Raw genomic sequence first — 121,896 nt, 5'->3', positions numbered from 1 at the left:
ATCCCAAGTCCCTCGGAACCACCACAGCGAGCACCGGTCAGCACGGCCACTTCTCCCATGGGCTCCTGGGTCAGTAAGCCCTGGCCACGCTGCCCACCCTCGGCCTTGATGCCAGCACCCTCCCAAGTATACCGGCAGCCAAGATCCACCAAAAGAAATGAGCAAAGTGCAACTTCCACCTACGTTCAGTTGACGAGCACACAGGCAGCTGATCTTTCTAGGATGTAATTTATTAAAAAATAGATTCTCTAACCCCCTCACCCCTGCCAGCAAAAGGGTCTTTCCAACATTTTGCCCAAATGGATGAAATAACAGGTATTGGGGACTCAGATGTCATATCCTTCCTATCCTAAGAACTCAGGCTTTTCCGGGCCACTGCAGGGCCAGGAGAGGAACGGCACACGGCAATGTGGGTCCCAGGACGCCAGTCCTGGCTGCGCTAGAGCCTCTGCGGCTCCAGGCCCCAGGGAGTTGGACAAGTTCATAACAAGAGGCCCCGGTGCTCCCCCAGCAGCCTCCTGAACATCCCCAGAAGACCGTGTACTTGGACACGCCCGAGAAGGGACAGAGCGAGCGTGGCTTCTACACTGCGAGAAGGAACCGAAAAAAACCTGGGCCCAAAGCAAAATATGAACGAATGGAAAGGCAGCCTGGAATGGGGGGAGGAGGGACGGTGGCCGGAGGTTTGCCAACCATCGAGTTCTAAGCAGACCCATTCAGAAGCGACTGCTTTTAATGTCTAGTCAGCTGCCACTCAGTCCAGCCAGAGACAGTTCAGAAAAGTCAGGGTATCTCCTTACGAGTCAGCCACCGACACCCAAGTTACTCTCCACTATTTCTTCCACTTCAGTTTTGTATCTTTTTTGTCTTCACATCTCTGTTTTTCTTCAACTTTTGTTTCTGTTTGGGTTCTGGTTTGGCTTCCAACTTCCTTTCTTTGTCACTGGAGAAGAAAAAACAGGAGTAGAAAGAGAAGAATGAGCATGCCTGGATCTGTAACCTTTCAGACTGCTTTGCTTTAAGCTTGCTTTGCTTTGTCTGAAAAAGGGTTTCCGCCATCTGAAACGTGATGTAAGAACGTGCAATCACACAGCAATGTCCTCCGCAGGCCTACAGGGCATTGTGCTGGGGTCTGGGGGTACACCACACCAACCCAGCTCCTGCCCTGACCAAGCTCTCAGTCTGTGGAGAAACAAATCTACGCCTTAACTCCTGAAATCTGTACGTTTCCCCCTCCCAAGACTTTAAGGAAAATCCCAAGACTTTAAGGAAAATCTAAGGCGTTATAAGGAAATTCCTTCCCACCACTTACCACTAGGATTACGCTGGAAACCAGACATATTATCCCAATGACTCTGAGGATAGTCCCTAATACAAAGCACGAAACTCCCAGGAAAACCATACAATACTTTTTGATGTGTTATTTTATTTTTCCTAAATGAGAAGAAAACCCAAAGGAATAGTAACTCGGGTACACATTTCAGCTGGCCGGCAGGTTCCTCACAGATAGATTAACATGAGAATAGCTCAGCAAATGGCCACCTTCCTTTCCCCTTATAGGTTAAGGATTCTCTCCAGTGTCATTCTGCCCTGGAAACAAACACCTCCCTATTAAGGGGAGGGTGAGCAATTCTGTCCTGAGACCTAACATCACCTGAATGAAGTGACTGCTCAGAAGACAGAAGAAAGGCCTCAAAGAATTCGGAACGACAGTTATCAGCATTTTTACCTCCAAAAGTGCAAGCTTTCACGTTTCCCCAGACCCCTCAAGCGCATGAATGGCCACACAGACTGGGTAATGCAGATGGCTCCTCAGGGGCAGTGACAGCCAAACCAACAGCGGGAGAGACCGAGCTCTGCGGAGCACTGAAGCAGGCCGTCTCCACACCAGGCCCAGAGCCGGCCTTGTTCAAAGCCGCCACACTCAATACGCGGCCATCACGGGCCCTGGGCCGCATCTGCCGTATTGTCCAAACCAGAAATCAGGACACACTGACAGCGGGCTTTTGTGCCACATCAGAGACCATCAGGAAAATGAGGCTAGCACCGATGCTGGAATCTTCCAGATAGCACAGTGACTCATGGAGACAGCAGAAGAGAATATCTGATTTCTGGGAACTATGGCTCCTAGAGTCACAAGATTTCCTCTTTCCAAATAAACTCTTCAGGGGACCCTGTTTATGGCAATGCCAAGAACTCACCACCCCCACAAACCCCCAAACCAGCTGTGGAAGCCTCATCTCCAGAGGCCCAGGACAGGGGAGGCCTCACTATCTTCCCAAGGGAAACTCCAGTGAAGGTGCCGCCCCACGGAACCACTGTCATCTACAAACACACCGCTCTGCAGAGAAGCAGCTGAGGGCGAAGGTTTTCAAAGAGTAGTCCAGGGAGTCCTGGAGTCCCCCAGGACCCCTCCTGGTGGGCCCCAAAGTCAAAACTATTTTCATAATAATCCTAATACATTATTTGCCTCTTCCACTTTCATTCTCTCCCAATTGTTTTGTTTTCCAGAGGCTACAAGATGTGTGATAGCACAACAGATTGAATGCAGAAACAGACAGGAGAATCCAGCTGCTTTCTAGTATGCCAGATATTAAAAAGATTCGCAAAAATGTAAATGTAAAACAATGCCACTCTTCTCACTAAAATTTTTATGAAAAAGGTATTTTTAAAAACAAAAAACCCGTAGAGTCCATGACTGTTAATTCTGAATAAACATTTTTTAAAATTTCTCAGTTTTTTCATTTCTAAAATGGGAAATTTTTTTTAATTTAATTTTTTTATACAGCAGGTTCTTATTAGTTATCTATTTCACACATATTAGTGTATACATGTCAATCTCGATCTCCCAGTTCATCCCACCACCACCACCTCCCCCCACCTCCACTTTCCCCCCTTGGTGTCCACACGTTTGTTCTCTACATCTGTGTCTCTAAAAAATGGGAAATATTGATAGATAAAACCCACATGCACAAAAGCCCTTTGGGGTCTGCAATAATTTTTATGATATAAAGGAACTCTGAGATCCAAAACTTTGAGAACCACTGGCTTAGAGGAAGGAGAGTATAACAGGTAAAACTCTGGGCTTTGCAATGGACAAACCTCATCCTGATTCTGGCTCTGCCTCTTACTAGCTATATGCTTCTTGGGAAGTCACTTAACACCTGACAGCCTCGGTTACTTCATCTTTAAAGCAGTGATATACCCATAAAACTCCTAGAAGAGAATATTGGCAAAACATTCTCTGACATAAATCATACCAAAGTTTTCTTAGGTCAGGCTCCCAAGGCAATAGAAAGAAATAAAAAGAAAAATAACAAATGGGACCTAATCAAACTTACGAGCTTTTGCACAGCAAAGGAAACCATAAACAAAATGAAAAGACAACCTACAGAATGGGAGAAAATATCTGCAAATGATGCGATGGACAAGGGCTTAATTTCCAAATTATACAAACAGCTCGTACAACTTAAAAACAAAAAAAACAACCCAATCGAAAAATGGATAGAAGACCTGAAGAGACATTTCTCCAAAGACATACAGATGGCCAACAGGCATGTGAAAAGATGCTCGTCATTGCTATTAGCAGAGAAATGCAAATCAAAGAACTACATGAGGTACCATCTCACACCAGGTCAGAATGGCCATCATTAAAAGTCTACGAATAACAAATGCTGGAGGAGGGTGTGGGAGAAAAGGGAACCTTCCTACACTGCTTGGTGGGAATGTAAGTTTGGTGAAGCCACTGTGAAAAAACAGTATGGAGGTTCCTCAGAAAACTAAAAATAGAATTTACCATATGAGCCAGCAATCCACTCCTGGGCATATATCCAGACAAACTATAATTCAAAAAGTACATGCACCCTTATGTTCACAGCAGCACTATTCACAATACCAAGACATGGAAAACAACCTACATGTCCATCAAACAGAGAATGGATTAAAGAAGATGTGGTAAGATATACAATCGGGATACTACTCAGCTGTAAAGAAGAGAACAAAATAATGCCATTTGCAGCAACATGGATGCAACTAGAGGTTTATCATACTAAGTGAATATAAGTCAGAAAGAGAAAGACAAATAACTGTATGATACCACTTATGTGGTGGAATCTAAAAATGACACAAATTGAACCTATCTATGAAACAGAAACAGAGGGACTTCCCTGGTGGTCCAGTGGGTAGGACTCCACACCCCCGACGTAGGGGGCCCGGGTTCGATCCCTGGCCAGGGAACTAGATCTGGCGTGTGTGCCGCACTAAGAGTCCTGCATGCCACAACTAAGAGGTCCGCACGCCGCAACTAAAAGATCTTGCATGCTGCAAGGAAGATTCCGCATGCCGCAACTAAGACCCAGCACAGCCTAAATAAATAAATAAATATTAAGGGGGAAACAAAACAGAGAGATCAATAGAGCAAATCTGGGAAAAAGACGGGACCACAGCAATTTAAAGAAGCACAAATAACGAAGAAGCTGTGTGTTTTATCAAGGAAAGTTTCAAAAAAGACATACACGAATTGAACTATATATGTGTATAACACACATAAAACCCTATTAAAAAAGCAAAATAATAACCAGGTTTGAGGGGGTAGAGTGCAAGGGTGAGTTTAGAGAGGTCAAGCTTAATAAGCCTGAAAAAAAACCAAAAAAAAACAGAAACAGAATCTCAGAGATAGAGAACAGACTGGGGGTTGCCAAGGGGGAGGTGGGTGGGAGAGGAATGGATTGGGAGTTTGTGATTAGCAGATGCAAACCGCTACATACAGAATGGATGAACAACAAGGTCCTGTGATAAACCGTATTAGGAAAGAATATGAAAAAGAATGTATAAATATGTATAACTGAGTCACTTTGCTGTACAGCAGTAATTAACACATTATAAATCAATCATACGTCAATAAAAATAAATAAATAAAGCAGTGATGTAAGAAAAAAGCCACCTCTGTTTTGAGCATGAAGGGGATGCTGCATTAAAGCCCCCAGGAAGTGCTCAGTTAGCGGCAACTCCAGGGCTGCTCTCAAGCCTGTCTCCCTGGCATGTCTGAGAATACGAGGGATGCAGAGATCCAGGCCTAAGCAACGGCCCTGCCTGATCAGTGGGAGCTATGACACAAAAATAGCATCCCTCAAAGGAAAGAATCGTGACTTTCCTCAAAGTTTTTGCTCCAACCTCCCATTTCCTAGTGAAAGTTACCAGCGAAGCAGACAGGCCAGAATGCCTCCCCTGCCTGATGTATGCCAGCTCCTCACCTTTTCAGGCTGACAACTGAGGCATTCTGCCCGGCTTTGTTCAAAACTTCATTCCATTCTTCATCGTCCCCACGGATTATGTATCTAAAAAATAAAAGGAAATATCAAAGCCTGCTCAAAAGAAGAGAAGGCCGCTTAAAAGAAAGTAAGAGAGTGACAACGTTTTCATCACACACGTCCTACCACGTAAGCCAGGCTGAGCTGCACCAGCGTTTGAACAGCAGAGAGCAGGGGACAGGCGTGCAGCTGAGCTCCAGGGGACAGGAACTTCACCGGAACAAGCACGGTCAGGCCTGCTAGCAGGGGTCGATCCGCACAGAAGGCAGCTGCCCGACTTCTCCCACCTGACTCTCAGCAACCACCCACCAGAGGAGCCTGTCACCCCCAGCATCTCCTTGCTCACCGCCACCTCCACAGCCCACACGCCCTTGGACTGGGCCCTGTCTGCCCCACCTCGCCCCACCTCTCTGGGATCTAGCAGTCCTGACAAGTCAAGGCTTTGATGCTGCAAAGCTGCGGGCAGAGCTCAATACTTTGCCCACGGACCTCCTGGCCGCCTCCATCTCACATCCAACAACCACCATCACTAATGACCCAGCAACGGGACTACAGGTCAAAGAGGCTCAGAGGCCACCAAGTCTGGAGCGGTTATTCACATCCATCTACCGGGCGGGTACCACCATTATAGCTGCAGCTCAAAGAGGACTGCAATCTCCAGGGCATGGAGGGTTCTAGAACAAGGGGTTTTGTTGGTTCGTTGGCAGTAGGATCCTTTCTTCAAACAAATTCACATCAAAAGCCAAATATTAAAAAGCGGCCACTGAAAGTGGATGCTCATGGATCAGAATCCCCCTTCCCTGGGGGCCCGGGGCATGACATGGGACCCAAGGGATCTCAGGAGCACGACCCGCAAGGCATGACTTACAAAGTGGCAGAGCTCATCTGGGGAAAACAAAGCCTTCAAAAGTATGCAATTAGTCAATTAGGAGGTTTTTAGCTGCTAGTGCTTCTAAAAATGATCCCATGAAACACAGCTTCCAGGGCACCCAGGAAGCGAATGAGAAGCAACCAGCAGAGGCTCCGTGCTTCCCACGAGGCGCCTTACTGAGCGAGGTCCAGGTTCTTCAGCTTCCCCACTTCTTTCCTGTGTTTCTCCTGGAACTCCTTTGCTGCTTCATCCTGTGGTCGAAGTCCCATAGAGAGAGTAGGTCAGAGTCAGGCAGGGGACAAATCCCAGGGAAAGGCCAGGGGGCAGAACGTGACCGCGACGACCAGCAGGCCTCTCCTTCTGCACGTTTCCCCCCACAGCGTTAGAGGCAGCTCTTACTAAAGTGTGTATGAATATAAAACGTGCCTTCTGAAAACCTATAAGATCAAACAAGTAGTTCACAACAGCAGCTGCTGGACTGCCAGCTCGCACACGCACTCAGCTGGGGGCCTCGTCAAGGACCGGGTGTGCACGCGAGGGGCAGGGAGACTCGGGGAGCGCGCTCCCCACACCCCCAGAACACTAGCGCCGGGGACTCTTCCTACAGGGGAGGGGGCAGATGTTCGGTGTTCCTACCAGGTCGTCACTCAGCGTCTTCAGCGTGGGCTCCATAACCACGGCCTTCACTGCCACCATTTGCTCCTCAATGGCCTTCTCCTGCACTTCATTAAACAGCTACAAAAGACCAAGGCCGAGAAGCAGAAGATGAAGGAGCAGCAGAGACCCAGCCACTCGTCACTAAGTCACCTAGCACGCGCTCTGCACGGTTTAGGAGTACACACGCTCACGGGAGGAGCAGGAAATCACCGACTGGAGAGGTGTCACACTCCTATCAGGCGTGCCTCTGGGAGAGAACACGGAACGTTACAGATCCAGCTGAAGTTCCCCATATCTGTGTGTGTGTGTGTGTGTGTGTGTGTGTGTGTGTGTGTGTGTGTGTGTGTGTGTAAAGATCTGCAGCAAACACAGCCAAATGTTAACATTTCTGCATCCTGGGGCAGGGAGTGGGTTTGACACATTTTTCAAAACAGGCCAAAGCCCTGCCCTCAGCTGAGGTTACCTTCACAACCTTGCGGATGATCCGGTTGAAAAGTCCCATCAACTGGCCTGAGGGCAGCTCGATCTCCTTTTCCAGCTGGTCCACAGACTTGTGCTGCAGGCCAATCCCCAAGAGAAGAGCCTGGGGGACGGAGAATCTGTTGGAGTGGCTGCCAGGACAGGCTTTTGCCCATTAAAACGACACCAAGAACCAGAGTTACTCTCTCTCGACCAAAACACTGACTGACACGATTGTGGAATCTTCCCATTCATCCTGTTACTGAAACCACCAGGAAAACTCCCTCCTCCTGAAATCTCCAAACTAACTTCTTATCCCGGCAAACAGCTGCCTTACGGCTACGCTACAAGTACAAGGTGCTCCTAGACCTCTGATGAAGCAGAGTAAGAATCAAGGCAACGTGGTGGGGTGGAAGAACGTGGGTCCAGACTGCAGCACTTCTACTTACTTACTGTACTGCTGGGCACACAGCTCGACTGGAAAGCCCAAGAGTCCCCACGTGTAAAAGGTGAGACCACTACCCCCCCAACAGCACCACGAAGAATTAAATGCACAAAGTTATGTCAAAGCATCCGACCAACACCCAGCATATAAACTGCTCCACAAAACCAGCACACGAGCAGCAGGTAACCTACCGACTGGGCAGCAGACAGGGCCAGGTCCCCCAGCTGGTTCAGGAAATACATCCGGGAGATGGCCGGGATCATGTCCATGATGAGGTGATAGTCAACCATGTTCCGTGAATACATCTCCAGCCTCTTGAGGTCATAGGGGAGGAAGAGTGCTTCCAGCTCCTCCCGGCACAGGGCTGGACATACGACAGAGCCAGACGAGTCAGGTGAGCCCAACGCCCTTGCAGGGTCCGACGAGATTCCCAGATGGCACTCACAACACGGTCCCAGGTGGCACCCAACAGCTGCAACTCCACCGGGCCTTCAGCAGGAACCGGAGAGGAGCCACCTGAAAGTGCCTGCCCACCCTGGGCCGCCCTGACCCTCCTCCTGCAAAGGGGAGGCAGCTTGGTCCACGCAGGGAGGGGGACAGACGGTGTGTCACCCTTGCTCAGAGTTCCACGCCAACACATCAGACCAAGAAAGGCTCCCGTGCCCTGGGGTTAGAGGAATGCAACACTTTCCCCACTTTGTCACTTCTCAGGACGCAGCTTCACAGGAAACAGGCATGCTCCACCCAGCTCGACAAACAGATTTTTACACCAAAATATAATTGGCCCAAAAAAAGGGTATACATACACATAACTAGCAAGAGGGAAAAAATACCCCACAGCTGTTAACACTAATGGTCCCTTACACCTTTTTGGGTATTTTAAATATTCAGACAGAATCTACATGCCCAAAGCGCTTCTGTGTGTTGGCCACAGAAGGTTGACAGCATATTCTTATTACAATTTCATGAATGAGGAAACTGAGCCTCAGAATTGAGCTAGTTACCCTAGCTCACAGGATTTAGATCAGGTTCCATAACTGTCCAGCTGTAGGCCTACTTACACCTCTAAAGCCAAGTCCTACCCTGCAAGTCCTGTCATGAAGGCGACAGGCACAGTGTATGATAGCAGCCCTGAGGCGGAGCAGGGCCTGCTGAGCAGAGGCGGGTCGGGGAGATGCAGGCCTGGAACCAGCCCCTCCATTCCTACTCCAGCCCTCTTCCTGGACCACATGCCCACCTCCTGTTCCACACAACCAAGCCCCGCCAGCCCTCCGGCCGCCCCACCAGCTCACCCGGCTGCACGGGTTTCCCGATGTTCCTGTTCTGAAGGATGTTCAGAGCCAGGGAAGGAGAGAAGGTGCTGAACTGGTAGGACAGCAGGGCTAGGAATCGCCTTCGGAAATCTGCGGGGTTCAACCACACAGTGTCAGAGGTCTGCAGGCCCCTGTGCCTGCACCTGGCCACCCTCCACCTCCACTCCCACTCACCTTTCCAAAAGGCAGAGAGCCAGGCGCCCTGGTTGGCCTCATCCTCGTCCATCAACGTCTTCAGCATGATGCACGAGTGTTCTCCTGTCAGGTCATTCTGGGAAACACAAATCCCTAACTGGCACCAAGACCCCCTTTTATGAAGGACCTGTCACTGCTGAAGGGCAAGCACGCTCACACGGGCCCTTGCTTCCTCCCCAGCAGGAGAGGCGGCCTCGCCTTCATTCTCGCAGGGCCCACTGCCTACACAACAGCTTCCAGAGACCACTTTGCCCTGCAACTTCTGAGCAGGTGCCCCAGCGATGGCGCAAAGCTGCTCAGACCTTCGGAGCATGTCTTCTGCTGTGAGCCCCTTGCTCACATCAGGTCAGATTCTGAACCGAGAGGCATTACAGCTTAAACTCCACATGACACAATCAACGTGTTTTGGGTGCTCGCAGCAAAAACTGCATGGCCAAAAAACAGCATGGCAAGAGTTCCCCTGCTGGCAACAGGTTTGCAAGTGCAGGCTCCTTTAGGTACTAAAGCAGTAACCACAGGTTTTAAAATTTCTACTACACAACAACCACGAAGCCCAACACCATAAAAATATCTAATGGATTTCAACTGAAGGGCATTCAAGTAACAAAACGCCACCACCAAGTCACAAACAAGCAGTGCACAGTACAAGACCACAGGGACATACTGTGGTCCACGCTGAACTCACTGGTTGTGTGTTCCTTGCAGTCGACCACCAAACTTACATTCCAGCTTTGACCAGGGTCGTTGACAAGGACCCAGCCCCTCTACAGCTGCTCCTGCCAACGTGGAAGCAGCCACACACCCAGTGGTCCTCACCAGTCCAGCTTTGAACTCTCAGATGGGTGCCACCCTTGGATATTGACCTTGAGCTCTCCAAAACCAAACCTCCAACACTCCCTCTCAGCTGCTGGCCTCCCCTCTCTGGGAAAACAGAAGCAATCAGGAGAACTTCTTCACGCTCCCAGCACCAACTCCACCAGCTGACCAGTACCTTCTGTGCCCACTGTTTGCTTCCCTCCTGTTGTGAGGGATGCGGTGGCCACCTCTGCCCCTGCACTCCAGGTCCTACCCTCCTGCCTCTTCTGGGCCTGTAGTCCTGCAATCAGCCCCCCTCACCTGCATCTGCATGATCTCTACAGGATCACACCCTGCAGCAAACAAACATGTTCTGGAATCTCCCGGCTGACAAACCTGCCCTGACTCCAATCTCCCCCCAGCTACCTTATTCCTCTGCTCCCTTTGGCTGGTGTAGGAATCGTGTATTCAGTCTATTTCCTCACCTCCCATTCTCTCCGGTCAGGTTGATCCCGCCACTCCACTGAAGCTGCCTTTATTCAGACCACCAACGCCGACAAATCCAGTGGTCAACTGTCCTAACCTTACTTGTTCTCTGACAGCAATGACTCCCCTTCCTGGAACGCTCGTTATTCTTGGATTCTGACACCACAGCCCCTGCCCTTCTCCTACAGATCATGGCTACTCCTCAGCCTCCCTTGCTGTGTTTCCTGACTCATTCCTCTAAATGCTGCAGAGCCTAAGGACTCACCCTCTTTATGCTCAGCCCCTACTTTCAACAGCTTTAAATACTTATTCACTGAACAAAAGTGCTTACTGAACATGTACTATACATAGCAGATGCTATTAAGTGCCAGGGTTACAGCTGTGAAGAAAACAGACACCCACCCCCGCACCAAAAAAGTCCCTGACCCCGAGAGTATATTCTATTAAGAGTATGCTGATGGCTCTCAAATCTGTCTCTAGCCCCGACCTCTTCCTTGATCTCCAGACTCCTGTAGTCAACTGCCTATTCCATACTTTCACACTTGGCTGTCTAATAGGCATCACACACTTACTGTGCCAAAAACAATTCCCACTTCCACCTCCAAATCTGGTCCTACCCATTGAGTCGTTTTTTTTTTTTAATTTATTTATTATTTTTTTTTATTATTTTTTTTTGGCTGTGTTGGGTCTTCGTTGCTGCTCACGGGCTTTCTCTAGTTGCGGCGAGCAGGGGCCACTCTTCATGGAGGTGCACGGGCTTCTCATTGCAGTGGCGTCTCTTGCTGCAGAGCACGGGCTCTAGGCGTGTGGGATTCAGTAGTTGTGGCACGCGGGCTCAGTAGTTGTGGCTCGCAGGCTCTAGAGCGAAGGCTCAGTAGTTGTGGCTCGCGGGCTCTAGAGCGAAGGCTCAGTAGTTGTGGCGCATGGGCTCTAGAGCGCAGGCTCAGTAGTTGTGGCACACTGGCTTAGCTGCTCCGCGGCATGTGGGATCTTCCCAGACCAGGGCTCGAACCCGTGTCCCCTGCACTGGCAGGCGGGTTCTTAACCGCTGTGCCACCAAGGAAGCCCCCCATTGAGTCTTATCTCAGGAAACAGCATCTCCAACACCCAGTTTCTCAGCCAGTCTCTCCAGCCAAAAACCAAAGAACTACCCTTGATACTTCTGTTCACTTACCTTCCACACCCCCATCCTTCAACTCTTCTCAGTTCACCTCCCAAACACCCCTGGCGTCTGGCCCTTCTCTCCCCTCACCACGTCCTCCCCAGCCAAGCCGCTCATCTCCCCGCCTCTACTCACGGTCCACCGTCCATCGTCTACACGGCAGCCCCAGCACCTTCCCTCTAACCCCTCCCTCCACCTGAACGGGGAGGGAGCGCAAAGTCCCTGCCCAGACCCACCTGCTCCGCCATGAATCACCACCCTTCCCTTTCAAGGGCCCTCCAGCCACACTGGCCTTTTGTTTCCTTCAAATCACCAACTTCCTTTCTGCCTCAGGTCCTCACATTTGCTGTGCCCTCTGCTTGAATACGCTCACTTTTCTGCAGGCAGGACTGTCACGTGGCTGGTCCACTCTGATCATTCAGGTTGCAGTTTGAAAGGTCACTCCTCGGAAGCCTGACCACTCATTACACTGTCACTATCTGAATACTTCTTGTTTGCTCACTTTTTTGCTGCCTATTCCTACTCATTAGAAAATAAGCTTCACGGCTTGTCTTGCTCACTGCTTGATTCAGTGCACGTGCTAAATAAATTTTTTTTTAATGAACTGACAGCCACTAACTCTCTCATCTTCCATTTTATCCTCTATGGCTCTGTTGTCCACACAAGCACATCCCTCCTTCAGATACCAGCTTATAGTATGCACTCCTCCCCTAAAACCACTTTTCTTCCTATTTTTAAAAAATACAAATTCGAGGAGGCCCCCAGTGACAGGATTCCAGAACGTAGTGAACAAGCCCACGTGCACTTCCGCCACCTCAGCGTGGAGCACGAAGCCGCTACAGTGCGCAGTGGGGAGAGTGACCGCGTGGCCCTCCGTAAGGGCGGCTGCTCCGGGGGCATTCAGAGTGGCCTCCTGGCAGCACAGGCACACCGCTCAGGGCACAGCGGGAGGCACCAGGTCTCTGCAAGGACACACCTGTCACCCCCCTCCTCTGCCAGACACCTCACTCACCGGGGTCTGTCTCAGATAAACAGGAACAAAGCCAGCTCGTTTCCAGAACCTGCAAAGGATACAGAGAGCAGGTCACCACGTGTGCCTTCTAGGAGCGGCTGACACACAGAGCTGGGAAGGGCAGGGGGTGAGGGCAGCGGTGCGGGGGCGTCAGGGACAGCTGACACCACTGAAAAGGCAGACACGCAGCCCACAGGACTCTCATTCTCAGAACTCCAAGGCCAAACGGACGCTGCGGGAGGAAGGGCAGGCGAACGCTTACTTGAGGAGCCTGGGGGTCAAGCCGTAGGACACCCCCAGGTAGTCCAGGTGCTCGGCAGGCCTCTCGTTCAGTTTGAGCAGTAAGGGAGGCAGGTCCTTCCGGGGAGTGACGACCTCTTCCAGCAAGCTGACAGCCTGGATGCCAGAGAGGAGAGCACGTCCACCCAGCGGAGAGAGAGGAAGCTTAGTGACATTCCCAAGCACCCCTGCCACACCAAGCTCTGGACGAACACAGCAAAAACCGGGACAGGTGTCTTGGTTTTTAAAATGTAAAATCGCCACTAAGTCCAGTCATCATTCCTAGGGATACCAAACCCCTAGACAAGCACGGACTCACACTGCTCAAAACCCAGAATTCAGGAAACAGCCACACGGTTTAGAAATGCCAAACGCATTTACAAAGAGACAGAGGTAAGGTTCTGAAGATGGGGGCTGAAGATGCAGGTCTGTCACCGGATGGCTCTGTGTCTTGGGAAGTGACAAACCTCTGAGCCCGACCTTAAGTATAAGCCCCTTCCCACCTCCCACCTCCTGAACAGGCACACTGTGAAAAATCAAATGAACCCGTGTGAAAAGCTGTCCCAGTTCCTAGCGTTAGGCATTCTTACCCAGAAGGAAAGAGCTTCCCTGAGTGTGGGTTCAGTACTAAGAGGAGGAGAGTGCACAGCGGTGGCTTTAAGCTGCCATGTGGGTCAGCATCACCTGGGAGCTAAGGCAGCTTCCTGGGCCCCACCCCAAGCCTGGGGTTCAGGAGGTCTGGGGCAGCGGTCAAGAGTCTCCAGGTGAGGCGGATGCTGCTGATCCGAGGGCCTCAGTGTCAGCTGGAGAAAGAGAAGCTTCTCCAAAACCAGAGAGGAACTCTGCTGCTACTGCTCAGAGAGCCCAGACCACAAGACAGCTCTTGGTGATACCCCTGAAGACCCAGAGGGTGGCCCTCCCCGGAACCAGGAGCTCGGCCAGAAGATGCTTACCTCACTGCTGACGGTGTGAATTTCTTGTGAGGGCTCCAGGACCTTTTCCTCGAGACAAGGGAATCTGCCCTCATAGTACATCTGCAGCAGCTGCAGGGCTCGGCTGCCATAGCCCATCTGTGAGCAAACACGGAGGGAAACAGGCAAAGGGAAGAGAGATGTCCTCAGTGTCTACACCACTTCTACGCCCCTGTATTGCTTCTAGAAAGCCTTCACTCCAGGTCAAACTGCACTTCGCAAAGAGAACCAATGAAACCCCTCAACAAGGTCAAAGCAGAGACCCTTAAGACCTAGCGTGGCATGACCCTCACTCTCGCACTGTCCAGCCCGTCAAGAACGTGAGGATGGGTGAGCATGCTTTCTGGTCCACAGATCAGTGAGCTCGGAACCGATGACTCTACAGCTAACTCCTCGGTGAGGACTTCTAAGACGGGAGGTAACTACGGGAAGCAGATCTGGTTCACAAGTCCCCTGTCCTCACAAAGAGTGAGCACATACAGTCACCCTGCCCGCCCACCCCCAGCCCCGGGCAAACCGTCCACAGCAGAGGGGGACCTGGATCTGCTACTCCTTGACCAGCTTCCTATTTAAACAACCGCGGACACCTGCCCTGACGAGCGGCCAGCAACACGGCCGCAGCTAATTACAGCACACACGAGGACACGTTACCGCTTGATAATCCGGGTGAACAGCAATGCGAACCACTCTTCCACCCGAAAGGCCGCCAAAGTCTGGGTCTTGGAACTGTGGGGGGAGACACAAGCCGGTAACTAAGCAACAAAAGACAGCCTCCAGCACCGCCAGCTTCACTCGCTCAGACACACCAGGAAAAGCACATCACCTGTTCCGACACTGTCCATGGAATCAGGTCCCCCGAAGCCTTCTTGCCTCGAGACAGGCTGTTCAAGATGGACTGGCGAGAAATCTCCCCCTCGAGGCACACCTGTTGGGGAAGCAGGACAGTGCAGACAGAAAGGCCGGCTCCAGGCTCAGAGCCACTCCCAGAACCTCACCAGCACTCTGCCCTTGCTCTGACTAGGCTGGCTGTTTCCACTCCAGCGCACGCTTAACCCTGTAACCGACTCATCCGTTTCCAAGAGAAGTTTCATGACTGTGTCCCCTGGGCATCCTGACACCGTCACTAACAAGGCAGAATACTGACATCCTCCTGGCCCAGAGAGCAAAACCACACTAGAAGAGGGTCTCCACACATGGTGTACATGGGAGCTCATCAATTAAGACTCAGGATGCTCACGCGGCTCTCTACAGAACTGTGCGGTCAGTGACTCCAGGGTCTAACAGGAGGATGGTTAAACACAGTACCGTACGTGCATGTCATGAAATACAATGCAGCCTTAAAAATTATGCAGATTATGATTATCTGACACATTGGAAAAAAAAACCAGATTACCAAATACTATGATCGCATGTTTATGAACAGGAAAAATGATAAAAGAAATGCATAAATACAGGCTAGGCATTAAAAACATCTTCCCAATCTGTGTCTTCTAATTTTACAAGTAGCATGTATTGCTTTAGTAATAAACGAGGAAAACAAAATTCTGTTTTAGGAGCTGCAAGTCAAAATACAAGTGGCCAGTTCTGATTTTCACCCATCCATGAACACTGGGGCTTTGGGTTTCTGTCTGGGTGGTAGTTTCCTTTGATGCACGCTAATCGCCTGCCTGGATACGCCCAGTCACTAGGCTTGAGACCAGGAATCAACAGCTTCCCCTTCTGCGCTGCGGTTACCAAGCCACTAATCCTTGATGCCTATGTGGGTCCCAAAATCAATGCCACAAGGACACCTCAGCTTCTGTACCTGGATGACAGCAAGCACTTCAGGAAGGGCATTCTGGGTGGGGGGCACGGGAGGCAGGAGGCAGAAGAGGTGGTGAGCAGGTGCATCAGAAAGCATCTGGAGATCGCTGGGAGAGTTCTGTGGGGCACCAACACGGTCAGTGAGAAGCACTCCTCATCCCGTCCTTACTCGAGAGGCTACTCCATAGTCATGACTGGAGAACTGCCTTCCCCAGAGCCAAGTGATGTGCTGAAACCCGTCAAAGTGCCTTTCCAGCATCTTGGCCAGCCAGCCTGAGACCCTCCATAAGGGCTTAAGTGGGACTTGAGCCTCCAACGTTTGCTCTCACCTCACCACGAGTGCTGAGGCTGTAGAGCCGGAGCAGAGACCTGCTTAGCTAGTGCTATATACTTCACAGCTGGGAAGCGAACTGCTTCCTGATAAGAGGCTGCTATTTCAAGAAAACCTCTCACCACTTCTAACACCAACCCTGCAGCTTTCCTTTTAAAGGGTGTTCATAGAAAAGCTACCTAGACACTCAAAAAGTGTCCTTTCCAATGTGCCTTTTTAAGACTTTCAAATATTCCAAATTCTCATTCACTGCTCCTTAGAAACAGCCCAGGGGTATAAGGCTGGTCTCAGGTCAAAGAGCAGCCCCCGGATCACAACTGCTGTGTCATCTCAGCCCATCCATTTAGCCACCAGGCAAGAAATGTAAGTACCCCTTTTAAATGGGCAAAACCTTCCACCCTCCCCAGCTACCACACATGGAGCTACGTGCAGAAATCTCACACTCTGTATGCAAAGCTGGAGCCCACAACAAGCCTGAACAAAACTGGGAAATGCAACCCCTCCAGCAGGACCCCTGGACCTTGCCAACATCAGGACGTTCAAGTCCCAGTGGAATGGTCACCTGAGCCACTGGGTAACAAAACATGCAAAAAGCCGAGTCAAAAGGCACTGCCCAGTGCTGGAATTCACTGCTAAAGTTCACCCGAGGGCTAGATGCAGTTACCTTGTAATGAGAAGCCACGTAGAGGGCCATAAGCCGTTGGAGGAAAACCTCAGAGGCTTTGTGGTAGCAAAAGAGCGTATCTCTATTAACATAGTAGCTGGATCTGGAGTTAAGCAACCAAAGCAAATCAAAGAGAAGCCAAAACAGGACACACTACTTCCAAGGGTCACCTGGATATGCGGGTTTCCCTCAACCTGGGAAGAGGAGCCCCTGGTTCTGAGCAGAAACACATTAGGGAGGAAAAGAAGGGAAATCAACAACATTGAACGTTCCCCTCTCCCTAGAGCAGCAGCCTATGAAGCAAAGGGCCAAAACCCTTTGTTCAACTCTTCCACTGTCCCCTCTCCCTTTCACAGGGCAAATGGAACCCAGGAGGATACAGCTCACAGGCTTCAGGCAAGGGGCAGCCAGAGATGATTCGAGTGATGTTGAGGCAATCCAGGCACAGCAGGTCATTCAGCCACTTCTCTACTGCGTCCCCAGGGGCGTATCGGATCGACTCGTGCAGGGAAACCTCATGCAGGGTTCGCGCTGTTCCCCGCAAAACACACACACACAGTGAGGAACAACTAGTAAATACTTTTTGTCCAGAAGAGCAAGGCAAATGTTCTACTTTATCTCTGTCACACGGTGCTCACAACATATGGCTCAAGAATTTAAAGCGAGTGGTTTTAAATTGTTCTGGTGGATGTTCAACTTGCCTCGACACCAATCCCAAGGGGATCTCTCTAAGTCAATGCAACCAATGCCCTGAGATGGTGACAAACAGGAGTCTAGCCACCAGAAGGCCCAGGTCAGCCTCCCATCTGGTCACTGGTTTGCTGTTCCTCAGAGAAAAGCAACTTCACCTCTTGGGGACTCAACCTCTCTGCCTGATGGTCAGAAGGTCTATTACCACCCATGAGGTCATGAGGGGAAGGGTCCCGCAGGAGAGTGTGAAGTGACTTGCTGGGCACTGCAGGCGCATTCAGAGCTCCAGGGGTACCTGATGCCAGTCTGGCGGTCGTCGTGGTCTTGTTCTCAGCGGTGGTGCTGACCTGGCTCTGGGCACTCTGTTGACGGAGCTGCTGAATTAGCTTGAGGGACAGAGACCGGCCAGTGCCCTCGTAGCTAGGAGCAAAAGCAAAGGCAATCAGGCATGAGGTCCCAAATCAACTCTCTAGGAGGGGACAGAGAACTACTTTCCTCATCCTAATGAAACGCCAGACTCCTGTTGGCCAAGGACAGCCCTGTCACTTCTGAACTTCCATGCCCAAGGGAGGCAGGGCTGCATGGTGGCTCACCTCGGAGCCATCTGGGCCTGGGCTCAAGTCCTGGCATGTCCATTTAGTACCTCTGGACAAGGAACCCAACCCCTTTCAGCCTCCTCCTCAAAAGGGGACTATTCCACACATCTCACAGGACTGTACTGTGAACTAAAAAATAAGGACTGAGAAGATGATGTGAATAAAGCATTTAGCATAATGGAACTGGAACACAGGTAAATGGCCAATTAATAAGAGCTGCTATTAGAAGTTCCATGCTTGAAAAAATGAACTGAGAGCATTTCCAGTTTGGAAAAATTAAGATTAAACAAATCCACCACCCAAGTAACTTTTCTCATTACTACTTTCATTTAAAAGATGACGTAAAGAAGTAACAAAAAATTTGGGGAAAAGAAATCATCTATAATCTGATCACTGAACCAGCTCTTTTCAATTGTTATTTCCTCCTTGTCTTTGGTCGCAAGCACACGTGACCACAGGGTGCAGACTGCTCAGCGGGTTTTTTAAATTTTCAGTTTTACACTGTTTCATAGTATTAATTATCATAAATGAGGATACTGCATAAATACTTCCTCTAACTCAAATACTACTTTTAAAGAATGATCAAAAAATTAAATTTTGAAGTGCTTTATTCCTCCTGCCTGCCCCATATAACAAAGCATTCTCAAAGGAATTCCATTTACTTATTTAAAAAAAAAAAAAAAAGAGTAAGCACAAGCAACAAAGCTAAAAAAATATTTGTGCTTCAAAAAACATTATCAAGAAAGTGGAATTTCTTGAGTGGGAGAAAGTTTTTGAGTGGGAGAAAATTTTTGTAAATCATGTATATGAGACTTGTATCTAGACTATATAAGGAACCCTTCCATACAACTCAATAATAAGTAAGACAACTCAATTAGAAAAATGAGCAGAGGATCTGAATAGATACTTCTCCAAAGAAGAGAAATAATGGCCAATAAGCATATAAGATGCCCCACATCATCAGCCATCAGGGAAATGCAAATGAAGACCACATGAGATACCTTTTCATACTCATTAGGATGGCTATAATCAAAAAGACATAAATGCTAGCAAGGATATGGAAAAACTGGAACCCTCAGACACTGCGATAGGAATGTAAAATGGTACAGCTGCTTAGGAAAACAATCTGGCAGTTCCCTAACAGTTAAACAGAAAGTTATCATTTGACCCACTAGTTCCACTTCTAGGTATACACCCGAGAGAACAGAAAACATGTCTGCACAAAATCCTGTACATGAATGTTGACAGCAGCATTACTGCTACTAGCCAAAAGAGAGAAACAACCCAAATGACCATCAAAAAGATGAATGGAAAAACAAAATGTGCATAAACATACAATGGAATATTATTTGGCCATAAAAAGGAATGAAGTACTGATACAAGCTACACGGATGAACCTTGAAAACATTATGGTTAGTGAAAGAAGCCAGTCACAAAAGACCACACATTCCAAGATTCCACTTATATAAAGTGCCCAGAATAGGCAAATCCATAGATACAGAAAGTTGATTAGTGGTTGCCTAGAACTGGGGGATAGGAAGGAATTGGAGGATGTTAATTAAAGGATATGGGGTTTCTTTCTGGGGTAATGAAAATGTTTTAAAACTGACTGTGGTGATGGTTGCACAACTCTATGAATATACTAAAAATCACTGAATTATACACTTTAAATATATCTCAATAAAGCAGTTATCACAAAAAAGTAAAACCCATTTTATTTAACTGTTTTCAGTATAAGCAAAGCAGTCAAATAATAAATCTATAATATAGAATTATCTCTTCAAGATGTGACTTCCATATAGAAATCTTTTCATTACTGAAGATATGTATATACTGACCAGGAAAGATTTCCCAGATTTCCCAGTATATTCTTTTTTTTTTTTTTTTTGCCATGCTGCACGGCTTGCGGGATCTTAGTTCCCCAACCAGGGATCAAACCCAGGCCCCCAGAAGTGGAAGCTCGGAGTCCTAACTGCTGGACTGCCAGGGAATTCCCAGTATATTCTTTACATAAAAAAGCAAATTCAAAACATTATGAAAACTATGTTTATGTTCTTATTCAAAATGAAAAAGTTAAATAAATGCACAGAAAATGTACACCAAAATTCTAACAGAAGCTGTCTCTATATGGTCAGATCACCGGTGATTTTTCTTTTTGCTTACCTTACCTTTCTAGCTTTTCTATAGCAAACAAGAACTAAATATTTCAAAATTTTAAAAAAGCTCTCGAGCCTGCTTTCTTATGATAACTATACAGTTACTTTAATACTATATTTGCACATAACCCTCGGAGATAAGACACCGGTATTGCCATCCATGTGCCCTTTAGAACTTCATCAGGCCTACGGACAGGAGGAGACACTCATCAGCTGGGTTATGAAGTTCTTCAGTCTGGTGCTGCCTGTTCTGGTGGGCCGTAGCTCAGACCAGAAGTGAGCTATAGTTTACTATGAAGGGGCCAGCTGCCAAGGAGAAGGCCGAGGAGAGAGTGCAGCAGAGCCCCAAAGACTCAAACTTCAGGAATCAGCCCTACCCACCCAGGCCCAGGTCACATTCGTTAAATGCTATCTAACTGGCAAAACCTACAATGGGAGCAACGGCTCCTGCCCGAGGTGCCTCACCCGTTGATGGTGGATGCCATGAACACAAGGTAGGGGCCCAGAAGGCTCTTCACCAGGGGGAGGGGGATGGCAGCAGCTTCATCGATCACAACAAGTTCAGCCTGGCCCAGTTTCACAGCATCTGCAGGATGTATATACTGCCGGAAAGAAAAATTTATATTATGAGCTTGGCCACCTGATACCATGGCTGTGATCACTAGTGAGTCACCATAAAGGCCTCTCTTTACTCTCTCTCCCCTGTCCCATTTCTTCTTTCTCTCGTTCCTCCTTCTCGCTCTTCCCTGGCAGGGCAAAGTGGGGATGGGCTTAGAGTCAGACGCCTGGGTCCAAACAGGCTGACCACTGACTGTGTGGCCCTGGGCAGGTCACTTCATCTCAGCCCCTCAGATTCCTCTCCAGAAAACGGAGGAAATACCTGATGGCTGCTTGAGAAAAAAATTAGGTAAACCTGTAAAAATGCCCTACCTGGGACCTGGCTGAGTGATAGGTGGTGCCTCCCTTTCTCTCCTCTCTCCCTTCTCAGGCTTCTCCCCAGCCTCACTCTGGCCAGTGGGCCAGAGGCAAGCTTGGCCCCAGCAATGGCTAAAGGGGAGGATGTCAGGTTTCTCAAGCATCTCCTACACTCTGGGTACTGTGTGTCCTGCTTTGACAACGTCAGTATAAAGCCCAGGTCCCCCTGCACTGGTGGGGACACTTCTAAGACTCATAACCTTCTTAGTGCTCACACATCCTTATTTATATTATTAGCTGGGCCATCTAATGTCACAAACTTGCCATAAGCTTGGCACCCTTGTGCATATAAACAACCCTTTCAGTTCCTACAGGGGTTCCTGCTCTTTTTAAAGTTTGCAAAAGTCTATGAAGAGGTATTTTTACAGGAGAGGAAACCTGAATAGCCAACTAACATAAACAAAGGTACTCAACCTCACTAGTAATCAGCACAATGCTGAAGACAACAAGGAGACCCCCACTTCACACGCAGACAGGCAAAACTTAAATAGCAGTAAAACACCCAGTGTTCGTGAGGATGTGGGGAAACAAAAACTCAAGAAAGTGCTGGGGTGAAGGTAAATATGTACAAACACCTTAAAGGAGAATTTCACAAAATCCGAGAAAGATGGAAATCTACGCATACCCTAAGACCCAACAATTCCAATTCTAGAAACATATAAATAAACTGTAATGTGCTCATATAGTGCTTAAAAATGAATCAACCAGATCCACAAGCTTCAATCTGGACCAACTTGAAAACAAATGTTGAGTGAAAAAAGGCAAGCTGAAAAAAGGCAAGTATAGTATGTTACCATTTATGGATACATAATTATGTAGTGAAATATAAACGCATGAATTGAAATGAAACACACCAGGGACTTCCCTGGTGCCACAGTGGTTAAGAATCCGCCTGCCAATGCAGGGGACACGGGTTCGAGCCCTGGTCCAGGAAGATCCCACATGCCGCGGAGCAACTAAGCCCATGCACCACAACTACTGAGCCTGCGCCCTAGAGCCCGCGAGCCACAACTACTGAAGCCCGCGCGCCTAGAGTCTGTGCTCCGCAACAAGAGAAGCCACTGCAATGAGAAGCCCGTGCACCACAATGGGAAGCCCGCTCGCCACAACTAGAGAAAGCCTGCGTGCAGCGATGAAGACACAGCCCAGCCAAAAATAAATAAATAAATTTATAAAAAAAAAATGAAAAAGAAAGGAACACACCAATCTCAGAGCACAGTATGGGGAGTGACAGAAGGGAATGGATGGGGAAGGGTACAAGAGGGACTTCAACCGTGTCTGTGAGGTTTCAGATCTTTAAAACAAAAATATGAGTGGCTTTTTAAACATGAAACAAACACAGCAAACAGCAAAACATCAGCATTTCTTAAGCCTGAGTGCTGGGCACTTGAGTGTTATCTTATATTGGTCTCTGTGCTTTCCTGTAGTTTTCAAGTATTCCATTACAGGTGAGATTTTTTAACTGCTTTGCTGGAAGTTGATGGGTCAGGAGGCAGAGACCCCACTCATTTCCAACAGCAGGATACATGTTCTCAGTAGGGCCCCACATCTTGGATCCTTACAGAGAAAAACTAAACAAGCACCTCATAAAAGCAGCAGAAAGCAGGCCCCTGGAGAGGCACAGCCAACTTTAATTTAATACTCTTCTATATCGCAATTTCCAGCAAGAAAGAAGAGGTCTCAAAGGGACACAAATGTAGCCTCATAAAGTCAGGTCACCTCTTCTGCACTTCAACTCCAGTCTGGAGACAAAAGGACTCTGGTAATACGAGAAGGTCTCTGATGACAGATCCAAGGAGCGGCGAGGGCTGAGCCAGGCATTTCACGGAAAGGTTTTCCCTCTTTGGCTTGTGTATTTTTCTTGAGTTTTAACAGATCTCTGTATTCTCACGGCCTGCAGCCTGCCCCTCACCCCGCCCTACCCCAACATTGGACTTTCTTCCCCGCAGCTGAGAGAACCAGGCCAAAGTAGGAAGAAACGCACAGAAAGAAGAGAGTCTAGAAAGAGACCTAGCTAGAAAAAACTTAAGGTCCTTGAGGGAAAAAGGCACAAACACTGAACCTTATTTATAACCTGGATCCTTGACAAAAGGTATACCTCCTTGACAGACATATACAAATGCCTCACAGGCATAAAGGTCAAGGGCGTAAAGTGCCAAGTTGACCTGGCCCACTTCCCACCCCAACCCAACTCCAAAAGTGATCAATAACCTGCTCCATTAGGAGCCCACAGGCCTCCATCCCTTCTGCAAGCCTGTCATGATTTAACAAAATTGTAGCCTTTGGACAAGTACAGACCATTCAGGCTTACAGAGCACTGGAGATTCACAGAGCTTTCGGGGAAACACTGTTTAAAAAGGAAAATAGGCCACTGGCTAAACCACAAAGATTCAGAGTACATTTTACGAAGAACTTTTCTTCTTTTAAATGGTGAGGTTATTGTCCTCGCTACAGATGCATCATTTCAAAACCTGCTGTAACTAAGCAAAATTAGAAATGATGTCGGAAAAAATGATTTTATTTCTCTTAGCTGATTAGCATACTTACAATCCTACTCACTCAATTTTCAAGGGACAAAACTACAACTTTCCCATCTGGCTACATACACTTGGTAGTCTGCTTGAATGTTTTTCTTTAGAAGAGGCTGAAAATCTGGAACACGTTTACCGTAAAACAACAATGCTGTCTAAAAGATATGCAATTACACAGCACATAAAACAACTATAAAAGGAGACGTCTTAGAGCATTTATATACAGCAGGACACTGGCCCCACGTGGCAGGGTTTTAGAACAAGCCTCACCTGAATGGTCTGTCTGTGTTCCCGGAATATGTTCACTCTGATCACTGCTTTGTTAAATTCAGGATTTAGAGACTGAATGATCTCATAATCCAGATGCTCCTAATAGGGAAAGAGCCAAACCAATGCCAAACGTCAGAAACAGGCTTTAGAAACTAAATATTAAGAAAGTTTGCATTCTAAAGACTTCACCTGCATTTATACTCAGCATGGAATCAAAATAAGCTCTTATCCTAATTTCCTACCTGATACTGCAGAGCATCAAATCCTTTAAATACAAATTCAAACAGAGTGTGGAGGTTATCCGGGCTCGGAGAGGTAACAAAGATATTGGAGTACCTGTTGAACAAAAGGAGGATTTTTTTTTTTTAAAGTAATTAGGAAATCTAAGAAATGTTTAGAGAACTTAAAAAAAGAAAACATTTTTGTTTGCCCCTGTTACACAGGGGATAACCAGAGACGGTGGCAGAAAAAAAATCAGGACACATGTTTTGGGGAGGAAAAGTAAAGCAACTCCAGACCTGAGGGTATTCTTCCTCCCAACCTAATGAAAACGCATTACCAGTTTGAAGGCAGCACATCCCAGCAATCAGCTACCAGCATCTGTGAAAGCACCCTGCTGAGGGCACTGTGGGGACCGCTCCCTCAGCGCCAGGGCCGGCACGCGGCTCCCCAGTCCTGCGCCCTGGGACGAGAGAGGGCTTCACTCTCATCACTAGCTGTGCTGCGAGGGTTTCAAACCGTGAAGCCAAAGTGCTCAGCTGCGCTCAGGCTAAGGCCACAGTTAACCTCTGAGGGATCCTTGTTCAATGTAAAGGACGCTAATGGTGGCGGGGCTGAGTGGTACTGCTGGAGCAGCAAGAGAAACAAAGGACTAGGAGTCAGGAGCCAAGTTCAGCCCCAGCACTACCAGCACTGACTTGGGGGGGGTCTTGGGTGAGCCACTGAAACTCCCTGAGCCTGGGTTTATCCATCTATGAAACGCTAACATTGTTAATTAGGAGCACCAAGGAAGATAATGCATATAGGACATGGTAAATTCTAGGTCCATCCTTTATGTCTGTGAAGCTGGAAGTGCATGCTCTCCTGGCAGTTGCAGAACTCCTCCGCCCAGGACAAAAGAATGCAAAGGAACGTCACACTCAAAGGCAGCTCCTCAGAAGCAAACAAGATCTTCTACTGATCAAAATCATTAAAACGTCAAACTTGTACTTTTCTAAGTCAGCAGAGCTGGTCATATACATGCTCATCTCCTGAGAGTTTTTAAGTTTCTTACCCCCATTTCTTTGCTCTTGTGTGTTTGTTCAACTCTAAATAGTGAGTTGGCCCTGGTGTGTGTCTGTGTGTGCATGCACACATATATGTGCACCTTTGGGGGTTTGGGGGAAACAGCATTGCTCTTTCTAGACAGGAACCCAAGATCTAGAGAAATCACACAGGAGCCCGCTCAGACCCAGGAGACCCAGCTTCCCTGTCCCCTGACCCCTTACTCCTGCACACTGCTCCCTCAGAGCTCACAGTGCCTAAACATGGGGACCCCCTTACCCAAAAGCCACCGCCCCAGCAATAGCCAATCCCAGGGCTGCAGATTTTCCCCTTCCTCGGGCAGCTGTGAGCACAACAGTACTCCTCAGGGTCTTTTCCGAGATCCCCTCAATGAATTTCAAGACAGCTTTGGCCTGTGGAAAGAGAAACATATTAGGTGAGCTTTGAGAAAGGCCAAGGTCCAGCCATCTACCACCATCGCCACGGAGAATTCAGGCTGATGCCTAGGCTAACTCGGGGGCGGAGGGGCTGCAGGGGAGTTCTTACTGGCCAGAAAGCAAGGCCCAGCACCTGGACTCTCACTCCCTTAATCGTCTCGTCTGGGTCTCAAGGCTTTAAACACCAACTAGGTGCTGATAACCCCCAAGTTCACACCTCCATCCAGACCTCTTCCCCGCACACCAGACTCTTCTATACACGCAACTGCCCCTGCTCTGCCTTCCACCTGTACATCTAATAGAATCTCACACTGAACACCTAACATCCCCCCCAATCCTCCCCCATCTACGATCTTCCCCAGCTCAGCTAACTGTACAATTGTTTAGGCCAAAAGTCTTCTCCATTTTCTCCCATACCTGATTCATCAGCAAATCCTGTCCATACGTCCTTCAAAACATAAAAATTCTACATTCCTCACCATCCTCCTCCTCCACCACTCTGGTCAAAGCCACCACCCTGTCCCGCCGCCATTATTAAAGGAGCCTCCTAATCAGTCCTGCTCCCACCTTCGTTCCCCTACAACCTAGACTCAACACAGCACAAGGCGATCCTGTTAAAATTAAGGCTGGCTTCCAGAAGCACAAGAATTCCTTCAATTGGATAAATAATTTGTGTATTTGTTTAAAAAGAAAAAACATGAGGGCTTCCCTGGTGGCGCAGTGGTTGAGAATCCGCCTGTCAATGCAGGGGACACGGGTTCAAGCCCTGGTCTGGGAAGATCCCACGTGCCACGGAGCAACTGGGCCCGTGAGCCACAGCTACTGAGCCTGCGCGTCTGGAGCCTGTGCTCCACAACGGGAGAGGCCGCGACAGTGAGAGGCCCGCACACCGCGATGAAGAGTGGCCCCCGCTTGCCGCAACGAGAGAAAGCCCTCGCACAGAAACGAAGACACAACACAGCCATAAATAAATAAATAAATAAATAAATAAATTTTTTTTAAAAAAGAAAAAACATGATAACTGGGATTAAATAAATAAAGCAAGCCTGGGGATCCCTCTGACAGCTGTGCGGAGACCATAAGCATAAAACTCTCTGCTGGCCCCCATCGCTAACAGAGTAAGTGCCAAGCCCTCCCAGGGGCCTGCATGGCCTGCACGGTCTGACCTCTGTCGTCTCCTCCTACCCTCACCCACTCGCTCTGCTTCAGCCCACTCAGCCTCCTTGTGAGTCCCCGAGCGCACCAGGAGAACCTACCTTAGGCCTGTGTACCTGGTGACCCTCCGCCGGGAGTACTCTCCCCGCAGAGAGCCACATGGCTCGTTTTCTCAACTCCTTCAAGCCCACGCAAAGGGCACCTGCTCAACCAGGCCCCCTCTGACCACGACACGGAGACCCGCAGCACCCCTCCCTCCTCCTGGCACTCCCCATCCCTCCTCGCTGCTCTTCATGTTTCCCCACCTACGCAGCACCTTCTGCTACAATACGTGGTTTGCTTATTTCCTTGATTCCCTGTCTTCCTCATCCCACCAGAATGTAAGCCCCATAAAGCAGGTGTGTCCCTCCTGCTTACTGCTGAGCCTCTGCCTAGAGGAGTGTCAGTGGCACTTAATGAGAAGAGGGACCACAACACTACTCAGGGGCCAGCCTCTGCTCCCCACGGGGGAACAGGCCACTGAGACTGGGAAGAAGGCCGGATGGTCCAGCCTGGCCTGCCTGGTCCTGAAGAAGCTGCCTTACATGACTGGGCACGGACACTCAGAAGATACTGATAAGACGCAGTCCCAGGCGGAAGGAAGGGAAGGAAGGGGAGGGGCTTCAGGAAGCCAGAGTCTCTCCAGATGGAAACACTCAGAGGGGATCCAGGTCCTACTCGCCTTAACTTGGCCTTGGCTGAACACTGTATTTTATCCTCTTGCTGTTTGCTTTAGAGTAGAAAAGTGAAGAACTCTGATAAAACATAAGTGGCAAAATCCACAAAGATAATAAAAGGGTATGAAATCTGGACTAAAAATGCACTCTAAAATAATATTCTAAAATGAAAAACCAATACAAAAAAGCAGAGTGGTTTATAAAAACAAACAAAACAACCAGTAATTATATGAAAACAGTGCCTGCTTCTCTCATAACTAAAGTAACAACAAATTGAAACAATGATCCTACGTTCCCATATCAGATTCGTAAAGACATACGAATTTAACAGTACCCAGTGTTGGCAAGACTGCAGAGAAAAAGGCCTTTTCATACACAGTGTGGGTTCCATAACCTGGCATGACACCCGTTTTAATACACACATACTCTACCCCGGCAATTCTCCTGTTAAATTATCCTAGAGACAGTGCCCACAAATGTATCTGTAAGAGTGTCCTAACAGCATTACTTATAATAGCAAAAAAGCTGGAATCAAGCCAAATGTCTAATGGGGACCACCTTCCCTTTGCACACTTTAAAAATACCCATTTATATGCACAGAAAAAGATCCAAAAGGACACACAATAAACCATTAACAGCAGCTGTCTCTGCAGAGCAGGACAGCCAAGGAGAAACGCCACTTTCCATTTTTAATGCACACTTTCCTACTTACTGACTTTTTAAATTATTTTGCCATGGGTCACTTATTTTCTTACAACAATACTATTGTATTATAGTTTCTCCCTCTTCTGCCCTTTCCCCATCCTCTCTCTCACTCCCTCTCTCTGGTGATAAAGAAGTTACCAGGAAGTGGTTGAAAGCAACCCAGAGCCTGCAGCCTGTGCTGCAGAGAGAGCTGCGTGGTTGGTGATTCTGCTTCCAGCATGGAAAGGGAAACGACCCTACTGGGACTCAGCCCCAAGTGGGCGGCATCACTGCAGCTGTTTTCCATCAGGAGGGAAAAGCCCAGTGCTGAGAGAGGCCTGTGCTGCTTGGCTGGCTCAGGCTGGACCAGAACCCTGAACACACCCGACAGCTTGCAGGCCTCTGGGCCACATGCATTCAGCTCCCATCACCGCCCAGGAACCACCGGAGAAGCCAAGTTTACCGGCCCTGGCCACTTCAGGGAGCACAGAAATGCATCCTGGCAGCTCCCACCCAGCCTGCTGTCTGTACCTAGAGATCAGGTACACAGAGGACCCTCACCACAGGGCCCTCATCAGCCCTCACACTGGAGCCTCCAGCTCTCCTCACTTACGAACAAGGCATAAGCAAAAACCTTTATGTCATCAAAACTTAATGAAAATGGGGGCTTCCCTGGTGGTACAGTGGTTAAGAATCCACCTGCCAATGCAGGGGACACGGGTTCGAGCCCTGGTCCGGGAAGATCCCACATGCCACGGAGCAACTAAGCCCGTGTGCCACAACTACTGAGCCTGTGCTCTAGAGCCCGCGAGCCACAAGTACTGAAGCCCGTGAGCCTAGAGGCTGTGTTCTACAACAAGAGAAGCCACCGCAGTGAGAAGCCTGCGCACTGCAACGAAGAGTAGCCCCCGCTCGCCGCAACTAGAGAAAGCCCGCGTGCGACAGCAAAGACCCAACGCAGCCAAAAATAAATTAATTAATTAAAAAAAAAAAACTTAATGAAAATGAAAGGACACAGGTCCATCACCCTGTGCCTGTGGCGTTCCTCCATAAATGTAACCCATCTCCCCCCAACCCCCAGCTCCCTGAACTGTTAACGTGGGGAAGGGGGAGCTCATCCTGGACCTCTGTCATGAATACATGCTGTTGCTGCGTGCCTGAGTGTGAGCAACAGAAAAGGGCCCTCGCCCACGGAGGAGCCAAGCCTTGTTCTAACTTGGCGTCTGTCACTCTCCGCCTGCTGTCTCTCCCCTCCGCGCCGTGCAGACTGGGCTGGGGATGTTCCGAACACACGCTCACCTGGTCTAGGGTCTTGCAGCAGTCCACCAACACGCCCACAGGTTGGGTGTCCTGCAAGCCCTCCTTCAGCTCCTTCAGCTCCAGATCAGAAGGCCCAAGACTCTCCTCCTACCAGAGGGGAGAGGAGGAGAAGGTTTGCCGCCATGCCGGGAGAGCCAGCACAGAAAACGGAGCCTGCCCCATGTTCCCGGCCCCCGGCAGCTCACCGGTGTCTGGGGAGGTAGGGCCTCAATGCTGGCGGCATGGGAGGAGACGGGCAGGATGTTGAGCTGGTCATCGATGGCAAGACACTTCTTACACGAGGCCAGAGAAAGAATAAACCTGAGGAACAAAACCACAGTCGTGAGGTGCTGAGGGCAATGTCTGCACAACAAGGGAAGGGCTTTTCTTCAGGAAAATCATCTAGCCCCACGTCTCTAAGAAAGCTGGAGAAAGCCAACACCATCATCTGGAGGGCAGTGCCGGATGATTCCCAGCCTCCTTGACGAGGCCCGAACAGGCTTTATAGAGCAAACAAGCAAACGGGGAACTCCCTTAAGAGACTGACTACAAGGGCTCCTACTGTGCAGAAGCCCGCTGCTCCAGGGTGCCCCGGCCCTTCCCCCACCCTCCCAGGCTCAGCCGTTAGCACTAGGTGTCTCCTTGAACGGGGAACGCCAAAGCCACCCCACATGTGCTCACCAGCCACACAGGGAAACAAACGCATACACAAATGGACTGACCTTCTGCCACAAGGAGGAGAAAATAAAGGAAAGGGTGGAGGGGAAAGCTCCCTCTAGCACTATAATACAAACATTTTTGCGTGTAGCAAAACATGTGTTTGGCTATAAAATCCAAGCTTCTCCCACAACTGCAAGAAAAGGGCCTCCCGCACTACTTTCACAGGCTTCCCTTCCAGCCGGTAGCGCTGGGCGACCTCCAGGCCCACTCCTACTGAGCAGCCTCAGAGGCGATTGAAATTAGGTCGCACAGTTCACCCAGGCCAGGATTCCTAAACCTCAGCACTACTGAGATTCTGGACCAGATAATTCTTTGTTGGAGGGGCTTTTCAGTGCCTTTTAAGCTGTTCAGCGAGCACCCTTGGCCTCTACTGCCTCCAGCCTCCCGCCCTCACCCCAGGTCACGACCATCAAAGCGTCTCCAGACACTGCCAAGTCTCCCCAGGGGCAAAACTGCTCCGGTTGAGAACCACTGACATACGACATGGCTTCTTTCTTCTTCAGGCGTTTCACGTGTTGCTAACTGGCGTTCCCTAAAAAGGGCTCTGTGGTCAAATAAATTGGGGTCCCTGGTGCTGTGAGACTTTTCAGAGGCTACAACAGGCTCACGTGAATCCTCACAAAGGAAAAACCATATCAGCATTTCCCAGACATATTGGACCAGAGAACCCTTTTGTCATAAGGTCCCGCTTAAACATCAGTGTTCTGTGAAACACATTTGGGAAAAGAGTGGTCCAGACAAATCACCCCTTTGACAGATGCGTAGGCTAAAAGCCAGAGCGGGAGAGAGACTTGGTAAGGGCCAGAAGCAAGACAGAATCCAGGCCCCAGCCTTCCACTCACTTTTATTGCTTTCAGTTAGCTGCACAACGACCGCTGCTATTGGGAATTTCACCATTTGGGGCTCCTGTACTACCTTCCCTGAGACAGAGCACAGCTTTCAGTTGGGCCCAAGATGAAAATGTTCCTCCCACTGTGCCTCCCACAGTTGAGGAAGTGAGAAATGTGCTCCAGACCTACCTCTCATTAAATCTTCCCACCACATCCTGATGGGCCTCCGTCCTGTATCTTGAATGCACGTCCTAAAAGAGACAACATCCATTAACAGAGGCACCCAGATAGCGCTGAGGTTCAGCGTCCAAGTGTGAAGAAGTTCCAGCAAACAACCCTGGGGTAAAAGAGGCACCAGTGATGCTGCTAGAAACAAAATCTACTCCTACCTAACCTGCCATGTGAAACTGGCCGGATGTGATCTGCTGTAGCTGGACTCAGACACTAAATGCAATGTTTCTTATCACAACAGATGTCCCCTCACCTCACCTTTGACTGTTCCCACATTTTATCCAGCAGCACAAAACATATTCACTCGTTCAATAAAATGCACATGCCAACGCCAGACAAGCTGGGTACACACCGGTGTTTAGTAAAGCATGAAACCTATTCTCCTGAAGCTTATAGTCAAATGGTTGGACGGAGACAAACAAGTAAATAGATACAAATTTTGGCAAATGCTTTGAATGAGAAACAGGATGCAGTGACAGCCAATGGGGGGGTGGGGGGGGGGCAACTTATATAGGGTAGAGAGGGAAGGCCCTCTGAGGTGGTAAGCAGGCAGCCAAGTAAGAGAGGGAGGAAGAACAAACAAAGTGACGTGGGCACAGACATTCGCTCGTTCGCAGATATTTCAGGAGGGCTTACTAAAGGCCAGGCACCCTTCCAGGATCAGGGAATATACCAGGGAGGAAAACGAAGTCCCTGCTCCCATAAAGTTTGGAGACTGGCACGGGAAGCCAGACAGTAAACAAATAAATGTCTAACTTGAGGTGGCTGTACCATGCTTTGAAGCAAAACAAAACAGGTTGAGGAGTGACAGGCCAACCACATATTCTACACAGGGTGTGAGAGAGGCCGCACCGAGGAAGTGGTATCTGGGCAGGGACTGGAACGCAGTGAGCCAGCAGACACTCCGTGGGAACGGCGCGAAGGCCCTCAGGCGAGAGTGTGCTGAGAGGAGAGGGCGCACCTGAAGACCTCCGAGGAGGCCGGAGGGGCTGGGGTGAGGCGAGGGGGTGGGGGGTGGGGCGACAGGAAGCAGGCACTGAGATCTGACGGAAGTCCACTTCACCAGGCGAACGCAGCTCGTGAAACCCTGAGGCCAAGCCTAACAGTTGCCGAGCAGCTGGCAATGGACAATGAATGACTCCAAGCCTGCGGCTCAGCACACCCACGTGGCAGAGCCAGCTCCACGTCCGGGGAAACACTTCCGGCCACTCCCTCAGCCTGGGGAGAAAAAACATACCCCCCCCACCCCCTGGAGTCAAGGTTCCTGCCAGTCCGGGAGCGGGATGGCAATGCCCCTCCACGACCCATTAGGCTGAGGGCAGGTGAGGACGCCTGCGCGTGGTCCCCTTCTTGTAGCGCACAAATGTAGGCACTGGCGTGGCTCTCTGTGGAATACTGTTTTAGAAATTTAACTACACAACAGCTGCATCATGTCCGAATCTCACTGGTGTAGAATCTGCAAATGCCTGAAAGCAAAGGCAAAATTCACGGATTCCTAAGCACACCCAGGGCCACTGAGGCTTCTCTGCAGAAACTTCCTCATTAGCTCCAGTCAAAGAGCTCCCAGCCTAGAAATTATACTGACCGCTCACTGGAGTTGCTCAGCAGGAGTTCTTAAAAGAAAGCAGCAAAAACACAGATTGATTTGAACCGCCACAATCAAGTTAAAGAAAAAAACGGACACTTACCATGGTCATCGTGTACAACTGCTTGAGTGAGTTCATGGTCCGTAGGAGGATAACCACCAACCCACCACCTTCCACTGTTTCTACAGTCCTGGCCAGCAAGTTTGGAGTCAAAGCTTCAAAATCCTGGAAAAAGGAAACCTTAGAACTGGCTGCAAAGAGCACCCGCTGGGAAGCTTAACCAGGGGCCAGGCGATAAGGTACAAGGAGGGCTTCAGAGTACAAACTCAAGACCATACCCCGTACCTGACTCACCAGGACACACACACACGCGCACACACACACAGTCCCTTACTTAGGGGACACAGAAGAGAGCCCGGCCCTGGAGAAAAGGTATACCTGGTTTTACATGTCAAAGTGTTTCCCGTAATCCCTCATAAAATCTTATTTGGAAAGAAGTCCTCCAATCTGCATTGATTCACACTTGAATTTCAGAAATACCTCACACTCATTTTCTGCTCTGTTCATAGATGGAAACTGTCTGACAAAACTCAACTTCACCACATGGGGGAGCCGCTGCCTAAAGGAGCCACCATCACTTCGCCCGGTAACTGGTGAGCAAAAGCAGCTCCCTACCAGTCAGTGATGGGGTGAGAACAGGCAAAACGCTCTTTTCAGCCTCCAAGGTGGGATGCAAGCCAGCAGTGTATGGACAGCCCACTGGAATGCAGAAAGGAAAAACTAGAAGTTCTATTCAAAATTTCCCACCTCATTTCTTAATTTATATTTCATAAGGTATGTTTTATGATGCACGTAATCATAGTAGTGCATGCATATAATAAATACATATCAAACTGTGGAAACCTGTGCTTAAATGTGAGGATTTGTGCTTAAATGTTTTCTTTGGTGGGTGTGGTCGGGGGGGGGGGAGGCGGATGGAGTCACAGGTGCCAAAGAATCAAAGAACAAAACAAAGACCACCAGAGCTCAAAACAAAGAAAAATGTGAAACTTAATCTATTAACTTGCCAGGCAAGAGAAAATACATACCAGTGAAGAAACTCACCAGCTACTTCTCTGAGGGGGGAAAGCTAGGAGACTTTAAGGACTAGAAGGGCAGTGACCCTGTCATTCAGTCAAGCACTCTGGATAGGACATCCGAGTACTCGGGTCTGTACCTAGTTAGTTAAAACAAGTCCCACTGCTCTCTGGTCACAAAAGTCTTCAGTTAGTTCTAATAGGGATCTGGGGTCCTAGGGTCACTCAAAGTTCAGTGCTTTACCAAGCTGGTTAGACCCAGTTGTGATGGAGCGCCACTGCCAGTTTGGGTATCTCTAGACCAGTGCCGCTTTTGGTAGAAAATGCTCTTTTTCTGTTGGTGAGTTATCAAGCTCCTGTGGAAAGTGGCCAAGGCCTCCACGGAGGAAGCTCTGGGGGAGGGAGTACACGTGACTCCTCTCCTCTCTGTACACCTGTCCTTGCGGGTGACCAGGCAGCCCAGGCACTCCCTAGCACTCTGACTCCAGTCACGGGCTGGGGCAAGTCACCCACCTGGAGAACACACATGCCAAACGTATTGCCCAGGATCTTGTGGGTCTCATTGTAGTAGCAGTAGCGAATGTTTGTGGCAGCTACGAAGAGTTCAAAGGGGTCATCTTGCTTTATGTTCAGCGTCCCGCTCTTTATTTTTTTCTGCAGTTGTCGCATTCTTTTCTTCCGATGACTGCAATCACCCCCCATCCCATGAAAGCCAGTTAACCAGAGAGGCTAGAGTTGGGAGCAGGGGACAGGCTCAACGATCACCCACTTAGACCCTCAGAGCTAGAAGGGAACTTGGAAATCGTAGTGCTCATCCCCTCACTTTAAAGCTGCAGGAAACGAAAGAGGCGTTAGAGCAGACGGGCTTCGGAGGGAGACAGTGTAAGTCTGTGTGAGAACCCTGCCGTTTTGATACTTCACTTTACACAAAGGGTAATGGGAGTCCCTAAACCTCACGTTCAGCCAGAGCTTGAAAGCAAACCTTAGTGGCCTCACTACCTCAGTCTCAAGCCAATGCTTCAACCACACAGCACCGCTTCCCAGAGAACCTGGGAGAGGCACTGTGATGGCGGGTTACTTTATTCATTTTTCCTAAATGAATTCATCCACTTCCTTCCCAGATGGTGGGATCAAGTCCTCAAGGGCAGCTCTAATCTAAGACAATACTGATAGAGGATATAAGGGTTGGAACGGAATCTGGACATCTCCCAGAAATCCCTGAACTTTTCTTTTGTCTTAAAAAACTCTGAATACCTAACTGTCAATTAACTCTTTCTTTTAGAGAAAGGAGAGAACGAGAAAACTCCAGAATCAAGGGTTACAGCAAACCAAAATTTTATCATAGTTCTCTAACTGAATAGTAGAGCCAAGGCCTTCCCCCTGGGGCCCCACTTCCTCAGCCCATGACTTAGCATCAGCCTTAACCTAATGCTCAAGACAGGGGTAGGAGAGCTGTAAGAGGCACAGAAGAGATTTTTAAAAGTGAAAGCAGGTGGGTTAAGTTTGAAAGGCAAATCTGCCCAAAACACTGTAAACTGCCCAATTTCGCAGGGGGTTTCCCCACAGCAGAGTCTACCCCAGAGACACATATATTGAGGGATAAAGGAGGGAGAAGAGGCCCAAGGACAGAACCACACAGGTGAGCTGGGTTTAGGGAAGGAGATGAACTCGGGGAGAGAGAAGAGCTCAGGAAGGTGGTCTGAGTGTCACAGTAGCAAAGAAAGGAGAGCATTTCCGAGGTGACCTTATAATGGTTTATCTGCCAAGGAACAGCACCCCACACCCCAAACTCCTCCACACACACAGTCGTAGGCAGAACTGCCAGGTTCCTACTAGGTGACCCACCCCACCTCCTCTGGCCCAGGGGTGGATGTCTTTCCAAAAGAATTTGGGAGGAAGACTGATTTCTGTGTCGTTGGACCCAAACCACGTAAAACTCAAGTGGTGTTTCTGCGATGGGAACCATAGAAGGCAGAAAGCTGCCTTGAAGTGGGAAAAGAACAGAGCAGACACGCAGAGATGAGAGACTGAGCAAGGACTGGAGCGTAAGCACTGAGGCTCTATACCACCCCCGCGGAAGAGCTGAAATCTCATCCCCGTAGGCTTCAGGAGGTAGCCCGTATACTGCTGACCCTTGAAAAACCTGGGGGTTAACCTGCGTCTAACTTAAGAGTTGGCCCCTCCATAACCGCAGCTCCTCCACATCAGAGGATTCAACCAACCACGGACCACGTAGTACTGTAGTATTTACTACTGAAAAACATTCGGGTATAAGTGGAGCCCTGCAGTTCTAATCCACATTGTTTCAGAGTCAACTGTACTTCAGTAAATTCCCCTTGTGCGTAAGTGTGTTTGTATTGGAGGTCTGCTCTTTACTATATAAGAAGTCTTAAGTCCACAACTTCAAAAAATAAGAACAGCCAATTGTCAAAAACAGCAGTGGACTACTAGAGGAAGAGCTCTAAAAAAAAGGAGAAAGAGGGGGAAAAGTTGTTGCATTAGGCATCAGGTCGTTGGTAACTTCCAAGAGCAACTGAAGGAAACTGCGTTATTAGAGGGGCTTGATCAGCTGAGAAAACTAAGAAGAAAACTCGTGTGCAGAAAGCAAGGAATTGGGCTGGGGACTTAAAAGAGCATGAAAAGGATCTGAAATGTATTGTCAGGAATGAAGAAAGGGCATCAGCTCTATTATTTTTCTCTACTGGGAGTGTCCTCAGAGATAGCACCTTCACTAAGAATCCCTGAAAAACCATGCCAAAGAATCATTTCCTAACATTTAACTAACGAGCAGGGATGGGAAGTGGGATGGGACGCTCAAAGGGCATGGCTTACCTGCTAAACCCCAGCTCTTTCTTATAACACCACAGCACAGAAGGCCGAGCCTTCACAGTTGCTCTGGACAACATGTGATGGAGTATGACCACCTGCCAAAGAAAAAAGCCATAGCATCTCAGGACCAAAAGAGACCTCCGGGACAGCCAGGCCCGAGACCACAAGGCCAGCAGTGCCCAGGCGGGGACTAGAAGCCAGCTCACATACACTTACCCTTGTGCTCAGTCCACCACCCCACATATCAAAAGCTGTTAACCTGTCTGTTAATAATTCTAAATATTGAGTATTTATCACTTCCAATAAGTAAAGGAATGATCCCACTAGGCATTTCACTTAAAGAAAACCAGTCATTATGTGTGAAACCCCAGAGTGTCTGTAACATGCTGACTCTTTGGGACAGGATACAAAGTAAGTCAGGAAGCATTTACCAGGCCTTACCTGATCCTTTCCTCGATCTCCGACCACAACAAAGAGAGACCTCTGCCGCTCAGCTACCCCATTCTCAATGAGAATCCGGATTCGGTTATCCACTTTCTTCCGATGCATGGTGAAAAACTATCACTGAAACAGAAGGAAAGGACACAACTGGACATGAACATCCAGGTTCTGGGTGAGGAACGTTAGCTGGCTGCCTCCTGTGGGGCTGGGGGGCTGAGCTAGGCACATTTATAAGTATCATCTTATTGAACCCTCAAACAGCTCCCTAGGGAAGACATCAGCCTCATTTTTTAAATTACGAAACTTAGGCTGGAAAGGTGAAGAAAATGTTCCCTTGGCATGGGAAGTCAACAGGGAAGCTGTAATTCACACCCTTATAGAGTTTTTCAAAAATCGGAAACAATGTTCAAAAAAAGAATGATTAAAATGTATGATATATCTATGGGCAAATAAAGCGGTTTTCAAAAAAATTTGTTCAAAATCATTTTCAAATATTATCTAAGGATATGGATACAGATGCTTATTAGAGGATAACATGGCAGGATATGCATGTACATAATATGTATATAGAAAAAAAAAGATTGGAAGAAAACACCGAAATGTAAAGTAGTTATTTATGGATGGTGAGATAACAGATGATTCTTATTTTGTTCTTTTGTTTTTTTGGAGTTTTGTGTTGTTTTTTTTTAATTCACATATATTACTAACAAAGTCAGTAATCAATTGACTATTACTATGATGGAATGTGGCCATCTGTTTCCTCAAAGGAGGGAAAACTATACTGAAGCCTGTACAGAGAGATTTCAAAAGTTATTATGATTACATATGATAGAACATTGTATCATTATAATAAATACACGAAAGAAACATCAAAAATATCAATTATGCTTCTACAATGTAAAAGTAAAAATAACGTGTTACTTAGAAACTTCAGTGCTTGCTGCATTCTACACCTAAAGCTCATTAACTGAACCTTAACCCTGCCTTAATTGTCTTTCTAACCTCTCAATCCAAACATGGATTTTAGCAGTTCGATCTTAACTGTAAAACACTATGTCATCATGGGAACATATGTATATGTATAACTGATTGATTCACTTTGTTATAAAGCAGAAACTAACACAACATTGTAAAGCAATTATACTCCAATAAAGATGTTTAAAAAAAAAAAACACTATGTCATAATCAATGGCTCCTATTTTATAAAGAAAGGACCAAGTATAAATACTCAAGTACCCCAAGGAAGAAAAGTGACGGAGACAGGATTCACATTCAGGCCTCCCTTGATTCCAAAGCCTGAACCCCTTCCAGTTCACCAACCTGACCAGCTTGTCAGCTGAGTTGCGGGCCACACAAAGACCCCACAACCAATCAACAACTAATTATTGCTTTTTGTTCTAGTTACTGTGGGAGCCCCAGAAGTAGTACCAGATAAAGCCTTGACTTCGAGGAGCTTTCATTTTCCTTAAAGAAAATATTTAAGAGAAAGAAATGAGGGATAATCTGTCTAAAGACAGATAAATTAGATGTAAAACTAATTGCTACAGTGGTCTGATGAAAGTCTGAGATTACTGTGGGCTGGAGTTGCCATGGAAGGCTTAATGGATGAGGAGGGCCTTGAAGGAAGAGAAAGATGATTATTTTTCATTCATCTATTAGTCTAACAAATATACATAGCATCTATGTGCCAGGCACCATTCCAGGTGCACTGGCAAACAAAACAAAGTCCTGAATGTGCCTGCTGAATACGGAGTATAAACGAATGAGCAGAGTGAAGTAGCTAAGAGCGTGGGAGGATCTAGATGAAATCAGACTGCCTCAGTTCAGTGCCAGGTGCTGCAATCAGGAACTGTGGGCAAGCTCCGCGGAAAGCAAACGTGTTGTCACCCACCCACTCACCCCACCCCACCCCCAGAGCCCCTAGAGGATGGAGATCAAGCCACGCAACCCGCCAAGAGCTCTCGAGAAGCACTCCCGAGAGTGGCCGCCTACTGGGGAAGAGGGTCCTGTTATCTAGGAGCGCCCGGGTGGGGCGGCAGTCGGCATGGGCCGGGCATCAGCACGGATGCAGAGCCTTCGTCCTGGAGCCAGTCTCCTCCGGGCCCAAGAAGGACACAGACACCGACCTCGGCACCCATCCCCAGCCATCCCGTGATGGGTACCTGCGCCCCGAGCCGGGCGGACTCCAGCCAGCAGCGAAGCGGAAGCACGTGGGGGGCACCGAACTTCTGTGGGAGAAGCGGGCGCAACGGGCTGCCCCTAGCGGATGCCTGGTCCCCGACTCTCACAATTTGCCTCCCTCGGCGACGCGCGTCCAGCTCAGGCGCTGGTAGACGGTGCGTGCGCTGGCGAACTAACGGAGCGGCGACGGCGAGCGAGAGGGGACCTTCTTCACCCCTGTCCCTGCGTGATGACGTCATGGGCCCGGGAGGCGGAGCTGCAGCAACTGCGGCTGCGCGGTTTAGTCTCTGCCCGCCGTAGCTGTGGTGCCCGTTCTAAGTTGCCTCTTCGTATCAAAATTAAGAGACCGTGACTACGGAGGGCAGAATAAGCAGATGCCCGCACCCGCAGAGCCTGTCAGTGCGCTGGGGCTAGCTCGGGTGCCCAGACAGGTCCGGGGCAGCACACGGTAAGTGGTCTGGGGTTTTCAGTGTTAGCCTGGTTGTGCGAGATGACTGGCTCCGGGGAGCTTGCGTAATTTTGACACTCCTCTTACTTAAAATAACTATTTTAATGTGATAAGATGGGGAAACTCGATCAGCAGACCTGTCTCATTCAGCTCACTTGACCCTCCCCATCCTCAGTAATGACCTTGTAGACCTCTCTGGCATTCCGTAGATTTTCTGCCCACTATTGCTGCTCCTGTACTTTGGCAGGCTCCCTTTAGGCCTGTATCTGGATGTCAAATGCTGGCGTTCTTCTGAAAACCAGCTTTGGGGCTCTGCTTTCGTTTAGTTACTTCCTCTCCCCCACCCCAGTCTCGGACGAACTCGGTCAAGCGGTTGAAGAGCCACCTATGTAGTTACGGTTTTTTGGGCCAGATCGTTGAATTTAACAAATCCAACTGCTTGCTTAACATTTCTCGATGCCTCAATCAGAAAGTTGAAGCCGAATTCATTTGCCTTTCTTCCTTAAACTCCTTCCTCAAAGCAGAATGTAATTCTCTACCTCCAAATCTAATGTAATCAGCAGCACCACCCATCGTATTTTTTTATAATTCCCTCAACAAAAATGTCAATATGCTAGACACAAGAGATAAAGTGACCAAAACAGTCCTATCTCCTGTGAAACTTACAGTCTAGGTAAGAAAAGTGTTAAGAAAAAAGTATCCAGTGAGTAAAAAATAAGGCACTGCTTTAGACGTGGACTTGGAAGGACTCTGAAGTGGTGACTTGGAGTTAAGACCTGAATTTAGGAAGAATGAGCCTTAACAGTGGAGTGAAAAGCTTTCCCATGCGTTAAGTGTAACACATGAAGACTCCAAGATGGTAAAAGTCTCAGCAAAGCAGCCAGTGTGGCCAGAGTACAGTGAGCAAAAGGAAAAATGGTAGGAAACTAGACCAGATAATTGAAGGGCATGTGGGCCACAGATTTGAATTCTACGTGTGATGGGAAACCACTGGGGTCTGAGTAACAGGGAAGTGACAAAATCTGATTTGCCCTCTTAAAAGGCTCAATCTGGCTGCTATGCAAAAAACTATACTACAGGAGAGCAAGGGTAGAAACACAGAGAACCGTTATAAGCCACTGTAGCTACCTGTTCTGATGTGGTGGTCACAAGTGCTAGTTGACTCAGGATATATTTTCAAGGTAGAATCACATGTAGATTTGCTTGAAGGACTATAGATACAAAGTATGAAAGGAAATCAAAGATATGAGCAACTGGATGTAGGTTCATCAAGAAATCAATTTCCAATACTCATGACATTGAAAGCAAGATATTAAGTAGGAGTTTGTTTTGGGGAGTTTGTGACCTAGAAATACTTATGAGTGACTAAAATGCTGATTGTAGTCAAAGTCGTGGGATTGGATAAGATCACCTAGGGAAGAATGTTAGCTAGGGATGAAGTCTGCAACCAAGGCCTGGAGAACTCAGCAAAGGATACTGAGCAGTGGCCAGTTAGATAGGATATATGTAGAATCCCATTTACTACCACCCTCCACTTTATGTTGTAATCGTTTCTTACATGGGCTACTCCAATAGCCATCTCTTGCACCATATATTTTGTTCTCAACACTGCACTGTTTTGGGGGTTTTGTTTTGTCTTGTTGCTTTGTTTTTGCTGCTCCACGAGGCTTGCAAGATCTTAGTTCCCCAACCAGGGACTGAACCCGGGCCCACAGCAGTGAAAGCGCAGAGTCCTAACCACTGGACCACAGTGGAATTCCATGCACTGAGTGTTCTTAAATGGCAATTTTATTAGGTGACCCACCATCCTCCCCCCCAACCCCACCCCCTATACACACAGCTTAGAAATCTTGTTTCCAACTGTTAGAGACAAAACTTAACATGGAATAGAACTTACAAAGCTATTCTTAGTAGCCCTTACTGTTGCTTCAGCCTCTTTCTAGCTCTACTAAATCTGTACTCTTTTCACTTGAGCCAGAGAGCCTTTCTCAGTCACTGGAGACTGGACTTGGGACACGCAGTTCTCTCCCCTTCTTTACTAGTTTACTGCTCCTCATCCTTCAAGTCTTAATTATTCCTCTCAAAAGTCTTCCCTGATCATTTTAACTGGGTCATATCCTATCATGGCCTTAATATCTATGATCAACCATGTTGCTCCATCATGGCTTTTGCTATACATCAGTGTCATCACATCAGTATCTTTGATTAGACTGTTCAATGAAAGCAGGAACCACAGTGATTTTGTTACCACTGAATGCTTAGTGCTTGGAATGGTGGCCTGGCAAAGAGTACCCAAATTTGCTGAATGAAGCGTTAGTTTACTGACTTAATACAGTGGCTCCCTAATAAAAACACCGTACTTAAAGAAAACCAGTATTACAAGTTAAGAACACAACACTAAAAATCGTCTTTACTAAATCAGGTGGTCTTTCACTACTTACAAACTTAAGGAGCCAGTCTTCTGCATGGGACTGGATTAGGCTTCAGAACAGCTGTTAAAGTAAGGTACTGAAATCCCAATTGAGAAGAATGTAGTAGTCTAACAAGTAAGGCAAGGCTACCAGAGATTTAAATTTTTTCCTCTCCTCTCACAAGTAGCACTTCTTCACTTAGAGCTTTGCTTGATGGTATAAACAACTAAAGCAAACTTCACTCAAGGACAATAAGGTATCAGGTTTTAATATAATTTAATCTAATGTAATTTAAAACATTCACTAGTCTTTACCAGTAGTTTTGTAGAATTCAAAATGGGAAAGGGTATAGAGATGAGGCTTAACAAATTACTTTCATATTCCTGAGGGGTCTCCCTCCCCATTAACTCTTTAGAAGGGATAAGCTCAAGGGCAATACTGATTCTTTTGGTATAACTTATAGTCAGTAAAACTTCAGAGTTCTTAATAAGAACTCAAGTGGGATGGGGATTCAGAAGCTTAAAGATGAAATGAAGGGTTTTAACTCTGTGCTTACCTGTATCCCATTTCCCCTAATAAGATATATTACTGAAAATATAATGAACAATACAAATTTCCTAAGACACTTAGGAGGCTGACTACTCAACTACCTTCTACATTTTATGAACTGCTTGTTGACAGAGCATCTCAGTTCATTAGCCTTCTGAGAATAAACACACATTCTCATGTCTCTAAGTGAAGTCTCCCACATAACAGAGTCATATACATAGGAGACAAAAGAACTGCAGAAGCTAACTGATTAAAAATATTTAACGGATTTCGTTTTAATATCAAGATACGATGATCAGAAAAACTTTCATATTCTTTAGGGATATTAGGATATGAAAAAAAAATGCCCTAACGAAGGTAATCAATGACACTCTACCTTAAAGCTTTAAAATAGAAGTCTCATTGTCCACATGAGATGACTGATACTGTGCATTTACTTGAAAGTACTTTATAATATGGAGTCTTGCTATACCAAGAAGCTACAGTGCCACGTGTGACAATCATTTTCTTTCAACTCTGCTAGAATATGCATTTGCCCAAACAAGGCCTTCTGCAGGTAGGACAAGTATTCACATATTATACAGAACACCTAGTACCAAGACTCAGATCTTAATGGGACTTTTTAAAAAGTTCTCTGCCCCATAATGAGGCACTGCTTTAAAAAATATAGTCTGAATTGAGGCATAAAAGCTTTAGACTACGTAGAATGCCAAAAAAAAAAAGAAAAAAAAGCATAGTATCTCAAAAGGAACAAACGATTCTTTTAAAAACATACATAGAAATAATCAAACTACTAACACCTTTACATATTCACAGCATCTGCACTAATGCATAGACGTTTGAAACCTAGAAAGCATTTCTCCTCCATCCCATCTCTGAACTGATTCATAGAGATCACTGTATAAATAACTTGCTTACTTCAATTTTGATTTTAAATTTCATGAAATTATTTTCTACACAGATAGCAAATTTAGTTTTATATATAGAAGGATTGTAAGCATACATCATCTATAGGGATTACCCAGTAAATCACGAATATTTTATCTTTCCCCCTAAAATACAGCAAACATATGGTTGTGGTACATCCCAGGCAGATGTCATTTAAAGCACACAAGGGGAGGTGCTAGCAGAAGAAATACTTATTTGTAAAAGTAAACAGATAACCCTTCCAATATGATGTACCACAACCACACATGAGAAAAGAACTTCTTTTATTTTAAAATAAACATTGAAGATTCCCCCCCGCTTCCCCACCACCCTACAAATCTTCTGAATGTGGAATGTTCAATAGCCTAACCATTTTAGTAGGTTACAAAACCAGCAAAAACTCCAGTTGTCTAATGATGAACGTTTGAGAATGGTTTTGTGGGGTTTTTTGTTTTTCTTTTTTTAAAAGTAGCTGAGCACCTACTGGAAAAATTCCTTGGCTAAAGGCTGAAAACTAAATTCAATTTCTGCACAGAAAATACCATTAACTTAGTAGCCTTTGCTTAATAGGTGGGATTAATTCTCCATGAAGTCCAAGTGGGATACAACAAGCAGCATTAAGTTCATAGGCACACAGAACTAGTGCTCCAACTGCTAGCACAAATTTCAACATAGTACATAAATTACTAAACTGTCCTCTTCATCCAACTTGGGACTCTCCCTATACATCTATGGGAAGGAATCACCACTTTGAATACAAATACCTCCATGAGAAATGGATAATTCAATTAGGGTTAGACAAAAGATAAGTGCAAGTACTATAGAAATAACTGCTGGAGATAACCATAAAATTTGGAACACTAACTGCATGGGGTGAACCACATAAGCTGCTAGCTGTTGAACACCAGTGTTTCAAGATACAACTTTTACAAACATGTTTTATTTGTTTGCTTATACCATCAGAACTTAAACTACTGACTGTCATTTCCCTAAAATAGGGAAATCAATCTAAAACACATACTGGTGCTTTTCAAAAGATAGCAATTTAAAAGGGTGGTAGCAGCAGGCATTTGATATCTTTTTCTTTTAAAAACTTTCAGGCTGCAGGAAAAACATGTGACCAAGGTTGTTATGATTATCCATTAGAGATTTTCATCAGTACCTGTACCAATTTAGGTGACAATACAGCAAGATCCAAGGATTAGTGACAGACAATGTACATCATAAGGAATGATATATAGTACCAATCCTTACAAAAGTCATTGTCAAAGAAACTGTTAAGTGTTCAGAAAGGTATCTAAATATTTCACATTAAGTACAGAAGCGGCCATCCAGATTATATCCCTTATTTGTTGCATATTTTTCAAAAAGTGCCAATCAAAGCCTAATTCTGCATTTTGGCTTTGTCTTACACAGTATCAGCTGTTAAAAAGCAATTTACATGTGTTTTTAACCACAGTCGTCTGGCCAGAGAATGAACAGTGCTGTGTCAAACCCTAAGGCTGCTAGCCAGCCTTATATGTGTGATTAAGGACCCATGCATAATTTGGTATGCATCTAAATGTTCAGTGCTCCAATTTAACTGGAAAAGCTGTGAAATGCAGTTGTTATGCCAAACCACACTCCACTCCTTCCATCTTCCTTTCAAGGGAAATATTTTAGTTTTGTCAATTACCACTGAATAATAGGGCTGATTTGTAGACTTTATCCAAAGTCAAGTCAATCTTGCTTTTTCCAAGCCACTTAAAATAACTATGGAGATACCACCCCGTTAAAGTATATGATGTTTTACTCCTAAGCAAGGGTGAGGAATCTGAGTATCATGTGCAAGACTCAAGATGACGTTTAGGACAGAACATGCAGAGTAAAAATAGTTTCCTTCCATATCCAGGTAATATAAAGCTGACAATTGTAGTCCTGTCTTTATGGGATGAAAACAGTCCCTTTACAATAAGTTTCCTGAAAGGGAGAACAAATAGATAATAACTCTTCTGGTAACATATTATGGTACACTGGCCAGTGTGTTTTTGGCGATTAAACATAATCCTGTGAATCAGATTAATTCACTTGCTGAGTGTTCATTTGCGGCATCCCTCTGTTGGGTCTTGGGGGCCCTCCACGACCTAGAAGACAAAAATGGCATTTGGTTTTTCTTTCAAATATTATTTATTTTGCCTTCAAGCAGATTTTCATCTGAAGTCAAGAAGCATGTGGGCAGCTTGTCACCACATTATTAGGTTTAAGAGGTCAATTCTTCAGTGTTCAAGTTTCACCTGTCCTGGAAGTTGTCATGCGTAAATTTGCTCATGTTCTCTAGCTAAAAGAAGAGTAGAGCTAATGGAGTATTCCACCAGTACTCATTCATTCATTCATTCAACAAGATTTATTGAGTGCCTACTATGTGCCAGGCACTGTCATCAGGCGTTGGAAATAGATACAGCAGTGAAGACAGACAAGGTACCTGCTCTCATGGAGCTTACATTCTAGTGTACACTCTAGCTTACATTTCAGTAAGTAAGTAACATCATACTATCAAAATTAATAAAAGCACCAGAATGAAAAACAGACCTTATTACCTAAACTGTTAAAAAGAAACTACATAACATTCAAAATTGTATAATGACTTGTAACAGATAAAGTAACTTTTTACATGCTGTTAAAACAGATTTTTAGCTACCAGTCAACTCAGCTTTCATAGAATATGCTACAAGGTGAGAAAGAAGAACATAACCCACATTCACATGCAAATATCCTTTGATACTTCAAGTCAGTAATTCTCAAGTGATCCATAATTAAAAAAAAAAAAATGCACCTTTTTTGCTGGCCAGTTGCTACTAGCATTGAAATCAAAGTACTTTGTAATTCCTCCTTAACATACATTTTATACATGTTATGGCCAATATCTAGAGGAAATCTATTCAATTTTACTTCCCTCCAATCAGAGAACCATTTAGAACTTCAGATCATATGAAACGATACCTCTAATTGTTAGATTGACTTCCTACCCAAATAGTAAGCAGTTTTCCTATGGTAATAGACAAAAACCAAAAACTCTTAAAACCTATAATTTTTAAGTATAGTTCTGTTAGTTAGTTAGGATTTTGGAGGTTTTGTTTCAAAGTCAGAAATAATTTGACATTTATATCACTAATAACGGTCCAAAAGGCATTGAAATTTCAATTAGTTCTATTACTTCTAAATGGTTCTCTAAATGTAACTATGGCTTATCCGGCCATTAAAGGGTTTCTGGCCCTAAAATATAATATGCATGTTTCAAAAATGAAAGAGGAATAATAAATTTATATAAATGTTTAATCTCATTCCAAAAATGTCTTACAAAAATGTTTTGGTAAGTACTTCCTAAAAACATTTAGCAGGTTTTAGGACCTGAAAAATAATTTGCAGTTGGAAAAACACTTTTTCTGAGGAGGAGAAATGTTCTAGTTTTCAAGACAGTTTATATAGTAACAGGGAAAGTCATTCAAAAAATTAAATTTGGGTTCAAGATAAGTTTTAGAAACAGAGCATTTCATTTAATCCCTAGCAACAAGTCTGGAAATGATAAATGTATTCCTAACATGTAACCTACATGCAGACTATGAACAGCTCTTCCAAGGCCAGAACAGAAGCTCCACTTAGGAGCTAGGATCACCACCACAAAATATTACCTCGTGGGGCTCCCCGTGGTCCACTCTGCCCAGAGCCTCGCTTGAAATTCTGCTGATATCCATCCTAAAAGACAAGCTAGTTAGTACTGAAGAAAAGGCAATTTTCTAATGCTTACCCATCTATCTCTATTCTTACAGTCTAACACTTATAGAATACAGAATTCTTATTCTTTTAGACATTTAAATATAGCATTACTACAAGTTATTCTTTAATCGTACTTCTATTCTCAAGATCAATGAGATATATTTCTCAGCTCTTAAAAATCACTGTTTTTACCAGCCTCTATTAAATGAATACCTATATTGAGTGCTAAGAAAAGCAAAAGTCATCACATTCTCCACAAGGAAGTATCTTGTACAAGGTACAAAATTAGCCCCAAATTACTTAGCTGCTCAAGTGCATCAAGCAACTACATTAGTCCCTTTCATCGGGGTATTTAGGTCAGGTTTGTATTTTATAACAATTTTACCTACCCGCTGATAGCCAGAGTAGTCCCGGGGAGCACTGAACTGAGACTGTGTATATCCACTGTTTGGAGTGTTAGAGAATGAAGCGCGGTAACCATCATATCCTCCTAAAATTTAGGACAAGAAATAAAAAAAAACTTTCTTATCTTCAAAGGGAATTTTTACTTTCTCATTACTGACCAAGGGAAAAACTGAAAAATTGTAAGCTATGCTAGTTATTCAAACTAATTTCTTATCCTGATCCAATCTGTTTATACATTAACTGCCTTAGAAGATGAAATTTTCACCCACCCATGCACATACACACAAAAAAATAACAAAGAATCTCCATAAGGTCTGACAATTTATAGAAAGCAATATCCCCTACAGGACAGTGGTAGACATGGGTTTAATACATACAAAAAAACTCAGTCCCAATTTTGCCAATTTAAATGACGGTATCAACACATACTAAAAATGTTTATGTTGTACATAAGAAGCTAATGCAGAGAGATACATATTTTTCCTAAAAATCATATGACATATTTCTATATATTATGCAAGTCAGAAAAGAACATGAACTTGCTTTCTGGGGTCTTTTTGTTTTTGTTTTTACCTCTGAATCCATTAGCAGGTCCCCTGTATCCATTCATCAAGCCTCTAGCACCACGGGAGCCTCCACGAGACACACCACGACTGTTGTAATAGGGCTGACTGCTACGTGGAAATCCAGTGTTCTGCTGGGGAGGCTGCTGGTGGTTACCAGTCACTTGATGGGTCTGGTCCTGGGAACCATGGTAAGTGCCAACCACTATAAAAGAAAAACATACATACATATGTATATACACACACACACAGCTCATTACAATTTGTCTGATTTCCTACATGCTTTCTGGTTTAAGAAATGTCTTACACAGTTTCCTCAAAGTTTAATTCTGTCTTGAAATTTTCATATTAATAGGGAAAACTACACATTAATGAAGTCCCTGTCTTTCTCCTGTATTACACTAAAGGCAATAAAATTCTCCAACGAATTCCAAACCTTTGAAAGCGCACATTGTGTGAGAGCACACGATTCTATCCTTCCAAATGACTTGAAAGGCTATATTATTAAACATCTTCTGAGAGGCATCTGCTTATAGCACAAGAGACCCGCAACAGTCAAAAGATCTTACATACTGAAACACTTACCATCTTGTACCATTTAATTATTTCATTATAAAGCTCCTACTGGTAGTTTTCTTATTCTTTTAAATTTTCCTTGATACTTATTAAAACATACAAAAACATACAAAAACATACTCTCCCATAGCTAAGCAGCTATATGCTAGAATACTCAATTACAAAGGTAAATCAGCAGAGGCCTTCAACTTACACCCCGCCCTAGTACATTTCAAGTACTTTTAAAGCGCAGCCAATTTAGAAGAGAGTTAAATGGTACTCACACTGGCACTCAACCCCCTGGAGTGAAGGGAAGGTTCTAGAAGGTCCACACTATCTTATACCCCTCCTCCTTCCACAATGGGGAGAAGTCTAAAATCTAGAAACCTTCAAAAATGAAATACCAAGGTACATTTCAGGTATTACCCCAATGTTCATAATTTACAGGGAAGAAAAAACAGTGCTAACAGTATCTTTGGGAGGTGAGGAAGGTACAGACCAAAGGAAGGCCCACACCCCAGGAACAAAAACAGTCAGCAGCCTCTAGTCAGCCCAGATCTCCCGTGTTTGGGCAGAGAGAAAAGGTGATGTGAGTCTTGAAAATATTTAGCTGAGCTATTTTATAACCTCAAGAAACCCACATTTATTAGTTCTGAGAATGATATTTTGCAATGAAAAAGCTAGAGAATGCCTAGGAACAGAAGGGGTCATGGCTCCTTTTTGAACTATGTAATGGACCAGATACACTATTCACAGTGTGCTCTTTCTACATAAATTACCTTTTACTATATTCCCAAAATTTAAATTTATAAGCAGATATCACAAGTACCAGTAACATTTTCTATCTAAAAAGATTCATTCAGGGAACTCCCTGGTGGTCCAGTGGTTAGGACTCCGCACTTTTCACTGCAGGGGGCACGGATTCAATCCCTGGTGGGGGAACTAAGATCCCACATGCCATGTGCCATGGCCAAAAAATAATAAAAATTTTTTAAAAATAAAAATAAAAAGATTCATTCATATGCAAGTAAAAAGTAGAAGAACTGAATTTTCGACTCACTTTTTATCAATAAGAATTTTATTATGCTTTTTGGTCACATCTCACTGCAAGAAACTCAAAGTAGAACAATTAAAGGGTGATCTTTATTTAAAAATACCAGAATTCCTATTTGAGTGCGTGTAAAGCATAAACACTAGTCCATAAAAAATAGCCAAAGATCCTTGCCAGATCCTTTTTTCATGTTGTTCCTGACTAGATACTAATTCAGATTAAAACAAAACTTCTGGAATGATGGGATACACTGCCTTGTTCAACAAATATCAGAATGCCCTCAACCTGCCAGGCCTGGTCCTAGACACAAGGGATGAGTTAGCTGCCAACACATAATCTTTGCCCATAATGAAGTTTTAATAATGGGAAATAATAAGTAAATAAAATATACATACAAGTAAAAACATCTATACTATCAGGTAATAAGTGATTAAGGAAAACACCAAGTAGGATAAATGAGTAACCAAAGTGAGCACATTACATTTGGACAAGGCAATGAAGGGAGGTCTCTGTGAGGTGATATCTGAGCATAGACGTAAAAGTCAAGAAGCAAGCCATGCAAACATCAGTGGAAGAAAAGGTTCAGGCAAAAAGAAAAGAAAGTGTAAAGGCCCTGAGAAAGGAGAGAATTTGTGTTTGTGGCTGGTATGGGCACATAAGGAAGAAAATATAGGATATACAACAGAATCAAGGCAGGGGCCAGATCATGGATCTTATAAACCAAGGTAAAGACTTTGGATTTCTTTTCTAAATGTAATTGGCAGTCACTGGGAGGTTCTGAACAGGAGAGAGACATCTGATTTACATTTTAAAATAATCACTCTGGCTACTCTGTGGAGAAAAGACTGGACTAAAATAAGCGTCAAGGGAGACAACTGCAATATTCCAGATAAGAGCTGATGGCTGCCTAGATCAGAGTGGTAGGGTGGAGGTGTTTGAGCAAAGCATACGGGCTGATCTGATTTTTTACTGAAAATATCTGTAAATGTTATGAAGTTAAGTTTCATAAATAATGTGTATTTTGAAATGGTAACAAAAGGTTATCTAGTCCAGTGCTTCATAGTCAATTAGTAATGTCAAGTAGAATATAAGAACAAGATAGCTTGAAATCAACTGGCACAAAGGGCCAAACTAACCAAATCAAATGATATACAGTAATTTTTAATTTCATTACACCATCTGAAAAAAAGGTAAAACAGCAAGCATGTTAGCATAATGTCTAAAGGCACCAAATATATCCGCTCCACAACCAACTTATGAATACAGGCATGCCTTGTTTTAGTGTGCTTCTCTTTTATTGCTCTTCACAGATACTGCGTTTTTTTTGTTTTGTTTTGTTTTGTTTTTACAAATTCAAGGTTTGTGGCAACCTTGTGTAGAGCAAGTTTATTAGTACCATTTTTCCAACAGCACTTGCTCACTTCGTGTCTCTGGGTCACATTCTGGTATTTCTTGCAATATTTCAAACTGTTTCATTACTAGATTTGTTATGGTGATCTGTAATCAGCGATCTTTGACGTTACTACTGTGACTCAGTGAGGTTGCAGAGGATGGTTAGGATTTTTTGGCAATAAAGTATTTTTTAATTAAGTCATGTACACTGTTTTTTTAGACATAATGCTATTATTGCGCACTTAATAGGCTATAGTATAGTGTGAACAGAATTTTTATATGCACTAGGAAACCAAAAATTTCGCGTGACTCACTTTGAGATATTTGCTTTATTGCAGTGGTCTGGAACCGAACCTGCAATATCCTCAAGGTACGCCTGTACATGGCAATGAATAATTAAAGGAGCCTGAGAACAAGAAGTCCAGTTTTATCATTCAAAAACACAGATAGCATAACTGCCAAATTTCTGTCAGACTGTGGTTGATTCAACCTCCCTGATTAGTGATGCTGAATACTACAGTGATATATAAGAAAAATCAATGTTGACCCAGGTCTGTCAAGAAATTAGACAATTAGAGATAGTTACTCACATCAGTCAGTCCAGTTACTCACATCAGTCAGTCCAGTAAAATTAAAGTATTAACTCCTATGATTCTTAATAGGGTTTGCTAGCTTGTTGTGGGATTCCAATTAAATCTCTTAAGAATTAAATAACCAAAGACCTTAAAAAGCTATTTATGTCTTACAAATATAAGAAATCTAAAATATCTCTATCCACATTATTATTGTGATAGGTATGACAACTGGCCAAATTATGACCTTACTTGCCAACAAGGACCTTGTTTCAACCTAGTCCACCAAATGCAGCCACACCAACGCCTTTACTGCTTAATTTTGTATAACCAACTTGCTGCCAGGTATCATGCCAGCAGGCTTCAAATAATTAGCAATTAAGAGCAAAGTTGATCACAATTTGAATAGCAAGTTTAATTCCACTAAAATCACGTAATGAAATAGGATAGGATATTATGAAAACTCACTAACCAAGGGAAAATGGGCATAAAGCCTCCGAAAACTGCACATAATTCACATACAGCAAATATGGGCTTGATTTTACTCAGGATCAACAATGAAAAATTCATATGGTCTACTACCAAAACAAAAACTCTTGGACACTGCCACTCAAAAGTCCAAACTCTCCTAACACTGTCAATAACTGCACTGCAAAGCAAGTAGCCAAGGAGGTGACACTGGTTTTCCTACCTGTTTGAAGCTGTTCTTGCTGAAGCTCTGTTTGTTCTACTTGGTGAGGCTGACTGGAAAAGCTCTGGTTATAACTGGTCTGGTACTGATTTTGCTGTTTTAAAGTTTCTGGTTCATTAACAGGAGGAACTGGGGCATTCATATTGAACACCTATAAGTAAATAAAGTAAATGATTAGTTCTTCCCTTTATGCTAATCATTTCCCTACTTTTAACATGGCAGATCTCAATTCTGGTTTTACCTGAAACGTAAGAAAGACCATTACAGAAGTCTCAGACATCTCTCTCTCTCTCTCATACACACACACACACACAACCCTCAGTTCATGCACCTCAATGTCGAAAATACATATATACCATACAGCACTTAAAGCAGAGTATAAATGGGGATTAAAAATCTAAAAAGACATATAATCAGAAGCCTTGGAAATGCTATTATAAATGAGAAATCTTTTTAAAAGATGCAAACCCCTGATAAAATATCACTTACAGAAATTAAATCTAAGAACTTTAATTTAAATAATTATTTTATTTTTATTGATATTTTAATCAAAAATTGTATCTTAAGCATTTAACTCTGAATTTTCCTGTGAGCACTGTTTTGGCTGTATCCCATCAATCACAGTATTTTCATTATCATTATTTTCTAGAAATTCTGCAATTTAGAGATGCTTACTGAAGAACCAGGGTGAAGTATCATAATGTCCATTACTTTACTTTGAGATATACTTCAGTAAAATAAAATATTAAGCAAATATGGCAAAGTGTAAACAGCTGTTAAATCTAGGTAATGATCTATATATATAATAGATGTTATACTAGTCTACTTTTTTCATGTTTAAAATTTTGTTAATCAAATCAAAAGGGTGAAACTACAAAACAAGAAGATGTGGGCACATAACTCTTAAGACTCAAATTTATCTCTGGGAACAGAAAAAAATGAGAGTTTGTGTTCAATTAAATATACCCTACAGTTAGGGTAGATGCAGACTCAAGCACAAAGTTAAATAAAAACTTTCTGTTGAGACTCTAGCATGAAGATAGTACACACCAGGCACTTAATGTTAGTTGAATTAATTTGCTTACCGTTTGCATGGATTGGAATGGAGCTGCATTTACATTGATTCCACTGCTATGTAAAGGTTTGCTTGTCCCAGCCTGGAACACCTGAGGCTGAGAAGCAGCAGGAAGGGATGATGATGCTGTAGTCTGGTCTGTATTTAAAGAGATTGTTGCCTAAACACAAAGTGAATAATCACACTTTAGTGGTAAACTAAGCCAAGTCTACTACCCATATGTATGTTAAGAAGCTCAACTATTTCATGAAACAAAAATACTACAGTGCATGCATTGGGGCCAAAACGAAGAGACACTATAGTAACAGTTATTTACCTCCACCCAATTCATGTATAATTGCCTCATCAAGTTTACATGACCTGGTAAAAGAACTTGCCTGAATCTGGTCAATTGGTTCCTTTTGTGGTCGTTGCTCGGTAGCATGAGAAGGCTGGTACAAGGGTTGAGATGCTGTATATCCCTCACTTGTGGATGAAACCAAAGGAACCTACAAAGAAGTAAAGAAATCAAAGCTTCATTCTGTTATAAACCACCTTTAATACATACAGGGCTAAGAAATAGATACGATAAAGAGACTATAAAACCTAACAACTGCAAAAATATATATATTATTAAAGCTCAAAGTTAAATAAACCCTAGTCCAGTTATGAAGCTCCCCACAATCATAGATAACATCTACACTAAATTTTTAAAAAATTATGAAATCTAAAATATTTCTCAAATTCTCAGTTCAACATTGAAAACCTTCTTCCTTCATTATAATTATAAAACACAAGGATTAACAAAAAAATTTTTTTAGTTCATCAAAAGAAAAATAAATGTAAAGATGGAAATAAAGGCTGATAGCTACCCATGCCAGACTTAAGACACTTATCAAATTCGTACCTGGTTTTCATAAGCTAACTAAGAAAGAGACCCAAGAAGTGATTAAAAACAAAAACCTGCAAAAATATTCGTATCACTCTTACCTGTGTAGCTTCTGGTTGTACAGAAACTTGATTAGGTTGAGCAAGTCTAGATTCAGAATGAACTGCAAAATTGATCAAAAAATACTGTCATACAAAATCAAATTTCTTCAGAGATGTCTAAATACCTTTACTTGCTCTTTAAAGTCATTTTTCTATAGCCAAATCCTATATAAACTTTTTAGCAATCATGAAAATAAATGGGGAAGTATAGGCAGGATTTTAGCTTTCAAGTGAGCATTTTCGATTAATTGATAGTCATTGTAAGTCAACTGTCACAATGGCCTTCACTTTGTTTTGCAAAGTGTTAGTGAGACAGTACTAATGAAGAGGTATAGAGCAGAATGGTAAGAATCAATGCTAATGTTACCCAGGAAGAGCCTTTTAAAGCAGTAACCATAAAGTAGCATTACTCTTACTCAAAACTTTTAGATAATATTCAGTAACATTTTAATATTATCAACTTTCAATATAATTTCAAATGTTTCCACTGGAAAAAATAAAAACATACCTTTAAAAAGCCTATATTCAATTCAATGTGCATATTATTGCCAACCCTCACCACCCTTCCACTACTCTCCCAAATCACTGTTAGACAGATAATCAAAAATACAGTATTTTTCGTTAGCCATTTGGAAATCATCCGTTTTCACTGGAGAGTCTAGTGAACTCAGCCTTACCTGAACATCTAAACAGCTTTACAGGTTACATCAGTGCTGCATGTGTTGACTGGTGCAGCTAAGAAAACTATGTATTTTCTTCCTCTGGCAGAGCTCAAAAAATGAACACTGATCTGTTTTCTAACTCTTGGTAGAGATATGAGCTTCCTTTACTTTAGAGAAATCCTAACCATATTGACTGTGTTCATTAAACATGCTATTACCAGCAACTCCTTTTATGACACTTAAGATTAACAACATTAAATGTGTTACTTTACATGGTTCAACTTCTATGCCCTTAATGCTGACATGCTGTAGGAAAAAAACAAGACTCAAAATTACTAATAGTCCTAAAGAGATGCTCCACTTAAGCTGATACAAAGGCACCAACCGTACTTAGTATGCTGCTGTTTCAAATAATGGTGTAAGACTAGTAAGAGTTTGAAACTTACTATCTCTTCCACTTTCCTCTTGAGCATTCCCTTACCCACTCCACTAGTGCATCTCATTTTTTATTTAAGTAATAAAATGTTCAGAAATTCTCCTAAAAAGCTGCAATCATCCTTCAGAGAAAGACACCTGTTAATACTAGATTTATTCTTAGATTAATTTTGAAATTTAAATAGCCAAGCAAAATTTCATTTATACACAAAAACAAGCAAAACAGGTCTACAGTTTTACAAGTCAGAAGTTGTTACTAATGGGGCAAGGAGAGAGGTAACTACTGACTAAAAGAGAACACAAGTAGGCTTCTGGGGTACTGGTAAAGTTCCACTTTTGGGTGCTGGCGTGTTCAAGTTTGTGAAATCTCACTGTGCTATAAATTTGCATGTACTTTTCTGTATGTCTGTACGCCAATAAAGTTACAAAAAAAAAAAAATCCACCACCACCAACGATGGAACTACAGTTATTATTCATATTACAGGAAAAAACAGTAACATTTCTCATCGAATTAAAAGATAGAGACTTCCCTCGTGGTCCAGTGGGTAGGACTCCACGCTCCCAATGCAGGGGGCCCAGGTTCGGTCCCTGGTCGGGGAGCTGGATCCCGCACACATGCCGCAACTGGGAGTCCGCATGCCGCAACTAAGAAGCCCGCATGCCACAACTAAAAAAAAAAAAAGGATCCCGCATGCCACAGCGAAGATCCCACGTGCCACAACTAAGACCCGGCGCAGCCAAAGTAAACAAACAAACAAATAAATAAATAAATATTTTAAAATAAAAGATACAAGATCTAAAAGTTAAGCATTAAAAAGAAAAAAATTAATTTTCATAAACTTTACAAAAACTGAAAAGCATTGGCTCTATACTTTCTCACATAAACATGTATCATTACTAACCTGGAGGGCAAACCAGCTGGGGTATGTCCATGTTCTGTGCTGGATTCATAGGCTGTGCAGATACAATGGCAGGATCAAGGGTCTGGTTTTCAAAATCCAGCATTGAATCCTATAAGTTTAGATAGAATATAATGGAATTAAGTTAAATAATGTAAACACTTTACCCTTCTGTCATAGTGTTTGACTAAACTGCACCTACCTGTATGAAATTATAGGGCCCCTGCATTTGCGCCATAAGGTCCTGTACTCGCTGTCTTCTCACGAGGGGATCTGCCTGAGCCACTGGGGTCAAAGAGTGGGGCTCTGGTACTGAAGGAGATGCAGCCTGAGGTTGCTGCTGGAGTGAATTTACCACCTAAAGTGGGAGAGAAGGAGAGGGGACCAGGTTGGTAGAATGACAAGAGCTCCACTCATTATCATCATGACTGGTCCCCAAATTACATATGCCACCTACACTGTAAACAGAATAGCAGACTTGAATGTATTCAACATGACCAAATTATGCCAAATTTAACATTCTGATCAATGCTATCTCTTCTACAGTGTTCCCAATTCCAAAGGGTCACCATGTAGCATTTCAGATTTACCTTGTAAACTGCTTTCAAGAAAGACTACCTGTGATAACTTCCTAAAATCATGTGTTCTGCTTAAACTGTTAAGCTTTCTATATTAAGCAAACCTATATATCTATATCAAATATATATCTATCTCAGTACCTGATATATAATGAGCATTCAAGAAATGTTAGCTATTATTATCATCAAGCTTTGAGTTCCTATCATTTCATTCTCTCTGGCAATACCATAGGATCAAGCTCTATCACCTCATCAAAACTGCTACAAAAGCCAAAGCTCACTCTACCTGTCATTTTTCTAGCTCTAATAATTTCTCCTGATTATTGTTTTTAGTAATTCCCTGCTCTGCTGAGAAATATCACTAATTTTTATTACATCAAATTTATATTCCTCTGTCTGGCTTTTAAGCCTGGGCAAGTCATATCTGTTAAGCCTGGGCAAGTCACAACCTTATTTCCTTTGTAAGCAATACTGAGTTAACAGAGCCTGGTAACCAAACAGCACTAGGGTGAAGGAGAAGTCTAAGATGACACTCCAACGTACCCCTGTAAGGTAGTCTTTCTGAAGGCTATCCATGTGGGAGCCCAGATTTTTATAGAGCAACCTGATAACAGACAAATCATGTACTTTAATAGACAGATTAACCCCATAAATTATAAATTGATATTTGTATATTTTTTTGTAATTGGATCAGCAAAGCAGTGATTATATTAAATATCCACAAAGACAAACAAATCACCTTTTAAACAGAACAGTCTTACATAATGAGTTTGTTATTCTAATAAATGTACTAAGAATGCAAAAGACTTAACAATCTAAATTTGTTCTTAGGAGAGATAAGAATTAGTAATTAAAGACAAAAGACATCAACCTTGTAACAGAGAACTCTTACCTCAACTGTTTCAACTGTCCACTCATCTACCTGCTCCTTTTCACCACTGCTGAACTGTGTTTCTGCCATAAATTGTCTATTTACATACTGCAAAGCAAAGTAAATGTTTGAGACCTCTGTTTGAAAGGCAGAAAGGGAAAGCTAGCATTAAATAAAAATCATACCTCTGTTGATTCAACTTCACTTTGTTCAGTGTATTCTTCTGCAGGCTCAGGTTCTAAGAGGTTAAAAAATGATACAAAAGAGTGTAAGAAAACTTTTTTAAAGTTAACAATTCATTTAAATCCAAATAAGTAAACAGCTCACCATCACATAGTCTGAATTTATTTACAAAGTTATAGTTAACAGTACGTTTCTGTATTTTATTATTCTTACAACAAAATGCTCAGAAAGTTGTTTTCTTTACCATTTATTCCACAATTATTTTAGTTTCAATAGTAATTATTCTGGATCAAGTATAATGCCAACAAAGCAGCATCCTAGTCTCCATTTTAATCTACTTGGTAAAAGTGGTAAGGGAGGAAAAAAATGTCTTGGGAATTCCCTGGCAGTCCAGTGATTAGGACTCGGCACTTTCACTGCCTGGGCCTGGGTTCGATCCCTAGTTGGGGAACTAAGATCCCACAAGCCTCACAGCACAGCCAAAAAAAAAAAAAAGACTGCCTTACTGCCTTATATTGATCTGCAACCATAAATTCCATTGATGTGTAATGTTCCCTTCTGGTTTCAACCTAATGCTTACCATGTGCCAGGCACTGTATACATACTTTACATATTACTTCCTAAATGAAGAACCTGAGGTACAGAGAAGTTCGGTAAGTTGCCCAAAGTTACATAGCTAATACGTGTTGTAGCCAAGATTTTATCCAGGCAGTCTGATTCTGGAATCCATGCTTTTACCCATTATAAAATATATGCTCCAACAATGCTCCCTATAGTATTCAAAATTTTATTCATCATCTTACGTTATCATAAAAGTCCTCACAGTAAGTGCTTACCTACCTATTAGTGATGTGCTAGGTGCCAGAATAGATCTCTGGTGACTGAGGAATTTATAGTTCAAGATAATGGAGTTATAATCACTCCGTCATAAAAAAAAACAGAACAAAACCTCATACCATTCACCTCATATACTGGCATTGTAAGCAGCAATAAATCTGCGTACATCAGCCAAAAATCTATTTGAAAAACCTTACAACAGTTGCTCCCTCATCCATACTCCAGCCTAGCAATACTGCAGCAACAGAAATACCAGTCTGTATCAGTGATCAACATAAACAAGATAGGGGCTTCCCTGGTGGCATGGTGGTTAAGAATCCGCCTGCTGATGCAGGGGACATAGGTTCGAGCCCTGGTCCGGGAAGATCACACATGCCGTGGAGCAACTAAGCCTGTGCGCCACAACTACTGAGCCTGCGCTCTAGAGCCCGCGAGCCACAACTACTGAGCCCATGTGCCACAACTACTGAAGCCCACACACCTAGAGCCCGTGCTCCACAACAAGAGAAGCCACCGCAATGAGAAGCCTGCGCACCACAACGAAGAGCAGCCCCCGCTCGCCGCAACAAGAGCCCGCGCACAGCAACAAAGACCCAACGCAGCCAAAAATAAAATAAAATAATTTTAAAAATAAAACTAAAAAATAAGATAAACAACTGATATTTAATGCCTCTGGGAATTACTCTTATGCTTTGTCTTAATATTTGGTCATGCTTAAAGTTTCTTTAAAAATCTAAGTGTACAAATACAACTAAATAAATGTATAGCTTGAACTTGTGACAAAGGAAAGTAAAACCAGGACCCTAAACTAAAGTTCATATCCACCTGAGTACTCACCAGCTTCAGCTACCTGGTCTTCAACTGCAGGTGCTGAGGCTGCCTCTTCTTCCTCACACAGCCCATTCTGGTGGTTGTGAGTGCTGTCAAAGTAGTTTGACTGGAAAACACGCTCAACAATTTCCTTTAGAGCTTTATCTAAAAACAGAATATTAATTATAGTCTTGGACTATCTGAGGATGCCTGACTTAAAAGATTCAACGTTCTACAAAATATAGCGGTAAGAAAAACAACCCCATCAACTGTTACTTAAAAACATAAAACCATTAAATTCCAACAGAAATTTATTACAGAATAATAGGGAACAAGAAATTATTTGTATTAAATTTTTAAGTATTTTAAATAAGTTAGTCCAAAAAAACCCTGACAATTATCATTTATTCATTCAATAAACATTTATTTAGCACCTAACTGTATGTTAAGCAATGAACTAGGCACTGGGGCTACAGAGAGGTATGTAAAAGATACAGTATCTGCCTTCACTAAGCGAACAGTCCAATAAAGAAGAGTTATCAAATACTCACAAAAACAGTAACATTACATCTGTGAAAAGTACTACACAGAAGTACAATGGACTGGACCTAATCAGGGAGAGACCATGAGAGGCTTTTCTGGTGTAAGGGCTGCAAGAGCTGGGATCTGAAAGATGAGTAGTAGAGAGGAAACAAGTGTTTCAAGGCAGAGGCAACAGCATTTACAAAGCCCTGTACACAGCGTGCCAAATCCAAGAAAATTAAAGTATGCATTGTGGCTGGAGCATAGGGAGTAAGAAAAAGCATAAGGAAAGATGAGTCTGGAGAGACTGGTAAGAGCCAGAATATGCAAGGTCTTACAAACTAAGGGCAAATGTATATAAAATGTGATTAAAATAAAACCATTAAAAGATTTTAAAGAGGAATGGATGGTGAATTCAGTTAAGAGACTGCATTAGACAACAGAAAAGCAGAAAAGTAGAGAAAGAGAAGTAGATTCAAAAGATATTTAAAAGGCAAATAAAATTGTCAGAATTTGGTACGTAAAGGGGACAGGGTGGTGGGGGAAGGTTTGTGTCAGGAGTTAATCTCCATTTCCTGGCCTTGTATAGTAGATGTAGAGCAAGACTATTAATAGGTCACTATACAGAAAAATGAAACTTCAGGGACGTTATATCAAAGTATTATAAAATTAATGCTATTAAAAGTAAAACTATAGGGGGACTTCCCTAGTGTCGCAGTGGTTAAGACTCCACACTCCCAGTGCAGGGGGCCCAGATTCGATCCCTGGTCTGGGAACTAGATCCCATACGCATGCCGCAACTAAGAGTTCACATGACACAACTAAGGAGCCCGAGAGCTGCAACTAAGACGCGATGCAACCAAATAAGTAAATATTTAAAAAAAAAAAAAAAAAAGTTAAGCTATCGGGAATTCCCTGGCAGTCCAGTGGTTAGGACTGTGCTCTCACTGCTGAGGGCCCGCTTCAAGCCCTGGTCAGGGAACTAAAACCCCACAAGCTGCACAGCACAGCCAAATAAATACGTAAATAAATAAAAATATTAACGTTTTAAATATACACACACACACACGTTTATTTATTTATTTATTTGGCTGTGTCGGGTCTTAGCTGCAGCACGCGGGATCTTTGTTGCGGCATGCAGGATATTTCACTCTTCTCTAGTTGTGGCATGCAGGCTTCTCTCTAGTTGTGGCGCACGGGCTCAGTTGCCCAGCGGCATGTGGGATCTTAGTTCCCCGACCAGGGATCAAACTTGCGTCCCCTGCATTGGAAGGCGGATTCTTAACCACTGGACCACCAGGGAAGTCCCAATAACTATTAACTTTTGAATGCTGAACACTTCACATGTTTTCCTTCCCCCTGCTTCAGAATCTCCTGCCTCAGAACTACTTTAAAAAAACTTATGAAAACTGAATGCACATAAAAACACTAATATGATTAAATTATATCTTTCCATTAACTATAAAGATGTTACATTCCTCAGATGCAGGAATGAGGCCAGGTAGAAAGTAACACCAAAACAAGCCACGGCTTACCGTTTAACCCTTGTTACTCCTCAATAGTGCTCATGAAAATTTTATCAGGCTTGACCTAAAGCTACTTTTTGAAGCTAACAAGTTTATACACATGTCAACTGCTTTCTAATCAAACTTCAAGTGGGGAATTCAGTATATATTTGTAGCAGAACTAAAATCAAGAAGCCAAAGTTTTTTTTTAATGAAGAAATACAGACAACACAAGTTAACAAACCAAGAAAATGATTTCTTACATGAAAAGACACAAAAGCAATGGTTCCTCATATTTGATTTACCCATCTCCTTAAAGCAAATACACTCCAAATTACATCATACAGTTTTGCCAAAAAGAGTATAAGCTCATTTCAACCAAATAGCTAAAAATAGGGTATAAACAGATATTTTTGCCTTAATATGTTCAAAAATCTACTTCCCTAAATCGACATTAAAAATAGCTAAGAATCTATTCCCTGATTTACTAAGAGGTTAAAATCTAAAATTCCTAATTTACTGAGGTAGTGTAACTTAAAAATATCCTTATTTAAAAAAAAAATCAACATACAACTGCATATTTACAGTTAAGGAGTTCACATATAGAATACTGGCCTAGATATTAGCTTTTTAAAAAACATAGAAAAAAATGAATGTCCCAAATTCGCAGAAGTCTAAGAAAAACTAAAGATAGACTAAGGCAATGACCATGAGCAGAATGTATGGGGTGCAGTAAATGTTTTTCACAAAATTTCATCTGTAAGGAAAAACCAGTCCCCATCTAATACCAAAAACAATGAAAGTCAATTTGCTGTTAATCTGTCCACCTCAAGCAGAATAAGTTATGAACAAAACCATGTTAATTTAGGACTCCCATCTTTATAGATTTTTGGTCGGTTGATGCTGGTGTTTTGACTTACACACAAAAAAATTGCAAAAAATAAACAAATAAAAAGATACAAAAAGGAAATAAACCAAAAAGTAAACAGTGGATTAACGTTATTTACACAGTTCTAAAATATCTTTAATACTTATTTTTATTTTATTTTATTGTGGAGAGAACACTTAGCATGAGATCTACCTTTTAACAAATTTTTTTTTCCAACAAAATTTAAGTGTACCATATATTATTGTTGACTACAGGTGCAATGTTGTACAGCAGACCTCTAGAATTTGTTCATCTTGCTTGAATGAAACTTTATGCCCAGTGATTAGTAAGTCCCCATTCCCCCTCCCCCCAGCCCCTGGAAAATACCATTTCCTTCTTTGATTCTATGAATTTGACTTTTTTTTTTTTAACATCTTTATTGCAGTATAATTGCTTTACAATCTTGTGTTAGTTTCTGCTGTATAACAAAGTGAATCAGCTATATATCCCCATACCTCCTCCCTCTTGCGTCTCCCTTCTACCCTCCCTATCCCACCCCTGTAGGTGGTCACAAAGCATGGAGCTGATCACCCTGTGCTATGCAGCTGCTTCCCACTAGCTATCTATTTTACATTAAATTTTAAAGATTCTTAGTCACAAAATCAAGTTGTCAGTGATACTCACAGGTTGTTCCACATACAGGTTTTTCCTTCCCTTCCAGCAAGTCCCACAGGTGAATGGAGGCATGTTCATACTGCTCATTCAACCTTATAATAATAAAACAGCTAGTTAATTACCTTTCGGTTGTCTACTCAACACAACATTTAGAAATTTCTATTATCAAATACCACTATACCTCAAGCTCATGTCCCGTTCAGGGTCTGCTAATTTGTAGAACTCATCCAACAACGACAGTTCCTCTTCAGACAATATTGGCACTCCATTCAAACCTTGCTTCAGGTCAGTTCTCACTTCGTCATCTCCCAATTTGTCCAAAACATACTGCAGCTCAAGCACAGTTTTTAAACGTTTCTGTTCAGCTTCTTCTCTCATAAGCTGCTCCCGACGTGCTGTCTTCTTTATTGTTTTCTGAATCTGCATAAGAATATAAACATAGACGTAGAAATAAGTTTTACGAAACTCCTTTACATCAATTTCAGGTCCAGTGTAAATAAGACATATTTCATTCATTGAGTTAAATGTGACCTTGATATACAAAAGAATGACTCCCAACTTAAAAACAGTTTAATAAATAATCTGTTTTCAGTAGCTGTTAGAAATTCAAAATACATCTTTTCCTAGAAGGTATTACACTATGGAAATGGTATCAATGAAACAATATATTAGGGATTTGCTTCAAAATAATCTAGCAGGCAGGCAGCAAGGGAGTAGGTGTGAGTATAGACGAAATATAACTGCCCATGAAATCATGGTAACTGTAAAAGCTAGGTATAGGTAAATGTGAGTTCATTATAGTCTTTTCTTTAGTTTTTAAATTTTCCATAATAAAAAGTATAAAAACTAAAAATTTTAATTAAGGTTCTAAGACAATTAAAAAAGAAACCCAACCACAGCCACAATAAAAAAAAAAATCTTATCTATGTCTATCTCTATGAAAAAATGGTTCAAAATACTAATTCCAATTGCCTACTATTGACTCGCAAGAAGATGTCAAACCCACTACTACCTTCTCATCCCAAACAATCCACCACTTCCATTCTAGGAAGAAAGGCAGAAAGGAGAAAATAAGTCAAGAAAGCAAAAGAAGTAAGATAATAAAGAAAGCCACTTTGGATGAGGAGTTCAAGTAGGGAAGACTATGAAGACTAGAAAAGGTAGGCTGGAACTAGGTTAAAGAAGCTCTTGAATGCAAAACAAAAGAAGTGTTTAATAACTGTGGAAAGGGCAACAAAGGATCAGAGTTAAATAAAAGGACTGCCAATGAAGTTAAAGGCCCAGTGAAAAGTTCCTGAGAACACCAGTGTTAAAAAAAGAATCAAAGGAGGATACAGGTATTTTCATTTACATAGTGACAGTAGCTTCAAAAATAGATTCTATATTAAATTGTATATAGCAATTCTACTTCTGTGACCCATATTTTTTTTTTTAAATCAGAAACAAGAAACTGGGCAGGGTTCATCAAGCCTGAGGCTCTGATCTAAGCTAAGCGGAACAAATCCCTACTTGGGTGTAAATTAAATTTCCCTTACTCTGTTTTAAGGGGTATCAATATTTTCCACCTTTAATCAAATTTAATAAGTAACAATAATATTAAGTGCATGAAATAGATTAGTTATACGTCAAATACTGTCATAAGCATAACCCTATAATGAGGTAGGCACTATTACTGCCATTTTTACTGTTATAAGCACAACCCTATAATGAGGCACTACTACTGCCTCTCCCCTCTCCCTTTTTCTCCCACCCTTTCCTTTCTACCCTACTGGCTGTTTCTCTGGAAAACCCTGACCGATACAGGTATAGAGAAGTTAAATAACTCTTTCAAAGTCATACAGCTATTAAGTAAAAGTGGTAGAATCAGGATTCAAATCAGGCAGTTTGGTTCCAATCAGAACTCTTCATCTCTGTACTGCATTGTCTCTCATCACATAATAAACGGTTTTGTTTATTCATTTCACCAAATCAGAGGCAACTTTAAATTTCAACGTTGTTATAAGCCTTTCTCCAAATAAGCTAATACTAATTCAGAAGGATATTAATTTTCTGGTCTCAACTTTCAACCAATTATTTGACTTTGCTCATATTTAATTTTATCCTGTTCCCAAAGGCTTCTGTCACATCAAAAGATGTTCGGGGAAAAACACACCACTTTGTTGGATCAAGAGTTGATACAAATGCAATATATTAGTCGGCCACATCCCTTAAGATCTCTATGGAGAAAGTAGTTACCCATTATATCAACAGGTGTCTTTATTTTCTGATAGTTAATGGGATTGTAACATAGTCATGAGGCATAAAGGAATACATGGAAGATAAATGTCTATCACGTTTATACAGTTATCTCTCCGTAGCCAAGGGGAATCGATTCCAGGACCACCCCCACCCCACCCCCCGTGGATACCAAAATCCATGGATGTTCCAAGTCCCTTACAGTCCGCACTCTCTAACTGCAGATTCAACCAACCTAGGATTTCGATCCTTGGATGAAGATCCCGCATATACAGAAGGCTGACTGTTATATTTGCATAGATAATTTTTTAAACCAACGATACATGTCTGTCATATATGAAACTCAGTCCTTTTAAAAGGCACTTTCAGGTGTTACACTAAACTTTACAGAATTGGAAAGCATCTTAGATATAATTGGATCCAATCCTCTCCCCCTTGCAGAGAGCTTATCAACAGTAATGCAAGAACTAAAACTCAAAGAGACAAATAAAATTTTCTGCCCTCATTTTTAATATTTCATAAACATATATGCTATTTTTTACTTACATCTTGGCTTAATGCCATGAAACTCCTCTGTAATTCTTTTGCAAACTCCAAGTTATTTGTGACTTCCTGGTACTTAGATACAGCATCCTAAAATAACAAAGAAAGAACCCGACTTTACTGGAAACACAAAGAAACACAAAATTTTCCTATTAAAATTAATGAGGATAAAATCTTAATAAAAATATAGCATCTTTACCAGCTGATCTTGATTAAGTCTTTCCCCTTTGTTCATTCGTTCCTGATAATCATCAAGCTTGCCCTATATTAAAAGAAAAAAAATAATTATATTCCATACTGAAAGTATATACCAGCTTAACCATGCTAAAATAACAAACCCACATAATTCTCTAAGTTTGTCTGAAATCTTGCCATAAATATACTTTTTAGATATACTACAGTTTAAGTTAGTATATAAAATAGCTTTAATTGTGAGTTAAAAAATGAATTTAAATACTCCAGCCATGCTGAATGATACCAAATACTGTTATTATAAGCCAATGAAGAAACGCTGCTTATATTTTAGGTTTCTCAGAAAAGATATGCATCAGATGGCCCAGGCATATAATACTCCACATGAGTGAGGGCCACAATTTGGTTAAAATCCCAGTTACTCCGAAGTGAGCACATCAGACATATTATTAAGTGTTAAATTTTTGTTTCTCCCTACCCCTGCCAAAGAATTCATGTAAGTGGGCTTCCCTGGTGGCGCAGTGGTTGAGAATCTGCCTGCCAGTGCAGGGGACACGAGTTCGAGCCCTGGTCTGGGAAGATCCCACATGCCGCGGAGCGGCTAGGCCCGTGAGCCACAACTACTGAGCCTGCGCGTCTGGAGCCTGTGCTCCGCAACAAGAGAGGTCACGACAATGAGAGGCCCGCGCACCGCGATGAACAGTGGCCCCCGCTCACCGCAACTGGAGAAGGCCCTCGCACAGAAACAAAGACCCAACACAGCCAAAATAAATAAATTAATTAATTTTAAAAAATTCATGTAAGTGACATAAAAGAGTTTATTTTTCCTGAATAAACACACATGCATATTGTCTTTGATGTGCCTCATTCATTTCCCTTGAACTGAAATAATTTCAAGCTATCATATCACCTACAGGCACAGTACACTAGTCAACAGCTTTGCTTTTGTTATTTTCTCACAAATGTAATTAATGTGCAAAAGTGGGGGGAAAAAGTTAAGCCTCTGGTTCAAGGTCATCTCCCCCCCCACCCCCCACCCCCGCCACTAAGTTGAAAACTTTGGATGGAGGTTTCCTAGGCTACTACTATTAGATAAGCACCCCCTGCCCGCCCCCCGCGGAGATACTCAGGTACTGAAGTACAGTTAAAAATTCAGGTATTGTTTTAATAAGTTGAAATCTAAATTAAGTGGCGGGGGCGGGGGGTGGGGCGGGCGGAATTCCCTGGTGGTCCAGTGGTTAAGACTGTGCTCCCAATGCAGGGGCCCCAGGTGCCATCCCTGGCAAGCGACCTAGATCCTGCACACAACGACAAAGATCTCACGTGTAACAACTAAGAACCAGCACAGCCAAATAAATAAATATTTTAAGAAAACACTCCCGTTTACCATTGCAACAAAAAGAATAAAATATCTAGGAATAAACCTACCTAAGGAGACAAAAGACCTGTATGCAGAAAATTATAAGACACTGATGAAAGAAATTAAAGATGATACAAATAGATGGAGAGATATACCGTGTTCCTGGATTGGAAGAATCAACATTGTGAAAATGACTCTACTACCCAAAGCAATCTACAGATTCAATGCAATCCCTATCAAACTACCACTGGCATTTTTCACAGAACTAGAACAAAAAATTTCACAATTTGTATGGAAACACAAAAGACCCCGAATAGCCAAAGCAATCTTGAGAACGAAAAATGGAGCTGGGGGAATCAAGCTCCCTGACTTCAGACTATATTACAAAGCTTCAGTAATCAAGACAGTTTGGTACTGGCACAAAAACAGAAATATAGATCAATGGAACAGGATAGAAAGCCCAGAGATAAACCCACACACATATGGTCACCTTATCTTTGATAAAGGAGGCAAGCATATACAGTGGAGAAAAGACAGCCTCTTCAATAAGTGGTGCTGGGAAAATTGGACAGGTACATGTAAAAGTATGAAATTAGAACACTCCCTGACACCATGCACAAAAATAAACTCAAAATGGATTAAAGACCTAAGTGTAAGGGCAGACACTATCAAACTCTTAGAGGAAAACATAGGCAGAACACTCTATGACATACATCACAGCAAGATTCTTTTTGACCCAGCTCCCAGAGAAATGGAAATAAGAACACAAATAAACAAATGGGACCTAATGAAACTTAAAAGCTTTTGCACAGCAAAGGAAACCATAAACAAGACCAAAAGACAACCATCAGAATGGGAGAAAATATTGGCAAATGAAGCAACTGACAAAGGATTAATCTCCAAGATTTACAAGCAGCTCATGCAGCTCAATAACAAAAAAACGAACAACCCAATCCAAAAATGGGCAGAAGACCTAAATAGACATTTCTCCAAAGAAGATATACAGATGGCCTACAGACACATGAAAGAATGCTCAACATCATTAATCATTAGAGAAATGCAAATCAAAACTACAATGAGATATCATCTCACACCGGTCAGAATGGCCATCATCAAAAAATCTAGAAACAATAAATGCTGGAGAGGGTGTGGAGGAAAGGGAACACTCTTGCGCTGTTGGTGGGAATGTAAATTGATACAGCCACTATGGAGAACAGTATGGAGGTTCCTTAAAAAACTACAAATAGAACTACCATACGACCCAGCAATCCCACTACTGGGCATATACCCTGAGAAAACCATAGGTCAAAAAGAGTCATGTACCAAAATGTTCATTGCAGCTCTATTTACAATAGCCAGGACATGGAAGCAACCTAAATGTCCATCGACAGATGAATGGATAAAGAAGATGTGGCACATATATACAATGGAATATTACTCAGCCATAAAAAGAAATGAAATGGAGGTATTTGTAATGAGGTGGATGGAGTTAGAGTCTGTCATACAGAGTGAAGTAAGTCAGAAAGAGAAAAACAAATACAGTATGCTAACACATATATACGGAATCTAAGGGGAAAAAAAAAAAAAGGCCATGAAGAACCTAGTGGCAAGACGGGAATAAAGACACAGACCTACTAGAGAATGGACTTGAGGATATGGGGAGGGGGTGGGGTGAGATGTGACAGGGTAAGAGAGTGTCATGGACATATATACACTACCAAATGTAAAATAGATAGCTAGTGGGAAGCAGCCGCATAGCACAGGGAGATCAGCTCGGTGCTTTGTGACCACCTAGAGGGGTGGGATGGGGAGGGTGGGAGGGAGGGAGATGCAAGAGGGAAGAGAAATGGGAACATATTGTATATGTATAACTGATTCACTTTGTTATAAAGCAGAAGCTAACACACCATTGTAAGGCAATTATACTTCAATAAAGATGTTTAAAAAAATAAATAAATAAATAAATAAAAGTTAAAAATTAAAAAAAATTTTTTTAAATAATCACAATTACAAACATATGTAATACTTTACCCTTAGCAATAATAAAATAATGAAACCAAATACAAAGTAAGGGTCTGATAAAATTCAGAGGCACAGAAACAAGTTTAAAAGCAATGCTAGAAAGGTGTTTTAGGTCAAATGATCCATTTTCTTTATGGCAGAAAAGACAGTAGTCAACTTTCACAGCCATTCTATCCTAAATGAAACAGCCTATCACAATTCCTTAGTTATACTGAAGGTAAATAAAATCAATACAATCATTAAAACATTAAAGGATAATGAAACTATCCAATTTTATTTAGGTGAACTATTTACACAATCAACAAGCTTCCAACTAAACACATATAAAATTCAAGTCTACCAGATGAAAATCAAGATTTTTACACTGATATGACAGGCCTAACCCCATGTGCAAAAGCTCAATTGCCTCAAACACTCTGAGGATGGAACAAAGACAGTTCATTCATTTTTTTAAAAGGGTAGGCTACTTTTTCTTTAAGAAATAAAAAACAAGTTAAGATTTGCTTTTAATTATGATTTAGGATGCAATAACAGCATTATAATCTGCATTCCACTATTTAGAAATATACAAATAGAAGATATGCAAACAGAAGGGGGGCCTGAAATTTAGTGTCAGTACACAGTTAAAATTCTAGCAACTAGGCAAAAGAAAAACTACTATTAGCTTATACGTTGCATTTATTATCTTCCCTTTTTATGGTATTATACATTTTTCAAGGAAACTGTTGCTAGATCAGGACATTAACACACAGTGAATGTCCTACATATCCCACAAGGGATAGTTTTATATACCTAGCTTTTTTTAAAAAAAAAATAAATTTATTTATTTATTTTTGGCTGCGTTGGGTCTTCATTGCTGCATGCAGGCTTTCTCTAGCTGTGGCGAGCGGGGGCTACTTTTCCTTGCGGTGCGCGGGCTTCTCATTGCGGTGGCTTCTCTTGTTGCGGAGCACGGGCTCTAGGCACACTGGCTTCAGTAGCTGTGGCTCACCGGCTCTAGAGCGCAGGCTCAGTAGTTGTGGTGCCCAGGCTTGGTTACTCAGTGGCATGCGGGATCTTTCCGGACCAGGGCTCAAACCCATGTCCCCTGCATTGGCAGGCAGATTCTTAAACACTGCTCCACCAGGGAAGCCCTATACCTAGCTTTAACTTTGTCATTTAATGTCTTGAGAACTTAAAACTCCTGAAAAATGTTCATATATATATATACACACATATATGTATGAAAAACAAAAAGATTTTTTTAAATGTTAAGAATGGTACATGAGTGGTACAATTATAGGTGGAATCTTTTCCCTTTTTTTTGTACACTTAGATATTCTGCAATAGACATATAGTTTATATAATAAAAAATTAAAATCTTGTGCTATATAAAAGATGTTAAGATTGTTAGATTTCAGGATATTGTCAGGACTTTCACCTATAATAGTCCTTGAGTATGAATCTATATTATCCTAGGACAAGATACCCTATAGCAGAAAAGCTCCAATTTTCTACACAATAGGAAATTTACTATTCATCTAACCCAGCGATCTATGGCAGATTACATTTTCTAAAGACGGCTCCCACATACTGTTCTACAATGTGACCTTGGCACTGCCCCATTAAGAACTAATCCAATTCCTCTGCCATTTTATTGAGTGGGCGCCAACCAACAGTGTACAGTGGAAGTAATCCCGTATGACTTCCAGGGTTGAGTCATTAACAGCACTGCGTCTCTGCCCTGTTTGCTGGTCACTAAAACCAATCATGTTTGGAACCCTGAGCCATCATATAAGAAGTTCAATAACCCCGAGGCTGCCATGCTATGAGGAAGCTAAGCTATGAAGACAGGTCTCATATAAGAATTCTGGTCAGCAATCCTAGTGTTAAGTCATCCTAGCCCAGGCATCAGACATGTGAGTAAACAAGGCTGAGTCTTCCCAGCTGAGGCCCCAGGCATCATAGAGCAGGTCAACCCCACTGCATGCCCTGTCTGAATCCCTGACAGGCATCTTCTGTGCTCATGATGCGATGAGGTAAGTGTTAGAGTAATCTGTCACACAGCAATAACTGGAAGGTTAAGGGGTAAATAAACAGAGAAAGCAGCTACTTTGTGAAACTCAGCTTCACAGTACACATCTTCATGGAATACTGTCATCAAAAAAGGATGCAAAAAGACCTCTGTGCAGCCAAAATAAGGATCTATGCATTAAATACAAGTAGAAAAATTGTTCATTTGGGGTTAAAATTGGTAGTATGAACTTAGTCACTACATAAATAAGGACTTGCTTGTCAAACTGACAGATCCAACATTAACCCCAACAAAAACAGAGAGGCAAAGACAGGAGTAAAGGACTCCAGACAAACACAGCTTTTTTTCTCCCCTAAGCTAGAACATGGTTCCTAACTTAGAAAGTAGTAAACACAAATTTGTTAACTACTCATATCATCCACATAAAATGAATATTAAGTACTTTTTTTTTCAGGAGAATGTAGTCGTTTTTCTAGCATCAGATATCTTAATCAGAAAGCCTACCACAATATTGATATAACTGAAACCTGCCCTCTTAGATTCTATCCTGAAATATCTATATTGAAAATTCAATTTAGGGTTCCTTTTTCAACTACTGAGCATCCTGAATGTATTAAAAATTCATTTATAGCACCACATATGAGCAAGATAAAAAATCAGGCCATTCTCCAGATTACTCAGAGTCTCTAAAGCAGAACCATGGGATAGCGGTGGGACAGACATTACCCAGTAAATGTCAAAAGACTATATAGTCATGTAGTACTGAGAAATAATTATCCCAACAAGTGCTGTCCAGTCCTACTCTCCTGTTTCTTTGTTGCCTATAATAGTTGACAGTATTCGTTATGTGACAGACCACATTCAAATTTAAAATATCAGGGAGGCACTATTATCAATCATATTTCATCTGAATGGAAACTGAAAGAAAGGGCAATTAAATAACTTGCCTAAGGTCATATATCCCAGAAAAATTATGTGTGCCTCAACACTTGCCCACTCTGTATTCCAGCCACCGCTACATTTCATTTCTGCCCTCCTGCTGTTTTCCTCCTTTTCTTTCTCCAGAATCACAGTACACCCAGATCTTCCATTCTTCCCAAACATTTTTTCATCACTACCAAAGTTACTTTATTGAAATGTTTTTTAAAAATTCACTACAGTGCCATGAGGGTGCCAGAAGATAAATATCCAAAATAGCTGTTCTCCAGAGATTTCCTTCCTTCCTGTGATAACCAACAAATTACACAGATGAATAATTTTAAAAATATTTTTTAATTAAACAGTTAAAAAGAAATGGCAAAAGAGATGACAGACTCCAAAAAACCAAAAATTCTTCAACTAGACAACTGTAAACAGTCACAACAAAAAAGATTAGGAGAGACAACATCTTTCGCTCCACTATCTGGGAAACTATGTAACTCTTGTTCTCAATTAAGGGGATCTCCAAACTGAGGCAGAATACTTAAAAATGAAGTCTAAAATAACAAAAGTGGTAAGAACGCCTAGCTATATCTTAAATTATTTTACATCTCCAGGCCAAATAAATCACGTCTGTAGTACTGAAAGAACCTGTAGAATGACAAATGGAAACACAGAAAAGACAAAGATTTCTCTTCCTCTCATCTTTTCATAATCTTCAGTGGCCCTTCTACACATTATTTCAAGTCCCCAATCCCTGCATTCCTGGTCTTCACCTAGAAACATCAGTTCTGACTTTGCCCACACAGTGGTAGGCAGCTGACCCTGCCTCCAATCCACCTTCCACCAATTCAACTGAGACTTAGTTGTTAGTAAAATTCATAGGAGACAGGAAAGGTAGTTAACAATCAAGTTTCTTCCATTTTTAAAGGGAGGTAGAGAGAACATACAGTACAATCCATTGATGATTCATAACAGCTCTCTTCAAATGCTGGAAGCCTGCACATGCAGAAGTCTTGAGTTGTTACAGAAAACACAGTAGGTATTAAACAGTGGTGGCAGGGATGTAACTCTAACATCATGAACTTAAAGAGTTGTCCACAAATGAAATAGACTTTCACTGAAGAATGAGCATTCTACCAGGCCCTAGAAGAATGATTAATGCAGAAGCTCAATGAATACCTGTCAAGACTGCAGGATTCCTGAACACTGAAGAACAGAAAAAGGATGCTAAACTAGATATTATCTAAGGTCCCACCGTAAGATAATTTTTCAGGCAGATAACTAACAAGGAGCTTAATTTGACAAGATTTTTGTCCAACTGAAAAGAGAAAAAAAAAAAAGATCCTGTAAAAACCTTCATTCCTTGTCCATGGCAGTAAATATGTAGTTAAGTCTGAATGAATGGAAGCACCTGACCCTAGCAGGAAAATGAAAAAGTTTAAAGAGTTTCAGCATCACCTACTTTGAATTATATTCTTATAAAGTCTAAATAAAGCTTGTGCATTTGAAAAACAAATGATCAAAAAAAAAGAAGAGAAAAACAAATGATCATAGACAATCTTAACAAGTGTCTTTTGAAAATTATTAGTTGCTTTAATCAAACTACGCATTAGGATGAGTCGGTACAACTGGTTTATATACTCTGCTGGGAGTATATAAATGTAGAAAGATGTGAACTGTAATTCATTTAAAATGGAGACCAAAGATTTTTTCCCAGTGATTAAAGTATATTTCAGCTATTTCTATGTGTGGATAAGAGTATTAAGGGGAATGCGATGAAATTTCTAATAATTTACAATGGTTCAAATACCAACCAACAATCATCTGTCCTCCTTCCTAAGACTATTAACAAACCTTGCTTACACTACCTACATTCTAAAATAAGTGTGTTCTATTTGCCTACTCATCAACTCTACTCACTTAAAAAAAGAAAAGAAAATCCTTCAGGAAAAATCCCATTTCAATAAAAAACAGTGCAAGTAAACAGCTGTGTACAAAAAGCATTTTCCCCCTCACAGATTAACCCATTTTAACAGGGTTTTACTGATGAAGCTACAAATACTTCTATGTAATGATTTACCCAAACTAGCAAATACTGATTTAGCATATGCCCTATGCAAGGCATGGTGTGATGTTAGTAATAGTCTCTGCCCTCCAGGAGCTTACCACCTATTTAGAAAAATACATAAGGTAAGAACATAAGGCAATATAAAAATGTAAAGGAAGTGTACAAACAATGGGTAGCACAGAAGTTAAAGGAAGCAGACTGCATGGTCAAGAAGCGTACCTTCCCCTTTCCCCAGGAAATACCAATTCTGAACTCTGCTCAATAAGGTCTCTTTCATCTATGTTTTTACACTCATGCTCTATCCAACAAAAGCACTGGTATATAGCTAGTGGGAGAAATAAAAAGATGAGAAGTCAGGCACCTTACAATTCCAACTTTGGCTGATCTTCTCTTCTGCTACTCCTCTCATTCTTCTCTACTGCATACATACTATTCATTTCCTCCCCCAAAAGAAAACCAATTATTAAAAAATATCCAGAAGCTTGGAAGACAAGAATTAAGATGTAAAGGTTGACACACCTCTGATATCTCTCTACTGGTGATGCTATCCCCAAATCTTCTGGTCTATAACATACCAAATTTGAGTAGAGACTGGCAAATGTGTATTTGGGGCTTACCTAAGCATAAAGAGAAACTTCAGAGTTTAAACTTTAAGAGTTCATTTCATTACAACAATAAGGATGTCCCAATGATACCTGGTACAATGGGACTTCACCTGTACTGCTAGTTGCTGGAGCCCATTACCTAGACAGCCTACAAACACAAATTTAACAATGAGACGTTAATAAAGGTCTATCAAAGAAAAAATAAAAAGCTTTTTTCTTTTGCTTTCAGCTTTTTTGAACCTAGGAGCTCTAACACTAAAGTATTTGAAGTAAAAGGCTTTACTTGGTTCTACAGGGTCAGCTTAAACATGAAAAATTACACTTACGTTGCAGAGCATTACAAATTCTAATTATCCCTCTAAAACATTACAAGAGACCTTGGAATTCACCCATTTCAACCTGGGTCATTTTACATGAGCATCTCAATTTCCTCTTCTGTAAAATAAATTGGGATAAATTCTCAGATGGCTTTAAGCTCTTAAAATATCTTAGATTCTGTAATAGTATGATAATAAAATTAAGGCCATATTGTTGTAAGTTTAAACTTTTGCAAGTATTTGTTAATTTTTTAAAAAGATGTAGTAGTACTAGGCTAATCCTCATCTAGTTCTAAATGTAAACTAAGAAATTAATTACGTAAAATTATGACAAATTGTATGCTTAATCTCTAAGTCACACAAAATGTATTCTGATGGAAATATCTGCCACATGGGAATGATCCTAGAGTAAAATAATATGGCCAGGTTAAGACAATACATTCTCATTATCATGCTTAGGATTCTACTCTCATTCTAGGAAAAGTCAGTGATGTTATCACATGACGGAATTCACACCTTTTCCTTTCCAAATTCAAATTTTAAACACTTCTCTATGCCACACACTCACAGAGCACACCCAGACGGCAGAGAGAAACAAATTAAGCATTATACTTTTTTTTTCTGTGACAAGGTGAATGCAAAACAAAGTAATCTTGCCCTCTGCATTGCAGAGGAATAGTTCATGCAACCAATGGAGAAACCAACACATCAGAGATTTTAACTGTCAACAAAAACTTCAGATGTTATTCCCAAGAAAAGATTTTGCTTATAAAACAATTATGAATGTTTTTATTCAAAATACGTAAAAGAATTCTGTACAACAGCTGCATTGAAAATTCTAAATAGAGGCATACTGCATTGCTCTGGAAAGAAATGTTATCCTTTCTAACACAGATAGCATCCTTTTTCAGAATAATGTTAACTGCAAAGATATAAAAGAGCAAAAAGACTTTAGGAAGTAAGTATGAAAAACAGTACACTTTGGCTATCATTTCTGGTCACCTATTGGTTACAAAACTGCCAGGCCATTTTGTTAGACAACACTGATTAATCTTTCACCTACCAAAGTCACTATTGTCTGAACTTAATATATTTGCAAAGAGTATAACAATTTTAAATGTCATCTATTAAAACGTCCTTTATACTACATCAAAACTGATTACATCTTACCATATAAATGAGCTCTCTCTTGAGTTAAAATTAAGACTTGGTTTCAAAATATCATCTTGCATAGCCTAGGGCCCAGTTCTATGCCAAGAAACTGATGAAGAAAACTAGGCAATCACTCAATTCATTACTTGTCCTTTAATCAGTTGAAAGATTGGTGAATGGAGGTTTACACTTGACTCTTTTTATTATAGCTGCATTTCTTCTCTATGCTAAACACTCATGAAGTCTTTATAAGCCCAAATTCAAAAAACCACCATGCCATTTAGTTGCATTACATAATAGGATCATATTTCATCAAAGTTAAGCATGCATTCTCACTGGACAGATGCTTAGCTTTCCTCTAACGGCTCAACTTACTAAAAAATTAACAAATAACTTTGTTTATTCAATGAAGTACAATAAAATTATTCCAATTCTCTATGTCTCGTTGTGATGTTACTTATCAAGCAATAATTTTTATCAGAATACTTGATTTTAGAATCCCTGGAAAAAGGCATTTTGTCCAGAAGGCTCCTATGAAAAGGTCAAAACTAAAATACAACTCAAATATAACTTGCTTAAGGAACTGAAGTAAAAAGGAATCCAGTTATAAATAGTCTCTTCCTTTACTCCACAAGCGTTTCTAAAAAGGTTCAAACCTGCTTTGTAAAGTAAATACTACTTTGTGTATTAGAAATGCTCACTGTTAAAAAATGAAGCACAGTTAAATCCTTTCATACAGTAAATCATCTAGATATAGAAAAAACTCCATTTAAACTAGGAACTAGATGTGCTTTAAGTAGAGGAAAACCCAAATGCCTTGAGTTTCTCAAAAAGTAAAACCTATAGTTTTAATTGTAATTAAGTCACAACATCAGTACTGCCAACTCAACTATTTAACAAGTAAGGGGCTCAGTCTATGAGTTATCAAAAAGCCTCACTTAACTGTAATTTGACCTTTCCGCTATCTAGCAACCAAACACTAAGATAGAAAAAAAGATATGAAATTCATTTCTTACTTTGTGTAGTACGTTAAATCTCCATCATTACAAGGGAATTTTTCAGTATTTACTAGCCTAGTCTATAATCTCTGCAATAATAATTACATTACTTTCTCCTCTATAATTGGGGGGGGAGGGGGTAGGCAATATACAGTAATACAAACCTATACATGTGAATGACCTGCCATGGTTCAGGGCCTCACAGGGATTATGAAACTAGATTTCTAATTTTTTCAGATGCATACTAGAATCTAACAGCCACCTCACAACTAAGGTACCTGCTGATCAGTGCTTGATTTTTATTATAAACATCTTACAAGAATCATTTTTCAGCCATTAAAATATAAATACCTATATTAAGATGGCCACACTTAAAATATTACATCATTAATATTTATCTTCTGATTCCCATCCTAGAAGAAAACAGATTTCTTAGGAATTCTGAAAACGAAAACCATTCAAGCAACAACCAGATTGAGAGGATTATTTGCTGCATTAAGATGTTTTTAAAAGGTACCTAAGTCTCAATTTCAAATACAGATTACAAAAACTAAATCAGATGGCAGACTCAGAAGACACTGGTCTTGGGCGTGCTTTTCCTATTACATATTTAAATGCAGCTCCTTCACAATTAAAATGCTTTTGTTGCTTTGTTAATACTGATAAATCTATTATTTAACTCATTTATAATAAACCACACAGAAGACAGAATTTTAAAACTCTAAAAATGTTTTAAAACTCCCCCCAAAATGTAAAATGAATCATTAAACACGCAATTAAAATAATTAAGGCCTAAATATCACCAGTGTTCTTCAAGTTATTTCCCAGAGCCCAAATTTTAGCCAAGTAGTTACTATCTCAACATCTTAAGTAACACTATTAGGTGTCTGGCTAATTAAACATTTTAAAATGACTTCTTCAAAATTCAAGATGCTATAATAAATGTTTTACTAGAGGCAGACAAGCAGAAGCTATTAAATGAAAGTTATTTTCTTAAGGTAAAATGCAAAAGTTTGCCTAATAGTCACAGATGTAATTACCCCATTTTTGTACTACTGATTCGTTTTCCCTTTCCACCTCCAACCTTACTGAAGGTTGAATTATCCACTCTGCCAAGACCCTTTCTCTACACATACAAACACACACACAGGAGCACACACACACGTGTCCCTCTAAACAGAGCTGGCACAGTCCTGCGCTGAAAGCATAAAACAAAAGGCCAACTTGAAGACAAACCTCACTGTGTGACCTAGACTGGCTGAACACTGAATCCAAAAAACTGTGGGTGTGGCTCGATTTTTCTTTTTGGTGGGGGGTTGAGGGAGGCCAGTTGGGGCGGCTGCCTGGTCTCTGCCCTCCCCCTCTGCTTTCGCTTTGTGCTCACAATGCAGCTCCTGTAAAGCTCTTCCCTCTCCCCGCAGCCGCCGCCATGTTAGACGCGCTCTCCATGTGCCCAGAGACCCAGCGAGCCCCTCCGTCTAACCCGGACCCACCCCCCCCTCCCCCGAGTCCCGATCGGTACGGTCGCCCTCCTATCCCTCTTTATCGTGTCCCAGAGGGACAAAAAGCCGCTGCAAAAAATCTTCCCGGGATCGAGTGAAGCGTGAGCCTCGCGGGGGCACCCAGACAATTGAAACAAAGAAGGCAACGTAAGGGCGCCGGTCAGATGGGGGCGGGAGTAGCAAATCGAAGACCTCCTCTAAAGGGGCCGGATGGAAAAGCCATCCTCCGTCCACTTCCCTCCCAACGGAGAAGAGGGGCCACGGCGCAGGCCTCAAGCACCTGGTAACGGAGCGAACAAGCCCCGAGGCTACAAAACGTAGGCCGCCCCAACTCCACGAGGCAGTCGGGTGGACCCTGAACGCCCCCCACCCCAGGACCTCTTCATTTCCCCCCGCTGACCCCCTCGAAGAAATGGGGCCTCGGCCACGGAGAGAGGGGCATCCATCGCACAGTTACGCCCGGCGACGGCACAGGCCCCCACCCTCAACCCAGTCCCAAAGGCCAAGGGCCTGGTCCCCAGCACGAGGAGAGTCATAAAGAGACCTGGGGGCCAGCGCCGCGTCCGGGCCAGGGTCAGGTGACAAGCACCTCCCCGCGGAGCCCGCTCTCTGCGCACGAAGCTCCGGTTTGCTGGGGAGGCCGGGCTTGGGGGCTGGGGGCCGGGTGGAGGGGAAGCGTCCGAGACGGGGAGAGTGAAGGCTGCGGCAGTCAGGGTCGGAGCATCAAACCCTCCCTTCCCCGCCAACTCCTGGCACCTTTTTCTTCTCCAGGTTCCGAAGTTTCTTGTCGATCACCCCGAGAATCTGCTTCATGGCCTCGGTCTGGACAGCGCCGGTGCCGGTCGTGGGGTGCTGAGAAGCCGGCGCGGCGGCCCCGGCCCCAGCCTCACTCCCGGTGGAACCCGAAGGAGGTGGCGGTCCGGACGACTTGCTGCCGCTTCCGCTGTGGCTGGTGGCCGAGGGCATCTTGAGACCGTGAGGAGAGAGAAGAAAAAGCGGGAGGAAGGACAAGAGCGGCGAGTCAGGCGGCGGACGGGGCGAGACGCGGGACAAAACGCGCAGCGGGCGGGAGCTTGCGCGAGCGGGTGGGGGCGGGGACGGGGACGGGGCCGGGGCCGGCGCGCGTCGCCGGGGCAGGAAGGGGCCGCGGGCGCGCGCGCCACCCGCCAGCGGGGCGCCCGGACGGGCCTCGCCCCGCCCCCCGCCCCGCCCCTCCCCCGCGCGGGCAGCCGGCTCGGCCTACCCGCCCCGGGGCACTGAGGCTCGCGCCGGGGGCGGGGCCTCGCAGCACCGGCCGCCAACGGCCAAAGCAACGGTCCCCACCGGGGAGGGCCGGCTCTCGCCGCCCTGCGAGGAAGGGAGGGAAGACAGAGGTCGGGGCTGAGGGGCGGAGAAGGGTGAAGAAGGGCACTGGAAATGACCGGGGGTGGGGGGGTGGGGAGACTTGAGGAGCGAGCCCCTCGCGAAGATCCAGCCGATCCGGAGGTAAAGGACACTCCGGGCAGCGGCCCGCTTCCCCTTCAGCGCCTTGGTCCGGGGTGGCGCTCACCGTGCGCGCGCGGAGGCCGCTGGAGATCCCGAGAGGGCGGCTGAGGGGGCAAGGGTGACGGTGCGTTCCGAGCAGTGTCGTGCGCTCCTTGGGCACAGGCCGCTGCGCCCGGTCCCCGATGCACCGAGAGCCGCTGCTAGTGAGCCGGAGAGCCGGGAGCGGGAGGGACTTAGGCAACCAGCCCTCTGGGGCGGAGGGGGCGGGAGAAGCGGCGGGTGGGGGCCTTCGCGGCCGCTCGGGCTGCCCGGCGCGAACGCCTGCGGGGAAGGGCCGGCTCGGCCTCCCGCCCGGCCTGCCCAAGCCCCTGGCCTGGGGCGCGGCCGCCCGGTGCAGCTCGGCACGGCCCCCGGGAGGCTGCCAGAGCGGTGCCTGCAGTTTTGGGCGAAATCGAAGCTAGGGTCCTTCAGGCGAAGTCGCTTGACGTCCAAACGGGGACAATAGGTGTCAAGCCGCTGGATCTGGAGCTGGCGACTGCCCTGCGAAGAGCCCTTATTGGGTGGGGGTTGGAGGGGTCGGTGCTGGGGGGGCAAAGGTTTCTGCAAGTGCGAGGTGCGTGGGGTGGGTGGTGCAGTCCCACCTTCTAGAATTCCTTCTGTATGCAGAGCAAGCAAACTCCCACACCCCGAAAGGTCTAAAGACAAGTTGCCGCTTCCCCCACAAAACAATCACCTGGTAACCTAGGAGGTCTCTGTAGAACGCGTTTGAAATGAGCAAGATGGATTTTTTTTTTTAAGTCTTAAAACTCTGGACTCGTGAAAAATAATATTCAGCTCTCTTAAGATGACATGTACCCAACAGGCCTGAGTATTACGAATCAGACTTTTTTCCTTTTGTTTTAGATTTACCTAAAACTTTTAAGAGAATGTTAAATGAAACACGAGACTTTTTTTTTTTTTCTCCAAGAGAATTATTACAGCCTTGTACTAAGGCTGTGGACGGTGAACAAGAAAGAGGCCAAGTGGTGGAAGACAATGTATTAAAAGGAATATAATCAGTGGACAAGTCAGCAACATAATGTTGTATGACAACAGTAAATGACCAATTTATAATTTAAGTTTCCTGAAAAGGGGATTTAGAAAAGGATTCTACCAAACCACTGTTCCCTGGGGAATAAAATGAGTACTACTGGTTAGCACAGTGTATCCTGAGGGAGCCTAGAGAAATAGCAGCAGCCTCCAGCCTCAAGATATTCCAGTTAACTGCAGTCTGTTATCTATTCATTCAAATATTTATAGAGTACCTAACTATGTCTTAGGAACTCTGTAATGCTAGGGATTGTGAACAAAACAAAAATTTCTGTATTCATGGAGCTTACATTTTAAGTGGGGAGAAAAGTAAATAGTGAAGAGGTAGAGAAAAAAAATAGGGTGGTCAGGAAGAACCTTACTGAGTGACATTTGAGCCAACACTGAAGGAAGTGAGGAAGAAGGTCACGCACTTATCTTGGAGGAAGATTTTTCCAGGTAGAGGGAAAACCAAGTGCCCAGGATCTGAGATGGGAGTGTGCTTGGTGGGTTCAAGGGACAGCAAGGAGGCCACAGTGGCTAGAGCAGAGTAGGAGATGATGTCAAAGACATAAAAGAGGGCCAGTCAGGTAAAACCTGATAGGCCATTGTAAGGACTTTGGCTTTTACTGAGTGAAATGGGGAGTCACTGCGTGCATAGTCTTAAGCAGAGGAGTAACGTGATCAACCTGTGTCTTAATCCCTCTTGCTGCTATATAAAGAATTTACAGTAAGTGTGTATTAGAAGTGAGAGGGAGGGTGGAGCAAGAGCAGAAGCTGGGAGCCCAATTAGGAGGCTGTTGAAATAATCCAGCCCAGAGATGGTGGTGGCCAAGGTCAGGGTGTTACAGTAAAGGTGGTGACAAGTGGTTGGATGCTTTATACGTTATGATAGTAGAACCAAAAGGGTTTGCTAACCACTTAGGTGTGAGTGAAGTCGAAGTGGACCTGAGGTTATTCAAGACTTAAGCACATGAACTGTGCTTGGCACTAAGCTAAACACTATGCTAAGCCTAGGGCTAAAAAGGGAGATTAGAATCCTTCAGCTCCTAGCAGCAATTAGTGTACTTAGCCTGACCACTAATCACTATCAAAATCTCAGGCCCCAGGGCTTCCCCGGTGGCACAGTGGTTAAGAATCCGCCTGCCACTGCAGGAAACATGGTTTCGATCCCTGGTCCCGGAAGATCCCACATGCTGTGGAACAACTAGGCCCATGCGCCACAACTACTGAGCCTGCGCTCTAGAGCCCACAAGCCACAACTACTGAGCCTACGTGCCACAACTACTGAAGCCCGCGCGCCTAGAGCGCGTGCTCCGCAACAGGAGAAACCACCGCAATGAGAAGCCCACACACCGCAACCAAGGGTAGCCCCTGCTCGCTGCAACTAGAAAATGCCTGAGCACAGCGATGAAGACCCAATGTAGCCCAAAAAAATAATTAATTAATTAATTAAATAAATTGAAAAAAAATCTCAGGCCCCACCTAAAATCTACTGAGGTAAATCTGCATTTTAACAAGCTCAGCCAATTTGTATGCCTGGTGAAGTTTGGGGGGGGAAAAATTACTGCTTTATTAGAACTTGATCAGTGTCTTTAAGATCAGACATGAACTACACTACTAGACAAATTCTTCCCAAACCTATAGAATCAAAAACTCTTGAGGGTAAAACCCAGCAATCTGTGCCCTCTGGGTGATTCTGATGCCTGCTAAAATATGAGAACCAATGACTTGGCAACCTTTGGTGATTCAGGTTTGAGCTGAAGAGGCCTTGTGATTAGGTGTTAAGAAGGAAAGGCCTTTTCTGCCTTTCTTTCGCACATTATGAAATAGTAGTTACTGAAACAAAGATTCTGGACAGTTAAATTAGGCTTGAAGAAAAGAGTGCATTGTTGAGAGGGAGCAGGATAGATGACAACACAGATGATGAAGACTCATTTGGGGGTTCATCTCACAGCTGACAGTATATCAAGATAGGCTAGGTTATGCTGCAGTAACAATCCTGAAAGCTCTCTGACTTCAAGTAGGGATCTGCAAAATATAGTCTCTGGGCCAAGTGGCCCTCTGTCTGCTTTTGTAAATAGTTTGGGGATGGAGGGGATACAGCTACATCCATTCATGTACATATTTTTTTATGGCTGATTTCATGCCACAGGACAGCAAAGTTGAGTAGTAGTGATAGAGACATTATGATGGGCAAAACCTAAAATACTATCTCACCCTTTACAGAAGAAGTTTGCCAATCCCTGGCTTAAAACAAATGATACACATCCATCATGTTTCAGCAGAGGGCTCTGCTCACAGCACTCAGATTCAGGCTGATGGAAAAACCATATCTCAAGTGTTGCTGATTACTATGCCACGAGGAAAAAGAACTCGAGGGTTTCTCAAGTAGTCAATTTAATAATCCAGACAGGGTAGACTTGTGTCTGTGTGCTCGCACCTCATTAGCCATGAAGAGTCACATGGCCCCATCCAACCAAGAGATGCTATCCTATCAGATGCCTGGAAGGGAACCAGGTGAACGAGAAATACTTGGTGGACATACATAGCTGTTGTGCTCTCACTTCCTACAATATGTTATCCCAATCCCATGTCCTTGGTTTTCTGACATTCTTGTAGTTGTTTATTCAGGTCAACAGGTCCAGGAAGACAACAAATTTAAGGCAAAGCAGTGTCTTTAACTTCTGCCCAGCCCTGTGCCATGGTCCCAGCAAACCAAATTTGTCTATTTCCCATCTGACAAAAAGGCGACTAAAGCTATGTTTATGTGAATTTTTAATACTTTCTCTTTTTGCCTTTTTTTTCCACTACAAAGCCATGTGGTACTTGGGGTCACTGTATCACTGAAGAAATAGGAAAATTAAAGTGTTTTCCCAGCAAACCAGTGGGAGAGCAGAATATGTAAGTGGAAAACACTTTCTCCAAAAACCTTGGTATTAAAGTTATACCCAATATATTGATATTTTAATAACACTAATCTCCCAAGTTGACATTCACTTCTTTGGAGGTATTTATAAATTGTCACAACTTGAGGGGGAGGTGCTACTGACATCTAGTGGGTGGAGGCCAAGGATGCTTCTAAACATCCTGCAATGCACAGGACAACACAGAATTATTAAGGCCGAAATGCCAATAATGCTGAGGTTGGGCAACTCTGTTTTATTTTATGAGACCAAAAATATAGTCATTTGTTCCAGCACTTCACAAGTAAAAATATTGAGATGACACTGGCAGAAAAAACAATCCTTAGAAAGTGTGACAGGACGTAACACTGAACTGGGAACAGATAATCATCTTGCATCCTAGCAACTGATGCACAGTCATGGTCTCTTTCAGGCAATATATAGTATATATATTCATTTCATCCACTAATACGTGCAGTCCACTTCAAACAATAATCGAAGAAAAAGAACTTCCTTCAAAGTGACAACTGCCTCACAAACTTTAGAAGGAATAAAACTTTATATATCTCAAAGTTACATACTAGGAGAATATAAGTATATTATAAAGGTACTTTATTCAGGACTATTTCTACAACTAGTCAGGATATGTATTGTTCAAGAATAACTTTCACATCTAAAAGAACAACTCCCCCTACATTAATGGTTTACCCTTCAGGTGTTAATAACATTTTTTTTTAAATCTTGAGAGTCTAAGAACTTGATTTAAAGATTTCCTAAGCACTAAGCCACTAAATTAAAGACATGAAAAATGTTCCAGAAAGGTGTAGGTCCTGTGTTACTTTTTTTTTTTAATTGTATAGATTTTCCAGTGAGTGTCGACTTTGCAAAGGGGAGAGGTCTGCAAGCCCCACCCTAGTTCTCCAGCTTTGTGCAGTGTTTCTCAAAGGAAGCAAGCCCACCACCTTCAGAATCACCTGGGGCGCTTGTGAGAATGAGGACGACCAGACTCCACCCCAGATGTTGCATCTACAAACCAGAATCTGAGACCTAGGAATATGTGTTTTAAAAATCAAATTCCTCTTTGCACATTCAAGTTTGTGAATAAAAGTGGGGCATTTATTTTCACAATAATAAGTGCCATAAATGTTTAAACAAAAATAGCTCTTTTCATGATATCCTCTTATCTTTCTTCCCAGGAAGTGCCGTGAGGATCTCTTCCATAGGGTATTATTGGCAATCGCCAGACACATTGAAAAGGGCCACACACCTGAGTTGCTAATCGGAAAGGAGCAATCGGATTCCAAGATGGGAGAGAAGATGTTGAGGCTACAGGCTGGGGAAAGAATCCAGAGTGGTGAATGGACGGTTAGGGTTAAGGGAAAGGAAGGTGACTCAGCAAATCTGTAGCGCCTACTACTGTATATTATACTGAAAAGCTGCTGGCTAAGAAAAAGCACTGTTTAGCGGTGCTAAAACAGGGGCTGTGCCTCAGAATCACCTGGAGGGTTTGTTAACGCCCTGCTGGCGGGGCCCCACCCCCAGAGTGTCAGACGCCTCATGCAGATGCGGGACGGGAAGATATTTTACTTTTCCAGCAAGTCCTCAAGTGATGTTGATGCTGCTGGTCTGGAAACCACGTTTTGAGAAGCACCGGATTAGAGAGATTTATTTTAAACGATTGGAGCAAGGAAAAAAACTAAGGGGAGAAGAAACGTTTAAAAGTAACCAATGATGACAGTAGTATACTAGAATATCGTGGTTTATGCTGCTACTTGTTGTTTTGTATTTTCCTCTTCAAGAGGCCAGAAAAGAAAAAATAGATGAGGATATTGGACAGGCTAGTCAAACTTCATTAAGAGGTTGTTCCAGAGGACAGTGAGGGAAGGAACCAGCCACCTTTCCTCTAGGCTCTTCTTAGATAAACCAAATGCCCCTCAAAACCCTGTCCTACTGCAAGATCATATTCCTTGGCATTCTTCTGGTTAGAGCTGGTTACGCTTCCCTTCATGAACGCTGGGCTAACATCCACCTAAAGAAGACACCAGTTCTTTAGGACACCAGGCTGGGTTAATGAGAGAAAAAGGAGAGGTGTTAATGTGACAAGAAATATGTTTGTGCAACATCTTCACAAGAAAAAAAAATACAAATCATAAACGTATTTTTAAAAACTTTGGTTTTGGGCTTCCCTGGTGGTGCAGTGGTTAAGAATCCGCCTGCCAATGCAGGGGACATGGGTTCGAGCCCTGGTCCGGGAAGATCCCACATGATGCGGAGCAACTAAGCTTGTGCGCCACAACTGCTGAACCTGTGCTCCAGAGCCTGCGAGCCACAAGTACTGAAGCTCGCGCGCCTAGAGCCTATGCTCTGCAACAAGAGAAGCCACTGCAATGAAAAGCCCACGCACTGCAACGGAGACCCAACACAGTCAAAAATAAATAAATAAATTTATTTAAAAAAATAAAAACTTTGGTTTTGGGGGACTTCCATGGTGGTCCAGTGGTTAAGACTTCACTCTTCCACTGGAGGAGGTGCCGGTTCAATCCCTGGTCAGGGGAACTAAGATCCCACATGCCACATGGCAAAAAAACCACAAAAAACAAAAAACTTCAGTTTTTTTTGAAATTGCAGGAGTAATACATGCTTACTGCAAATAATTCAAATAAGAAGTATGCAGAAAAGTAAAATTTAACACTTTAAAGTGTTGTATAACAGCTTTACTGAGATATAACTTACATACCATAAAATTCACACTTTAAAAGTGTACAGTGGTTTTTAGAGTAGTCACAGAGTAATGCGATCATTGCCATTGTCTAATTTTAGTATACCTTTATCACCCCAAAGATAACATGCACCCATCATCCATCAATCCCCATTTATCCCTTCTTCCAGCCCCTGGCTACTACTAATCTAATTACTGTTTCTATGGATTTGCCTATTCTGGATGTTCTGTATAGATGGAATGTGTCTCACTTTGTGTCTGTCTCACTTATGTCACTTAGCATAATATTTTCAAGATTCACCCATGTTGTATGACTCCTTTTTATGGCTGAATAATATTCCATTGTATGTATACATAACAGTTTATCCACTCATCAGCTGATGGACATTTGGCTTATTTCCACTTTTTGGTTATCATGAACAATGCTGCTGTGAACATTCATGTACAAGTTTTTAGGTGAACAAATTTTCATTTCTCTAGGTATATACCTAGAGTAGAATTTCTGTGTCTTTTGGTAACTCTACCTTATTATTTTTTTTTAATTTTATCTTTGGCTGCACTGGGTCTTTGTTGCTATGCTTGGGCTTTTCTCTAGTTGTGTCAAGTGGGGGCTACTCTTCGTTGTGGTAGAACATGGGCTTCTCATTGCAGTGGCTTCTCTTGTGGAGCACGGGCTCCAGGCACGTGGGCTTCAGTAGTTGTGGCACGCGGGCTCAGTAGTTGTGGCATGTGGACTCTGGAGTGCAGGCTCAGTAGTTGTGGCACATGGGCCTAGTTGCTTCACGGCATGTGGGATCTTCCCGGACCAGGGCTCGAACCTGTGTCCCCTGCACTAGCAGGCGGATTCTTAACCACTGCGCCACCAGGGAAGCCCCAGTAACTCAACCTTTAACTTTTTGAGCAACTGCCAAACTGATTTCCAAAACAGCTACACTATTTTATACTCATACCAGCCATATATGAAATTTCCATTTTCTCCACATCCTCACCAACACTTGTTTTTTATCCATCTTTTTGATTATAGCCATCCTAGTAAATGTGTCTCAGTGAGAAATGGTATCTCATTGTGGGTTTGATTTGTATCACTGGGTATCTTTAAATAAGGATTAGCTTCTTCCCTGCTTTGGATGGCTTAGATTTTGTCAGAAAGCAGGAGGTATACAATTGTATTTCACGCTCTCTTTTAACTCTGTGGTTAGAATTGTCACAGCTCTGGTGTATACATTCCTGGTCAATGCTATGAAGTATCTAGCTAGTGAGTCCTTGAGAAAATACCAGAAGAATAATACTGGCAGTAGGTGGACACTCAAACATGTCTGATGATTAGGACTTAAACTTAGGCAATGTAGATGGTCACTTACCTAAACAGCTTGATTTTGGCATTAGGAAGACTTCTTAGCCCCTTATTACTTCTCCAACAGTGTGTTCACTCAAAAAACATTTCCTTAGCACCCTGTGTGTGCCAGATACTATCCATGTTGACACACGATGATGAATGAGACATAGTCTCATGGCCTCAAGGAAAGCAGTATTGAGAAGGGTAGACAGAAATAAAATTCGGTGTAATATACCTCAGGGAGGTACTATTACACTGTCACCAAAGTAGCTAAAATTTGGAAACTGAAATGGATGAGTAATGGTGAGAATATAGAGCAACTGGAACTCTCATACACTATTAATGGGAGTATAAAGTGACCCAACCGCTTTATAACAGTATTTGACAGTGTCTCCTAATGCTGAATATTCACATACCCTATAATGGAGAAATTTCACTTTGGGACATATAATACCTCATAGAAATGCATATACATGGTAACTGAAAGACATAGCCAAGAATGTTCAAAACAACTTTGTTCTTAGTAACTAAAAATGGAAACAATTCAAATGTCTATCAGTAGTGAAAAAGGATACATAAGTGGTGTATTCATACAAAGGAATACTATACAGCCCTGCAAATCAACAAACCACCATTACTAGAAACAACATGGACGAGTCTAACACCCAGAATGTTGAATCGAAGAAGCTAGATACAAGACTATGAGACTTTTTTAAATGGGCAAACTAATTTATGATAAAAGAAATCAGAACAGATGAAGCACAAGAGAGGCTTTTGGGGTCCTGGCAATGTTCTATTTCTTGATCATAGGGGTAGTTACACAGGTATAATTCACTTTGTAAAAATCAATAAGCTGCTGCACATTTATGGTTTGCTCGCTTCTGCAGGTATGTTATACTTCAATAAAAATGTCTCCTTAAAGTATTTCAGTTTTTTATGAGCAAAAACACAGGCAAACCAGAAGCCTATATAAGAAAGAGAGGTGGCTCATAAATGGGATTGGTTAACTCTTTATGGGAGGGAACCAGGGAAGGCTCTCTGGAGGTGCTGCCGGAGCGGGATTTTGAAAGATAAATTTTACAAGCAGACAAAAGTGAGTAAAGGAAAGAGGAAAGGCATTGCAAAGGGAGCAACATGCTCAAAAGCACATGGAGGCATACAATTATATGGCGTATTTTTGGAATCATAAACAGTTCTATATTGTTGGAGTGTTAATTGGGGAGGGACGGCAGGGAGGGAGATGCAGACGATATGACTGGCCAGATAAGCAGTGGCCAGGTCATGAAAAATCCCTTTCATCCCAGATAAACAACTTGAGCTCAAACTGTAGATCTTAGCTTTTTTATGGAAATATATGCCCCGAAGTTCTGAATAAAATAGGCCATCTCATTGGAAAAATGTACATATAAAATCTGCATATAATCTACAATTCCTCTGATGCCTGTCAATTTGGACTCCTGCTTCATGCATCTCAGAACAGAGGCAGGATCAGAATTGTATTTTAGAAAGCTCAGTGAATGCAGCATGGAGGTTGGATTGGAAGTTAAGCCAGGGTGACCTGTAGGAACTGATTAGAACAGCAAGAGAACAGATAGGGCTTGAGCTAAAACAGTGCCAGAGCTGAATTCTAAGGATATTCATAGGTAGGGTCATCAAGGATTGGTGGCTGATTAGATATGAGGGTTGAGGGAGTGGTAGCTTCTGGGATTCTCCTGTGTTTCCAGCTTGAGTTAGTCATTAGACAGCCTACCAAAGACAGGAGCTAGAGGGTGTCAGGAAGATTTTGGTTAAAAATGAATTTCTTGGTGATCATTTTGAAAGGTATAGAAATATTGAATCACTATGTTGTGTACAGGAATTAATATGGTGTTGTAGGTCAATTATACTTCAAAAACAAACAAACTTGTAGAAAGAGTCATCAAATTTATGGTTACCAGAGGCAGAGGGTTGGGGGGAGAGGGAATTAGATGAAGGCAGTTAAAAGGTATAAACTTCCAGTTATAAGTACTAGGGATGTAAGGTACAACATGATAAACATAACACTGCTGTATGTTACACATGAAAGTTATAAGAGAGTAAATCCTGAGTCCTCATCACAAGGCAAAAAAAATTTTTTTCTATTTCTTTAATTTTGTATCTACATGAGATGATATTCACTAAAAGTACTGTGGTAATCATTTCATGATGTATGTAAGCCAAATCATTAAGCTGTACACTTTAAACTTATACAGTACTGTATGTCAATTATATCTCAATAAAACTGGAAGGAAAAAAATGAACTTCTTTCTCAGAAAGAAGTAGACCATTAACTAACTCCTTAGGCTTCAAGTGCATCCTGATTAGTGTTGGGCCCCATGCTGCTGGCCTCTGGTGACACCCCTTGCATTTAAGCCTTAAATGCTGCAGGAATAAACTTGGACAGGAACCAATCAATTTGCACACACTAATTCACAAAGACATTAAGGCTTTGCCTTGGGAAATGTAAGCAGATTCTGACACCTACCAGCACTCCTTATCCATGTGAGTGAACTAAATGTGCTGTGTAAGGGAAGAGCTTGAACATTTGTGTCACAGGCTCACCATGGCATTGAGCCATCATAGATGAATATAACCCTTGGAAAGAAAGATTTTTCCCCCTACTTCCAGAACTGAAATACTGTGGAGCCTAGATCATCGAAACACTTTCTTTCCCTGAATAAGGATTACCCGGGGCTATTTGGTGGACATTTGTGCCTGGTCACTGCAGATCATACAGCAATGGATAAGGACTACCCAAGGACAGAGGACCAGTGAAGTCTGGTGTTTTACCGACAGTCACAGCAGTCAAAAAGAATATGAGCAGGTTTTCCAGTTCCATTTATTAAGACAATCTGAACCTTTGGAATGTGAAGTTATCACACAAGGGAGACAAGTTGAAGGCTCCAAGTCACCTGATTTGAACATTTAAGAGGAATGTGACCTGATTTTGAACCCCAGGGGAGTGAAACAAGATATATTGGTTTAATCAGATTTGCATTTTTAAAAGATCACTCTGGCTGTTTTATAGAAAATGGATTGGAGGGAGGCAAATATGGATGCAGGAATACAAGAGGCCACTTTAATCAGTGAGGCGACAGGTGATCATGGCTTGAACGAGACACTGGCAGGGGAATATGGAGGGAATGGATTTAATATATATTCCATGTATGTCAGAGGGAGGATAAGTAGAATGTGGTAATTGATTCAACATGAGGGGGTGGCACACGGGCTTAGTTGCTCCGTGGCATGTGGGATCTTCCCAGACCAGGGATTGAACCTGTGTCCCCTGCATTGGCAGGTGGATTCTCAACCACTGCGCCACCAGGGAAGTCCCCAAGATGTTTGGCTTTGGGATAGACAGACTGATGGCTGGAGGTGGAAGTGGGGAAAATTATTTACTTTTAACATGTTGGCAGAGATGAGCCTGCATGAATGCCATTCACAGATAGAAGGAAAGGCTACAGTTAGAAGGAGGGATACATGTTTAGTATGGATAGACTGGAAGGAAATAATTTTATAGATATGGTAGCCCAAAATTGAAGGAATTCTTGCATGATGGATTCTTTTCTTTTTTTCCCATGAAGCAGAAAGTGAGGGTTATTTACTGAGAATGAGGGGAGACGTAAGGGATCAGAAGTTTAATAAGTGTAGGTAGATGAGTGGCAGGGGGGCGGGCGGGGGCTGTGGGAATTTGCATTAGAAGTTTCCAGGGGATATGGATGATGCTGGTTCAGGGACTGCACTTTCAGAGAAAAGTACAGAGAAAGCGTATGGTTACCTGCCCAGTTGAACACCTTCATCTCCCAGTTGGACCACAGTGGCATTTCCATCACTATGTCCCAGCTCCAGCTGTGCCTTCCCCACAGTATATTTTCTACATAGTAATTTTTTCAAAAGAAAGTCGAACTATTTCAATTAGCTGCTCAAAACTCTTCAATGGCTTCTTTGGACAAACCAAGTCCCAAGTCCTCATCTGGGTCTATAACACCTTCATGATGTGGCCTCTGGATATCTTTCCAGCCTCATCTTCTACCATTCTCTGCATTCCAGCCATGCTGTCAGCTTGCTCTTCTTCTGACAGGCAAAGCACACTCCCACTCCAAGGTCTTTGCATCTGCTCTTCTTGGGAATGTCCTCCCATGCCATGGTTCTTACCTCATTTCAGGTCTCTGCTCAGAAGCCACCTCTTTGGTGATTCTTTTCCAGACTATTGCATCTAAAATAGCACTGCCCTCCCACCCTTGTTACTTTCTGTCCCCTTTCCCAGCACTTATTTTTCCTCAAAGCACTTATCGTGAGCTAACACGTATTAAATCCCTATATGTCTATTTTCTGTCACCACGAGCACCCCCTCCCACCCCTGCAGGATATAAACTCCACAAGGTCAGGGCCATGATCTGTCTTGTTCATTTTGTATCTTCAGTACCTATAAAAACACCCATCACAATGTTGATGCTTATTCAATATGTGATTTATTGATGGTTGATGTCAACCATGTTGGGTTTGGCCAGAGTAGTGACAAAAGATCAGAAGGACAAAGTAAATGAAGATATTTGCAAAAGACTGATTGAAATGATTGACCGTCCAATCAAAGTTGGGTAAGAAACCAAGGAGATGACAATGTAAAGAGAGTTACGGGGGAACTTTTGGGCCTAGGTATCCCAAAGAGGTTGGAGAATGAACATAATGGAAACAGCTGGCCAAGCAAACTGTAATGCAAGAATCTGTGGTTGGGGAATGGGAGGCTTATATTTGTGATATGGGAGGAAAAGCAATTTCAAAGGGCAAAGTAGAGGACAAAGGAGAAAGTCGGTGGAGATAAGATGGTCAAGAAATTGAGAGGCTTGGGTGTAAGCCATCACTCTGGACTTTGAAGTGACCCAGGATGAGCCTGGTACAAAAGACTTGAATGATGAGGAGGGGGAATGTTTGTATAACCACAGGGCATGAGCCTCAAAGGAAGAGGATTTTTTACAAGAGGGTGGGGTAGAAGTAATGGTCTAGAAATAATGATGGAGAGAAGGAGGATGAGGGCCTGTCCCGCAGTAAATAGATGTGAGTACAGATCCACCATCCCAGAGGGCTGCTGTAGAAGGGAGTGGGTTTCAATTAATGCAAGGAGATATGGAGAACATTCCTGGAAGGTGTAGTAGATACAGGGGAATTGGCTGATCACAGAGCAAGTGCTCCAGAGGGCACACTGTAGAGCTGGGGTGGGGAGGTGTGTATTAGAACAGTGGGGAACCAAAACAGGAAGAGGAAATAGGGAGGATTATGGGGGTGATGGTATAATGCAGTCATTCTCAAACTTTCCAGTGCATCAGAATCACGGGGAGGGCTTGTTAAAATACAGATTGCTAGGCCCCACTCCCAGGGTTTCTGATTGAGTAGATTCTGGGTTGGGCCTGAGAATTTGCACTACAGGTTCCCAAGTGATGTGGATGTTCTGGTCCAAGGACCACACTTTCAGACTGTGGATATAATGGAAGACCAGTGATTAATGTGGCAATGAGAACAGGGATGAGAGTGCAGAGTAGATTAGTCCCAACCGCTTCCTGGAGGATGTCAGTTTCTGAGCTAATGGACAGAGGGCTTGGCGCCATTCACTCTAGACAGTATTGTTTTGACACCAGTGGCCTTAGCACATTCAGCATGGGGGCGGTGAATCTTTATTATGAAATCTTCAGTATGGACCATCCCCCTCAGGAGCTTAGCACAGAGCAGTGCTACCTAACAAATTGAAGGAGATTTATACTAAATCCATTAGAATTAGAGGCTGGCCTAAAGCTGCATCCCAGTGGAACTGTTGGGGCTGGTATTGTGGAGTCTCAGCAGTGATCTAATCAGGCGTCTGGCTCCACTGAGAAACAGTGATCGTGCCTGAAGCAACCAAGTACTGCCAGCAACCAAGGACTGCTGATAACTCTTAGGTCTCAGACTTCACAAGCTGGATTATGTAAATGGAGTCACGATTACACCAATAACCCTAATCTTGATGCTTCCAGACCTTACCTAATTGACTAGCAGGGATTCAAATAGTTTCTAAGATTTTTCCTGAAAATATCTGGGGGGGATTGGAGAACTGAAATTTGGGATATTCATATAAGAGTAACCTCATTGACCCTTGGCTTGAGTTCTGGCAACATTTCTGAACGTAAACTGCAGAATCTCAAAGGTCCAAACCCTGACTTAGTTGATATGAAGATGGTATGGTATCTCTCAGATTTCCCTCCCTCCTAACATTTGTTAAATTCCCAGGGAAAATTACACATGTCCATGAATCACTCCTGGCCATCATTTGCTCCTAGTCTGCTGGTAGAGGGAGAAGTCATGTGAGTTCTTTCAAGCAGAAACACTAGAATGTGAGTCAAAATAATGCTGGAAGTTTAGTCTGAACACAATGCAGGAAGTATAGTAGAGAAAGGAGTGGCATTTTGAGTCAGAGCCCAACTGACTCTGGGGATTGCAGATAGAATTCCCCCCCTCAGGCACCAGTGTCCTAGAGAGGTACAAAGAACTCTATAGGGTCTTTAGAGGAGGCTGATGACCCAAAGTTACACTAACTTAGCCTGTTAGTCCTCACGAAAAGAGAAAAACTAACCCCACTTCTGTAACTTCTCAAGATGAGACAGGATTTTTTGGTTTTCTTTATTTTCCTTATTTATTTTTTTGGCTGCACCTCGCGGCATGTGGGATCCTAGTTCCCTGACCAGGGATCGAACCCGAGCCCCCTGAAGTGGAAGCACAGAGTCTTAATCACTGGACCACCAGGGAAGTCCTGAGACTGGATTCATATTGGGCCCTTCCCTTTAACTGACTGTGGGAAAGAAGGGAGCCACTCCTAAGTACCTTTGTGTACTCTGGCTCTGGGCAAGGGCAGGGCAAACACTTACAGAGCCAGGGACCTACGAGGAAGTGAAATATCTGTCTGGTAAGTCTTTAAAGGTTCTGAACTGCTGTGCCATGTACCCTCTGGGCAAGCTAAAGTTAACTGGAAATGAGGGCAAGTAAGCACAACTTGGCAACAGAATTTGAATTTGCTCCCAGAGGTTCTCCACTGTGCAGTTTAGGGGATTGGAAATCCATTCATTCAAATTAATATTTATGAGTACACAACAGAATAACCAGGGGTACTTTTTTTCCCAAAATACACACATCTTTATGAGTTTGCTTTCATAGTACTTTAGAGGCTACTTCTTGCTTTTTATACACTATACCTGAAATTTAGGTAACATAAAATAAGATGAGTGATGGTACCTGTATAGGATTACATGTCAAATTGGATTGTTTTTCCCAAGTCCCAGGTAACCTTCTCTAATCAAACATTCTTAATAACTTTATTTTTTGTGTGTTTTATAAATTCATTTTTTAAATTTTATTTTTATTTTTGGCTGCTTTGGGTCTTCGTTGCTGCACATGGGCTTTCTCTCGTTGTGGCAATCAGGCTTTCTCTAGTTGCGGCGAGCCAAGGGCTATTCTTTGTTGCGGTGCGCGTGTTTCTCATTGCGGTGGCTTCTCTTGTTGCGGAGCACAGGCTCTAGGCACGTGGGCTTCAGTAGTTGTGGCACGAGGGCTCAGTAGTTGTGGCTCACGGGCTCTAGAGCACAGGCTCAGTAGTTGTGGCGCACGGGCTTAGGTGCTCCGCAGCATGTGGGATCTTCCCGGACCAGGGATCGAACCTGTGTCCCCGGCATTGTCAGGTAGATTCTTAACCATCATGCCACCAGGAAGTCCACTCTTTTTAAGAAATCATTAATGAAACAATTACTAATTTTAAGGAAATAATTAAAAAATAAGTCCTAAGTAAAGTCAAGTACTTTCTCAGACTTAAAAAAAAAAATCTAGTATGAAGTATCACTAGTCTAATTCTGATTGAAAGGCCTAAGTAGAAATAATCATGGCTACCGTTTCCTGGCCACTTACTATGTGCCAAGCACTTCATATGTGTTCTCACTTAATCTGCACAATAATCCAGTGAGGTGGGTGTGCTTCTACCAATATGAGAGAATGGAGAATCAGAGAGTTTAAATGATTTAGCTAAGATCTAGAGCTATAATTTAGGTCAGAGTAACTGAGGCTTTCTTTGTCTGATGTTGGGCCTAAAATTTAGAGGGCAAGAAAACAGTTCTTTAAAAAGACTGTCTATTTTAAAGTACTTCTTTCTTTAGGAAGCATTCTCTGCCTTTATCTCTGTACTTCTGGCTTTGGTGGCAATCTCTCCTGTAGGCTGGGACATTACCCTTTGGCAACCTACCAAGATTTGTCTACGTGAGAACCCTCACTCCCATTCCACTTCCGCTTTAAGGGTGAATGTCCTGCCCTTTGCCATGGTGCTAGATTTGAATTCCAACTTCATGTTGGTCTTAAAGACCAGGCAACCAGTCTTTTTCATCCTTCTCCTTCTCTTCTTCCTCTTTTCTCCTCCCCTCTTCCTTTTCAAAATCAATCTTCTGCTACTTCTCTAGAAAAAAAAAAATGTCATATGACACAAAAACTCTACTCAGAGCCAAAAACCTTCAAGACTTGGGGCATTAGCATAGCTTGGCTTCCGAAGCTTTGGAGCTGAAAGTCAGACTGACCTGCTTGAGCCTGAAGTTTTCTACATTTGCTCCTGGATGCTGTCTGCTCACGCAGTTGAAACTGAAACCAAATAGGATCCTGTGGGGCTCCTGGGCACAGAGGCAATTCTATCCCCCGTTTCTTGTTTGTAGGGAACAGACCCCAGCCTCCATGACCTTCCCTGTGTTCCAAAGGGCAGATTCGAACAGTTGCTAGTCAGGGAAGGGAGGGGATGTGGAGACAAGAGAGGAGCAGCCAAGAAACCACCTGAGGCCAGATTAAAGAAACCAGAGAAACTCATCAACATTAGGAGACTGACCACCTGGGACGAGATTAAAGGCGTGCAGGCCCTGCACACACCCTCATCTTATCAGCAACCCCACCCTTGAACCGTTACTATAAAACTTCTCATCAAATACTCCCGGGTTGGGACACATAGTTTTTGAGGGGAACGAGCCTGCTGTGTCCTGCTTTGCCTGGCAAAGCAATAAAGCTATTCTTTTCTACTTCACCCAAAACTCTGTTTCTGAGATTTGATTCAGCACCAATGCACAGAGGCCAAAATTTCAGCATCAAAACCCGTGCTGTGTGTAGAGAAGTTTCTGCTCAATACTGTCACCATGGGGTTAGGTCTCACTGCTCTCTGAAACCTTGGCAGGTCAGAGTCAGGGCTGGGGCTGCTGGTCTTTACCCCCAAGGTGCTCTAAGCCAAGATCACCCCGAATTCCCTGTGCCACAGCAACTCAGCGTCATCCACACCATTGTTCTCTTCAAGTCTGCCTTTTTAGGAGGTTGAGTCAGGGCCTTCTCATAGACTCAGGACTTTCATTTTCCTTTGCATGACGCAGAAGACTCAGGACTTTCGTTTTCCTTTGCATGACGCAGAAGTGAGCCCACTGATCCCGGCTCTTTCTTTCCTCATGGGGAGTTTTATCACAGTGACTTTGTGTGTGTGTGTGTGTGTGTGTGTGTGTGTGTGTTTCCTATCACAAGAACCCAAGGATCACCTAAATCCACCCTGGGAGATTTGAGTGACTTCCAATTTCAGGGTCAAAGGATTGAGGACTTGACCTTTTCCAGAAGACTGCAAGTTCAGGAAGGTATATTGAGAGGAGGTAAGCCCAATGGTGCTGCCGAATTATCAACAACCAGCTCTCTGGTGGGAAAGTGTGTACCTGCGTGTGCATACATGTGTGTATGTTATATACATACATATATATATATTATTGCTATAAAAGACTAGAAGATAACATACAAATAAGATATATAATACTTATTTTAAATTCTATGTAACAATTGTCACGAAATGCTTTGGTTGATTTTTACCTAAATCTTACATCCATAGCCAACCAAGGGTTGCAACTGACAAACAAGTGTAGTTCCAACATAAATGTTGGTAAATAGTTTCCTTCACATTAACTGGTAAGATGAAAATCAAACAATGAAGATGTGTGTCAGTACTTCCCTTATTTATCAATAACGTGATTGACTTCTTTACTAAATGAGATAATGGTTTTAAAACACTGGAAGAATATTTCTTCAATTTTTTTGTGCTATTTACAGTGTAATGGTTACAGACACCACACACTTTTAAGTTTAAACTGTGTTACTAATATTAGTTCCATCATTATCTTAAGTCTAGATAATTGACAAAATAATAAATCAAACCCTGATTTACAGTGTTTGTTAATTTCTGTGGTGTATATACTCCCAACATGGCCAATTGTAATCTAACAATGAGATGTTACTGAATGCAGAGTTGGAAAGGAATGCACCATAAAATACCATTATAAATTATTTCTACCATTACAAGTACAGTAGATGTAAATAACCTCAAGAAAATAGATAATATTAAAATGTGTAAAATAATTAGAAAATAATGCATTTTGAGTATTTATTACTTGTTTTAAATATAATTTATTTATTGGTAGGTTTATATAATTTAATTTTGAATAATGATTGTTTAACTACTGGTTTGCACATTTCTTACAAATTTAACAATCAGCGCTAATAAGTGGGTACAAGCTGGCTTCTCCAACAGACTAGTCAAACCAATAACAACAAGTTAAGTTTAGTATTATGGCTTTTAGTCATTAGGATCACATGTACATTTCCTATTTAGAGCATCTTTGATGACCATTGGTGCTATTCTTATGAAGTATTTCCAGCTCTTCACTTTTTGAGCAGAAAAATATGGTGAAGATTGTACTTTCTTGCCTCCTTGGAGTTAGGGGGGGTGGCCAAGTAACTTGTTTATCCAAGCAAATGTGAGCAGAAATAACCTGTGTCACTTTGGCGTGAGTGTTTTAAGAAGTAGTACATGATTTGCCACTTCCTCTCTTTCTTTCTGCCACCAGCAACACTCCATTTAGTGCCTTCTCCATCAGCCTGTGTCCCAGAGTGAGTAGGGCCTGGACCAGACCCTCAGTTAACACAAAGTGAACATGTAGTATGAATGAGAAATCAAATTGTTGTTTTAAGCCACTAAGATTTTTGGAATTGTTTGTTACTGTGTAGTAAACTACAGGATATCCTGACTGATACAGTGCCTAATATTTGAGAGAATCTGGCATATCAGATAATCAGACAGCTTATTTTATCTGAAATATATAATTTATTTTAGACTTGTAATTTTAACCTGAAGGATATAAGATAATTAATAACAGAATTAGACTCTCTGCAAGAGAAACTGATTTACTACATTAATGCATTTGATTTATTACATTTGTAAGAAATGCTTAAGTGCTTAAAAAGATTTTGCAAATAAGGTTGTCTTTCCTATAAATTATTTGAAGTGCTTGGGAGGTATTATGCAAATTCCGTTTAAAATCTTTAAATGTATTCATTACATTTGTAAATTTGAGACTAGTTATTTGGGAGAATTTAACCTGTTAAAGTAATTGAATGTCAAAAAACATTACTAGATTTGTAACTAAATAAACACTTATAAGGTAAACTTAAAAAACCTAAGAAAACATGTTTTAAATATACAATTTTTAAAAAAATTTTATTTATTCTTTTTGGCTGTGTTGGGTCTTTGTTGCTGCACACGGGCTTTCTCTAGTTTCGGCGAGCAGGGGCTACTCTTTGTTGCAGTGTGCGGGCTTCTCATTGCAGTGGTTTCTCTCGTTGTGGAGCACAGGCTCTATGTGCACAGGCTTCCATAGTTGCAGCACACGGGCTCAGTAGTTGCAGCACGCGGGCTCTAAGGCACGTGGGCTTCAGTAGTTGTGGTGCGCAGGCTCAGTAGTTGTGGCTTGCGGGCTCTAGAGTGCAGGCTCGGTAGTAAATATACAATTTAAATAAATTGAATATTAATTTAAAGCCCAAGTAACTGTGAACTGTCCTTTTCAAGCAAAACTACCCTCCTTGATCATTAAAAAACTCACACTTAATATGAGTTAATGACCATTCTTCACACTTCAGTATTTATTAGAAAGAATATTCAACTAAAACTTGAGACCAGAATTCTATTTCTGGCCTAGCCAACAAATAATTAGTGTCCTCGAAGAGGCTTTTATCTATCTATCTGTCTATCCATCTATCTATCAATCTATTTATTTTTTACTTCAAGACACGTTTTTTTCCAATTCGTTTTTTTCTTCCAGCCTTATTGAGATATAATCAACGTACAGCACTGTATAGGTTTAAGGTGTCCAGCATAATGATTTGACACAGCTGGTAAGTTCTACTGGTGCAGCACCACGGCACCTCCTATGCCAGCCAGGGAGCCATGGCCATGCCCTCTCCAGCACAGTGTGGATCTCAACCTTAGTGGCCCTGGGGGCTCTGCCTTCAGTGTTCTAACTCAATCCTAGGGGTGAGGGCTATTAGATATTACACAATAGACCTGCTGTTATATATTATATCTTCTATCTCTATATTCTTTAGAGTTCCCTTTAATTCTTACTATCCAATCCTCATCACTCCAAACCCTTGTTATAGTTAATAATTCTTTATATTAAACTTTCCCTGCTACAATTACCCTATGGTTTATCTCCTCTGATTACACCCGGACTGATATACCTTGGTACACATCATAACTTATACCCTGCTATCTTACCTCTCAACCAACTCAAAAAGGATAAACACATACATTGCATTTTTTAAAATTAATTTTTATTGGAGTATGGTTGCTTTACAATGTTGTGTTAGCCTCCACTGCACAGCAAAATTAATCAGCCATACACATACAGATATCCCCTCCCTTTTGGACTTCCCTCCCATTTAGATTACCACAGTGCATTAGGTAGAGTTCCCTGTGCTATACAGTATGTTCCCATCAGTTGTCTATTTTATATATAGTATCAATAATGTATATGTATCAATCCCAGTCTCCCAATTCCTCCCTCCCCACCCCTTTCCCCCTTGGTATCCATACCTTTGTTCTCCAGGTCTGTGTCTCTATTTCTGCTTTGCAAATAAGATCATCTATACCATTTTCCTAGATTCCACATATATGAGTTATTATACGATATTTGCTTTTCTCTTTCTAACATACTTCACTCTGTTTGACACTCTCTAGGTCCACCCACATCTCTACAAATGACCCAATTTCATTCATTTTCATGGCTGAGTAATATTCCATTGTATATATGTGCCACATCGTCTTTATCCAATCATCTGTCGATGGACATTTAGGTTGCTTCCATGTCCTGGCTATTGTAAATAGTCCTGCTATGAACATTGGGGTGCATGTGTTTTTTTTGAATTATGGTTTTCTCTGGGTATATGCCCAGTAGTGGGATTGGTGGGTCATATGGTAGCTCTATTTTTAGTTTTTTAAGGAACCTCCATACTGTTTTCCGTAGTGGCTGTATCAATTTACATTCCCACCAACAGTGTATGAGGGTTCCCTTTTCTCCACGCCCTCTTCAGCATTTATTGTTTGTAGATTTTTTTGACGATGGCCATTCTGACTGGTGTGAGGTGCACTTTAATACCTGTTTGACATCTGAATTGCCCTGGAGTTTTACTTCCTCCATACTACCCCTCCCCCACCAAATCCTTCTTGATATAACCTATACTCTAGTCTCACAAATTATGATGCTGATCTATAGACAGACTGTGTTCTTCCACACACTTGCAGACCCCAATTCCTCTCTGCCTAGAATCTTTCCTTCCTGTAATGTCCTTGAAGAATTCCTACTTTTTCTTTAAGACCCAGCTCTAATATTATCTTTTTGAAGCTTCTTTGGCAGAGTTATTCAAATACCTCTATTGTAGCACTTAGCACGTAGTATTTTATTTTCTCCAATATTTATTTTCTTCAATAGACTATAAACTTGAAGACAGGGGCTGAGTCTTGTTAATCTTTATAACCCCAGCTCCCAGGACAGTGCCCAGCTCATAGTAGGACATCAGTACATGTTTGCCGAATGAATCAATATGTCAGCATATGATGCAAGAGATGGAAAATTTCAAAGCACTATCATCTATGATAATGGGCTATGATACAGCTCAGCAATTCCTTTTTGATCAAATTATGAAAGTTATGGCTACTCAGAGAATCAATTCTGCTTTTGCCATTATCAGGACCTCCAGAGTCTGACTTACTCTAATTAGCTGGAAACCAGAGCATGGTCTCAAGCTTTTATCCCTAGACCAATAGCCAAGATGCTCTTCCCAGTCCCAAGGCCTTTCCTCAGTTCCTTACTGAGGGAGGCTATGTCAAGGACCAGGTGTCTGTAGCTAGACAGATGGGGCATATTGGTGAGTTAACTGAGTTAACTTGGTGAGTTAAATGGCTTTCTAAATTTCACTTTCCTCATCTACACCTACCTCATAGATGAGGATTAAATGAGATAGTGTAAGTAAAGCCTGCAAGGTGCCGGACACCAAATGATCACTCAAATGTTAGGTGTTATTAACATTCCCTTGTGCCCAGGTTTAGCCACATTCAAACAACTGCTCCTCCTTGTTCTTTTTCCTGGACTGGACATTTGGACATCGATCCCAGCCTGGACATTCCAATAGTGCACTCCTATTGGAGTGCATTCCTACTTGGAGACCTGGATACCAGTCTGCCCAGTCTCCGCTATAGAATCTGCCCATTTTAGAATTTGGGGCATCCCTAGTTCATCTCCTTGGAATCCAACTCATGCAACATCTCAGATTCACCTTTGTCCTCGGGCAATTGTCTAAGTCACTACCTTGCTCGAAATCCACAACCTTGGCAAGTCATTCAGGACCCTTCAAATTTCTCTTCAGTCTCCCTTTCTAGCTCTTGTCCTGCCCCACTCCCATCCTCTTTACCCCACAGCTGACTACAAATCTAGCATATACACTGACTGTACAAAAGTAGCAAAGGCAGAAGACATTTCAGTTCTTTTCCTCCTCAAAGTAGAGCTTGTTGGGAAACTTCTGATCAGAAATAAATGATCCTGGGGTTTCATATAATTGATGCAGAAGTATGTGTGCTGCTAACCAATGTTTGTTTTTCTGCTTTTGTTGCCTGGAGAGGAGGAAACATTGGCTAGAGCTTTTCTATGCCTCAGAGGCTTTGGACCAGGCTCTTTGGCTTCTTCCACTGGTAACTAACATTATTATGGGGAGCCTTTACCCTTCAACGTGGCCCTGAAAGAGTTCAAGTCCTGGCCTTTTCACTTGCTTCCTGTGTAAGCATGGGCAAGTTTCTTAACGCCTCCAAACCTCAGTTTCTCCATCTATAAAATAGGTATGATAATAAGAATAATAGCTACTAAAAGAAAATTAGATGATACACATAAATTACTCCGCACAGTACTTGTACAGAACAAGCACCCAACTGAGAGCTAGTTCTAGTTTTGTTGTTGTTGTTGTTGTTGTTTTACTAGGGCCCAGATGGTCTGGAAATCATAAAAGAATAACAGATGTACCACTATGGAGAACAGTATGGAGGTTCCTCAAAAAACTAAAAATACAGTTACCATATGATTCTGCAGTCCCACTCCTGGGCATATATCTGGAGAAAACTGTAATTTGAAAAGATTCATGCACCCCAATGTTCATAGCAGTATTATTTACAATAGCCAAGACATGGAAACAACCTAAATGTCCATTGAAAGAGGAATGGATAAAGAAGATGTGATATATATATATGTGATGGAATATTACTCAGCCATAAAAAAGAATGAAATAATGCCATTTGCAGCAACATGGATGGACTTAGAGATTATCATATTAAGTAAGCCAGAGAAAGACAAATATCATATAATATCACTTATATGTGGAATCTAAAAAAATGATATAAATGAACTTATTTACAAAACAGAAATAGACTCACAGACATAGAAAACAAATTTATGGTTACCAAAGGGGATAGTGGGGAGGGGGGAGAGATAAATTAGGAGTTTGGAATTAACATATATACATTACTATATATGAAATAGATAAACAACAAGGACCTACTGTATAGCACAGGGAACTATATTCAATACAGTATCTTGTAATAACCTATAATGGAAAAGAATCTGAAAAAAATATATATATGTATAACAATCACTTTGCTGTACATTTGAAACTAACACAACATTGTAAATTAACTATACTTCAATTTTAAAAAATGATTAAAAAAAAAGCTGCTACCATCTCGGGGATGCCTACACAGACCTGCAGAAAAAAAAAAAAGCCTTCATAGAGGACTTTGGCAAAGGTAAATTTTGAACAACTGGGTGACCTTTCCAGGGATTTTACGGATACTCAGAAGCTGTAGACTCATACACTTGGGCATTTTTTTCCAGATGATGCAGCATTTAAAAAATTATGATAAAATATACATAACATACAATTTACCAGTTTAACCATTTTAATCTTAGGCATATTTTAGGACTATCCACACACCATGCAAAATGATCAGTGATTAGTTAGGACTCTTTATATTTCAAGTCATAGAAAATTCATTTAAGTAATAAAGGGAATTTATTGGTGTATTTAACTGAAAGTACAGTGGTATCTGATTTTGGGTATACATAAACATATATATATATATATATATATATATATATATATTTTTTTTTTTTTTTAATTAAACTTTCCTTTTTGGCCGTGCTGTGCAGCTTGCGGGATCTTTGTTATCAGACCAGGGGTCAGGCCCTCAGCAGTGAAAGCACAGAGTCCTAACCACTGGACCGTCATGAAATTCCCTGATTTGGGGTATATTTTGATCCAGTAGCTCAAGTGACTTCAACTAAGGACTTGTTTCACTCCACGCTTTTCCTCTGCCCTCTGCTGGGCTGGCTTTATCCTCCACAAAGTGGATTCCTGGCAGGTCTGGGCCCCCAATGCTCAGTAACATTTTGTTACTGATTACCAAGAAGGCCAGGCCTCTAGTTTTTATAATCACTCTTCAGGGAAAGAGAGTTCCCAATGATGAGAGGGAAACTCCCCTCCCCTCCATCCTCTCCTTCCCCCCTTTCCCCTCCCCCCATCACAAGGTCTCCTTGCATCTAGTCTAAGATTGCATTGTGTGAGCCTACAGGCTCTTTGGTCGGGCTAACGGCGGACTCTGGGAGGGCTCACACCAAGGAATATTTCCCAGAACTTTGGCTGCCTGTGTCCTTGCCCCTGCAGTGAGCCACAGCTGCCCCTGCCTCCACAGGAGACCCTCCTAAACTAGCAGATACAATTCAAGACTGAGTGAAAGATCAAGCAGCAACAAAATCTGAACTTGAGGGCAGACAGCAGAAGCAAGAAGAACTACAGTCCTGCAGCCTGTGGAACAAAAACCACATTCACACAAAGATAGACAAGATGAAAAGGCAGAGGGCTATGTACCAGATGAAGGAACAAGATAAAACCCCAGAAAAACAGCTAAATGAAGTGGAGATAGGCAACCATCCAGAAAAGAATTCAGAATAATGATAGTGAAGATGATCCAAGACCTCGGAAAAAGAATGGAGGCAAAGATCGAGAAGATGCAAGATATGTTTAAGAAAGACCTAGAAGAATTAAAGAACAAACAAACAGAGATGAACAACACAATAACTGAAATGAAAACTACACTAGAAGGAATCAATAGCAGAATAACTGAGGCAGAAGAACGGATAAGTGACCTGGAAGACAGAAAGATGGAATTCACTGCTGCAGAACAGAATAAAGAAAAAAGAATGAAAAGAAATGAAGACAGCCTAAGAGACCTCTGGGACAACATTAAATGCAACAACATTCGCATTATAGGGGTCCCAGAAGGAGAAGAGAGAGAGAAAGGACCCGAGAAAATATTTGAAGAGATTATAGTCGAAAACTTCCCTAACATGGGAAAGGAAATAGCCAAGCAAGTCCAGGAAGCACAGAGAATCCCATACAGGATAAACCCAAGGAGAAGCTTGCTGAGACACATAGTAATCAAATTGGCAAAAATTAGACAAAGAAAAATTACTGAAAGCAGCAAGGGAAAAATGACAAATAATATACAAGGGAACTCCCATAAGGTTAACAGCTGATTTCTCAGCAGAAACTCTACAAGCCAGAAGGGAGTGGCATGATATACTTAAAGTGATGAAAGGGAAAAACCTACAACCAAGATAACTCTACCTGGCAAGGATCTCATTCAGATTCGATGGAGAAATCAAAAGCTTTACAGACAAGCAAAAGCTAAGAGAATTCAGCACCACCAAACCAGCTCTACAACAAATGCTAAAGGAACTTCTCTAAGTGGGAAACACAAGAGAAGAAAAGGACCTACAAAAACAAACCCAAAACAATTAAGAAAATGGTAATAGGAACATACATATCAATAATTACCTTAAACGTGAATGGATTAAATGTTCCAACCAAAAGACACAGGCTTGCTGAATGCATACAAAAACAAGACCTTTATATATGCTGTCTACAAGAGACCCACTTCAGACCTAGGGACACATACAGACTGAAAGTGAGGGGATGGAAAAAGTTATTCCATGCAAATGGAAATCAAAAGAAAGCTGGAGTAGCAATACTCATATCAGATACAATAGACTTTAAAATAAAGAATGTTACAAGAGACAAGGAAGGACACTACATAATGATCAAGGGATCAATCCAAGAAGAAGATATAACAATTATAAATATATATGCACCCAACATAGGAGCACCTCAATACATAAGGCAACTGCTAACAGCTATAAAAGAGGAAATCAACAGTAACACAATAATAGTGGGGGACTTTAACACCTCACTTACACCAATGGACAGATCATCCAAAGTGAAAATAAATAAGGAAACAGAAGCTTTAAATGACACAATAGACCAGATAGATTTAATTGATATTTATAGGACATTCCATCCAAAAACAGCAGATTACACTTTCTTCTCAAGTGCTCATGGAACATTCTCCAGGATAGGTCACATCTTGGGTCACAAATCAAGCCTCAGTAAATTTAAGAAAATTGAAATCATATCAAGCATCTTTTCTGACCACAATACTATGAGATTAGAAATCAATTACAGGGGAAAAAACGTAAAAAACACAAACACATGGAGGCTAAACAATATGTTACTAAATAACCAAGAGATCACTGAAGAAATCAAAGAGGAAATCAAAAAATACCTAGAGACAAATGACAATGAAAACACGACAATCCAAAACCTATGGGATGCAGCAAAAGCAGTTCTAAGAGGGAATTTTATAGCTATACAAGCCTACCTCAAGAAACAAGAAAAATCTCAAATGAACAATCTAACCTTACACCTAAAGGAACTAGAGAAAGAAGAACAAACAAAACCCAAATTTAGCAGAAGGAAAGAAATCATAAAGATCAGAGCAGAAATAAATGAAATAGAAACAAAGAAAACAATAGCAAAGATCAATAAAACTAAAAGCTGGTTCTTTGAGAAGATAAACAAAATTGATAAACCATTAGCCAGACTCATCAAGAAAAGGAGGGAGAGGACTCAAATCAATAAAATTAGAAATGAAAAAGGAGAAGTTACAACAGACACTGCAGAAATACAAAGCATCCTAAGAGACTACTACAAGCAACCCCATGCCAATAAAATGGACAACCTGGAAGAAATGGACAAATTCTTAGAAAGGTAAAACCTTCCAAGACTGAACCAGGAAGAAATAGAAAATATGAACAGACCAATCACAAGTAATGAAATTGAAACTGTGATTCAAAATCTTCCAACAAACAAAAGTCCAGGACCAGATGGCTTCACAGGTGAATTCTATCAAATATTTAGAGAAGAGCTAACACTCATCCTTCTCAAACTCTTCCAAAAACTTGTGGAGGAAGGAACACTCCCAAACTCATTCTATGAGGCCACCATCACCTGATACCAAAACCAGACAAAGATACTACAAAAAAAAGAAAATTACAGACCAATATCACTGATGAACATAGATGCAAAAATCCTCAACAAAATACTAGCAAACAGAATCCAACAACACATTAAAAGGATCATACACCACGATCAAGTGGGATTTATCCCAGGGATGCAAGGATTCTTCAATATACACAAATCAATCAATGTGATACACCATATTAACAAGTTGAAGAATAAAAACCATAGGATCATCTCAATAGATGCAGAAAAAGCGTTTGACAAAATTCAACACCAATTTATGATAAAATCTCTCCAGAAAGTGGGCATAGAGGGAACCTACCTCAACATAATAAAAGCCATATACGACAAACCCACAGCAAACATCATTCTCAATGGTGAAGAGCTGAAAGCATTTCCTCTAAGATCAGGAACAAGACAAGAATGTCCACTCTCGTCACCCTTATTCAACATAGTTTTGGAAGTCCTAGCCACAGCAACCAGAGAAGATAAAGAAATAAAAGGAATACAAATTGGAAAAGAAGAAGTAAAACTGTCAGTGTTTGCAGATGACATGATACTATGCATAGAGAATCCTAAAGATGCCACGGGAAAACTACTAGAGCTAATCAATGAATTTGGTAAAGTTGCAGGACACAAAATTAATGCACAGAAATCTCTTACATTCCTATATACTAATGATGAAAAATCTGAAAGAGAAATTAAGTAAACACTCCCATTTACCATTGCAACAAAAAGAATAAAATACCTAGGAATAAACCTACCTAAGGAGACAAAAGACCTGTATGCAGAAAACTATAAGACACTGATGAAAGAAATTAAAGATGATACCAACAGATGGAGAGATATACCATGTTCTTGGATTGGAAGAATCAATATTGTGGAAATGACTATACTACCCAAAGCAATCTACAGGTTCAATGCAATCCCTATCAAATTACCAATGGCATTTTTTACAGAACTAGAACAAAAAATCTTAAAATTTGTATGGAGACAAAAAAGACCCCGAATAGCCAAAGCAGTCTTGAGGGAAAAAAGCAGAGCTGGAGAAATCAGACTCCCTGACTTCAGACTATACTACAAAGCTACAGTAATCAAGACAATATGGTGCTGGCACAAAAACAGAAACATAGATCAATGGAACAAGATAGAAAGCCCAGAAACATAGATCAATGGAACAAGATAGAAAGCCCAGAGATAAACCCACGCACCTATGGTCAACTAATCTATGACAAAGGAGGCAAAGATATACAATGGAGAAAAGACAGTCTCTTCAATAAGTGGTGCTGGGAAAACTGGACAGCTACATGTAAAAGAATAAAATTAGAACACTCCCTAACACCATACAAAAAAATAAACTCAAAATGGATTAGAGACCTAAATGTAAGACCAGACACTATAAAACTCTTAGAGGAAAACATAGGAAGAACACTCTTTGACATAAGCCACAGCAAGATCTTTTTTGATCCACCTCCTAGAGTAATGGAAATACAAACAAAAATAAACAAATGGGACCTAATGAAACTTAAAAGCTTTTGCACAGCAAAGGAAACCATAAACAAGACAAAAAGACAACCCTCAGAATGGGAGAAAATATTTGCAGATGAATCAACAGACAAGGGATTAATCTCCAAAATATATAAACAGCTCATGCAGTTCAATATTAAAAAAACAAACAACCCAATCCAAAAATGGGCAGAAAACTTAAATAGACATTTCTCCAAAGAAAACATACAGATGGCCAAGAAGCACATGAAAAGCTGCTCAACATCACTAATTATTAGAGAAATGCAAATCAAAACTACAATGAAGTATCACCTCACACCAGTTAGAATGGGCACCATCAGAAAATCTACAAACAACAAATGCTGGAGAGGGTATGGAGAAAAGGGAACCCTCTTGCACTGTTGGTGGGAATGTAAATTGATACAGCCACTATAGAGAACAGTATGGAGGTTCCTTAAAAAAGTAAAAATAGAATTACCATATGACCCAGCAATCCCACTACTGGGCATATACCCAGAGAAAACCATAATTCAAAAAGACACATGCAAAAAAAAAAAAAAGACACATGCACCCCAATGTTCATTGCAGCACTATTTACAATAGCCAGGTCATGGAAGCAACCTAAATGCCCATCGACAGACGAATGGCTAAAGAAGATGTGGTACATATATACAATGGAGTATTACTCAGCCATAAAAGGGAATGAAATTGGGTCATTTGTTGAGACGTGGATGGATCTAGAGACTGTCATACAGAGTGAAGTAAGTCAGAGAGAGAAAAATAAATATCGTATATTAACGCATATATGTGGAACCTAGAAAAATGGTACAGATGAACCAGTTTGCAGGGCAGAAATTGAGACACAGATGTAGAGAACAAACGTATGGACACCAAGGGGGGAAAGCGGCGGGGTGAGGGGGTGGTGGTGATGGTGGTGTGATGAATTGTGCGATTGGGATTGACATGTATACACTGATGTGTATAAAATTGATGACTAATAAGAACCTGCTGTATAAAAAAAAAAACTACAGGAACTAACAATAAGCATGTTTATCAAGGTCACAGGATATAAGTTCAATCAGAAAAATCAATTATATTCCTATGTATTAGCATGAACAATTAAAAGCTGACATTTTTAAATTAAAAAAAAATAAAAGATTGCATTGTGTGCCTATTTTGGAAAGAGCATGGTGACCAAGGCACATAGGGTGGCTTAAGCCAATTATAATCCATCCTAGAATTGGAGCTGGGGTCAGTCCCACCCAAACCACACAACTGATAATGGGGGAGGGGTACTTCCCTACAAGTAAAACCTGAGGGCTGTTACCAGCAGAGGAAATGGCCACTAAACACTTTGTCCTAGCCTCCCAAGAGTTCCCACCCACCTTCCCAAATAGGGTAACTTCATATGTTTTTTCTCTCTCATCCATATTCCAGCAAACTCTTCTCCCTCGCTGGTAGTCTGGCCTCATTCTCCATTGTTATTCATCTAATGACAGGATGATGAGATATGGATAGTCCTGACTTTGCGAGTTTTAAGTTATCAACTACTCCAGAATGAAGGGGTCCTTCAATGAATCGAAATATAGCTGCAATTGTTGACCCATCCCTACAAAAACTGAGTCACCACGTGCCCTGAAACACAGCTTTGAAAATCTCACTGCCTATAAAAGAAGAAAACTGTAGAATCTAAAATCAACTTTAGACTCCAGACATGCAAAGTCTAATGGATATGGCCTTAATCTTGTTGCACACTAGCTTAGTACCCTGAAAACACAAAGCAGGACAGGAATAAAGACGCAGACGTAGAGAATGGACTTGAGGACACAGGGAGGGGGAAGGGTAAGCTGGGACGAAGTGAGAGCGTGGCATGGACATATATACACTACCAAATGTAAAATAGATAGCTAGTGGGAAGCAGCCGCATAGCACAGGGAGATCAGCTCAGGGCTTTGTGACCACCCAGAGGGGTGGGATAGGGAGGGTGGGAGGGAGATGCAAGAGAGAGGGGATATGAGGATATATGTATATGCATAGCTGACTCACTTTGTTATACAGCAGAAACTAACACACTATTGTAAAGCAACTATACTCCAATAAAGATGTTAAAAAAAAAAAAGCATTTTGAATTTTTTACTAAGAATGTGTATGCCATTACATGAATTGAGCTGGTCTTCTGCTAATCTTTTCAAATCCACACATTTCTTCAGAACAAGGGACTTGTGTTTTTCGTGACTCTGACACACTTTTCTCATGCTCTCTCTGTGAGTTGCAGTGCTTGCTTCTTAAAAGATTTTCTTTCCAAAGAAGAGGACCAAAAGTTGTAACAATTAGGAATTTGCAAGAAAAGAATCAAATTATACTTCAATATTGATTTCTAAAATTGCTTTTAAAAGTTAAAACAAATGAACATGACCAATATTGATAAATGTCATTTTAAAGAGTTCTCATTTAGTCTTTTAAAGGTCAGTGCTCGTTTCTGCTGCTCTCTCTCAGTTACCCACATCTGAGGTGGAAGACCTGCCATTTACACCTGGTGACTATACCTGATACATAACTGCTCACTGGTGAAAACCTACTATAGTTGCAGGCAAAGCATCCGAAAGGAAGTGAACATCATCTAAGTACTGATTAAGCATAACCTAAGCAAATGACAACATGATTATTTAAATCCTTGAAGTTTAAGTATCTTGGACCATATATACTTCAGAAATGCATGGCATCTTTTTTTTTTTATTATTTTTTTATTTTTGGCTGTGCTGGGTCTTCGTTTCTGTGCAAGGGCTTTATTTAGTTGCGACGAGCGGGGGCCACTCTTCATCGCGGTGCGCGGGCCTCTCACTATCGCGGCCTCTCTTGTTGCGGAGCACAGGCTCCAGACGCGCAGGCTCAGTAGTTGTGGCTCACGGGCCCAGTTGCTCCGCGGCATGTGGGATCTTCCCAGACCAGGGCTCGAACCCCTGTCCCCTGCATTGGCAGGCGGATTCTTAACCACTGCGCCACCAGGGAAGCCCCCTGCATGGCATCTTATGATTTAATATTTTATTACTTTGTGGGATGACCACTTTCTAGTCAAGTCTAGCTCATCTGATTTCAGTGTTGCAACCCATTAAAGGGTGAGAACTTATTTGGAGTCTATGTAATCATGCACATTATGTATTGTGTATATATATTATATTATATTCATATACTCTCTTTCACTGTTTTCTTTTTTCTCCTCATATATAATAGTTAAGAGTTAAAATTTTTATTACAGCATATATTTCTTACTGAGATTGACAAATGAAGGAATAATATAAAGTTTCTTTTGCTTTGTAAAGTGTAATCTTTTTAAAAACAGACTTACTGAAGTATGAACGACATACAATAATCTGCACATATTTGAAGCGTACAATTTCCTAAGTTAACATATACATACACTCATGAAACCATCACCAATAATCAAGATAGTGAACACATCTACCACTGCCAGAAGTTTCCTCAAGCCCTTTTTGTAATCCCCTCTGTGAACCCCCCTCCCAAGCAACCACTGATCTGCCTCCTGTCATTATGGACAGAAAGTTTAATACAAATGGAATCAGACAGTACATACTCTTTTGTGTTTGGCTTCCTTCACTCAATAATTATGTTGAGATTCATCCATGTTGTTCTATGTATCAATAGTTTGCTGCATTTTATTGCTGAGTAGTAAGGAATATAGAGTTTTAACATCTGACCTTGAAATTAATAAAATTGAAGCTCGTTAATTCTGTTTAATCTTTCACTTGAATATAATAACAGAGGATATTTTTATCAAGGTATTAATAGTATGTCTGAAATTTATTAAGTATGAGGCCTTATAACTCCTTTTCATGGGATACCAGGTTTAGTCTGTGACTTTGATTAGGTTGTCTTAATATTACAAACTGTATGCATTAGGAGAAGATTTGACATTGATTTAAATGGTAGAATCATGGAATTTCATGATTTAGAGGGAGCTTTGGAGATGATACCAACTACCTCTTCATTTTATAGATGAGGAGCTGGCTGCCCAGAGTGGTTAAGGGGTTAAGGTCATACAGAACAAACTTCTTTCAACAACATTACTGGGGGGAGGTGAGGGGGGTTGTAGTGGAGGATACAGTCAGGCCTCCTCTTTGCTGTCGTGGCCTCCTCTCATCATTCCTGGCTGCAGACCCATGAGCTTCTGTCTCAGCCTCCATTTGGCCCCCAGTCAGTGGTCCACTCCCTCTGGTGTCCCACCAGCTTCTGGGATGGGGGGAATGGCCTTGCTCCAGCAGAGCAGGCTTACCGCAGCCCCTTGATGCTTGAGAGCAACTCAGAAAACCTACACTTCCAGACTGCCTCTGTCTGACCCAGCTGAGCTACCAAATTTAGTGGATGTGATGTGACCGCTCTCCTAGTTGCTTTAGAACAGCTGTCAAGGTGCCTCCTTCCCAGAGCCCCAAACGGACAGCAGGGCGAAACACTCTTGCTGAAGCCCAGAGAGGGAAAACTGGACCCCACATTTAAACACTTGGTTTGCTTCCTATTCTTTATCCTCCCTCTAATAACACTTCTGGGGCCAAGAAAGGGCAGGCTTTCCCTTCTTCTTCTTCCTTGGAACTCAACAAGCCGAGACCTTGATAAATAAAATGGAGGTAAAGGAAGGTATGCAATCCTCTCTTAATAGACTGACTTGCAAAGCTAGAGTAGTGCAGAAAAATCCTATTTTCGAGTGCCAGAGCTGGTTTTCGTCTCTGCATTCCTCTGTAACACTTTTAATCTCCCTAGGCAGAAGGATGCCTCAGGAAGACTAAGGTGAAGATCATGTACTCTGACAAACTAAATATAAAAGCACATTAATAATTTTCAAACTATCAGTATTACCTACATTCCACTTGCCACCAAAGTGTCCTAATTAATACCCACTTACTCAGACTTACAATAAAACTACACCTGCCAAAGATCCAGAGACCCTCTCCCTCCCACAGTCCATCTTCTCTTCACTACAATGGTGATAATAGCTAACACTTAGGAAAATGTACTATGTGCTATGCAGATTATCTCATTTAATTCTCCCAACCGCCCTATGTGGCCAGTACTATTTTTTTTTAATTTTATTAAAGTATAGTTGATTTACAATGTTGTGTTAATTTCTGCTGTACAGCAAAATGACTCAGTTATACATATATATATGCTTTTTCATATTCTTTTCCATTATGGTTTATCACAGGATATTGAATATAGTTCCCTGTGCTATACAGTAGGACCTTGTTGTTTATCCATCTTATGTTTAGTTTGCATCTACTAATCCCAAACTTCCAATCCTCCCCACCCCTACCCCTGGCAACCACAAGTCTTTTCTCTATGTCTGTGAGTCTGTTTCTGTTTCATAAATAGGTTCATTTGTGTTGTATTTTAGATTCCACATATAAATGATATCATATGGTATTTGTCTTTCTCTTTCTGACTTTTAGGTTGTTTCCATGTCTTGGCTATTGTAAATAGTGCTGCTGTGAACATAGGGATGCATGTATCTTTTCTTTTTGTTTTTTTTTAAAATAAATTTATTTATTTATTTTTGGCTGCGTTGGGTCTTTGTTGCTGTGCGCGGGCTTCTCGCTGCGGTGGCTTCTCTTGTTGTGGAGCACAGGCTCTAGGCGCGCGGTCTTCAGTAGTTGTAGCACGTGGGCTCAGTAGTTGTGGCTCGCGGGCTCTAGAGCACAGGCTCAGGAGTTGTGGCGCATGGGCTTAGTTGCTCTGTGGCATGTGGGATCTTCCTGGACCAGGGATCAAACCCGTGTCCCCTGCACTGGCAGGCAGATTCTTAACTACTGCACCACAAGGGAAGTCCTGTATCTTTTTGAATTAGAGTTTTGTCTGGGTATATGACCAGGAGTGGGATTGCTGGATCATATGGCAACTCTATTTTCAGTTTTTTGAGGAATCTCCATGCTGTTTTCCATAGTGGCTGCACCAATTTACATTTCTACCAACGGTGTAGGTGGGTTCCCTTTTCTCCACACCCTCTCCAGCATTTATTATTTGTAGACTTTTTAATGATGGCCATTCTGACCTGTATGAGGTATTATCTCATTGTAGTTTTGATTTGCATTTCTCTAATAATTAGTGATGATGAGCATTTTTACATGTGTTGCCAGTATTATTATTCACCCATTTTACTGATAAGGAAACTGAGGCTAAGAAAGATGACCTGCTCAAGGTCATATATCTAGTAAGTGATAGAGTCATGAGCCTGAAGTTTGTTTTTTAGCTACTAGCCGCTTTCCAGTTTTTACCTGCTGGTCTCCACTGCTTCCCACCTGATCACCATATACAGAGTGGCTACATTCCTAGACTGAACTGGCCAACTTAACTTAATTGGAGGAGGTGCGGTTTCCAGGACCTTTCTTACCAACTGATATGTAGAGTGAAATCTGAGTGAACTTATTTATGGCAAAACTACAGGTGACTAAGTTAACAGATTTTATTGCTTCTAGAAATCTTGGCAGTGATAGATTAATTACCTTAAGTGAAGATACCAGCTTTAAAAAGCCAAGGTATGCTGCAATTAAGTTATAGTTTAATAAATCATTGCTCTGACCTTTATTCTCCCTTTGCCCTAATTTTCTTATCTATATTTTATCCTTTTATATTTGATGATTTTTTAAAGCGTCTGCACATCCCCTTGGGAATGAGGTGGGAAGAGTTAACAAATCTAATTAATAAATTAGTGAATCACTGTATTTAAAAGGTAAAATAGTAAAAAAAAAATCTTGTATACCACTTTGTAGTTTTGTACACATTCTTTACCATTAACTTTGAACTTTTCAGAAATCAGTTCTCTATTCGTCTTTGTGTCACTAGGATCTGTCACCATTTATTCATTCAATAAATAATTTTGGAACTTTAGAAAATGTGATAGTACAAAAAGTTTGTTCTCAACGAGCTGACAATGTAATGGGTACTGTCAAATGTATTGGAAGAGCTCAGTAAATGTTGTGGAATAACTCTCACTTCAGATCCACAAAGGAACCCTGTATGCAAAATTAAGATTTTTTTTTTTCTAGTTTTTAGAAAGACACAGAGAGGCAATATGTCTTATTCATGGTGACTCATTGGAAAGAGAGAGAGCCAAGTATTCAAATACAGATATTTGGACCCCAAAGTCTTTGCTCTTTCTGAAGATTACATTAATATAAACCTACACAAAGCAGGTGGACATAGGTTTTTTTTTTCTCACCTGCCTAGTATTTCTATGGGCAGCCACTGAGGTTTCAAGGGAGGATGGAGGAAAAGCACACCTTTTCAATCAGAGGCCTATGTGCTCCTGGGCATGTGATGTTACCCACGCCAAGCCAATCACTGCATAATCTTTCATCCCCAAACCTGGCAACTTTAAACAACAATGATTTATTATTTCTCATGATTCTGTGGGTTGACGGGACGTTCTTCTGCCACATGTGGTGTTGGCTGGATTTACTCGTGCAGCTGGTTTAGCTGGCAGCTGGGCTGAGCTGGAAGGTCCAGGCCATGGTGATTGATGACTTCAGCTGTGGGGCCTTGATTTTCCTCCACTGGCCTCCTTCCACACATATCTCATCCTGCAGGGCTGCCCCTTGTGGCCTTTCTCCAGTACTGTAGCCTGGGCTTCTTTATGGCATGAGTATGAAAACAGAGGCTGCTGGTATTTTAAAGGCCTGGACTCTGAAGCTCCTGAATGTCACTTTCATCACATTGTATTGATGGAGGAAAACCATCTCAGATTCAAGAGGAAAGGAAACAGACTCTGCATCTTAATGGAGGAGTGGTCTGCTCGTGCAGGAAAGGGGAGAATTGCTGGGGTGAGCATTTTCAGGGAACTTACCACAGAGCCCTCTCCAGGACAATTATCACACTTTGTCTCCCTCGGGAAAGCACAGATGCCAAGAATCATGCAAAGCCAGAGCTGCTGGGGCCATCTTTGCTGCCATGGAGAAAAAGCCCATTTTTTCAAAGAGTGAATATATGTATATTATAACTGAATCACTTTGCTGTACACCTGAAACGAATGCAACATTGTAAATCTACTATACTCCAATAAAATTAAGAAAAAAGAAAAAACTCACTTGAGGACAAAGTCAGCCCCGAGGAAAGCAGAGCAAGAGGTAGAGAAAAAAAATGGTGAAATTCAGTTCCCCACTGAGGTGGAACAGAGAGGTTGTAGAGCTAAGTGGTTAAATGGCTCAGTACTTGGAGTCGTACTGCCCTGAGTTCTAATCTAGCTCTGCCACCTGTTAGCCATGTAAATTTGGGAAAGTGAATATCTATAAGCATCCGATTCATCATCTATAAAATGTGGACAATAATAGTCTCTGCCTTCATAGGAATGTTGTGACAATTAACTGTGATGACATTTGTGATGAGTTTAGCAAAGTGCCGGGCCCAGCATAAGCCCTCAGTGACGGCTGCTGTGTACACTGAGATGCACTTGGAACCTCTCCGCCCCAGAGATGCTGCCTCCTGTGCCGGGACCTTGAAGGTCGAAAGTGAGGTTCCAACCTTCACTTGAATTGGAAACCCTTTAACATATAGCAAAAGATCCTTTATGTCAGAAGTCTTCTAAGCAACACATTCTTATTTCCTCTTTAAGCATATGAAGCCAAAAATAACAAATGCTTGACTTTAATTTTGGGAAAAGAAAGAACAGTCTGTAAGTTTTATGTCATTCTTAGGAAATGTTAAGTCCTATGACAGACAACTTAGAGAGATGAAGAACCATACTACCATCACCACACCAAGAGAGGGGCACCAGTGGAACCTGTCACATTGCGTTTATTCCCATAAAGCTGAATTCAAATTGTATGTAGTTGCTTCTTAGAGGCTGGACAGATCTGGCTTTCAGTTCACCTTGACAAGCTAAAGGTCTCTTGTATGACACGGAATACTTTTATCTGTTATGCACAATATATTTCCTTCCTTCCTTCCTTCCTTCTTTCCTTCCTTCCTTCTTTCCTCCCTTCCTTCCTTCCTTCTTTCCTTCCGTCTTCGTTGCTCCTCATGGGCTTTCTCTAGTTGGCGGCGAGCGGGGGCTACTCTCCATTGCGGTGCATGGGCTCCTCATTGCGATGGCTTCCCTTGTTGCGGAGCAGGGGCTCTAGGTGCACGGCCTTTAGTAGTTGTGGCACGCAGGCTCAGTTGTTGTGGCTCGTGGGCTCTAGAGCACAAGCTCAGGAGTTGTGGCACACGGGCCTAGTTGCTCCGTGGCATGTGGGATCTTCCTGGACCAGGGATCGAACCCGTGTCCCCTGCATTGGCAGGCGGATTCTTAACCACTGCATCACCAGGGAAGTCCAATATATTTGCATCTTTTATGCATCTCCGTCAATTCATAAAGTGACTTCTTGTCTCCTCTGGTCGTTACTGGAATTGTAGTCTAATTTTGCATCTGATGAATTAGTCTGTGGATCTCAGAAGTTACCCTTGCATCTCTCTCTCTTTTGTGATAAAATACACATAACATAAATTTGTCACTAGTGACATTTAGTACATTCATAATGTTGTGTAACCATCCTATCTAGTTCCAGAATACATTTTCTGTTAATTCTCTGTCTCTCTCTTAACCAAATATTAGAACCAGCTTCGTTGGTTACCTCAGTTTACAGACTTGGCCAAAGCAGGAACTAAAGGAATTACTAGAAGCCATGTGTCCTGATCCGACTGGTTTCACAAGGCTGAGGAATTTGCTGTGACTGTCAGCCGAGGACATAGGTGCTGCTGCCTGGAAACCTTGTGCGCTGTTTGCAAAGGGACTGGTGCCAGAAAGGATCAACTGCCTTTTGTTAATTGGGTAATTAGTATCATCTCTCCTGACACTTTTCTGGAATAAGACAAAGGTCTACACTTGGTGAAATATATTGTTGTTTTTAGATGTCTGATGGTATTCATGGACCATTATTATTATTATTATTTGCAGAAAATGGTCAACCTCATGAAGTGTTTCATGTGCCACGCATCATGCTGCCAGTTGATTCCTTAATATCACTGTGGAGGTGGTCCCTTCATTAGCCCCATCTTACAGATGCGAAAACGAAGCCTCAGAGAAATTAAACAACTTTTCCAAGAGCACACATCTAGTAAGTTGTAGATTCAACTCTAGTCTCTTTGACCCTAGAGCCCACACACTTAGCTCATGGTGAATACAACCATTTTACTCCACAGTATGAGGCCAGCATATGAGAAATGCAGCCTGTGTCTCAAGAGCAGGAAGCATCACCAAAGCAGCAGCCTGAACAAGGAGAACCGTCTCCACAGAACTGCAAGGTACCGCATCTAACAGAAGTAATAACAGCTCTACCCCCTGTCTGTTCCATTCTCCACAAAGAGCTAACTTACGAAGCCACTTGAAAACCTGCTGTGGACCTCAGCCCTCATCTGCAGAATTCATTCACGCCATTTCCATTTCGGCCTGGTGAGATCCCTGGGCCCTGGTTTTCATCCTCGTAGAACACTTTCCCTCCTTTTGGTTGCCTTTCTTAGCTCCCTATTCTGGTTCTCCACACTTCTGACTCTACCCAGTTCCACATGCCACTTGAGCTGGAGCCAGCATGACCTCTTGGATCTGATCTTAACATTGACCTTGTAGGAACAGGTGAGAGAGACTCAGCTTGGCTCCCCACCTCTGCCGCAGGCTCTGCCACACAGGAAATGAGACATCCACCATCAGGACAGCGGAAGAGGACACCCATTCACCTTTGTGTAGAGCTTTGTTGTTTACAGAACATTTGAAAAGTATCCTTTAATGTTTATAAAGGAAGACAGAGCCAGTACTGTTTTCTCTATTTTTTAAAATGTCACAAACATTTCGAGCGTACAAAACAAATACACCAACTAACAGGGACATCCATAAACACTGCCCAGATTTGACACATTTAATTTTTCCTTAAAGAAATAAAACATTGCAGATATGATTAAGTACTTTTCCATCCCGTTTCCCTCCCTTCTTCCCCAAAGAACCCACTGTCTTTAAATTGATTTGAATCATCCCAACCAGGTTTTAAAATTATATGTGTCTATTATCTATCTGAATCCATAATGGATATTATTACTTTGTATTCTTAAAACTTTTACATAATATCATACTATATGTATCCTTTTGCCACTTGCCTTTTCAAAGTTTTGTTTTTAAGATTTATCTTTATTGAAAAATGTATCTAAGTTCATTCGTTTCACCTAATAGGTAGTGTCTCCCTCGCTTTCAATATGCATATACATAACATACATTACTTATCTAACCTCCTACTGATAGAAATTTATATAACTTTCTGTTTTGCACTATTTCAAAAGATACTGCAATGACCAGTGTTGTACATCTGTTCCTGTAGACATGTGCCAGACTTTTTCTAGAGCAAATTCCTGGAAGTAGAATTCCTGGAGTGGGGGGTGGTCATAGGGTATGTGCAGATCTACAATTTTAGTAGACACTGCCACTGGCTTTCCCAAGTGGTTATACCAATTTACATTCCCATCATCTGTGTTTG

At 42.4% G+C, this 121,896-nt stretch overlaps 2 protein-coding genes across 2 annotated transcripts; both read right to left on the bottom strand.

The window, feature by feature from the left end:
• Window positions 1–210: 210 nt before the first annotated feature.
• NAT10 (N-acetyltransferase 10) lies at window positions 211–39,636 on the bottom strand. Its single transcript, XM_036861605.1, has 29 exons — window positions 39,400–39,636; window positions 37,238–37,360; window positions 36,800–36,891; window positions 34,481–34,652; window positions 32,994–33,116; window positions 31,264–31,325; window positions 29,731–29,845; window positions 29,525–29,632; window positions 25,513–25,646; window positions 24,213–24,306; window positions 23,971–24,069; window positions 20,660–20,796; window positions 17,738–17,862; window positions 17,133–17,283; window positions 16,753–16,849; window positions 15,759–15,875; window positions 14,778–14,879; window positions 14,606–14,680; window positions 13,937–14,053; window positions 12,967–13,100; window positions 12,705–12,753; window positions 9,229–9,325; window positions 9,034–9,144; window positions 7,933–8,105; window positions 7,301–7,420; window positions 6,817–6,915; window positions 6,358–6,431; window positions 5,253–5,336; window positions 211–943 (listed from the first exon to the last, which is right to left on the bottom strand). The coding sequence occupies exons 2-29, from the start codon at window positions 37,343–37,345 to the stop codon at window positions 847–849; spliced, it is 3,066 nt and encodes a 1,021-aa protein (XP_036717500.1). The 5' UTR covers window positions 37,346–37,360; window positions 39,400–39,636; the 3' UTR covers window positions 211–846.
• Window positions 39,637–44,219: 4,583 nt separating this feature from the next.
• CAPRIN1 (cell cycle associated protein 1) lies at window positions 44,220–81,286 on the bottom strand. Its single transcript, XM_036859676.1, has 19 exons — window positions 81,104–81,286; window positions 80,311–80,520; window positions 66,603–66,665; window positions 66,407–66,493; window positions 63,807–64,045; window positions 63,635–63,717; window positions 60,083–60,220; window positions 58,411–58,463; window positions 58,247–58,333; window positions 56,979–57,134; window positions 56,780–56,888; window positions 54,780–54,841; window positions 54,188–54,298; window positions 53,821–53,970; window positions 52,736–52,886; window positions 48,485–48,679; window positions 47,896–47,996; window positions 47,422–47,485; window positions 44,220–45,876 (listed from the first exon to the last, which is right to left on the bottom strand). Exons 2-19 carry the CDS (start codon window positions 80,518–80,520, stop codon window positions 45,812–45,814), a joined length of 2,124 nt encoding a protein of 707 aa, XP_036715571.1. The 5' UTR covers window positions 81,104–81,286; the 3' UTR covers window positions 44,220–45,811.
• Between the last annotated feature and the right edge of the window lie 40,610 nt (window positions 81,287–121,896).

Source organism: Balaenoptera musculus, chromosome 8, assembly GCF_009873245.2.
Source record: "Balaenoptera musculus isolate JJ_BM4_2016_0621 chromosome 8, mBalMus1.pri.v3, whole genome shotgun sequence".
Lineage (NCBI taxonomy): Eukaryota > Metazoa > Chordata > Mammalia > Artiodactyla > Balaenopteridae > Balaenoptera > Balaenoptera musculus.
The sequence above is the reverse complement of the archived record's forward strand: the minus strand, read 5'-3'. Positions and strand labels throughout refer to the sequence as shown.

Coding starts and splice junctions, on each gene's coding strand:
- CAPRIN1 (XM_036859676.1), bottom strand. CDS start 80,520: ATGCCCTCGGCCACCAGCCACAGCGGAAGCGGCAGCAAGTCGTCCGGA. Junction 66,494..66,602: donor GACTTAATCAAGATCAGCTG/GTAAAGATGCTA, acceptor TTGTTATTTTAG/GATGCTGTATCTAAGTACCA. Junction 47,486..47,895: donor ACTACTCTGGCTATCAGCGG/GTAGGTAAAATT, acceptor CTTGTCTTTTAG/GATGGATATCAGCAGAATTT.
- NAT10 (XM_036861605.1), bottom strand. CDS start 37,345: ATGCATCGGAAGAAAGTGGATAACCGAATCCGGATTCTCATTGAGAAT. Junction 36,892..37,237: donor GAGATCGAGGAAAGGATCAG/GTAAGGCCTGGT, acceptor TTTCTTTGGCAG/GTGGTCATACTCCATCACAT. Junction 14,880..15,758: donor AAGTGCTTGCTGTCATCCAG/GTACAGAAGCTG, acceptor CTTCCCCAACAG/GTGTGCCTCGAGGGGGAGAT.